The 134,375-nt window shown below is 46.4% G+C and overlaps 3 protein-coding genes across 17 annotated transcripts; 1 reads left to right on the top strand and 2 right to left on the bottom strand.

The window, feature by feature from the left end:
- Positions 1-20,927: 20,927 nt before the first annotated feature.
- Positions 20,928-46,889, bottom strand: DRAM2 (DNA damage regulated autophagy modulator 2). 5 transcript variants are annotated; one of them, XM_043533838.1, is made up of 9 exons: positions 46,831-46,889; positions 37,548-44,055; positions 37,095-37,357; positions 34,775-34,842; positions 33,649-33,788; positions 29,672-29,834; positions 26,181-26,263; positions 22,020-22,112; positions 20,928-21,308 (listed from the first exon to the last, which is right to left on the bottom strand). In XM_043533838.1, exons 3-9 carry the CDS (start codon positions 37,223-37,225, stop codon positions 21,201-21,203), a joined length of 786 nt encoding a protein of 261 aa, XP_043389773.1. In that variant the 5' UTR covers positions 37,226-37,357; positions 37,548-44,055; positions 46,831-46,889; the 3' UTR covers positions 20,928-21,200. The 5 variants fall into 5 exon arrangements, with proteins under 5 accessions (XP_043389773.1, XP_043389771.1, XP_037741031.1 ...); XM_043533836.1 differs by lacking the exon at positions 46,831-46,889 and adding an exon at positions 46,692-46,824; XM_037885103.1 differs by lacking the exon at positions 46,831-46,889 and adding an exon at positions 46,692-46,823 and having other exon boundaries at positions 37,548-37,665.
- Positions 46,823-91,104, top strand: CEPT1 (choline/ethanolamine phosphotransferase 1). 11 transcript variants are annotated; one of them, XM_037885097.2, is made up of 10 exons: positions 46,823-46,956; positions 48,733-49,138; positions 53,791-53,938; positions 56,343-56,484; positions 79,991-80,075; positions 86,179-86,310; positions 87,932-88,042; positions 88,160-88,318; positions 88,744-88,869; positions 90,207-91,104. In XM_037885097.2, the coding sequence occupies exons 2-10, from the start codon at positions 48,800-48,802 to the stop codon at positions 90,324-90,326; spliced, it is 1,362 nt and encodes a 453-aa protein (XP_037741025.1). In that variant the 5' UTR covers positions 46,823-46,956; positions 48,733-48,799; the 3' UTR covers positions 90,327-91,104. The 11 variants fall into 11 exon arrangements, with proteins under 11 accessions (XP_037741025.1, XP_037741028.1, XP_037741027.1 ...); XM_037885099.2 differs by having other exon boundaries at positions 46,923-46,956; positions 48,737-49,138; XM_043533831.1 differs by having other exon boundaries at positions 46,931-47,047; positions 48,737-49,138.
- Positions 91,105-95,090: 3,986 nt separating this feature from the next.
- DENND2D (DENN domain containing 2D) lies at positions 95,091-125,453 on the bottom strand. Its single transcript, XM_037885096.2, has 12 exons — positions 125,149-125,453; positions 115,042-115,220; positions 114,179-114,291; positions 113,233-113,302; positions 110,050-110,127; positions 109,564-109,704; positions 105,012-105,160; positions 101,160-101,337; positions 100,082-100,123; positions 99,297-99,387; positions 96,825-97,064; positions 95,091-95,666 (listed from the first exon to the last, which is right to left on the bottom strand). Exons 1-12 carry the CDS (start codon positions 125,210-125,212, stop codon positions 95,602-95,604), a joined length of 1,410 nt encoding a protein of 469 aa, XP_037741024.1. The 5' UTR covers positions 125,213-125,453; the 3' UTR covers positions 95,091-95,601.
- Between the last annotated feature and the right edge of the window lie 8,922 nt (positions 125,454-134,375).

Here is a 134,375-nt window from a genome sequence, read left to right as displayed (position 1 = left end):
TCGAATTTGAGGTACTGTGGATGCAATTAGACGGTATTGGCCCCCAGGAGCTATCCCAGAGTGCTCCATTGTGACTGCTCTGGACAGCACTCTCAACTCAGATGCACTGGCCAGGTAGACAGGAAAAGGCCCGCGAACTTTTGAATTTCAATTTCCTGTTTGGCCAGCATGGCAAGCTGCAGGTGAGTGCAGAGCTCATCAGCAGAGATGACCATGCAGAGCTCATCAGCAGAGGTGACCATGATGGAGTCCCAGAATCGTAAAAGAGCTCCAGCATGGACTGAACAGAAGGTACGGGATCGGATCACTGTATGGGGAGAGGAATCCATGCTATCAGAACTCTGTTCCAGTTTTCGAAATGCCAAAACATTTGTCAAAATCTCCCAGGGCGTGAAGGACAGAGGCCATAACAGGGACCCGAAGCAGTGCCGCATAAAACTTAAGGAGCTGAGGCAAGCCTACCAGAAAACCAGAGAGGCAAACGGCCGCTCTGGGTCAGAGCCCCAAACATGCCACTTCTATGATGAGCTGCATGCCGTTTTAGGGGGTTCAGCCACCACTACCCCAGCCGTGTTGTTTGACTCCTTCAATGGAGATGGAGGCAACACGGAAGCCGATTTTGGGGACGAAGAAGATGATAGCTCACAGCAAGCAAGCAGAGAAACTGGTTTTCCTGACAGCCAGGAACTGTTTCTCACCCTGGACCTGGAGCCAATACCCCCCGAACCCACCCAAGGCTGCTTCCCGGACCCGCCAGGCGGAGAAGGGACTTCTGGTGAGTGTACCTTTCAAAATACTGTACATGGTTTAAAAGCAAGCATGTTTAATGATTAATTTGCCCTGGCATTTGCGGCTCTCCTGGATGTACTCCCAAAGCCTTTGCAAAAGGTTTCTGGGGAGGGTAGCCTTATTCCGTCCACCATGGTAGGACACTTTACGACTCCAGGCCAGTGGCATGTACTTGGGAATCATTGTAGAACAAAGCATTGCAGTGAATGTTTGCTGGCATTCAAACAACATCCGTTCTTTATCTCACTGTGTTATCCTCAGGAGAGTGATATCGTTCATGGTCTCCTGGTTGAAATAGGGTGCTTTTCTTAAGGGGACATTCAGAGGTGCCCATTCCTATTGGGCTGTTTGCCTGTGGCTGAACAGAAATGTTCCCTGCTGTTAGCCACGGGAAGGGGGGAGGGGCTAGCCATGTGGTGGGGGGAGGCAAAATGCGACCTTGGAACGAAAGCACATGTGCTATGTATGTAATGTTAACAGCAAGGTTTACCGTGAAAGAGTGTACCCATTGTTCTATAAAATGTGTCCTTTTAAATACCACTGTGCCTTTTTTTCTCCTCCACCACCTGCATGTGTATCAAGGATCACAGGATCTTCTCCTTCCCAGAGGCTAGTGAAGATTAGAAGGTGAAAAAAATGCACTCGTGATGAAATGTTCTCTGAGCTCATGCTGTCCTCCCACACTGACAGAGCACAGACGAATGCATGGAGGCAGACAATGTCAGAGTGCAGGAAAGCACAAAATGACCGGGAGGAGAGGTGGCGGGCTGAAGAGAGGGCTGAAGCTGAAAGGTGGCGGTAGCGTGATGAGAGGAGGCAGGATTCAATACTGAGGCTGCTGGAGGATCAAACTAATATGCTCCAGCATATGGTTGAGCTGCAGGAAAGGCAGCTGGAGCACAGACTGCTGCTACAGCCCCTGTGTAACCACTGCCCTCCTCCCCAAATTCCATAGCCTCCTCACCCAGACACGCAAGAACGCAGTGGGGGGGGGGGCCTCCAGCCACCCAGCCACTCCACCCCAGAGGATTGCCCAAGCAACAGAAGGCTGGCATTTAATAAGTTTTAAAGTTTAAAACTTTTGAAGTGCTGTGTAGCCTTGTCCTTCCCTCCTCCACCACCCCTTCCGGGCTACCTTCCCCATTATCCCCCCATTTGTGTGACGAATTAATAAAGAATGCATGAATTTGAAACAACAATGACTTTATTGCCTCCGCAAGCAGTGATCAAAGGGGGGCGGGAAGGGCGGTTGGCTTACAGGGAAGTAGAGTGAACCAAGGAGGCGGGTTTTCATCAAGGAGAAACAAACAGAACTTTCACACTTTAGCCTGGCCAGTCATGAAACTGGTTTTCAAAGCTTCTCTGATGCGCACCGTGCCCTCCTGTGCTCTTCTAACCGCCCTGGTGTCTGGCTGCGCGTAATCAGCGGCCAGGCGATTTGCCTCAACCTCCCACCCCGCCATAAACGTCTTCCCCCTTATTCTCACAGATATTGTGGAGCGCACAACAAGCAGTAATAACAGTGGGAATATTGGTTTCGCTGAGGTCTAACTGAGTCAGTAAACTGCGCCAGCGCGCTTTTAAACGTCCAAATGCACATTCTACCACCATTCTGCACTTGCTCAATCTATAGTTGAACAGCTCTGACTACTGTCCAGGCTGCCTGTTTATGGCTTCATGAGCCATGGCATTAAGGGGTAGGCTGGGTCCCCACAGATAACTATAGGCATTTCACCATCTCCAACGGTTATTTTCTGGTCTGGGAATAAAGTCTCTTCCTGCAGCTTTTGAAACAGACTAGAGTTCCTGAAGATGCGAGCGTCACGTACCTTTCCCGGCCATCCCATGTTGATGTTGGTGAAACGTCCCTTGTGATCCACCAGTGCTTGCAGCACTATTGAAAAGTAACCCTTGCGGTTTATGTACTCGCCGGCTTGGTGCTCCAGTGCCAAGATAGGGATATGGGTTCTGTCTATGGCCCTGCCACAGTTAGGCAATCCCATTGCAGCAAAGCCATCCACTGTGACTTGCACATTTCCCAGGGTCACTATCCTTGATATCAGCAGATCTTTGATTGTGTTGGCTACATCACAGCAGCCCCCACAGTAGATTTGCCCACTCCAAATTGATTCCCGACTGACCTGTAGCTGTCTGGCGTTGCAAGCTTCCACAGGGCTATTGCCACTTGCTTCTCAACTGTGAGGGCTGCTCTCATCTTGGTATTCATGCGCTTCAGGGCAGGGGAAAGCAAGTCACAAAGTTCCATGAAAGTGCCCTTATGCATGGGAAAGTTTCGCAGCCACTGGGAATCGTCCCAGACCTGCAACACTATGCGGTCCCACCAGTCTGTGCTTGTTTCCTGGGCCCAGAATCGGTGTTCCACCACATGAACCTGCCCCATTAGCACCATGATGCCTGCATTTCCAGGGCCCTTGCTTTGAGAGAAGTCTGTGTCCATGTCCTCATCACTCTCATCACCGCGCTGACGTCGCCTACTCGCCCGATTTTGCTTTGCCAGGTTTTGGTGCTGCATATACTGCTGGATAATGCGTGTGGTGTTTAATGTGCTCCTAATTGGCAAAGTGATCTGAGCGGGCTGCATGCTTGCCGTGGTATGGCGTCTGCATGGATAAAAGGTGCGGAACGATTGTCTGCCGTTGCTCTGATGGAGGGAGGGACGACTGACGACATGGCTTACAGGATTGTCTTACAGGGAATTAAAATCAACAAAGGGGGTGGCTTTACATCAAGGAGAAACAAAAACAACTGTCACCCAGAACAGCCCCCTCAAGGATTGAACTCAAAACCCTGGGTTTAGCAGGCCAATGCTCAACCCACTAAGCTATTCCTTCCTCTGGTATTTCAGGCAGGACTGAATCTCCATTAAAGTTTTCAAGGTGCCCCTGACAGACCTCACCAAAAAGATTGTCAGCCATTGATTTCACGGAGGGAGGGAGGAGCAAATGAATGCAAAACAAATTTGGTCTATTTCTTGTTTTGATCCACTCCATCTATCTTTTACATCTTTGGCTGGCAGCACACGGTGCAGTAGGACTGCAAACCATCCGCATCTCCTGGCTGCTCGGCAGAAGATGGTGCAATAGGACTGCCTGCAGGACTAAAGAGAGTGACCTGGTTGAGTCACTCCTATTTCAGTCCCTGCGCCCATGTCTGCCCAGGCGCTCCTGACCGACCTTACCGAGTCGGCCAGGAACACCTCGGACATGATGAGGATGGTTTTCAGGCCTACTACACCATCTGCTGCCACAAGGCAATGAGTTGCTGCTGCTGTGTAGCAATGCAGTACCACGTCTGCCAGCACCCAGGAGACATACGGTGACAGTGAGCTGAGCGGGCTCCATGCTTGCCGTGGTATGGTGTCTGCACAGGTAACTCAGGAAAAAAGGCGCGAAACGTTTGTCTGCCGTTGCTTTCACAGAGGGAGGGAGGGAGGGCTTGATGACATGTACCCAGAACCACCTGCGACAATGTTTTTTGCCCCATCAGGCATTGGGATCTCAACCCAGAATTCCAATGGGCAGCGGAGACTGCAGGAACTGTGGGATGGCTACCCACAGTGCAACACTCCAGAAGTTGACGCTAGCCTCGGTATTGTGGAAGCACTCCGCCGAGTTAATGCACTTAGAGCATTTTGTGTGGGGACACACACAATTGACTATATAAAAACAATTTCTAAAAAACCGACTTCTATAAATTCAACCGAATTTCGTAGTGTAGACATACCCACAGTGTATCCTGAAGCTACTTCTGGGTTGGTGCAGTATCTTGTGATACTCTGCTCAGCGCCGTCTCTAAATTAAAAATACAATCCTAAATGCAACAAAGTCCCTCCCTAGTCTATATGCCTATAAGAAATCAATGGCAGAGGCCTGGGCCTGCTTCTTAGAAGATTGTACCTCCAGCTTCCTCCTTGAGACAGTGAGCTCAAGCTTTCAGCAAGAATCTTGTCCAGCGTACAAGTGAAGTGAGGGCTCATGGGCCAAAAGAAGACTGACTTCAGAATAGGAGCCTGCAAGGCCAGGCTTGAACTGGGGGAAAAAAGCAGTGGTACTTCCAAACTCAAACTGCAAGCCAAACTCTGCCCAGTTGAGACACCAAAGTGAGGTAGTTGACTGTACAGATGTTCATATTCATATGTGCTCTGGTGGGATTGGCTTTCCCTTCTTGGGGTCCAGATTCAATGCTGGGCTCTGAAATTGGCTCCCTCTTGGGAGGGGTTCTGTTCTTCTCTTTTTCACTCCTCCTCCCTTTTGGCTCCACAGATTAGACTGTGGGGAAAGTGTGGGTAACTTCACAAGCATCACCTGTTTGGGGCACCTAAATGAGAGGCTGCTCACCATAGACAGTCCATGTGTTTATCCTGCTGCATTTTTAGATACTTTGATCAGCCGTTACCTGTGTTGACAAATTAACATATTTGGACCTCCGAGTTAAACCCCAATCCCTTGCTGAGGGATGAATAGAATGGTACGCCCTACCCAGAGCAATTGTTTCGGTGTCTCTGCAAACTCAGCCAGACATCGCTATATCAGCTTCTTTCTAGTCAGGTTGTCAGTGATTTCTTTGCAACCATTACAGTGGAGACTGAAAAAAACCAAACAAGATGAGATTCCGGAAAGCAAGATTATGTCATAACATCAAAACAGGAAGGTCGTCAAGACTTAGAGAAAAGGCATCCACATTTCATTGATTTTCAGTGGGACTAAGGATATTATAAAAAATTTTACTTAAAATGTTAATAGACTGTAAGAGTTATAATCATAAAGCCAGAACAGGCCATTTGTGGTCATCTTGTTACCCAACTTCCAAATATTTAAGAAATTGCCATTGTTTGAAAGCTATGCATGATCCTACCACAGTGAAGCAGGTAGAGAAGGAAATAGCAACAAATAATATATTTAATGATGATTTCTCTCAAAGCAAAGATACTGGGTGATTGTATTGATTTTTAGATGTGCTCTCTCCTCAGCAAGCACTTTCTACTTACAAATAGCCGGTGTTGGCATTTGGCTTGCATGTCTGTGTTCTTTTAACGTACTGTCCAGCTCTGTGCAGACAGCTGGTTCAGCAGGCCTCGGTAGTATTACCCTGTGTGGTGAAGTACTGAGGGTGGAATGTCGTTGCCTTAGTAATGCCATTCAGGCAGTCCAGTGCTTCGGTTCTTGGAGCAGATAAGGCAGCCTGCACATTCAGCGGACCTCACTGTTTCTCAGAAAGAAGGACCACGGACACGGTTCAGTGACAAAGGCACTCAGCAAGGTTTATTGCCGTCAAGACTCAGTCCCACCACCCTGGCTCCGTGGTTACAGATGTGCTAACACATGAGTGTCCTGTGGCAAGGAACAGCTCAGTTCGCGGCGGGACTTTCTGCTGCCCCCGCGGCCGAACAAAGAATTAAGGTGAAGTACCCCAACATTTATAGGCTAAAGCAAACAACTAACATACACCACCTTATGTATTTCATGACATCCGTTTACCACCGATGTGTTGCTTGAAGCTTCTTTGAGAATTGTATATTGAGAATTGTCTCACAAGGGGAAAGAAGGTATGGCTGTCTCCTACAAGGTGTTCATGGAAAAGTGTGAGAACAATGTCTGAGGGGAATGTGCTTGGGTGAGCCCATGTGAGCAATAATGGGAGGGTGGACCTCTCCGACGGGAAACGTGTGTGGTTGGAGGATTCTCATGGCGACATGTGCATGGGATAGGCACGCAAGGAGGAAGGGGTCTCTTGTCTGGTGTGGCAACTGGCAATTCCTATGTGCTCATGGCAGACGTCACTCCTGGCTTCCCCCAATACTGACTGATTTCTGGATGGATACTCTCCTCTGACTCACCTCTTCTGTGAACATTCAGATGGGGATTCTGAAACCTAGAGGGTCCTCCTCTCGTGATAGGGATCTGGGTTGAAAGCCTTATAACCCGCTAAGAACAGGCCCTTTGTTGTTCCTCTTTCCAGAAAACCTTTCCCCCCAGCACAGGGGATTCATTACGGCTGAAATCTCTTCCTGTTACAGCAGAAGATGGGATGGTGAGTGAAAGCAAGGAAGAGAATCCTGGCCACAGGGGGCCTGCGGGAATCAGACCATGTTGGATTGAGCAGGAAGATCCAAAGGGAAGGTTTCCCTGGGGTCTAGCTGTGGAAAACAGGCACTGGAAAAGCCACCTGGAAAAGAGGGGGAAGATCTACTCACAGTGAAAGTTGTTCCAGGAAATGCAGAGGGATCAGTGTCTGCTGGAGGGGAAACCCCATCAATGCACTGAATGTGAGAAAAGCTCCCCTCTAGTCTCAGCGCCTCCCTCTGGAATAGAAGCCAGGGGTATGGGCTTGTGCAGCTCTCTCCTGATTGCTTGAGGCCTGGGAGCAGTGGTGGTGGCTGGGACAGTCTGTACGGCAGGAAATTACTGCAAGGATCCCGAGCTGGAGGGATTGTTCATTTAAGGATCGTCTGGTGGGAAGCCTGGGCAGGCTGGATCTGGCTGTCGGGAGGATGAGTGGTTTGGGGATCATTGGGCCAGTGAGTGGTGGGATAGGAGGGGAAATGTGTCTGTCTTTTAAAAACAGAACCATTGTTATAATCAAGACAGAGGGGCAAGTCTCAGTTTGTGTCTAAGTCGTAGCTGCAGTGCCTAAATCATTGGAAACTGCACCCTGGGGAGTTTCTCCTTTCCAGGGAGGTCATGTTGGGTTAGTTTCCAGCCAGCAGAGATACATTTCTCCATCTCCATTCCATTTGCCATCTGGCTTTAGCAGAGACGCCAGATACTCCTATTCATTTGCTCTCACAGGGGCAGGTTCTCTATGGTGCTCCATTCAGGTGACACAAGGGAACAGAGACTGGCCACATCCCCCTTGCTGGGGATTGTCCTCGGGTGGTGGAATCTCCAGCTGGCTTCTACAACACCTTGCAGCCTCCCCGCCCCCCCCTCCCCTGAAGGCAGTGGGGAGTGGAGGAGGAGGAGACAGAGCATGCTTTGCTATGGCCATGCCCAGGTTGCAGTCCAGTGAGTGGGCAGTGTGAAAATCAGGGAATTGTAACCAGCTCCTTGAACCAACCCACTCCCTGCTGCACACCGGGAAAGCAGAGAATCTGACTCAGGGATTTTTCTGTGTCTGGGCTTCAAGTTGCTGCTTCTCCATGCTTCTCCCAGACATTTTGTCAATACAGGGGATTTGCAGCATTACAAACAGAAAACAGAATGGTTTGCAAGTGTAGAATTTCTCCAGGATCTGTTGGAAAGGTAAAGTTCCTTTATGGCTGATGTCTTCCAGGTACATTGCCTGGCCCCATCGTACAAGACTGGCTTTTTCTAACCAGTGGTGGCCATAGGAAGGTGTAATGAGCAAGAGCTTATCGGCCTGGACTCACAAGTGTTGAAAGAAGGAATTTGGCTGCCCTATTTGGCTTGGAGACAGAAGGAGACTTCCCAAGGGTGATAATGGCAGTGAACATTCAAAGAGGTGACTTTGATGCTCTACTTATCCACAGAGCCGGAGCAGCTTCTGGGAAATGCTGCTGATCTTACTTTGCCAGCATGAGTCTTTGGAAGAGGTCCTCTTCCTTCTTCATCTCTGTCCCCTCTTTCCACTCAGGGCTCTTTGGATGAGAGGTGCCAACTTCCCTGCAGTGAGCAGTCTCATTAAAGGGACATGGTGGAGGCGGGTACAATCTGGCCTATGGCAGTGTGAACAGTTACGTTTTGGATCCCTGGCACATGAGTGCTTGAGAGCCAAATCCTGGTGAATTTCAGTGTCCTCACCATGAGAGGCACTGCGTGCTATCATGCAGGGAAACAGTACCCTGCACTACCCTGGAATCAGGAAGGCTCAATCACACCTGGAGTTGCAGCTAACGAGGGATGTTAAGAGTAACAAGAAGGGTTTCTTCAGGTATGTTGGCAATAAGAAGAAGGTCAGGAAAAGTGTGGGACCCTTACTGAATGGGGGAGGCAACCTAGTGACAGAGGATGTGGAAAAGCTAATGTACTCAATGCTTTTTTTGCCTCTGTCTTCATGAACAAGGTCAGCTCCCAGACTACTGCACTGGGCAACACAGCATGGGGAGGAGGCGACCAGCCCTCTGTGGAGAAAGAAGTGATTCGGGACTATTTAGAAAAACTGGACATACACAACTCCATGGGGCCGGATGCGTTGCATCCAAGAGTGCTAAAGGAATTGGCGGATGTGATTGCAGAGCCATTGGCCATTATCTCTGAAAACTCATGGCGATCGCAGGAGGTCCCGGATGACTGGAAAAAGGCTAATGTAGTGCCCATCTTTAAAAAAGGGAAGAAGGATGATCCTGGGAACTACAGGCCGGTAGCCTCACATCAGTCCCCGGAAAAATCATAGAGCAGGTCCTCAAGGAATCAATTCTGAAGCACTTAGATGAGAGGAAAGTGATCAGGAACAGTCAGCATGGATTCACCAAGGGAAAGTCATGCCTCACTAATCTAATTGCCTTCTATGATGAGATAACTGGTTCTGTGGATGAAGGGAAAGCAGTGGATGTGTTATTCCTCGACTTTAGCAAAGCTTTTGACACGGTCTCCCACAGTATTCTTGTCAGCAAGTTAAAGAAGTATGGGCTGGATGGATGCACTACAAGGTGGGTAGAAAGTTGGCTAGATTGTGGGGCTCAATGGGTAGTGATCAATGGCTCCATGTCTAGTTGGCAGCCGGTATCTAGCGGAGTGCCCCAAGGGTCAGTCCTGGGGCCGGTTTTGTTCAATATCTTCATTAATGATCTGGAGGATGATGTGGATTGCACCCTCAGCAAGTTTGCGGATGACACTAAACTGGGAGGAGTGGTAGATATGCTGGAGGGTAGGGATAGGATACAGAGGGACCTAGACAAATTGGAGGTTTGGGCCAAAAGAAATCTGATGAGGTTCAACAAGGACAAGTGCAGAGTCCTGCACTTAGGACAGAAGAATCCCATGCACCGCTACAGACTAGGGACCGAATGGCTAGGCAGCAGTTCTGCAGAAAAGGACCTAGGGGTTACAGTGGACGAGAAGCTGGATATGAGTCAACAGTTTGCCCTTGTTGCCAAGAAGGCCAATGGCATTTTGGGCTGTATAAGTAGGGGCATTGCCAGCAGATCGAGGGACGTGATCGTTCCCCTCTATTCGACTTTGGTGAGGCCTCATCTGGAGTACTGTGTCCAGTTTTGGGCCCCACACTACAAGAAGGATGTATAAAAATTGGAAAGCGTCCAGCGGAGGGCAACAAAAATGATTAGGGGACTGGAACACATGACTTATGAGGAGAGGCTGAGGGAACTGGGATTGTTTAGTCTGCAGAAGAGAAGAATGAGGGGGGATTTGATAGCTGCTTTCAACTACCTGAAAGGGGGTTCTAAAGAGGATGGATCTAGACTGTTCTCAGTGGTACCAGATGACAGAACAAGGAGTAATGGTCTCAAGTTGCAGTGGGGGATGGTTAGGTTGGGTATTAGGAAAAACTTTTTCACTAGGAGGGTGGTGAAACACTGGAATGCGTTACCTAGGGAGGTGGTGGAATCTCCTTCCTTAGAAGTTTTGAAGGTCAGGCTTGACAAAGCCCTGACTGGAATGATTTAGTTGGGGCTTGGTCCTGCTTTGAGCAGGGGGTTGGACTAGATGACCTCCTGAGGTCCCTTCCAACCCTGATATTCTGTGATTCTATGATACTTTCCAGACCAGAAAATAATGGTTGGGGATGCTGAAATGCCTATAGTTATCCTTGGGGACCCAGCCTACCCCTTAATGCCATGGCTCATGAAGCCATACACAGGCACCCTGGACAGTAGTCAGGAGCTGTTCAACTATAGATTGAGCAAGCGCAGAATGGTGGTAGAATGTGCATTTGGACGTTTAAAAGCGCGCTGGGGCAGTTTACTGACTCGGTTAGACCTCAGCGAAACCAATATTCACATTGCTATTGCTGCTTGCTGTGTGCCCCACAATATCTGTGAGAGTAAGGGGAAGATGTTTATGGCAGGGTGGGAGGTTGAGGCAAATCGCCTGGCCACTGATTATGTGCAGCCAGACACCAGGGCAGCTAGAAGAGCACAGCAGGGCACGCTGCGCATCAGAGAAGTTTTGAAAACCAGTTTCATGACTGGCCAGGCTGCCGGTGTGAACGCTCTGTTTGTTTCTCCTTGATGAAAACCTGCCTCCTTGGTTCACTCTACTTCCCTGTAAGCCAACCGCCCTTCCCGCCCCCCTTTGATCACTGCTTGCGGAGGCAATAAAGTCATTGTTGTTTCAAATTCATGCATTCTTTATTAATTTGTCACACAAATGGGGGGATAACGGGGAAGGTAGCCCGGGAGGGGTGAGGGAGGAGGGAAGCACTGGGTGGAGTGGTGGATGAGGGGAGGAGGGAAGGACAAGGCCACGCTACACTTCAAAACTTCATGAATGCCAGCTTTCTGCTGCTTGGGCAGTCCTCAGGGGTGGAGTGGTAGGGTACCCGGAGGCCCCCCACTGTGTTCTTGGGAGTCTGGGTGAAGAGGCTACGGAAATTGGGGAGCAGGGCGGTTGGTTACACAGGGGCTGCAGTGGCGATCTCTGCTCCTGCTGCCTTTCCTGCACCTCAACCATACACTGGAGCATATCGGTTTGATCCTCCAGTAGCCTCAGCATTGCATCCTGCCTCCTCTCATCACGCTGACGCCACCTCTCCTCTCGCTCGTCTCTCCTCGCCTCTCACTCATCCCTCCTGTCCTTGCGTTCATTTTGTGCTTTCTTGAACTCTGACACTGTCTCCCTCAATGCATTGTGCTGGGCTCTTTCAGTGTGGGAGGCCTGCATGAGCTCAGAGAACATTTCATTGTGAGTGCGATTTTTCCGTTTCTAATCTTTGATAGCCTCTGGGATGGAGATGATCCAGGGGGCATTGAAACATTTGCAGTTGCAGGAGGGAAAAAAGGGAGATTAGTCTTTAAAAAGAAACATTTTAGAGAACAATGGGTAGACTCTTTCACGGTGATCCAAGCTGTTAACATTACATAGCACTTGTGGTTTCTTTACAACGTCGCATTTTGCCTCTTATATCGAGGGCCTGCCGGTATGGTGTGGGAGATCACACACGCAGGTGGGCAACAGAATTTGGCTTGCAGGGAGCCATGGTAAGCCACAGTCTTTTGGCTTCTTTAACCTTCCTAACGTGGTGATGGTTTCAAACAGCAGCACCCTCATTTTACATACCAAGCAGCTGTTGGGTTGGCCCTTTAGAATGGGTTGGCCCTTTAAAAGGAGGGGCTGCTGTTTTCAGGTTGACGTGCAGCACTAACTCACCCCCCCCCCACCACCACACACCCACACAATTCTCTGGGATGATCGCTTCACCCCTCCCCCCACCGGGTGGGTAACAGCGGGGATGATTTCTGTTCAGCCACAAGCAAACAGCCCGGCAGTACCGGCCACCTCTGAATGTCCCCTTAATATAATTCCCTTATTTCAATCAGGTGACCATGAATGATATCACTCTCCTGAGGATAACACAGCGAGATAAAGAACGGATGTTGCTTGAATGCCAGCAAACACCAGGACCATACACTGCCATGCTTTGTTATTCAATGATTCCAGACTACGTGCTGCTGGCCTGCCATAATAAAGTGTCCTACCATGGAGGATGGAATAAAGCTGCCCTCCCCAGAAACCTTTTGCAAAGGCATTGGGAGTACCTCTAGGAGAGCTTCATGGAGATGTCCCTGGAGGATTTCCGTTCCATCCCCAGACACATTAACAGCCTTTTCTAGTAGCTGTACTGGCCATGAATGCATCCCACGTCTTCAGGGCAAATTAATCATTAAACACGCTTGCTTTTAAACCATGTATTATATTTACAAAGGTACACTCACCAGAGCTGCCTTCTCTGCCTTCAAGGTCCGGGAGCCTGGGTTGGGAGGGTTGGGTTGGGAGGGTATTGGATCCAAGGTGATAAACACTTCCGGGCTGTCAGGGAAAACAGTTTTTCTGTTTGCCTGGTGTGCGCTATCTTCAACCTCCCCCTCCTCCTCATCTTCGTCGTCCCCAAAATCCTCATCCCTGTTGCGTGAGACTCCCCCCTTGCAGAAGTCCATGTACAGGGGTGGGGCAGTGGTAGCGGCACCCCCTAGAATTGCATGCAGCTCATCATAGAAGCGGCATGTCTGGGGCTCTGACCCCAAGCGGGCATTTGCTTCTTGGGTATTTTGGTAGGCTTGCCTAAGCTCCTTAAGTTTCACTCGGCACTGCTGCAGGTCCCTGTGATAGCCTCTGTCCTTCTTGCCACTGGAGATTTTTTCAAATATTTTGGCATTTTGTCTTTTTGAATGGAGTTCTGATAGCATGGATTCATCTCCCCATACAGCGATCAGATCCAGTACCTCCCATTCAGTCCATGCTGGAGCTGTTTTGCCATTCTGGGACTCCATGGTCACCTCTGCTGATGAGCTCACCACACTGGCCAAACAGGAAATGAAATTCAAAAGTTCGCTTGGTTTTTCCTGTTTACCTGGCCAGTGCATCTGAGTTGAGAGTGCTGTCCAGAGCAGTCACAATGGAGCACTCTGGGATAGCTCCCAGAGGCCAATACCGTCGAATTGTGTCCACACTACCACAAATTCGACCCAGCGAGGTCGATTTCAGCGCTAATCCACTCGTCGGGGAGGAGTACAGAAACTGGTTTTAAGAGCCCTTAAAGTTGGAAAAAATGGCTTCATAGTGTGGACGGGTGCAGGGCTAAACCAATCTAATGCTGCTAAATTTGACCTAAACTTGTAGTGAATACCAGGGCTAAGAGGATTTGGCAATATCCACTTGTTAAATCTAGGATGCTTAGGAACTTTGCCCTTCCTAAAGTGTCTAACATGTCATCAGTTGTGGATGTAGGGTATGCATCAGGAACTGTGACAGTGTTAAGTGTTCTATAATCAACACAAATTTTTATGATCCCATCCTTTTTGGGGATCATAACTGGGGAAGCCCAAGGACTGTTTGTAATTGTGACGGGTTCCCCCCGGGGTGCCACCTGGAACTGGGGTACTGCTGAGCCCTCTGACCCACCAGCCTGGGCTCCCTCTCACACTGTGCTGCTGTGTCAAGCTGCAGACTCACTCCCAGTAAATCTTTGAATTACACTTCCACCAGCATACGCACCGGTAGGGACACACCCAGCTGCAGTTACATGCAGGCTCTCTGACCAGCCGCTGCATGTGAACTGACAATAGAGAGGCTACAGCCAAAATAACCCCCAGCTTTCCAGCATAGGACCCCAGAGCTGTACCATCTTGCCCTGGTCCAAACCCAACTACTATGAATTTATTATCCAGTTCGCCTCCCCCTCAATGTGGAGAGGAAATGCAGCAGCCTCTGTGAGCTAAGATTCCCACGCATTTCACTCCAGACTCACTGCTTTAGATTAAAACATAAATGTATTAACTACAAAAGATGGATTTTAAGTGATAGCAAACAGATCAAAGCAGATTACCTAGCAAATAAACAAAAACGTAACCTAAGCTTAATATACCAGATAGATTGGATATGCATAGTAGATTCTCACCCAAACTGATGGTACAGGCAGACTTGTAGATTCTTAAGGCACAAGCTGCATTAGCTTTACAGCTTGGGTTTCTCAGGTCTTCATACACTGGCTAGAAATATCTTTAGCCTGGGTCCGGCACTTCCCCCAGTTCAGCCTTTGTTCTTCCAGGTGTTTCCAGGAGTCTTCTTGTGTGGGGAGTGAAGAACAACAGAAGATGTCACTTCCTGCCTTATATAGCTTTAGCATATGGCGGGAACCCTTTGTTTCAAAACTTGGTTCCCAGACTGGTTTGTAGAAAAATACTGACATCCCACGATGGAGTCCAGAAACATGTGGTCTGGTCACATGTCCTTGCAGTGTTATAGCAGCCATTGCTTACAGGCTGGCCAAAACGCCCACAGGAAGGTTAAGCTATTCCACAGTCCATTGTCTTTGCTGATGGGTCATCAGCCCCGTCTGGCGTCTTCATTGTTGTACCTGAAAGGCTGGCTGTGGGTGTTTTCCAGAGTAAGCTCATTTGAAATACAGATCCCTAGTCAATAGTTATAACTTCAGATACAAAAATGATACAGGCATACAAATAGGATAACCATATTCGGCAAATCATAACTTTTTCAATGACACTTCACATGACTTATCTTGTACAAAATGCATCATAACTATGCATACTCCTATCATAATAATTGTGATGGTGCCCCCATAAGGCTTTATGGAAGTATGCTTATGAATGTATATATGACACAACTGAAATATGTTTCATGCTACATATGCCATGTAACATATCTCTGTAAAGGTTATGATCTACTGAATCTGCTCATCCCATTTGTATGCATGTGTCATTATTGTATTTGAAGTTATGAATATTGGATGTATGCTGGTTTGATTTTAAATAACTTCAGTAAGGCATTTGGTCAGCTTCTTTAGAAAGGAATTTGCAAGTTAAGTGCCCAATCAAGGAGCACGTAACGCACAATGGATCTTGGAAGGCTCCAATCCACGTAAGAAATATACATGAGGACCTTCAAGGTAGCATATTGACAATGGCTGCTGCCTGTAAAAACTGAGTCATGCATGGACATGTGACTTGCCCATGTGACTCCAAAACTCCATCTTGGAGCTGGACTTTGCATAGGAGAGAGGAGGGGGTATCCACCCACAAGAGAAAGTCTATTTAAACCCCTGGGAGACCCCTCCATTTTGTCTTCAGCTGGCTAAAGAGAGAGCCTCTCCACCCCCAAGGATATCTGAAAGAAACTGGAACAAAGGACAGTAACTACAGGTGGTGTGAGTGATTGCTGGACCCAGTCTAGAAGGAGACTTGTCTGTAAAAGGAAGCTTACTGGAATTCCTCTGAGGGTGAGGTTTTATCTGCATTCAGTTTTCTTACTGTATTAGACATAGATTTGCGTGTTCTAGTTTATTTTGCTTGGTAATTCACTTTGTTCTGTCTGTTACTACTTGGAACCACTTAAATCCTACTTTCCGTAATTACTTTTTACTTATTAATTAACCCAGAGTATGTATTAATACCTGGGGGGCGGGGGGGGACAGCTGTCCATATCTCTCTATCAGTGTTAGAGAGGGTGAACAATCTATGAGTTTACCCTGTATAAGCTTTATACAGGGTAACACGGATTTATTTGGGGTTTGGAACCCACTGGGAGTTGAGCATCTGAGTGTTAAAGACAGGAACAGTTCCCAAGCTGCTTTCAATTAAGCCTACAACTGTTAGGGGACGTGGTTCAGAGCTGGGTCTGGGTTTGCAGCAGGCTAGTGGATCTGGCTCAAACCAGGCAGGGCACTGAAGTCCCGAGCTGACAAGGCAGGAAAGCAGGGGCAGAAGTAGTCTTTGCACATCAGTTGTCAGCTCCCAGGGGGTTTCTGTGATCCAACCCGTCACAATAATATCACTGTGAAGAATATGGGGAGTGCAGTGTCACCGTAATTATTCCTGGAAAGGTGCCTACGGTGACTCAAGACTGTCTGTACCAACCTCAGGGCAGACTATTGGGAAGCAGGGCACAAACCCCACACTGGCTGTGTGTTCTATGCTTAGGTTTCACCAATCAATTATCAAGTGTAAACTCCTCAGGCACTATAACAGGCTGACCACAGAGTCACAGTCCCCTTGGACTATCTCACCTCCAGATGAGCCTACAAGTGTGATAGATGGTCCCTTACACCAAGAATCATGGCAATATTCAGGCTACTCCCACTCCCAAGAACCAGTCACTTACCCTAGGTCAATTACACCTTAGAGCAGTGGTTTTCAAACTTTTTTTCTGGGGACCCAGTTGAAGAAAATTGTTGATGCCCACGACCCAACAGAGCTGGGGATGAGGGGTTCAGGATGTGGGAGGGGGGCTGGGGCAGAGGGTTGGGGTGCAGGAGGGGTTCTGGGTTTGGGGGGGCTCAGGGATGGGGCAGGGGTTTGAGGTGCAGGAGGGGGTCAGGGCTCTGGGCTGGGGGTGCAGCCTCTGGGGTGGGGCCAGGGTTAAGGGGCTTGGGGTGCAGGAAGGGGTTCTGGGTTTGGGGGGGCTCAGGAGTGGGGCAGGGGATTGGGGAATGGAGTTGGGGTGCGGACTTAGCTCTGGTGGCTCCCGGTCAGCGATGCAGCGGGGGTGCAGAGGCAGGCTTCCCGCTTTTCCTGGCACCGCAGATGGTGCTATGCCCCGGAAGCAGCCAGCAGCAGGTCCGGCTCCTAGGTGGAGGCGCGCAAGCGGCTCCGCATGGCTCTCACTCGCAGGCACCTCCCCCCCAGCTCCCATTTGCTGGTTCCCGGCCAATGGGAGTGTGGTGCTGGTGTTCGAGGTGGGGGCAGCGCATGGAGCCCCTTGCCCCCCCCCCCCCGCCTAGGAGCTGGACCTGCTGCTGGATGCTTCTGGGGCGCAGCACGGTGTCGGAACAGGTAGGCACCAGCCTGCCTTAGCTGGGCAGCACCGTCAAGGGGACTTTTAACGTCCCGGTCGGCCGTGCTGACCAGAGCCTCTAGGGTCTCTGGGTGCTGAGCAAGGTGACCCAGCGCCTTACATGCTTATTAATTAACCCAGACTTTGAAACACATGCCTTAGATCTTACACCAAAGATACCACCTGTAGCAAATCCTACATTAAACTATCTAAAGATTTATTAAGTAGGAAAAGGAAAGGAATTAGTTACAAGGTTAAAGCAGGTAAACATGGATACACAAATGAGTTAGAATCTTAAGTTTCAAAAAGTAATAGAAGCTTCTTTTATAAGCAAGCTTTCTATGTCCTTCAGGGCTAACCCAGGTTAAACATATGGGGACCTCTCGCTTATGTCTATGTGACAGTGTGTACCTGACCCTTCGGGGCCCCCCTGCTGGGTACCCTGTGGTCCTACTACGCCGTGCCCCAGGAAGGAGCAGTGAAAGTGGGTCCTTGAGGCTGGCCTAGAGAGGCCCCATGGAAGCAGCCAATGAGAGCCCAACAGACTCAGATAAAAATTGCGGCAGGTCTTTAGCAGGTCACTTCCTGCCTGGGACCAGAAGGGTGAGGAAGGGGCACTCAACTGGCTGCCTTTACTGGACCTGGGAGTGAGCGGACCTGAGAGCTGTCACCCTAAAATAACAGGCAAAGATAAAGGGCCCAGGTGGGAAGAGGTCCAGGGAATGCAGCAGCAACTAGCTGATGGAAGCAGCTGTCTATAGGGTCCTTGAGCTGGAACCCAGAGTAGGGGTGGGTCCAAGTTCCCCCACTGGCAAAGTGACCTAAGTCCCTAGAAGGGGACGAGGCCCCTTTAGAAACCTGAGGAATGTGATTTAAAGGGCCCAGAGATGGGGCTAATGACCATGATGAGGGCAGACAGTTTGGTGAACTCTTTGCTACCCAGGAAGAGGTCTGTCCTGCCGGGGTGAGTTGGCCAGAGGGTTTAGCCACTGAAGACCCACCTAGAGAGGTCAGCAACAGACAGAGGGCACCAAGAGCAGGAAAATGATTGCAGTACCATACTCAGCTGCTAGGAGGCACTCAAGAGGTGAGGACTTCCATTACAGCCTAGTAAACCTTGCCCCCAGAGCCCAAGCAACAGAGATACAATCCCTTCTTGTTAGATGGTTTAGCCCCCTCCTTCCTTGTGATCTGCGCTGCAAACTCAGCTGACATGAGGAATCCACTTGCATGACTCCTCTTCATGGGGGGAAGGAAAAACAACTGCGGGTGGGGGGGTTGTGGCAGAGGCTTGAGGCAATCAGGACTGTGGTGAACTTGAAGGTGGTGGGCATTTCAGATGTTGGTGAAATAATTGCTGGCTTTGAGAGAATGGACTTTCCAAACTGGACCAGAGCCCTGGATAGGACTTGTGCCTACATTTTGCCTACCATGAGCTGTTCCTTCCGCCAGATGTTTACTGTGAATTTGTCTGAGGGGCTCGATCTGGTAGGCAGCCTCTCAGCCTACTTATCAGAATGGGCCCCACATGAGACTTGGGGGTGTGTGTGTCTTTCCTGGTTTGTGACTCACGCAGGGACGTAGGCAGGAGACCAGCGTCCAGGTGCTTAGAGTGAGGCAGCTGTGTGCATGCTCAGAGCAGAAGCGTAAGTGCCTAGGAAACTTTTACTGCAAACACTTAGGTGCTGAGTGAATTTAGGGGCCTACAGGGGTTTGCAGCTTGTGGTAGCGCTTAAGTACTGTTGTGGATCACACCCTACGTGCCGACACAATGCAAGTGTTTCATAAAACACATTAGGATCTACTTGTTTTTTTAACCTCTAAGTGTGTAAGACAACTCCCTCAGTAACAATGCAGGGGCGGCTGGTGTCCATTGGGCTTTCAGATGGAAGGTCAGGCTGATGAAGTGACAGTGTTTGTCTGTCATGGTCATGTGGACGAGGAACTAATGGAGCATAGGGATTTGGGTATTGTGTCAGCACTGAGCATCGTGTAAGGGCTTGTCTACGGGGGGAGTTATTCCAGATGAACTATTCTTGATTAACTCCGTGTGTGGATGCAGAACTGACCAGCCCCCCCAGGCAGTCTGGCTATTGACCAGTGTCACTTCCCCAAGCTGCCATGTTTGGCAAAGCCAAATCTTGGGAAATGGGGTGGGGAGGGCACAAAGTAGAAGCCAGATAGTAGGGTTGGGATGAGAGGGAAGGAGACTTCAGATATTGAGGTGTGGGGAGGGGGTGGGTGAGTGGTGGAAATAAAACAGTGGGATGGAGTAAAGGGAAAGGGGAGTGAGGAAGTGAAGCATGAAGAAAGAGGGATCCAAGATACAGGGGTGGGGGAAAGGAGAGAGCCCCCGCTGGCTCTTCCTTGAGACCCTACTCACAAGCAGGTCTGTCCTCCTTGCCTTTGTAGTGCTAGGAAAAGCTACTCTGATGTCAGCACAAGGCAGTGGGGACACTGACATGAGCAGTGCCCAGCTGGAGAGGTCACGTGCTCTGCGCATCTCTAGGGTGCAAGTGGAAGTGGGCCTGAGGGAAGAGAGGAGCCCAACTTGCATTTTTCAGCCCTGGAGTGTGGTGGGAGGGGTGGGGCTATCCTGGGGTGTCCGGTAGCTGGAGAGAAGTGGGGGTTGTTTCATTTCAGTTAGTTTTGCAGGGGCTGATGACCTTGCTTCTGTTCGTGGCTGAATGAAGCAAGGCCCTACTCTCAACCTGATGGCACTTCTGTCTGCTGTCTTTTCTGGGATCTGAATGACCCAATGCTGGCATTCAGCCAGCATGGAAGAGGAAAGGTGGAAGATTTCAATGCATGGGAACAGGAGCTGACTGGGGGAGAGAATAGCAGACTGGGACAAAACCCGGGTGAGCCGGGGTGAAAGAAGAGGAGAGAAACTGGGAGTTGGAGATGGGGACTGAGCTGGAGGGAGACTGGGACTTGTTGGGTGAGGAGACTGGGCCTGGGTAGGCAAAGCGAATGGCGATGAAGAGCCAGGTGTGGGGAACAGACATGTTGGAGGGGACAAGGCAGAGGGGTCAAGCTTGGAGGAACTGGCAAAAGGGTCTCTGCTCAGTAGAGCAGATACTCCCCTCCAGAGCCTGGAATGGAATCCAAGATTTCTCCATCCCATCATTCCTCCAGTCAGCAAATACCTGAGACTAGTGGCTAAATGTCTCATCCCCTTCTCGTGCAGTCCACAGAAGATAACCTGCTATTCTTCTACTTCACTTCATTAGCTCTGCAGAGGTCTGTGCAGTTGATCTAAAGGTTCCAAGCCTGCTAATGAGCCATATTAGTGTCAATATGTCACATGGTGGAATGTGGTTCCCTCCCCCCCACCCCGTTTGCTTTTTTAAAACCTGGGAAACTACCTACAAAACTACGTAAGAATATTAAGGTTGCAAAGTCAAGCTCTCAAAAGGTATGAACTGCCAGAATTAAGGCTGTACAACATTTAATTTGGCCCCTTGTGCATGTGCATTTGTCAAAATGATCAAGGCTAGGACCTGTTTAAGGTATAACTCCTCTCCACCTACGCCCATCTATGTAGCTTATCCTCATTCAATACATCTTCCCATTCACTGCAACTGACTTTCATGGGAGTTGTATCAGGCCCTGAGTGGAAACAGCTTGGAATCTTGTCCAAGGCCTTGCTGTGCGTGCAGAACGCATGGACCGAATCAGCAGAGACACTCACAACTTTCCAATGTCCATTTTATTCTTCATTCTATAAAATGTATAAGTGCAGAAATGTATTACAGGTTATTGATAATACTGATTATTAATCACCTTTGCATTGCTATGTGGGTTAACAGCAAAACCCTTTATGTGTCAAAGTGATTGAATTTAGCCTCCTCTTTAACTGGATGGAATTTTTGATACAAACGCTTATATAAATTGTTAGTATTATTGCTACTTTCTAAATTCCTGAGATATAAAAGCTGAGAAAGTGTTTTCTCTCCCACTTAGTTATAAACGTCCTCCAATCAACAGTGTGTGTTCATCAGCCACAAAGCTATTGGGTGTATTGCAAACGTTGTGTCCACTTAAACTGACATCCGCACGCAAGGAAATTTTCTGTAATAGAAAAAAATGAGAGAGAAAAAAAATAACATAAGTTAGCAGAGCTCCCCTATTTACTCTGCTCTTTCCCCAGAGTAGCTTCTACAGCCAAGTCCAAGCACCCTGAAATGGATATCACTCCAAAAACTACTTGCCTGCTAAGAAAGCAAAATATTAGTAACTCAAATAGCCCTGAGAGACCCATGAGGAAATAATATGGCATTGTCCAAACTTCTCTCACGACTGTTCAGGGTGTGAAAGTTTTCACAGCTCAGGAAGGAGATAATCGGCTGATCTATAGGTGACTGCAGGTGCAGACAGAGGTTGCTAGAGATAGGTCGCAAAAGAGTTTTCATTCTAATCCCCTGTTTTCAGTAACCAAGAATTTTCTGAAACATTCCTCTCTTGTGCTATTTTCCATGTTATTTCCTGAGCTATGATAGCTCTCCAGCACATATAGGATATGAAAGTAGTGAAAGCTAATTCTGGTCCCTCAGTAGATATACCTTAGGGACACAGCACAAAGAAAATCTATTGAGTAAGATGGGACCATGTTTACCTTGCTGCTCTTTCAGGGTAGGATCCCAAGACAATCAAAAGAAAGGTGTATTGTTGTAACTAGGCTGGTGGGGCTGAGTTTACCAGCTCTGATATTTGATGAAGGATGTTAAGTTTATTTCATGAGTCTCAGGCTATATAAAGCATTGGACACAAACTGCGCCTTACCTGAAAATCACGGATGTAGGTGAGGAAAAAGCTGAGGAAGGAGAAAGCCAGAGACCATTCTGAGATTGTGCTGATGATGTGAACTATGTAGCCCTGTATTGAAGAAAAAATACATCTATGTAGTGAGACTGCTTTTTCAGTCTCCAGTAGTAGAAGGCTTACATTTCTGCATTTCAAACTCTTTCATAATAGAATGAAATAAGCTGAATTTACCTGGTGTCTGGGAGGGAAAGGGTGAAGTATTCTTTCCCCAGAGGGGTGCAGAGATCATAGAATCATAGAATAACAGAGTTGGAAGGGACCTCTGGAGGCCATCTAGTCCACCCCTGCCCAGAGCAGGACCAATCCCAACTAAATCATCCCAGCCAGGGCTTTGTCAAGCCTGACCTTAAAAACTTCTAAGGAAGGGGATTCCACCACCTCCCTAGGTAACGCATTCCAGTGTTTCACCACCCTCCTAGTGAAAAAGTTTTTTCTAATATCCAACCTAAATCTCCCGCACTGCAACTTGAGACCTTTATTCCTTGTCCTGTCATCTGCTATCACTGAGAATAGTCTAGATACATCCTCTTTGGATCCACCTTTCAGGTAGTTAAAAGCAGCTATCAAATCCCCCCTCATTCTTCTCTTCTGTAGACTAAACAATCCCCGTTCCCTCAGCCTCTCCTCATAAGTCATGTGTTCCAGACCCCTAATCATTTTTGTTGCCCTTCGCTGGACCCTCTCCAATTTCTGCACATCCTTCTTGTAGTGTGGGGCCCAAAACTGGACACAGTACTCCAGATGAGGCCTCACCAGTGTCGAACAGAGGGGAACGATCACGTTCCTCGATCTGCTGGCAATGCCCCTACTTATACAGCCCAAAATGCCATTGGCCTTCTTGGCAACAAGGGCACACTGTTGACTCATATCCAGCTTCTCGTCCACTGTCACCCCTAGGTCCTTCTCTGCACAACTGCTGCCTAGCCATTCGGTCCCTAGTCTGTAGCGGTGCATTGGATTCTTCTATCCTAAGTGCAGGACTCTGCACTTGTCCTTGTTGAACCTCATCAGATTTCTTTTGGCCCGAACCTCCAATTTGTCTAGGTCCCTCTGTATCCTATCCCTACCCTCCAGCGTATCTACCACTCCTCCCAGTTTAGTGTCATCTGCAAACTTGCTGAGGGTGCAATCCACATTATCCTCCAGATCATTAATGAAGATACTGAATAAAACCGGCCCCAGGACCGACCCTTGGGGCACTCCGCTAGATACCGGTTGCCAACTAGACATGGAGCCATTGATCACTACCCGTTGAGCCCGACAATCTAGCCAACTTTCTACCCACCTTGTAGTGCATCCATCCAGCCCATACTTCTTTAACTTGCTGACAAGAATACTATGGGAGTCCGTGTCAAAAGCTTTGCTAAAGTCGAGGAATAACACGTCCACTGCTTTCCCTTCATCCACAGAACCAGTTATCTCATCATAGAAGGCAATTAGATTAGTCAGGCATGACTTTCCCTTGGTGAATCCATGCTGACTGTTCCTGATCACTTTCCTCTCGTCTAAGTGCTTCAGAATTGATTCCTTGAGAACATGCTCCATGATTTTTCAGGGCACTGAGGTGAGGCTGACTGGCCTGTAGTTCCCAGGATCCTCCTTCTTCCCTTTTTTAAAGATTGGCACTACATTAGCCTTTTTCCAGTCTTCCGGGACTTCCCCAGATCGCCATGAGTTTTCAAAGATAATGGCCAATGGCTCTGCAATCACATCCGCCAATTCCTTTAGCACTCTCGGATGCAACGCATCCGGCCCCATGGACTTGTGCACGTCCAGTTTTTCTAAATAGTCCCGAACCACTTCTTCCTTCACAGAGGGCAGGCCACCTCCTCCCCATGCTGTGCTGCCAGTGCAGTAGTCTGGGAGCTGACCTTGTTCGTGAAGACAGAGGCAAAAAAAGCATTGAGTACATTAGCTTTTTCCACATCCTCTGTCACTAGGTTGCCTCCCTCATTCAGTAAAGGGCCCACACTTTCCTTGGCTTTCTTCTTATTGCCAACATACCTGAAGAAACCCTTCTTGTTACTCTTAACATCCCTCGCTAGCTGCAACTCCAAGTGTGATTTAGCCTTCCTGATTTCATTCCTACATGCCCGAGCAATATTTATTTACTCATCCCTGGTCATTTGTCCAATCTTCCACTTCTTGTAAGGCTCTTTTTTGTGTTTAAGATCAGCAAGGATTTCACTGTTAAGCCAAGCTGGTCGCCTGCCATATTTACTATTCTTTCTACACATCGGGATGGTTTGTCCCTGTAACCTCAAAAAGGATTCTTTAAAATACAGCCAGCTCTCCTGGACTCCTTTTCCCCTCATGTTATTCTCCCAGGGGATCTTGCCCATCAGTTCCCTGAGGGAGTCAAAGTCTGCTTTTCTGAAGTCCAGGGTCTGTATTCTGCTGCTTTCCTTTCTTCCTTGTGTCAGGATCCTGAACTCGACCATCTCATGGTCACTGCCTCCCAGGTTCCCATCCACTTTTGCTTCCCCTACTAATTCTTCCCGGTTTGTGAGCAGCAGGTCAAGAAGAGCTCCGCCCCTAGTTGGTTCCTCCAGCACTTGCACCAAGAAATTGTCCCCTACGGTTTCCAAAAACTTCCTGGATTGTCTGTGCACCGCTGTATTGCTCTCCCAGCAGATATCAGGATGATTGAAGTCGCCCATGAGAACCAGGGCGTGCGATCTAGTAGCTTCTGCTAGTTGCCGGAAGAAAGCCTCGTCCACCTCATCCCCCTGGTCCAGTGGTCTATAGCAGACTCCCACCACGACATCACCCTTGTTGCTCACGCTTCTAAAGCATCATGTGCAGATGGATGACAACTCCTAACTCGCTATTTTTTGGAACTCATGTACCTTGTACACATTGCTTCTAATGTATATTGGGGGCTAGATTGTTGCTTTACTACATAATGGCCTCTAAAGGTCAACTAACAAAGTACAGCTACATCACATGTAGCTTTGACTTGCCCACTTTCCTCTCTTCTTCCCTCTTTTGTCCCCTGCTCTCCCCTCTTTCTCCATTCATAGAATCATAGAATATCAGGGTTGGAAGGGATCTCAGGAGGTCATCTAGTCCAACCCCCTGCTCAAAGCAGGACCAATCCCCAAAGTTTGCCCCAGATCCCTAAATGGCCCCCTCAAGGATTGAACTCATAACCTTGGGTTTAGCAGGCCAATGCTCAAACCACTGAGCTATCCCTGCCCCCACCCTGATTTTTCCTATTAATCTCTCATACCCACTTCAGTAACCCACCAAACAGCAATGAACACACAGGCTTCATCTTCAATGCAAAATGCTACCATGTTAAAATGTGACTGTAAAGAATCTTGTTGGCTGACAATTCTGATCATAACTTTGTGGTGAGCAAAGACAAAGCAGGTCATGTACAGCACAGCAGCTGCTAGTCATTAAACCTGTACTTTTACCAATGGTTACAGAGCCTGTACCTAATAACTTCTTTAAGTTCTTTTCACTGTAGTAATCCTCACAACGTCCTTCATTCATTACCACTTCTCAAGGTTTCTAGTTTAATTTAGGGCTTGATTCTGCAACCCTTACTTGCACTGAGTAGCAACTGGGCAAGCCATCTCATGTTTGCTCAAACAGTAAAAGTTCATTTGTTCCATCTACTGAAAATGTTTTATGGTAATTCTCAGTTGTTCATGCATTTGTCTATATTTGCAACTGAAGGTCATCGAAAGCATGGGAGAGATGTACACTTTGATTTAAAGGAAAACTGTAGATGCAACAGTGAGAAATTAAGCACAGAAAAGCAAATACAGGAAATTTGGAAACAGTTTGTTAAATGATCAATCTTTACTTTGTCCCCTTACACCTATGAATTAACATGGCTTCTGAATAAAACTTAATAGTGAGAAACACACAAGAAAATAGCAGCAGCTCTTGTGTTCTCCCCTTCGGCCCCTCTCATTCTCCAAGGATAAGCAAACTTCCATCCCCTCACCATTGTGATCCAGGCAATCCAGCAGCCTGGGCATTCCCATCAGTTAGAAAGTCTGCATTAGCCTTCATACATGGAACACTTTCTCCAATGCTAAATGGACACACCGTCCTTTATGGAATTTCCTACCTTTTCCTCCCCACTCTCAAAATCAGACTTACTTTCTCCTGTGGGTTCCAGTGCAGCTTCTGTACTAGGTCAGTTCCATACAGGCCACTGTACAAAAGGACCGAAGAAACAAACACTAGAGAAACAAGGTAAGGAAGATGCGAGATGCTAAATGGCAAATTTGGAAAAAATGTTCCAGTTAAGGTCTAGACTAAGTTTCACCCTGCGGCCAGGTATCTACATAAATGGATGGGACCTTGGGCTCTGAAATGCCAAGATAAGATGTGTTTACCATAATGAACAGTAACCTTGAGGTGAAACAGAAAGTTAGTCTTTGCAACAAAAGTGTAGTTTCTTACCCCATAACTAGGGCCCTACCAAATTCATGGTCCATTCTGGCCAATTTCACAGCCATAGGATTTGAAAATTAGTCAATTTCACTTTTTCAGATGTTTACATCTGAAATTCATGGTGGTGTAACTGTGGGGGTCCTGACCCAAAAGGGAGTCATGGGGCAGTTGCAAAGCTGGTGTGGGGAGTCACGGGATTGCCATCCTCACTTCTGTGCTGGGCTCTGAAGGCAGCAGCCATTGAGCTTACGGTAGCTGGATGAAGCTCCCGGAGGTGGCAGTGAGTGTGATCTCCCCTATCTGCTGGGAATGCCTCAGCCAGGGGCTCCTAGTTGTTAGTCCAGGCCAGTGGCAGATTAATGACTGGGCCCATGCCCAGGGGCCCCAGCCAATTTGCGGGCCCCTTGGAAAAATGGGCACCCTGAGCCCTGGCGGGAGCCGTGGAAACAAAAACCCAAAATCTGACTCCCTACTGGGCTGGGGAAGGACAGGACTTGCTCTTCCCCTGCACGGCTGCTCTTGGGCAGAGATCAGATGCATCTCCAGGTACCTCCTCTGGCTGCAGGAAGCTCCGGGTCTGCGCTGCCTCTGGAGATGGGTCTGATCTCCCCACCGATAACTGAGATTCTTAGTCAATGAATTCCTTCCGTCCTTAAAAAAATAATTAATGGGGTGGGAACAGTGAATCAGTGGAAGTTGTGGTGGTGGGGAATCACATGGCTGCTGTCTGGATGACAGCACGGCACAAGTGGGAAGGGGCAGATTTATGGATTCTAAGACCAGAAAGGACAATTGTGATCAAGTCTGACTTCATGTATAACACAGACTACAGGACATCTTGAACTAATTGCTGTTTGAACTAGCACAGATCTTTTAGAAAAACATCAAAACTTGATTTAAAAACTTCCAGTGATGAAGAATCCAGCACAATCCTTAGTAAGTTGTTCCAATGGCTAACTGCCCTTGTTGTTAACTTGTTCCTTACTTCTAGTCTGAATTTGTCCAGCTTCAATTTCCAGCCACTGGATCTTGTTATATTTTTGTCTCTTAGACTGCAGAGCCCTCTTATCAGTTTGTTCTTCCCCATGCAATTATTTAAACTATAATCAAGTCACCCTTTGTTAAGCTAAACAGTTTGAGCTCCTTGAGCCTAGCGCTGAAAACATTGTTTGCAATCCTTTCATCTTTTTCTTCGCTCTCTTCTGAACCCTCTCCAATTAATCAACATCCTTCTTGAACTGTGGACACCAACAGGGGACACAGTATTGCAGTAGTGGTTGCAAGACCATTTACAGAGGTAATAAAACCTCCCTACTCAATATTCTCATTTATACATCCAAAGATCTCATGAGCCTTTTTGGCTACAACACTGCACTAAGAACTCATGTTCAGCTGACTGTCCAGGTGTCTTTCAGTCACTGCTTCCCATGCTGTAGGGGCCCTGATGCTGTATGACCACCTTCTGTGGTCTAGATGTATGACTTTCTATGGAGTTCTGTTAACACAAGCTATCTGCTTGCAATCACTTTACAAAGCAGTCCAGATAGCTCTATATCCGCAACCTGTCCTCTTCATTATTTACCACTCTCCCCAATCTTCATCTGCAAACTTTATCAGTAATTTTGTGTTCTTCCAAGTCATTAACTAAAAATATTAAATAGTGTGGGGCTCCAAAGGAAACCCTGGAGGACGCCAGTTGATACACACCTGCTCAATGATGATTCCCCTTTATAATTACATTTTGAGACCTGTCAGCCAGTTTTTAATCTGTTTAATGTGAGCCATGTTGATTTTGGACTCTTGTAGTTTCTTATCAAAATGTAGTGCACTACCCTGTCAAGTCAAGGTACATTTCATCAACTTCAGCTCCTTTAAAACTCTTGGGTGCAAGTTAACCACACCAGATAATTTTTAAAATGTCTAGCTTTAGTAGCTGCTCCCTAACATCCTCCTTAATCACAATTGGAATGGAGAGTATTTCATCACCATATGATATATTTATATCACCTGACTTTTCCCCAAATACAGAACAGAAATATTTATTGAACACTTTTACCTTTTCAGTTTCTTTTTGACAGGTCAACCATGTCCAGCTAGTAATGGACCAATACCATTGTTAGGAACAAAAGGAATCCTATACTTAAGGATAATAAGGTGATTAACGCTGCTGGCCATAGATTACTCCTTTTGCTTCCCTTACCAATTTTCTACAATTCATTGTATTAATATAATTCAGAAGCTACCAACTTGCCCTTTCTTCCATTTTGTGGATGGATGAGAGTTATTTTAAATAGCTACTTTCACTTCCCATCTATACTAGATTGGCTAGTGGTTTTTGTTTTTTTTAAACCAGCGTGGCCTTTTCTTTAGTGTGGCTCTTTGGGTATCTAGTAAAATGTTCTTGAATAGTTCCCAATCATCCATTATTTTTTGGTTTAAATCCTTTGTCAACTGGTTTGGCTCATACTTATTTTCAGCTTTGTGAAACTGGCCCTTTTAAAAACACCAAATGTATATAGAGTCCAAACCAGTATTATATATTTGCACATAACAAGTGATCAAGTCATGATTACTTGTACCTAAGCTACTGCTAATTTTTAGTTCTGTGATCAGTTCCTATTTTTTGTCCTGTGATCTTGTGCATTCTGTACTAGTTTACACTTTGAAATGGATTTAAGATGTATCTTAACCTAGAGCACACTTCCATACTCTAAATGAAAGATGACAAAAGCATGGTTAATGCAGGGTTTGCTTGTTTTTATTTAACTACTGACGCTCTCCCACTAAAAACACTGGTCTCTTTCATGCACTTCCCCTTTTCAGGTCTTGGTGCTTTGATACCACATTTCTTTGCCATCTTCAGCTCTCTTGGAATGAAGAATCTACTTTGCAACCTCAGTAAATGGTGAACCATCCCTTCTGCCCGTCTTGAGCTAGTGTGACAGATTGGCAGGATTAACTCAGTGATTCTTTTCTTTCTGATGTTAGACAAAACCCATGAGACAATATGAAGAGAGAGCACAATGTAGATTGTATGTCTATAGACTAGTATGTATTCTATGGTTATATGTTATTTAGCACTGACAACTATTTAGAGATCCTACACGTTTCTTTGCACATTTTTCACAAACTTACTCTATTTTATGATCTAGCTTGTACTATTAGTGTTACTTGTATTTCACAACAAAGGATACTGCTTGCTATGCTTGATCCACACCAGAGTAACACGATCACTCGGATCCAAAAAATTTTTGGCTGCATCATGTAGGAAAGAATAGTCTGAACCAGTATGTAAATGGCTCCTATTCCAAACGTTAGACAGGCTCCAACTACGTGCATATAAAACAGCGTATATTTCTAGGTGGAAAGACAGATATAAATAAAATATAATCTGTACATAAAATATACAGAACACAATTTAGCTTATTGCAGTGCTGATAGCTCCACTCTATCAAAGCTCAGACAATTTATTTCTGTAAAAGCTTTGCCTGCAGCTGCCACCACCTCTAACTGTGATCTCCTCACATCTCTCAAGTTAAGCAGTGCTGGGACAGAGTCAGCACTTCGATGGGAGACCTTCAAAGGAAATCCACATGTGGGTTAGCAGTAATTCAGCAGCTGCCAACTCTCTGTCAGTACATGTTGTCATGGAGCAATTGGCTGCCGGAGGGCCAGTCTTTCAGATGAAACATAAAACTAAGGTCTTGGCCACTTGCGGTTCTTAAAGTTCCGGTGACACTTTACTCAAGAGCAGAGATTTTAATAAACTGGCCAGAACAGCAGGGCTTTTAGTTTGTTGCGATAACTTTTAGTTAGTTAGTGCAATAATTAGAGCTATGTTAACAGTGCATGGACTTGAGCATAACAGCATGAACTTCTTTTGTTTCTTAGAACAACCCTTCTTTTTAGTTACCTGGGGGTGGGGGGGCACATGGAAGAATAAAAGCTTTTACTGAGCTTTCATTGGCCACATACTTCTTATAATAGTGTTGTTGTTAAGCTTAACCCTCCTAAACAGCCCATTATTAGACTAGGCAACACTCAGTGTTCTCAATTAAACTAGTTCATCTGTCATCACTTCCCATCATTCGGACACAAAAAACTCAGTGTCAAGTCACAGATTCTCATTTAATAATGAAAAGATGACAAACTGACTCCTAGGATGGCTGTGTGAAATATAGCCTTAATGAGACTAGTCTGTAAATAACTGAACAGTACTAGCAAAAAGGAAGTGGAGGAATTATTCAGGAGGTTTGAAGCAAGTAAAATGAGAATAGGCCCATCAGACAATGGAATAATATCATGATGAGAATAGTACCAGTAACCTGCACATACACAGAGTCTTCCATCTGAGGATCAAACTATTTTTTTTTATGAAAAAACTGACCCTTACATGTCCTTTGTGGGTAAGTATTCACATTTCCATTTTACAGATGAGAAAGCCAAGGTACAGAGTTCAAAGCTGACCTTTTCAAAAAGGCCACTGATTTTTGGGTTCCCAACTTGGAGGCTTGGGGCCTGACTTTGAGTCGCACAGCACTTGCAGCTCCACTTCAAGCCACTAGGCACTGCAGGTGCTCAGCACTTTTGTAAATGATGCACAAAGTGTGTCAAGCTGGACACACAACTGTCAAGTCGCCTGTAGTCAGTAACCACTCTTGAAAATCTGGCTGTATGCTACTTGTCCAAGGAGGCCTGTAGTTTAATGACAAGAAATCATCTAGGTCCTATCACAAGATGTATTCAGAGAAAACGGGGATGCAACACTGAAGCTGGATAAAGGAAGCCCTGCAATTACGCAGATGAGGGCAGGGATCAGGGATTAGACGGCCTATTAACCCCTTCTATCCTAACAGCTAAGTTTATGAACACAACAGGATCACACAATACAGGCTAAAACCTAGTGGTTCTGATTCTACTCTGAAAAGTGACTCTGTAAAAATGGAATCATGGGGTTCTCTGTTTGTGTCTCAATTACTTTAGATAAAATTGGCTCAGTGTATTGGTCCTTCCTGACTGCCAGTTCTGCACACTCAAACCAGCTGGAGTCACTTGTGCGTCACCACCAGTAATAAAGCTTCTTCAGGTCAAAGCAGGTTCTCAGTGATACCTGTGCTACACCACTGAATGCAACAGCATTGCACAGGTCTAACTGACTGGAATTTAGTAAACAAATAAATTTCACCTTACTCCCTCTTAGGTATGTTCACTCTTCAATTCTAACAGGGGTTAAGAACAATAAAAGCTTGGCATTAAAACCAGCAGTGGCTCCTTTGAATAAGAAAGGGTCACTTCTACTTATTTTAGAAGTAGAACGGAATCACACCTTAAGTAGAATACATACTTCAAAATGTAACAGTAACAAACTGTAAAAGATGGAATTGACTCGACTATTATCAAAGAAACACAGGGTTTCCCATAGAAAATCAGATTGTGGAGGCACTCAGACAAGTGTTTTGTCTTTGGACAGTGACCAGTTCCTGGTGCTGAGAAGGAAGGCAGGGAAAAAAATGCACCTGACTGACTGTGCGTGATCGATTCCTCCTCGCTCCGCAGATCATCTTATGCCCTAAACCCTGAGACTGGGTTCCCCTTATTTCAGCGACATAACTGCAGATGAGATTAATGGTAATGAAATCATCCAGGCCCTTACGAAATCTGGCCACGTATTTAATCAAACGCCAATAAATTCCCAAGGCTGACTCTGCACCTGTACTGTAGAAATCAGAATTTAAATTGTGCGCTGCTATACTGCCATCCCGTGGTCAAATATGTTTTTCTGTATTGACAGTGTAGAGATCAACAGAGAAATTTTCTTTGGGCTCGTCTGCACAGGAAAATTGATCTGCGTAGCTATAGCACAATAAGTATTCAATTATTCTGCTCTCGCTATGCCTGTCAATTTTTCCTTGCAGACAAACCTTTGGCCTCTCACATGTACCCATTTGGCCAGAGTTCTACGAGGCAGCATCCACTGACACCCTCAACAGTTTCTGCATCGACCACTATCTGGAGTTCTCTGCTTGGTGTCCCCCTCTGGAACCCTTTTGCTCACCCTTCGATCTTACTCCTCTTTCTGCCCCTCTTGATTTATCTTCTGTAGTTAGTGGAATCTAATTCTTTTTTTGGCTCCTTCCTTTTTCTGTGGGATCCTCCTTGCCAGCACTGGTAGTCAAATACGCTAATAAGCATAGCTGCCAAGTTCTGGTTTGTACCATGTGCCATTTTATGTGTAGTATTAATTAACTAACTTGCATATAACCCTAAATTTAGGCTTAGTCAAACACATCATCCCTTGATCATTGGTGGGGTTAGGACATGGAGCTGAATAAAACCTGGCATCTCTAGCCATGGCAGGTGAGTGGGCACAGGGAAGAAGGAGTAGCTAGATGGGTGCTTGCTGGGACGTCAAGAAGTGCTGGGCCTGTGGAAGGATAGGAAGTGCTAGAGCCCCTGGGGGCGGCTGGGGACAGTGGGTGCTGGGGTTCCCAGTGGGCAGGGGCTATGTGCTATAGATCATGTGGTACAACTGGATTTGGGGGAAGAGAGGAGGCTGGAGTCTGAGGCCAGTATCAAGCTCCTCATCTTTTCTTTCTGCTCCCACCACATGCTCTCGCCACCTCCTGGCTTCTCATTCCTGGCCCTAATCCAGCAGGGGAAGGAGGCACTTGGATCCTTGCTCAGCAGGCACCGCAGCAGCCAAAAAGCTGCATAACTGCAGACAAATGCCAGCATCCTTTTGGCAGATCCACTGGATGCAAGAGACTCCAACTGAGATGTGGACATGCATGACATGGCTGCCAAATCCATGACTGTTGCCATCAGACGGTGAAAACCAGAAGCTCTGCATATGGCCTTTCTTGCTTGTGGTGTGAATATTTAAAAGGTTATCAGTTTGAGAGAGGGAAAACTCTGAAAAGGAAGATAATGTTGTAGAGAAAAATAGACAGTTGAGAGACAGGAGAAGGACAGAGGTTACTATGGCTTGTAATTCCTCCAAAAATGTCTTGTTTTGAAAGAAAACATACATAAAGGACCTGTTTTTCAGAGGTTGTGAGCACCCACAGCTATAACTTAAGTCAGTGGGGGCTCAGCACCTCTGAAATCTGGTCCAAAATACTGAATTGTCCTTCCACTATAACATCCAGGAAACTGCAGACAGAACACAAACCTGGAAGTTGGCAATAATGCAAAGTCCAAAGCAGCTTATCATTCCGAGCGTAAAGCCAGCCTTATTTAATCTGGCGATCTTGAGTTCTCCTGGACTCAGAGCATACACTTGTTTATAGCGAACATACACAGTGGCAATACCTGTGAACAAACAACCCAAATGCAGTGAGGCTTAAGTAAACAAGGAGACTATTCTTGTCTACTGTAAGGTGATATGAGAGACAGAGGTCATTGTTATATTAAAGGCAAAAACTACATTGAGGTGTGGTCTACACTAATGAAGGAAGTCAATCTAAATTACGCTAGTTAAGTTACGTAAATCATTTAACTTAAGTCGACGTAGCTTAGATCGACTTACAGCGGTGTCTACGCTGCACTATGTTGATGGGAGATGCTCTCCTGTTGATATAGCTTCCACCTCTCGAGGAGGTGGAGTACCGAAATCAACAGGAGAGCGCTCTGCCATCGACTTATCATGTCTTCACCAGACCCAGTAAATCGAAGCTGCTGCATCGATCACAGCAATGCTGATTTAGCGACTAGTGAAGACAAGCCCTAAGAGAGCAAAGTGAGGAATTCAAGCCAGGAAATGAAGTGAAGTGACAGAAATGCAAATACCTTCTGATAAAGGCATGTAGTGTTTGTGATCCCAGATTAGATTAAACTGATTTTTCAAGACATATGAGAGTCCACTTCCCCGATGATGTCACTACTGGGCACAGTTAAGGTTATGGACATGTCATAAATGTGCGTTTTCATACCTTAACATGTCTTGATTTCTTTTAAGCTTAACCTTAGCTATGACAGGTTTCAGAGTAGCAGCCGTGTTAGCCTGTATCCATAAAAAGAAAAGGAGTACTTGTGGCACCTGAGAGTTTCCTGCACTAATAAATGCTTGGTTTGGGGATAATTACAACAGTCCTGTAATGCATTTCACCCTAAATAACTGATCTGTACTCTCAGCCTCACTCTCTTAATGTAGCTTTTGTCTGGGAATTATGGGTAATTTAGTAATAATGAAACTATAAGTAAGGCATTACGTATAAATAAGTAACTTAGCACTCCTGTTTAATAATTTGTATTCCAGAAATGTTTACAATGTGCTAGAGGTCATTTTAACTACTTACCTAAGAAAGTGGAAATATTTAACATAATCCCAAATAAGCATCTTTCAGGAGGTATTGTCCCTGTGTCACTGTAAGAAAAACAGTATAAGAAATATGGTTCTCCGTCATGTACTGTAAATTCCCATCACAGAAATGCATCTTTATAAGAGGAGGAAAGGAAAGGAGAAACAGGGTCATGAACGATTCAAAGCAGTTTCACCTATTTTGTTGTACACTATTTAAGCAATTTACTGTGCTAATTTCTAGGGCTGCAGAACCCAACATGACTGCCTTTTTGTTATGGGCACAATGGTTTTAGAACAGGAACAATATGTACAAACCAACATAGCTATCCTCTTTGTTTATGTTAATTCTACATAAGAAGTTAAAAGATAGTTACGGCTGTAAAATGAAGCACTCTGAAGTCTGGAAAGGCCAAAGTTAAGGTTCCAACTGGACATATAGATTACAATACAGATTTTAATTATATAATCACTCATTTTTCAAAGGACACTTGCATCATTTAGTGTGCAGGCTGGACTGTATACAGTAAATGCGGGAGCTGTTCATTATTTTTTATCTTTAAGTGTTCAACATGTGGTCCCATATGTTATTCACTGCACACAACAAAACATCTGCCTGATTCACTATAAACAAGGCAGACTTGCAGAGTTAAATTTTTACCCTTATAAATGAGGGTCAAGATATTCAAAAATGACTAATAGGTTGGGAGCCTCCATTTTTGGTTGTCCAACTTGAAATACTTTAATGGGGCCTCACTTTCTAAAGTGGATGCTCAGCACTTTCTGAAAAAAGGGCTCCTTTAAAGTGTCTCAAATTCGGCTCTCAAAATCTCAGGAAAATCTTGCCTGATATTTCTGTATCTCCACTGCACCACGGTGGAACTCTGAGTAAATCTATCAGGAGATCAAAAAGGCAGCAGCATTAATCATAACAAAGGGAAAGATTGGGCATTAAGCCCGCAGGCAGGCTGGTGTCTCAAACCCTAAGGGTGAAGCTGCCATACCCACATAAGCAAGAAGAAATGTTAGAAAGGAGAGTTTTAAAGAGATTAAACAATGAGTGAAAAGTTCTCACTGCTAATTTAACCTGTAAAGCCCCAGTGCAAAGGCCAGCATAAGGCCTAGGAACTGTTTAAATCCCTTTAAACCCTATTCTGAGGACCCAAGAAGGAATTAAGTGGCACATAGCCCTGGGGCTGGCTTTCTGCATGGGGTGAATCTCATTTTATATGACTAACAACGTTATAAAACAGCAGCTAAAAATTGTGTTTTGTTTTTTTTAAAAAAAGCCTGAATCAGAAGGTAACACTGAAATCCTGGCCTAAGTGAGAGTAAACCACATGACACAGAAGGGCACTAAACTAAGAAATATGAGAAATTAGATCTAAATATACATTCCGGAACTTACAGAAAGCTAATTGTCCCTAGGTTTTGTGCTGGAAAGATAGAATTTTTTGTAATTTGCACAAAGCATGACACCTTTTCTGATATGGGCAGTTACAGCTCATCTCTAGCAGCTCAATAGCCAATGGACCAGTTTGTGAAGGCTGCCAGCCCTTCCACCAAATGGAGGAGAAATTAGAGAGGGAAGATGATGGTAGGTCCAGCCATCTGAAGGAGGACAGCAGCAGAGGCACATGCAGGCCCTTAGTACTTCCAGAGAGATGTTAAATTCTGTGACTGTGCTTGGTTAGCAGAACTAAGAATTACCCACGGTTGTCTATGACCCTGCACCAGCAACTGATTTAAGTTAAAAAACATGTTAAAACCAAAGAGGGAAAAGCCTACGTTTCAAATGAAAAAGCCATATTGTCAAGGAACACGGGTTCCCAATCTCAAGATTGCAAGGGAGGGGAGAAGGTTGTAACCACCCGGCCCTTCCCGTACGGCTAGAAAGGAGGGTGTGTCTGGGTGAGTCCAAACACAGAAGAGGCTGAGAACTGGCATCATAGAACAAGAACTCTGGATTCAGATATTTATTCTATGACTCTGTGCCTCCAATTACCCAACATCTCTAGCGATCACTAAAACACCCAGTGATATCGTGATGACATTAACATAGGCCATGAAAACTTTAAAATGTAAATGTTTGTGTTTGTTCAAAAAATTAAACTAAATTAAATTACCAAGACAAGTATTGATGTTTTTGTTTTAAATATCTTCTTAGTTTAATGTTAGAACGGCTAATCCCAAAACTATACATTTTAAACTACAATTTTTAAAAGGTTAGGGGAAACATTTGCATAAAAAAGAAAGGCCAGTTCTGGCATGAATACTGTGGTATAGTTAACAGTGCAACAGTTAAGAGTTTTACTGACCTGATGTAGGGCACCAAAGGGTCAATGTGACGTAGAAGGATTGCGGTAATGTATGAAAATATGAAAGAAGCGGCTGACCAAACAACCAAAGCCGAAGGCAAGAAACAGAGGCCTTGCTGAAACCACCACATTGCAGCACTGTTTCACAAATCCAAACGCTGTGAAGAATCAAACAGGCAAAAAATCTTTGGTTTTGTCTCAGTGGTTTTCTCTTCTTGAAGCCAAAGTGGCAACCGTGTTAACATGCAGTCTCCATGCGCATCCTGTTATAAACAGCCACAGTAAGAGAAGACAAATTGGATTTAGTATCAGTGCCACTGAAAGCCACAACACGAGGCTTACAGGAAGTCACTGCCCTTACAACCCAGAAGTAACTTTAAAGTGAAAAGCAGAAACTTCTTTTGGAAACTTTCATTCTGCAACTCACAGAAGAAAACTAGAGAAGAAACTCACTGATGTCATTTTGTCTGCTTCCACATGTGTCTGCTTCCACAGCTGTGTCAGGAGAGCCACTGTGTTGTGATTCTTTCTCTTCGACTCTTTTTGTGCACAAAAGCTCTTCAAGGTTAAGCTCCAGGGATCAGGGAGGATAGTGAGTGCAGTGAGTACAGAATATGCCTCAGTGACAGTTTTACCAACAAAGGAAACGAAAGGTTCTACAACTGCCAGTAACAACAAACTGGGCACATTTACAAAGTGACCTGACGATACAGAAATATTAGTAACTCTGGCAGTTATTGAGCACCTTCTATCTGAAGCTCTCCAGACACTTTACAACCTCACACTTAAGTCAGTAAATATGTGCATAGATTTCTTTTGGCAAGAGCTGGCTGCTGCCATCCTGGACCCTCAGAGACAACCACCACCTAATCCAGCTGCAGAGGAAGTTCCGCTTACACACCGAGTTAGTTAAGTACCTCACGCTGCGTTTATACACCTATCCGGTTTTGAACGTTGGAGCCTCAGAGCGAGGTCACCCTTCATACAGAGCAAGATGTACAGGCACAATGTGTAGCTGTGTCACCCCCACAAGAGCACAGGGAAGGAACCGTAACTCCTTCCTTGCCGCTGGGGGGGAAGTAGTTTGCTACTGGCTCCAAGCTGGAAACTAAGAATAGAGCCCAGTTCTACAAAATCACGGTCTTGCGCTTTAACCACAAGGCCAGTCTTACATTTGAGAAACAAAGGTCACAGAAACTGGTTAAGCTTAGTGGATGTAAGTGTCCAAAGAGATGAAAGATTGGAGACTGTGAACAGAGCAAGGGACAGGGCAAAGAAGACGAGGAGAAGTGAGCAATGTAGAGAGAGTGGTGATCAGAGAGAGGTCAAAGACAGAACCCTCAGAAAAGAGCAGGGCCAGATGATGAATAAGGCAGTGCAGAGTTAGTCCACAGCTGGACAGGAAATACAACATTGAAACTAACCAGAATGAGGGTGGTCAGTTGCAGAGACAGGAATAGAGAGAGCTAGTCATCAAAGTACAGGAACAGAGACTGAGGGAGCCAGAGTGATGGAGGATCCCATGGAGCGGGGGAGAGAGACTAGACAGAAAGGAAGAGGAGGTATGGGAAGAGAGAATCTGAAAGTGATGAGGAGGCTCCTCCTCTCCAGCCAGTGGATGGGGAAGTGAGAGAAGAAACTAGATTCCAAGAACAGAGCAGAAGGCGAGTCAGAGAGGGAGAGATGGGTCTCAGAGTGAGGAATTGGGAGATAAAGTGGGAGGTCTCATCCCTGTGTTACCTCTGAGCCTGCTTGAGTGTAATGAGTCATCAGTTACCTACAGCGTTCAGCCAACCCACAGGCGAGATCCCACCAGGTGATCTCAAGGAAGGTACATAGGCTCCTGGGAAGCAGCCTCTCTAGTCTGCTCAATGTCACTACTTGTCTGGGAACACTGCCCTTACTGCGGCTCCTGCTCTAGTGTGTACCTGTGGCTGTTTCCCAGCTAGCCCACCCCAATTCCAGCCTGCATCTGCTCCTGCCTCAGCTGTGAACTCTGACAGATAATAGACTGACAGGAAGTGGAGTAGTAGGAGGAAGGAGAACAGGGGGTGGCAGTCAAAGAGTCCAAAGGGCAAGCATAAAGGCAGGAGACAGAGCAGGAATAGAAGAAGGATATGAAGAGAAGAAAAAATATGGTCCAGAGCTGACAACCTCCTCCATGTTCCAGAGGGCTGGAGAATTTATTCTATCCAGATTACCCTTCTGATATGAATTGATCCAACCCCTATGAGACAGGCCAGACATACATCTTCATCTTGCCCACTCTTTGCATACTGCCCTGAAATCCCAGAGTATCCCATGTCCCTCAGTGATGTCTTTATTCTGTCCTTTCCCCATGGACGGGTGTAGGATTTGTGTGGAGGCCATGCTTGACAGCACATGGCTGCCAGGTATCCCTCCCTCAACTACTTCCCTGAAGTTGGTCACTAATTTAAGTACTCTTGCTCCTTTGCCCCCTCAGTCTGGGTCTTACATGCTACACCAGCACCAATCCTCTGTCCACCACTTGCTGATAAATTTGGGGACCTCTTCAAGTATGGGGTGTAGATTCTAAGCATAACCAGCTGCCATTAATCAGGCTCTGGAACTCTCTTGACATGAGACAGAAACCTACTTTGTACTTGCTAAAATCTGAAGAGTGGGTATGGGTTACATCATACAACAAAAAGGCAGATGTATTTTGCTATGATGCATGACAGTCTCTAGCATGGAAGTGGAAGGTGGATGGGGATACAGAGGCAGAATTAAGGTAGGGTGGGAATCTGAAGTGCCCATGTACTAACTTTCTGGCATTTAATATTTCATTTTCAAGCTATTAATAAAATAACACTAGCACTTTCGTGAACTTCCATTATAGGATTGCTGACCAAGTCTTAAAAGAGCAACACTCTGATGCAGAAACTACAGAACCCAAACCACCAAAAAAGAAAATCAACCTTCTGTTGGTGGCATCTGCCTCAGATGATGAAAATGAATGTGCGTCGGTCTGCACTGCTTTGGATCATTATTGAGCAGAACCTGTCATCAGCATGGAAACATGTCCTCTGGACAGTTAGGTTAGGCTAAAAAACCCCAAAACAGGTAAAAACAATTCTACATTTGTAAGTTCAACTTTCACGATTAAGAGATTGCACCACAGTACTTCTAAGAGGTGAACTGAAAAATACTATTTCTTTTGTTTATCTTTTTTACAGTGCGAATATTTGTACTAAAAAATAATAATATAAAGTGAGCTTTACTTTGTATTCTGATTTGTAACTGAAATCAATATATTTGAAAATGTAAAAAACATCCAAAAATATTTAAATAAATGGTATTCTATTATTAACAGTGCGATTAAAACTGTGATTAATTGTGATTATTTTTTAATCTCCCGATTAATTATTTTAATCCTTTGACAGACCTAACTGGAAGTGTTATCAGAACACATAAAGAAAAGTGTCAATATAACAGGACAGTAAGATGTCAAATAAGGGTTTTAGGCTTATAGATTTTAAGGCCAGAAGTGACCATTAATCATCCAGTCTGACCTCCTGCATCACACAAGCTATACAATTTCACCATTAATTCAATGCAGAAATAAGACTATACAACTCTGTCTGAGAAACAGCTTGTGAGATACAATACTGAACTCCTGTTCAGAAATGTAACTGTCTCCAAAGGAAAAGAATCCTGTTAAATGTAAGGTACTCTAATTTAGTTACCAACTTTAGCGAGCAGAGAATTTGTCATAAAAAAGTTAAAAAGAAAAGGAGTACTTGTGGCACCTTAGAGACTAACAAATTTATTAGAGCATAAGCTTTCGCGAGCTACAGCTCACTTCATCACTTCATGTCGTTTGCTACTGGCTCCAACAAGGAAGCTAAGACTAGAGCCCAGTTCTACAAAATCACGGTCTTGTGCTTTAACCACAAGGCCAGTCTTACATTTGAGAAACAAAGGTCACAGAAACTGGTTAAGCCTAGTAGATGTAAGGGTCCAAAGAGATGAAGTGATGAAGTGGCAGCTTCATCGGATGAAGTGAGCTGTAGCTCACAAAAGCTTATGCTCTAATAAATTTGTTAGTCTCTAAGGTGCCACAAGTCCTCCTTTTCTTTTTACGGATACAGACTAACACGGCTGCTACTCTGAAACCATAAAAAAGTTAGTTATTGTATACTGGACTATTACAGCAACTAAATCAGTAGACGTATACAAGAAGTGACAAACATACAAAATTCTGTAGATCTAGCTAAAGGCATAGAAAAGATGATATGACGTATTGTAGTATTTGAGAAACATGATGATGTAATCAACTATATCACAATGCAATACTCACAGCCTCAACTTTGGAATTTCCTGACTTTGCATGCTTAACTGTGCAACATCAGTTTGACTAATGTATTTATTTAATCTATGCATAAGGTCACTGTAATATTAAGATGTAGCACAAGGTCAGACTGTCTGAAGAATGGCAAGGATGTACATGAAAGCATACAGGTGACAGTCCATATAATTGTGCTTTAGTGAACATCCAAAGCCAGGATTCTGTGTACAAAATTAATTCACACTAGTAACTTCCTGTGCTTAGAAAAGCCTTGCATATTTTGTCCACCAAGCACCCCTTCTCAACTCTTTCAAATTTCTCTTTAAAACTCACTTCTAAAAATTCTTCTACTCTCCCATGGCCCCTCACCTAGACAGCTGCCCTGTGTCCTGCCTCTTTTTTTTAAATTGTCTAATTAAGGACCGTATTGTGCAATTGGAACTACGTGGGCAGATGCTTGTGTATAGGTAGGCCCTGCACAGTGTAAACAGAGAAGGAAGTGTCTTCACTTTATCTGTAAAGTGCGGTGTACATTTATGGTATTGTATAAATGATTATTAACAGTTTACTCTATGAAGATGTCCTATTACCTTCTATGTAAAGAATTATGTAAACAAATACTTTAACACCCTTGCTACGTCATATCATAGAATCATAGAATCATAGACTATCAGGGTTGGAAGGTACCTCAGGAGGTCACCTAGTCCAACCCCCTGCTCAAAGCAGGACCAAGCCCCAACTAAATCATCCCAGCCAGGGCTTTGTCAAGCCTGACCTTAAAAACTTCTAAGGAAGGAGATTCCACCACCTCCCTAGGTAACACATTCCAGTGTTTCACCACTCTCCTAGTGAAAAAGTTTTTCCTAATATCCAACCTAAACCTCTCCAACTGCAACTTGAGACCATTACTCCTTGTTCTGTCAACTGCTACCACTGAGAACAGTCGAGATCCATCCTCTTTGGAACCCTCTTTCAGGTAGTTGAAAGCAGCTATCAAATCCCCCCTCATTCTTCTCTTCCGCAGACTAAACATCCCCAGTTCCCTCAGCCTCTCCTCATAATTCATGTGTTCCAGTCCCCTAATCATTTTTGTTGCCCTCCGCTGGACATTTTCCAATTTTTCCACATCCTTCTTGTAGTGTGGGGGCCAAAACTGGACACAGTACTCCAGATGAGGCCTCACCAATGTCGAATAGAGGGGAACAATCACGTCCCTTGATCTGCTGGCAATGCCCCTACTTATACAGCCCAAAATGCCATTGGCCGTCTTGGCAACAAGGGCACACTGTTGACTCATATCCAGCTTCTCGTCCACTGTAACCCCTAGGTCCTTTTCTGCAGCTGCCTAGCCATTCGGTCCCTAGTCTGTAGCGGTGCATGGGATTCTTCAGTCCTAAGTGCAGGACTCTGCCCTTGTCCTTGCTGAACCTCATCAGATTTCTTTTGGCCCAATTCTCTAATTTGTCTAGGGCCCTCTGTATCCTATCCCTATCCTCCAGCGTATCTACCTCTCCTCCCAGTTTAGTGTCATCTGCAAACTTGCTGAGGGTGCAATCCACGCCATCCTCCAGATCATTTATGAAGATATTGAACAAAACCGGCCCCAGGACCGACCCTTGGGGCACTCCACTTGATCCCGGCTGCCAACTAGACATGGAGCCATTGATCACTACTCGTTGAGCCCGACAATCTAGCCAACTTTCTGTCCACCTTATAGTCCATTCATCCAGCCCATACTTCTTTAACTTGCTGGCAAGAATACTGTGGGAGACCGTGTCAAAAGCTTTGCTAAAGTCAAGGAACAACATGTCCACTGCTTTCCCCTCATCCACAGAGCCAGTTATCTCGTCATATAAGGCAATTAGATTAGTCAGGCATGACTTGCCCTTGGTGAATCCATGTTGACTGTTCCTGATCACTTTCCTCTCCTCAAAGTGCTTCAAAATTGATTCCTTGAGGACCTGATCCATGACTGAGGTGAGGCTGACTGGCCTGTAGTTTCCAGGATCCTCCTTCTTCCCTTTTTTAAAGATGGGCACTATATTGCCAACTGGTCTAGATAGTCACAAATGTAGGCGTCTTTATTCCTGATGTATTTAACTATTTAAAAATACTTATCTCAGTCTCTGGCTCTTTATTTCCATTTTCTTAAGGAGTTTTTTTAAGCCTTCTGTTGGATAGAATATATTAAAGCACTTAATTTCTCTCTCCCTCTTGCATTATTTATCAAGTGTAATTATAGGTAATTATCAGGACTAGGCAAGGGCTAGTAAAGATGCTTTTAAATGAAATCTGAAAAAAGACAGAACTGGAGAGGAGAGAACTCCCACAACTGCAGGGGTAAAACAGTGGGGTGAAGGGGGCAGAGATGAGGTGGGGGGAATCAATAGGCTGGAGAAAGTCAATGAAGAGCTTAAAAACCTGAAAACTCCTTTGAAGACAGGTGTGATGTGGTTTTGTTTCTTTGAATGTGTGTGGTGTGCAGGAACATTCTGCACATGATTAAGTAGAGAGATCTAGGACTTTATGAGGCTATGGAAAAGGGATTTTGTAATAATAAAGATGAGAGGCTGTCAAGGCATGGATGAGGTGGAGTTAAAATAGTTGCTTAGATGGTCTGTATTGCAGAGTAAGCAGAAATCCCAACAGCAGCTGTGAAAGAAGGAAAATTCTGAGGTAAGGATGACATCCAGAAACACAGGAGTTAAATGAAAGATACACCATGACCCTCTCAGGAAGGGATAGCAGATGAATGAAAATGCGCTGTATCTGAGATAAGTATTTCCATCCCTGAGACATTGTGTTGAAGCAAGCAGGCGCACATTACTTTGTTAAGACAAGCACAAAGAACGGAGAGGGTGGAGTCATTAAATGTGTCAAAAGGGTTCATTTGAGTATTGTATTGTCAGGGTAAAAGTTAAAGGTAAAGCTAAGGTGACTAAAAAGGAGGAGGCGGGGTGGAAAGCCCAGAGAAACACGGAGTAAGCCTGGAGATACACACCACAAAGTCTGACCTGAGCCAGGCTGAAGAGAAGATTTTAAAAGGGGCTGGACAGTGGTGAAGCTTTAGAAAGGCGATCCCAAAGGAAGAAGCACCAGTAAAGTAAGCAGGAAGGGTAAGGGGAGCTGGAAGGGGTGGGATAACACCAGGACGGAGAGAATCAGCGGGGAAGGGTAACAGGAGGCAGGAAGAGAGTCAGTGGGACAGGGCAGGAAGGGGCGTGGGGGGCTGGATCAGGACAATGGGAGGTGTAAAGGGAAGAGTTAGTGGGGCAGGTCCGTGGCGGGAGGGGGTGGGGGGGCTGGAGGCGGGCAGGGGAGGTGTGAGGGCAGTGGAGTGGAGGGAGGTGGGGGCGGGAAGTGGGGGGAAGGGATACGGGGGGATCAGGGCAGTGTCGGGGGGTGGGAGATGGGGCAGGGCAGTGCGGAGAGGGGGGATCAGGGCAGTGTAGGGGTGTGGGGGATGGGGGCGGGGCAGTGTCGGGGGGTGGGCGATGGGGCGGGGCAGTGCGGAGAGGGGGGATCAGGGCAGTGTCGGGGGGTGGGGGATGGGGGCGGGGCAGTGCGGAGATGGGGGGATCAGGGCAGTGTCGGGGGGTGGGGGATGGGGCGGGGCAGTGCGGAGAGGGGGGATCAGGGCAGTGTCGGGGGGTGGGAGATGGGGGTGGGGCAGTGCGGAGAGGGGGGGATCAGGGCAGTGTCGGGGGGTGGGGGATGGGGGCGGGGCAGTGCGGAGAGGGGGGATCAGGGCAGTGTCGGGGGGCGGGGGATGGGGCGGGGCAGTGCGGAGAGGGGGGGATCAGGGCAGTGTCGGGGGGTGGGGGATGGGGCGGGGCAGTGCGGAGAGGGGGGATCAGGGCAGTGTCGGGGGGTGGGGGATGGGGGCGGGGCAGTGTCGGAGGCGGGGGATGGGGCGGGGCAGTGCGGAGAGGGGGGATCAGGGCAGTGTCGGGGGGTGGGAGATGGGGGCGGGGCAGTGTCGGGGGGTGGGAGATGGGGGCGGGGCAGTGCGGAGAGGGGGGATCAGGGCAGTGTCGGGGGGTGGGGGGGTGGGGGCGGGGCAGTGTCGGGGGGCGGGGGATGGGGCGGGGCAGTGCGGAGAAGGGGGGATCAGGGCAGTGTCGGGGGGTGGGGGATGGGGGCGGGGCAGTGCGGAGAGGGGGGATCAGGGCAGTGTCGGGGGGTGGGGGATGGGGGCGGGGCAGTGTCGGGGGGCGGGGGATGGGGCGGGGCAGTGCGGAGAGGGGGGATCAGGGCAGTGTCGGGGGGTGGGGGGTGGGGGCGGGGCAGTGTCGGAGGCGGGGGATGGGGGCGGGGCAGTGCGGAGAGGGGGGATCAGGGCAGTGTCGGGGGGTGGGGGATGGGGGCGGGGCAGTGCGGAGAGGGGGGGATCAGGGCAGTGTCGGGGGGTGGGGGATGGGGGCGGGGCAGTGCGGAGAGGGGGGATCAGGGCAGTGTCGGGGGGTGGGGGATGGGGGCGGGGCAGTGCGGAGAGGGGGGGGATCAGGGCAGTGCCGGGGGGGTGGGGGCGGGGCAGTGTCGGGGGGGCGGGGGATGGGGGCGGGGCAGTGCGGAGAGGGGGGATCAGGGCAGTGTCGGGGGGGTGGGGGATGGGGGCGGGGCAGTGCGGAGAGGGGGGGATCAGGGCAGTGTCGGGGGGTGGGGGATGGGGGCGGGGCAGTGCGGAGAGGGGGGATCAGGGCAGTGTCGGGGGGTGGGGGATGGGGGCGGGGCAGTGCGGAGAGGGGGGGATCAGGGCAGTGTCGGGGGGTGGGGGATGGGGGCGGGGCAGTGCGGAGAGGGGGGATCAGGGCAGTGTCGGGGGGTGGGGGATGGGGGCGGGGCAGTGCGGAGAGGGGGGGATCAGGGCAGTGTCGGGGGGTGGGGGATGGGGGCGGGGCAGTGCGGAGAGGGGGGATCAGGGCAGTGTCGGGGGGTGGGGGATGGGGGCGGGGCAGTGCGGAGAGGGGGGGATCAGGGCAGTGTCGGGGGGTGGGGGCGGGGCAGTGTCGGGGGGCGGGGGATGGGGGCGGGGCAGTGCGGAGAGGGGGGATCAGGGCAGTGTCGGGGGGTGGGGGATGGGGGCGGGGCAGTGTCGGGGGGCGGGGGATGGGGCGGGGCAGTGCGGAGAGGGGGATCAGGGCAGTGTCGGGGGGTGGGGGATGGGGGCGGGGCAGTGTAGGGATGAGGGGGGCAGGGCGGACTCGGACCCGGCTCGGTGCCTGTCAGACCCCGAGGAGAGCGCGCGCTCTCCCCCCCCCCCCCCGCCCGCCCCGCGCGTGCCTCACCTCGGGCTCTCCTGCCTCGCCCCCATGGCCTCTCCGCACCCGGCAGCGCGCGCACGGCAGGGACACGGGGGAGTGAGCCCGGGCCGCGCGCGCCACACGCCCAGCCCCGCGCGCTCCCGAGCCGGTCTCCCACACCCACCTCTCAGCGCGCGCTCCCGAGTCACCCCTCCCCCGCCGCCGCCGCCCGCCCGCCACCGGGCTCATTTACGGCAGCCGCAAAAGGGACGTAAAAGCGCCGCCCGGGCTCGTGAAGAGAGACGCTGAGGTAAATGCCGGGTCCTCCGAGGGAGCCTGAAGGGCCGAGCCGGGGCCCCGTGTGAGCGGCTCCGCCGGGCAGTCCCTGTTTCCGGGGCTGGGTGTGTGACCGGGTCTCGCCCCCGGGGGGTCCCTGCCTTCCGGGCTGGGGCCTGAGCGGGGGGAGGCGGCGGCGGCGGCGGCGGTGGGGGGCCGGGAGCGGGGCCGGGGCGCTCCCCGCCGAGGGGGGTGATGTCCTGTCCCGCCCCGGGCCAGGGCTTCTCTGCAGCATGGCTGGGGCTAGCGGCCCCTGGCAGGGGTCCCTCTGGCTTCCCAGGCGACCTAATGTCGCCGAAAGTCCTGCGGGCTCTGAGCTACTCGGCGGTCTCGTGGCTTGTGGCAGCTTAAAAAGCCCAGTTGCATTTAGACGTCTCAGTAGGGAACCCTTCTGATTCCCGCCCCCCCCCCCCCCCCCCCAAATATCAACTTTCTTTCTTCCAGGCTCCCAGGGGTTTGCTGTTACCGTCCCCAACTTGCATTCCTGCAAATTCTCTCTCCAAATTTAATCCACTAATACGCTAGCTGGAGGTGCCTCCTAGAGTAAGCAACAATGAACTAATGCAGACTAACCCATTTATTTGAGCATCAGCTTTGCTCAGATAAAGGGGTTAGTCTCTGAGGTGCCACAAGTCCTCCTGGTCTTTTTGCGGATACAGACTGACACGGCTGCTCCTCTGAAAAATGAACTACTGGACAGTGTTGGGGCTTGTGTGATCTTTAGGCTGTAGCGTTAACCCAGGTAGGCGCAGTCCAAAAAGACCATTCTGCTTCAAATCGCATTCCAGTTTCTATTGCAACTGGAAAAGCTGGAACCACATTGGAGGCTTACATGAAATGTTGGAAGTGTTCAGTGATTTGTGGAAATCTTAATTCTGTTCCATTCTGTGTGGCTTCTTATACTGTCCTCCTCATCCCAGCATTCAACGAATTCAGATACTTGACACCTTGTCCTCCTCACAGGAGGAGAGCTGACTACACAACATAGTGTTTGGGTAGGGTTTTATTTTGTTTTTAAATGTACATGCTAACCTATATTAGAGAAGGCAATTTTAAAGAAGTGGGACTTGTACTTGGCTCAGAAGATGGTTAGGTTTGTGATGGTCTTTGGTTTCTGATGCATATCAGTGGTGTATATTTCCACTGGAGCTAGAAATGAGGCTAAGGGCAGCGGTATATTTGCCAAGAGAGGCAACAAGGGGTGAAAGCTAGTGCTACTTGTGGTTATAATTTTTTTTTTTATGTGCTCACATGTTCATTAGTAGCTGAACAGAAATGACACTTCCATTCCCCTCAAAAATTCCTCTCTGCAAATGCCTCTGAACATTGAATCATAGAATCATAGAATCATAGAATATCAGGGTTGGAAGGGACCCCAGAAGGTCATCTAGTCCAACCCCCTGCTCAAAGCAGGACCAAGTCCCAGTTAAATCATCCCAGCCAGGGCTTTGTCAAGCCTGACCTTAAAAACCTGTAAGGAAGGAGATTCTACCACCTCCCTAGGTAACGCATTCCAGTGTTTCACCACCCTCTTAGTGAAAAAGTTTTTCCTAATATCCAATCTAAACCTCCCCCATTGCAACTTGAGACCATTACTCCTCGTTCTGTCACGTAGGACACATTTGGTTTGCAACTGGCCTGGGCTGTCAAATGTGAGACTTACAATAGTGTTACACTTAGAGGTTGAACGCTACTGAGTTATGCACATTTTCTTAATCTTAAATATGTCTAAATTCCTTTCATGTTCCAGGTAGATCTGGATCTTAATACTTCACAACTGTAACCTGCCAAATAAAAATTCCAAGGCTAACCAATCCATGAGTGGGCATCGATCCTCAAGGAAGCGATGTGGAGAGTCACGCATAGAATCCCCTATGGATTGTGGTCATGTTCCTGCTACAGTGTGTGTGTTACGCAAATTGGTTCAGTTGCCTACACCACCGTTGTCAAAGCATCAGCTAAAGCGGTTAGAAGAACACAAATATCAGAGTGCTGGACAGTCCTTGCTTGAGCCACTAATGCAAGGTTACTGGGAATGGCTAGTTGGAAGAATTCCAGCCTGGATTGCCCCAAATCTGATCACCATTACTGGACTGTTAATAAACATATGTACAACAGTAATATTAGTGTATTACTGCCCAACAGCTGCAGAGCAGGTAAGAGATGGGCTTCTAACTATGACAGATTTCATATTTAATGTGAGTAGCATGAAGCCAACATTATTTTGGCTGTGTTCTTGTGTTTGGGGAAGAGGTTGTGTTGCACTGAGTGATCCACAATTCTTATTTTGAGCTGTTCTGTGAACACAAATGCTTTGTGGGCGGGGGTGAGGGTCTTAAAGAGGTCTTCCTACTTGCAAGCATTTGTGTGTAGGAAAACATAAGTGGATTTCCGCGTTGGCACTTCCTGGAGAAAACAGCTGGGTTCTGCTGCTCACTAGTTACGCTGGGGCAAGTGGAAGTGATGTCAAGGGCCAACATTCACTAACATTGTGTTGTCTGGCTCTGCCCAAATACATGTGAAACATTCAGTCAAGGAACATGTAATAGCACAATAGACTGGAAAGGGAGCTCAAGCTATTCTGGTAGCAATTGTATGGGGGCTGCTGCAGACAGAAAGGAGTTGGTTTGGATCCTCACAAGAAGCTGCTGAGTTCCTATGGAAGCTTTGAGAAAAGGAAGCTGGAGCTATCCTGTCTTGGCATTGCATGTATAGTTACCACTTATTTTTTACTACTTGTGATTGTACTGTGGTCACCTGAAGCTCTGTGTAGACTAAAGTTTCTTGTTGTTGTTGTTCAAACTGAATTGATAAGTAGGTCTGATGCTTCTTGGTGCACGCAGACCTGTGAGTCACCTCATTACTACCTGCCTAATGCTGGAGGCAGTCTTGTCTGTGCTAGTTGGGTGATAGCTCCCTAACACAACCAGCCTGTCAGCCACTCAGGCACTCTCCCATGGGCTACACCAGCCCTAGCTTTGCCTTGTAGGTTGACAATAGATGCACAGCAGCCCCTGACTCCCTTTGAAGTGTTGCCCTGTGGTATCCAGCCCTAATCACCCAGTGTACCACAGTTTTACCATAGACTACTGCTCCTGTATTATGCACAGTACTCAAGTTCAATTATAAAATAAAACTTTGTTTTTATTTGAATCTATTTTCTTTGTTCCCAGAACATCATTCTGGAGCCTAAACTTAACTAACAAGTTATCCTTGTATCTGAAGAAGCTTACCTCAAAGTTCTTTCCAGCATTTTCAACCAAACTTGCCTGAGAATCCCTTTTTCATTAAGCAAACTTTGCAGTCAGTTTACTTCCTCGGTGAGGGATGCCAGGGTGTCTTTCTGCATACCCATGTATACCAGAACAGGCCTTTTGATATCCAACTGGAAATAAGTTGGTTTGAAAAACACTAACAGTAGAGCAGCTCCACTGGTGTTAGCAATGTATGGAGGGCTGTTACATGCTTAGAAGGGGTCGGTCTAAGAAGACATGCTTAAAGTATTGGCATCTGCCTGCAGCCCTTCTTGCTATTATCACCAGAGGAGGCACACTCTTTGGAAAGAAGTCTAGGGTGTTAAGGTGGTAAATGCTGCTTTAACTTTGTTCCCCTTATGTATTTCCACAGTCTAGTTACACAATCACATACTCCTTCTCAAATAATACAACACATTATAAAACTTGTTCTACAATATAAACTGCAGTCTGTTGTAGTACAGTATAATACTTACTCCTGGGGGAATTCTGCACATGTGCAGAATTCATGTCCCCCACAGATTTCTGTGCTTCCCTACAGAAAAATGACTTTGACAGGGAAGTAAAGGGAAGCTGCAAGAGCAGTACCGCACCACTTCCTAGCAGTGCAGGTACATCGTTTCAGGTACCTGGAGCAGCTGGTGGAGAGGTAAATCACTGCGGGGCTGGGGACACTCCAGCAAGTGACTCCTACCTTGAACCAGCTGTTGGGCTGGGCTGGAGGCAGGAGAGGACGAGACTTCCTCCTCCTCTGCAAGGAGTAGCTAAGGCTGTGTCAGACCCACCTCCAGAGACCTCTGTCAGCTGCAGGGAGCTCAGCATCTTCCCCTGCTTCCTGCCCCCATCATTCCTCTGCTGTGGTAGGGGGAGGGGGCACTGTATGGTGAGCTGCCCCCCCACCCCCCATCCACCAACCCCTATACCCAGCCACCACTGCCAAGCCTCATCTGGTATGTCCAGAACCTCCCTAGCCCTCCATACCTGAACCTCAGCCCCTGCATCTGGAGCCCACCTGCTTCCAGAACCCCCACCCCAAACTGAGCTCCCTGCACTCAACCCCCCATCCCCAGCATCTCTCTGAGCCCACACATCCAGACCCCCCATGCCACTGACACCCCCCCCCCCCATGAGCTGCCCCCAGACCTCCACACCACCAAGCCCCGCTTCACCCAACTCCTCCGCTGATTCCCCAGCCACCTTCACCTGGAAGCCTCTGCAGAGTCCCATTGCCCTGGGGCCCCCTGTCCCACAAGCCTCTGTGCATTCATATCCTCCCCACACCTAGACATTGTCCTCCTTCCCCACCCCGAGCTGCTTGCACCCAGACTATTCCACACAGAATCCTCTCACCCCACACCTGGATTCCGCCCACACTGAGCCCCTCCATGCTTGGATCCTGCCTGGTTGAGCATACCTGCCCCACACCTGGTGCAGAGGGGCAGGGCTCCAGGGTGTTTCTGGGGCAGGCACAGCCCTTGTGCTGTGTCAGGGTAGGGTGCAGCCTCGCTGCTGAGTCTGTGTCCTGGGATGGGGGTGGGGCTGCAGGGTGATCATCCACCTTCGTGCAGCCAGCAGCCTCTGTGCCCCACTGCCATGCTGGAGCTTCTGCACTTATTTATTGACAAATAAAACCTGCACATTTTAAAATAGTGTGCAGATTTTTTTAGTTTTTTTTGGTAGAGAATGCCCTCAGGAGTATACAGTATACTGTGTACAACAAAGTTCATGAAAGAGACAAGGTGGGTGGGGTAATATTTTTTATTGGACCAACTTCTGTTGGTGAGAGAGAGAAGCTTTTGAGCTACACAGAGCTCTTCATCAGGTCTCGGAAAGGTATTTAGGGTGTCAGAGCTAAAAACAAGATCTAACAGTTTTTAGCATAAGTAGTTAGCATGTATTCTAAGGGACCATTCAAGGTGAAGTTAATGAAAGTCACTTGTATGAAAATACACAGTAAAACATGCTTGGACAACATATGTAATACTGAGTAGTGATAGTCAAAAGTACAAGCTGGCAGAAAGGGGTTTACGATTAAAATAACTTTCAATACCTCTTTCCATATTAGGTGTGCCTTGGTAATAAATTTTACTGTGAATACCTTAATGCTAATTATTTTAACTGGATATAGAAAAACGTGGGTCTCATTAGGAAAAATCTTAATTTTCCATTTAGAAATAGTGTTAGGTGTTTTAAAAAAACTTTCCTTCTTATGTGAAATTCAAATCACATACAATACTTGGATCAAGTAACCTTTGAATATGTTCTCACCACAGTATGAGTATCTACTGCAAGTCCATGTGACTTAAGTTCTCAAGTCATAGATGTTTTTGAAAATCTTACTGTCATCAAACAATATAAAGTTACTACAACTCTAAAGTATATTTAGTTTAGAAGCAAACAGCTAGTGATATTCTACAATAACAAATTAGTGTTCAAAGGGATAACTGTCTCCAATGGGGAAAACTGTTCTGTTATGTGTAGTGCATGGGTACAGACAAAAATTATGAAAATGCATCTCTTAAAGAGAGGAACTTATTTAAAAAAACAAATTATAAGTTGACCTTGAAAATGTATTCCACTGACTGCATCTGATGAAGTGAGCTGTAGCTCACGAAAGCTTATGCTCAAATAAATTTGTTAGTCTCTAAGGTGCCACAAGTCCTCCTTTTCTTTTTGTGAATACAGACTAACATGGCTGCTACTCTGAAACCATTGAAAACAGTGTAAATGTATAGGTTCGTATCCTAAGATTGTAGGAGAGAATTGCATGACAGCGAAGTAATATAAAGACATAAAACTATTGTAATATATGTGCACTAGGAATAGAATGAGGTTTCACCCAGTAAAGTGCAATGCCTCTCAAAGTATTGGATCCATGAGATTTGCTATAGTGTGTAAAACTGGGCTATACCTATATGCCTCCCTTTGTAAAGAATTCTGAGAACCACAGGAGAAGGGGAACTCTAGTACAAAATGTTGTTTATTATTAGCATAACTGGTATTGCAACTGACCTGGGTTTAGTTTTGAGCTTGACATGTAGGTCATGATCCTACCACTGTGAAGGTCATTGCAGGATTGGGGGTCTTATTTCATATGTACCAATATTCAAAGAAAAGGCTGTCCCGTGGATGCATGCACAGCTAACTTAAGGCTTGTTTACATGGCCCCAGAGTTTGGACTACAGGGGTGTGAACTACAGTTCATACTAGTGTGCTATGCTATAACTTTCCCGGGTAGACCCTGTGGACATGAACTAAAAGGTACCTAGTTCAGGTTAATTTAGCCCCGTTTGAAAGAAGACTTAATGTGAACTTGGTACCTTTTAGCTTGCAACAGCAGTGTCCACACGAGGGAGTTGGAGTGCAGCATACCAATGTGTTCTGCAGTTCATACCCCTGTAGTACAAACTCTCAAAAATGTATTCATGAGTATTTTCAGGTACTGCAAATCAGAATTATTTTGGTATGAGAATAAAGATCTGTTTAAGGTGTTTCAAATCTTTGTTAATCTTTTACTGACCACCTTATTTATTATTTATTTATTTTTCTCTTAGGCACCTCCATGGGCATATTTTGCTTGTGCATGTGGCCTTTTCATTTACCAGTCTTTGGACGCTATAGATGGAAAACAAGCAAGAAGAACCAATAGTAGTACTCCTCTGGGAGAACTTTTTGACCATGGTTGTGATTCACTGTCCACAGGTATTGTCACTTGTAACTGGAAGATAATGGTTAAATAAATTTATTTATATTTTGGAGATATTCCTAATAATAAACTAGAATATAGAAAGAAAAACCTTTGTCAGGCATGCTGTTGAAGAGATGAGCAATTTGATGCTATTGTTATATTGCCAAATAAATCTTCTTTTGGTTGTGTGGGTTTTTGGGTTTTTTTTTTTTCTTTTGTTCTTTTTAAGCAGAACATAAATCTGACTAGTTTGGTGTTACACTGACACTAGGGGAATTTAGGCCCTGATTCAGCAAGATACTTAAGAATCTGTAAAGCTCTAAGCATGAGTAGTTCTGTTGATGTCATGGGATCTACACATGTGGCTTGCTAAATTTGAGCCTAATTTAGTAACTTTACCTAGCTTACATTTAAAGTACAAAGAACGCTTCTATAGTTTATACTTAATTAAAACAATTTTAAAGTCAAATTTTGAACCTAAAGTATGTGACACTGGGAGTCCAAATTCAGCCCTGACTCTGTTGAAAGCAGAGGTAACTTTAACCCTGTTTGTTCAATGAATGATTCAGATTCTTTTTGTTTGGGTACTTAGAACACAGTTTATGAGACTCTAATATTAAATTTTTGATGGATCACTCATTTTGTAATTTTAGATTTATAGAATGCATAGTTTACTCCTGAGGGCATTCTGTGCCAAAAAAGTTAAATGCTGTGCACAATATTTTAAAATTATGCAAATTTTATTTGTCAAATAAATGTGGAGGCTCCAGCATGGCATTGGGGAGCGCAGGCCACTGGCTACACAGAGGTGGGAGATCGCTGTGCAGCTCCTTCCCAGGACACAGACTCGGCAGTGAGGCTGTACCCAACCCTGACACAGCACCAAGACTGGGCCTGCCCCAGAAACACCCAAGGGCCCTGTCCCTCCATGCCAGGTGCAGCAGGCGTGGACAGGCAGGCTCAGCAAGGCAGGATCCAAGTGTGGAGGGATCCAGGTGTTAGTTGAGAGGGTTCTGTGTGGGGCAGTCTGGGTGTGGGGGGGTCAGTGGGTGATCTGGGTGCAGGGGGGGATCTGGATGCACAGGGGCTTGTTTGGGGAGGGGGGGAAGGTTCTGGGTGCAATGATAATGGGACTCTGCAGGGGGGTCCAGGTCAAGATGGCTATGGCTCAGTGGGGGAGGCCAGTGTGGGGAAATGGGGATCCAGGTGCAGCTAGTTGGGGTTCAGGGGGCTGGGGATCCAGGTATGGGTTGCTTGTTGGGGTGCTCCAGGTGCATGGGGAGTGAGGCTCATTGGCGTGGTTCTGAGTGTGGGGGGAGTGAGGCTTGGTGGGAGGGTGTGGGTATGAGGGGGTCTGGATGCATGGGGGTTGGGCAGAAGGGGGAGCAGCTCCCTGTACAGGGATCCCTCCCCTTGCAGCTGAGGAGCGATGGGTGCAGGAAGTGTGTGTGGGAGTCTTCAGAGATTCCTGCAGCTGGGGGAGAAATCTGGGGTTGGGTCTGACCCGGCCCCAGATGCCATGCAGGGGAAGAGGAAGTCCTGTCCTCTCCAGCCTAGCCGGGACTAGCAGCTGAGCCTGGTGCAGGGTAAGAGCCACCAGCCGGGTCTTCCCCAGTGGGGCAGGGGCTTGAACAGTGATTTACCTCTCTGCGGGCTGCCCTGGGCACCCAAAACGTACTGCTTGGGAAGGTTGCATGACCACTCTCGTGGCTTCCCTTTGTTTCCCCATAAGTCATTTTTCTGCAGGGAAGCAAAGAAATCTGCGGGCGACATAAATTCTGCGCATGCACAGTGGCGTAGAATTCCCCCAGGAGTAATAGTTGCCTTTTTTTGTAATTTGCACATGAGAAAACTTGGGAATTTCTTTTAATGAAAGTCGCCGTGAAAGAAAATGGCAAACTTGAACAAAAGTAAACAAAAACAAGGAAATACCAAATTAAGAGCCTGATCCCATAAATTGCTGAGAATCTCTTTTTAGAAAGTGCTGTGCCCTCTCTCAGCTCCCATTGACTTCAGTAGGAAGGGTGCCTTTTGCAATGGGTACCCTCTGCAAACTCTCTCTTAGCTGCTGCTCTGCAAATCTGTTGTGATGAGATATTTCAAGATTAAGATTTTTGCAGAGGTATTGTAGTTCACAGTAATGTATAATCAACAGCATCTCAGCAGTCACCCTGTGACTTTGAGCACCCTCATTGAACAGCAGTAATAGTTCAAGAAATGCAAATATTTCATTGCTTTGTTTTTGTTTGTGATTTATAATCTTTGTTAAAAGTCTTTACTATATAATGTAGCGATTTACTGTAATCTCACTGTGCCTCTTTCTCTGGGTCCTTTGCTAGAATTCTGTCTCCTGTATAGTTTTGTAAAGACTTCTTTGTACATTTTTTTTTTTTTTTTTTTGTCTGATTTCTTCTGCAGTCTTTGTGGTTTTGGGAACTTGTATTGCTGTGCAGCTGGGGACGAATCCTGACTGGATGTTCTTTTGTTGTTTTGCTGGGACATTCATGTTTTATTGTGCACACTGGCAGACATACGTCTCTGGAACCTTGCGCTTTGGAATGTAAGTAACTCAGTTGAAAGTAAAACAGTAAACAGTGAAGTCAGTTTTCTGTTCAATGTATGTCCTGTACTAAAATTCTTAGATTAGTAAAAGGTGGATATGTGTGTACAGATACATATACATACATTCACACACTTTTATTACCTGTGATGACTACTATATATTGGAGCCACTGCTTACAAAAATAACACTAAATTTTTGAGCCTCTTGTTATCAGGAGAAGAAAAACTTTTGCCCTTTGAAATAATTGTTAATAGCTTCTGATGTGAATTAAACACAAAAATGTCTATTTAGCTAGATGGCAATGTGACTTCAGTTATGCAGTCATCACTATGTGTCTGGAAAAATCAACCACAGCATTTGCACAACAGTTGATTTTTGCAAGATGTGCATGTTTATTCCCTGAGCATTGATCTTAAATAAGATTTACTTAATTCTTAATAGAATGTGGTGAGGTTTTTTTGATGTGGAAAATTAATATAAATTGACATTTTCCCCCTACAATCTGAAGCCCTGACCCTGCATTGGGGTCTGTATTAACAGATCCCAAGTGCTTGTGAGAAGTCTGACTCTGGGAGTGAAATTTTGGCCTTATTAAAATCAATTACAAAACTTCCATTGATTTAAAGGGGGGGGCTGGTGTGGCAGGATTTCACCTAGAAGACTAGGATATTAAGTTCTGATGCAAGATCAAGTCCCTAATCAATGGCTGTTGTGTAATCCTATTGGCTCTAAAGTGTCCTCAAAATATAATATTTATATTACTGGTAATATCTACATATGTATGAAGTCCATCTGCTAAGTATATTTCAAATGAGGTTAAGCAGCATATTGAAAGATGCTCTCTGTGCTGAAGAAGAATCATATTTTTTGAACATTTCTAGACACTTGATATTCTATTAATTTGTGGTGTTTTCCAGCTTTAAGGTACGTGCAAGGTACAAACATTATTCATTAAATGGTCAGTCAACAGGTTTCTGGGTATTGTAAAATTTTATCAAACTAAAATCAAGTTCTGGAACTTTTGGCTGAAATAGCCCTTTATGGAGAAATTTAATATTCATTGAGCTTACCTGATAAGTCTCATTTGGTTAGCTCCATTGAGTAGATTTCTGAATAGCCAATATTCAGTGATCCCATAAAAATCAAGGGTCAGACTCTAATCTCAATCACATAAATCCGGAGCAACTTTAGCAACCTCATTGGCGTCTTTTGAGATTCATGTTGTAACCGATTGAAAATTTGGTCCCAGTTCCTGGACTTCTCCACATAAGACTTTTGCCCATAATGTTAGGTCCTTGTTCTTTCAGAACACAGTAAGAGCTCTACCCTGGGACGGGCCAAGCACCTTCAGCTCCCATTGAAGTCCAGTGAGCGTTGAGGACAATCAGCTCCCTGCAGAGACCGTCCCAAAGAGCCTGATTTTTATAGAGGCCTCAGCATGTGCTTAAATGTTAAAGGTGCAAATGATATTTACATCTCAAACTATTTGATTTCCAGGTGCAGTCAGAGAAGTAGCCATGTAAATATTCTCATTTCCACATATTAATTTTTAAGATCCCTTTCACTGGGATCAATGCACCAAAACTTGTCTCTAATTTTACAGATGCCATGTTTCAAATCTAATTCTACAGGAACCTCACTGTTAAAATGAAAAATTATCAGTATTTTCTGATAAATCAATATTTATAATACATCTGAAAGGTCATACTAAATGTCATACTTGTAATAGTGAGCACATAATATAGTTGTATCAGATCCGCATTTGTATAATGAACTCATTCTTTTAACCAGTCCCACGGTCATAAGGCTAATCGGCTTACGACAAACTCTCATTAATGTCTGCCACAAAAACCTGAGAATGAATATTAGGAAAGAAGACAATAAGCCGTGCTAAATATTAGTTTGTCTCTGAAGCTTTCTCTTTACCAATGTTTGCACTATAAGACTTATTCTGCCTATCGCCTGAGACTTGAAGATATAGGTACCTATACATTCCAAATAGATGTTGGTAGCTCTCATTGGCTGCTTCCCCTTGGATGACTTGGCACTTCTGTTCTACAGTAACAAAGGCTATTTTTGTTGCGGCTTTGGTAGTAAAGAATTATTTTGTTACCTGACATGTTAACAGCCAACAAAGTCAGTGGATATTTTGGATTTAATTGGAAATTAAAATTTGAATATGAGAAGTATAGCTGAAGCTTTAGAGTAAATTTGATGCTTTTATTTGTCAAATTACAAAATTAGTTCCCAAAGGGAAATGGCAATATAACTGGACCTGTGTAGTGCATTCACTAGAAATCTGACTTGATATTTTTATTCAAATACAGAGCTCCTATTCAAGGGTTACATAAATTGAAAATGGGCTATTCAGCTGTAAATGAAAGGTAATGGTAAATGAGTGAGTTGGGGAAGGTAGGCTACAAAATACCCCAGCGATCTGTTACATTATTAAGATGTTACAGTAGCTGTGAAAGAAGAAGTAAACACGATGATGAAATAAAATGTGGAGACTTATAAACTGATGAAGATATAAACAGAGCTACAGAGGTTAGAAAGATGGGCAGGAAATAAAAGGAGATTCTCTCAGACCTGTTAGATGCATTCTTCTAGATTGAAAGTAATCCCCCAGACAATACATAAGAAGGGCAGTGGAAAGCCGTGATGCTGTAAGAGACTTGAGTGCTAGTTGATAGCAGATAGCCTCTCAATACCATGGTAGACTGAATACAGAGAAGTATCAAAGAACAAGGAGTTGATGAGCACTTTGAATATGGTTGTGATAAGACTACATCCACAATATTGCAGTCAGTCGTGGACTCCACAATACCAGAAATTATTTTCTCTGGAGTCTCGACCTTGACTGAGAAATTTGGCCCTTGACAAAAAATAGACTATCCCTGGCATAGATCTGACCTGCTGGAATCTTCTGAAAGTGTTCATCGCTGTAAGCCATGAGGTGGATTTAGTAAACGTACGTATCTTTCAAAAGCATTTGACAGCTTTCCACATCAGAGCTTCTTGGCTATGGAAGAGTAACAGAAAAGAAGATAAGACATTGTACTGGATAAAAAATTGGCATTAAGATCAGGAAGTATGCCCTGTGCATAGAGGGAAATGCTACATGTTGAAAATGTGATCTGAGTGGAGGACCCCTGGGACCAGTTTTAGGATTCGAGTTCATTAAATGGCAGCAGCCCCTATATTTATGTTGTCTAACCCTTTACATTATAAAAACTATTCTAACCACTTCTTGAAGAACCCTAACGACTCCATGGTTTGCAGAAAGGAACTTGAAGTTTTGGCAGAGGATTGTCCTGAGGTCAGGAAGGTGCCTTTTGCTGTCACAAGGAATATGTCTTCTAGTTTTTCTGAGTTAGAAGTTGTCAACAACTGCTACTTCCCATCTGGCTTTTTCTCAGTAAAGCTTCCTGGAGGTCGGTCAGGATTCTATTAGTATTGTGCCTGCATCTTTCTGTAGCATGCCACACACAGTTGAACTTCCTGACTGGGCACAGACAGAAAGGATGATCGTTGTTGACCTGCTGCTGCTTTCCATCTCTGTGATGCCTTTGGCAAGGTGTTTTTATCTGGGTACTAAGAGACCATGAGCTAGTCGCCACAAAAAGTGAGACTGATATTAATTCTGTGCCTTTCACAACCTTTGTTATTGATGGAGGCCTCATGAGCTGAGTTGAACCTAAAATTCCAATGTGACACACAGTTCCGGCTACACTGCCTCTCGGAAATAAAGTTCTAAATCTAAAAGTACTTGGCTACATTGTCTGTAAAGTGTGTGTGTGTGCACACAAAAGTAGGAATACGTGGAAATTTGGGCAGAAATGCTTCATTTAAAAAGGAGTTGAAATATAGATTAAGTATCTGGGGAAGAAAGCAAAATCTTGGGATCTGATTCTCTGCAGCAACTAACAGCCGCTTAGAACAGACTTTGCCCCAACCTTGGTATACACTGACGTTTCTGAAGAACTGTCTCTGAGATCAGCAAATTCAGGTGCACAGTAGATTTGTTTGAATCCAGCCTGGATGTGAAGGCTGGTTTATGGAATCCCGAGAAAAACAGGGCACGCTCTCATTGTGAAGTTGCACCTGCTTTATGCTTTTTTCCCTTATGGTGCATCAGCCTCATACAATACCAAGGATATCTTCAGCTTGTACAAGACCTAGGATTGTGGAATATACTAAACTGAGCAACGGTGTCCTGGAAAGTAGTGTCTAATTGAAGTTTTTCTTCAGTTTATACCTGCTGGCAAGGAACTGAGGAAAGCAAAGTAAGCTCTACAAACCTTAGATTGGTACAGAGACCTGTAAGAACAAAGTTCCTTGAATGGAACTGTTTTGTGCCCATACCTTAATTCTTCTGTGCTCCTCGTGTATGGCTGCTGGCCAACCATAATAATTTTGTTAGCACAAGCTGCAATGAGAAGATACCCCAAAAAGCTTAATTTTCTCCCAAAGAAAATGATCAAACACAATTAAAGTTCAGTTACAATAGAAGTTGTATTAAAATATCGTCCATATTAGCTCACAATTGTGGGTTTTTATCTAACCTAGCCATTCTAATTAAAAACCTGCATTTAGACAGCATATCTGTGCACCAGCATAATCACTGGGACCAACAATGTTCTTAGCATTGCATGTTGTCTTTTGAGGACCCCATTAGAATATTGTCATTTATAAAATTGCTGAGCAGTGAAGAGAGAGATTACAAGTAAGTAAATATTAGCTTTTCTTAGTGTTTTTTCCACCTTCCTCTTAACTGTTAGAAGGGGGGAAAAAGAAATGTTAGGTTTAACCCATTAAAATAGGGGGGAGGGATAGCTAGGTGGTTTGAGCATTGGCCTGCTAAACCCAGGGTTGTGAGTTCAATCCTTGAGGGGGCCATTTGGGATCTGGGGCAAAAATTGGGAATTGGTCCTGCTTTGAGCAGGGGGTTGGACTAGATGACCTCCTGAGGTCCCTTCCAACCCTGATATTCTATGAAAATGCAGGTTACAGATATTTTATTACAATTGTTATATTGCCTTTTTATTTTTCAATAAGTCTCTCAAACTATATCCTAAACCATTTTTGTAAAATACATATTTTTCCCCATTTATTTTCATTTTTGAATGTTTCATAGACTACTACAGCACTTACTGGCAGGATGTGTATATAAGTAAAACAAAAGTTCCCTAAAGGATCTTTCTAGCTGGAGATACTTTATTTTGGGGGCGAACTTGTCTTTTACTGTTTGACGTTTAGACCTTAAAATAACGGGAAATTAAAGCTTGCTACAGTATGTATGAATTAAAACAAACAAAAAAAACCCAAAACAACCTTTACTGTGGTATAATGACAGAGTTACACAAAATAAAGATAAATAATGAGGTCCAAAACATTTGTTTTTTCAAGAACAGTCCTACTTAATGTTTTCAAAATGTATTTTTTTTTAAAACCAAAATGCATTTGCAACTTTCGGGGCCCTCTTTTCTTTCTATAATGTTTCGACAACTTTTCTACCCAATTATTCTACAAGAAGTTTTCACAAGATAACTCTAATTATAAAGGAAGATTTTTTATTTATATAATAAAGGAAGATTTCACAACCTTAGGTACACATATATAAAATTACAGTGCAAAATTTGTAAACAGCCCTAATTGACATGGATTTCCTTTTGCTGCTCATGTCTTCCAAAATACAGTACAAAAGAAGGGGAAATACTGGCTGTAAATTTTTAAATTAGAAAGATGCATTTCCTATAACTGAATTACAGTTAGCACTATTTTCAGTTAATTGTTAGGGCTCTTGATTAATCAGTTAAATCAAAAATTAAACGCACTGTTAAACAATAGAATACCAATTGAAATTAAATATCTTGCATGTTTTTCTACATTTTCATATATATTATATTCTGTGTTGTAATTGAAAATCAGTGTATATTTTTGATCATTTTTACGGTGCAAAGATTTAAACAAAAAATATTTTTCAGTTCACCTCATACATGTACTGTAGTGAAATCTTTGTTGTGAAAGTGCAACTTACAAATGTAGACTTTGTTCTGTTTTTGAGTGCAGTTATGTAACACAAAATGTAAAACTTCAGAGCCTACAAGTCCACTCAGTCCTCCTTGTTCAGCCAATTGCTAAGACAAACAAGTTTGTTTACGTTTACAGGAGATAATGTGCTGCCCTCTTCTTATTTACAGTGTCACCAGAAAGTGAGAACAGGCATTTGCATGGCATTTACGTGCCAGCTATGCTAAATATTCATATGCCTCTTCACGCTTCAGCTACCATTCCAGAGAACAAGCTTCCATATTGATGACACTCGTATGCTTTTTTTTTTTTTTTTTTTAAAGCGTTTATTAAATTTGTGTCTGAACTTCTTGGGGGAGAATTGTATGTCTCTGACAATGTTTTACCTGGATACTGACATATCTTTCATGTGATAGCAAGCTCGGATGATGACCCAGCACATGTTGTTCATTTTAAGAACACTTTCACTGCAGATTTCACAAAATGCAAAGAAATACCAATGAGATTTCTAAAGATAGCTACAGCACTCGGCCCAAGGTTCAAGAATCTGAAGTGCCTTTCAAAATCTGAGGGGGACAAGGTTTGGTGCATGCTTTCAGAAGTCTTAAAAGAGCAACACTCCCATGCGCAAACTACAGAACCCAAACTACCAAAAAAGAAAATAAATCTTCTGTTGGTGGCATCTGACTCAGATAATGAAAATGAACTTGTCAGTCCACACTGCTTTGGATAGTTATCGAGCAGAACCAGTCATTAGTATGGGCGCATGTCCCCTGGAATGGTGGTTGAAGCATGAATGGACATATGAATCATTAGCGCATCTGGCACATAAATATCTTGTGACGCCGACTACAACAGTGCCATGAGAACGCCTGTTCTCACTTTCAGGTGCCGTACACAAGAAGCGGGCAGCATTATCTCCTGCAAATGTAAACAAACTTGTTTGAGCGATTGGTTGAACAAGAAGTAGGACTGAGTGGACTTGCAGGCTCTAAAATTTCACATTGTTTTATTTTTAATGTAGGTTTGGTTTTGTTTTTTAACAAGTCTATATCTGAGTTCAATTTTCATGGTGGAGGTTGCACTACAGTACTTGTATTAGGTTAATTGAAAAATACTATTGGTTTTTTTTTACAATACAAATACTTGTAATCAAAAATAAATATAAAGTAAGCACTGTACACTTTATATTCTGTTTTGAAATCAATATATTTGAAAATGTAGAACACCATTTATTTAAATATTTTTGAATATTTCTATTAACAGCGCAATTAATCACAATTAATTTTTTTAATTGCTTGACAGCCCTGTTAATTATCTTTAGTTCTCTACAGTACTGCTGTATTCATTCCATTCACACATCTCCTTACATTCATTTATATGAAAATGTTAGATTAGAATGACCTGAAATGACACTTTAAATTCAACAGTCACAGTCCTTGCACATTAGACTTAATAGCCTTTTCTTTTTGCCTTTCAGTGATGATGGGTTCTTGCGCATTTTTCTTTTTAGTGCGGAGATTCAAGTAGCAAAGCAGTCTCTTGTCATTTATGCCCAAATCCACAGCTCAGTGCCCAAACTCAGTAATCTAGTGTGTGCGCTTGCAGATGTGTGAGAAAGGGATTTCAGAACAATTTCCACTGTAACTGTCTATTTTCTGGTGTTGATAGCTTCCAAAACATTCACGCTTGCTTGGTTCTCTTAGAAGGTGAATCTTTTAAAAGTTTGAGCTAAATTACCTCAGTTATGAAGTTTAAATAAAATTACTGTTTCTCTGCTGTTGAAATGGGGAAAATGAACCATACTTTTGACCACAACTACAGCAAAAAGGGCCAGATTTTGAAACTTGGTGGGGACATAATCTTCGTGGAGGAGCAGTGTCTTTTCTTGACTTGAAATAAAATTGGTTTTGTTTTAGCAAAAATAGGATCATTAAAAAAACTGCATATTAAACATATACAGTGAAAACTTTGTACAGGCATATACTGCACATGCATGTAGGGCTAGTCAGCTGTACTGGTATTGGTTCAAGATGCTTCCAGCCCTCGCTAGGAAAACCACCAGATCTTAGCTTCAAATGCCTATCTCTTTATTTTAAAAACTAAACACAAAGTATAAGAAATTAGGCCCTGGTACTGCAACTGCATAGGTACGTGCTTAACTTTAATTAGGCAAGTGGTCCAGTGGAATCCCTCTAAGTAAAGTTACAGTTAAACAGTATTTGAATAAAAATGTGACTCTATGCATCCTTACCATCACAAAGAGTCAGTTCCAAGAGTAACATGTAATTTTCTCTTCCTACTTCCCTTAACTGTGGCAATATATTTACTGTTTCTCATTATACGTACATCATAAAATAGCAGTTTTCACACTGAAACCTAGTGTACCACCTCTAAAATTGAAAAGCATCTAGTGCACCATATTTATAAGTTCAATCAATACAGTTACAGTAGATTCTTATTCTGATACTATACTTAATTTAAATTTTAAACTTGTATGCTATCTGATTGCAGCTTACATACCACCGTTACATGCATCTCAATTTGTGAACTGCTGATGTAAAATATTGTAGGTCTGTTACTACTGGACCTTTTAATTTTTGAAGTTTTTGGCTTTGTGATTCTATTTTTAATTGTTCAGCCTTACCTAAAAATATCTTTTAGTTTTATTACAGGTACTGTATTCTCTAAATGCGCCTCTGTGGGGAATATGTTCAGCTCCTCTTGCTATCTCTCTGCTTCACTAGGCCACAGTTTATTACTCTTCCCACTCTTTCTGACAGAAATAAAACTTATATTTAATAAAGATCACCACACTGGTAACAGTTTTGTTACCAGTGGACAGGTGTCCATCTCATATTTGGCACACTTGTTGGCAATCTCTGGCAAGAAGCAAAGGACTTGAATGAGTATGGAGGCAGACCTCCCTGCTCACTGGAGGCAGCTAGCTGATGATTTAGCCATGCTGGCCAAGCTGCTGTGAGGAAGCTTGCACTACCACTGCCCACATATTTGTTCAGTGGAAAACTTACAGTGCTATTGCATGTGTCTGTTTAATAAAAGTTCAGCATTGTCTGAATTAAGAGCATGGGATTGGATACAAGCGGTCCTGATTTCTAATTCTGATTGTGTCCCTAACTTTCTGTGTGGCTTTGAGCTAGCCACGTTACCTTTGTTTCTCAAGGCTTGTCTACACAAACTTTTAGTTTGCAGCAAGAGGGGTGTGAATCTACCCCACACTAGTCTGCCACGCACTAACTGTCCATGTGGATGCTGGTCATGCACATTAACACTTTATTAATGCGCTATGGTCTAGTCCTCTTTGAAATGGGACTAGATCAAAGTGCATTAATGGACTGTTAATGTGCCTCAGCAGTGTCCACGTGGACAGATTAGTGCGGGTAGATTCACAGCCCAGCGTGCTGAAAACTAAATGTTTGTATAGATATGTCTTGGGTGTTCCCTTCCATAAAGTGGAGATTACAGTATTTGCCCATCTGATTCAGAGGGGAGTCAAGGACTAATTAGGTAAAGTCCATACAGTGCTTTGAACATGTAAAGTACTATATAAGTGCTAAGTGGTGTTTAGTCTTTGCGGCTTCCAAGCCATCATCTTTCACAGTTATTAAAGCTAAACTCCCACCCCCAAACCTCCAAAAATCTTAGCTATAACTATTGTAATGTGTTTTAAAGGGGAAACCTTTCTAGATTAAAAGTACATATTTGATACTCTTTAGCAGTTATTGAAAATCTGTTCTAATGGGGCTACTTCGATGAAGCTCTTAGTATTTTGAAATGTTTCTTTCCCTCAAACATAGATATGATGTTACAGAGTCCCTGCTTTGTATTCTAGTACTCCAGCTTTTCACAGGAATGGTGGGGCCCTGGTTCTGGAACTATACGGTAACCGCTAGAATAAATGCTACCCAATGAACAAATGGCATAGATCCTATAGAGCTAACACCTTTGTCATGCACAGAGTACCTTGGAAAATGAGAAGTGTCTTTCTAATGATATTTCACAGACAGCTGCTTTATTAAAAGACAAAATATCTGTAGCGTATGAAGGGGCAGTAAAAAATCCACTCTGATTGGAAATGAGGAGGTTTTGAGAGTGTTTCACTGTTTACTTAAAACCGCAGATAACTTTCTTTTTAAACAAAGTCCCTCTCTTTCCCCCCCCCCCCCCGCATTGATTATTTTAAAACTTACAGTGCTGGCTTCACCTTTGCATATAAAGATAGCCATAATGGTGAAAGCACCTCTTTACACAAGGGGCTAGATTAATTTGGTTGGAACTGCCTTTTGAAAGTTCTTGTTGTTTAAATGCCTTCCCACCAGAAAATAGAATTGTTTGGGTGGTTAATAGAATCACATGCCAGATAAGGTTATAAAGGTTATATCTTGGCCATCTAGGACAAACCCTTGCTTCAAGCTCAGGAAAGGTCATGTATCACTTTTTTCCTTCAAGAAGTTTAGTGACTATACCATAACTTCATCATTAGCAGTTTCACTGTCTAATTGACCTTTTTTTCAAAATGCTTTTCTTAATACTTAATCTAAATGTATCCTTTTTCATCTTTAGCTTGTTATCCCTTAGGATCCAGACAAACACTTCCTTCCCCTCTTCTGTACTTGAGCCCTTCCAATCTGTATAGAGTTAATTTCCTCTTTAATTTTATGAAAACTAAACAAATTGAGTTCCCTCATCTCTCAAGATCTTGCATCAGTTTTTTCCCCCTTTCTTTGAACCCTCCCTCTTTGTTAGTTTTGCTCTTGAAGGACATTACATCAGAGCTTTGCACTATTTTGAGGGGTTTTCCAATCTAAAATGAACGGCTGATTAGGGATGTGACCAATCTAGTATTTCATTGACTAGGAAACTGTTTGCTTTTAGTATTTACAAAATCCAAGTATGAGTAGTAGTGAGAGGGAGGCTGTTTACCTGGCAGGAGGGAGTGATTAGGGCACTAACTAGAAGATGGGACAAGTGAGTAGAGGTAAGCAGTGTCTGAATCAGGGAGACAGCTCTGCCAGCAGACAAGATTCTTTGCATTGGGAAGAGGTGACAAGAGAGAGCCAGTGGTAATGGGAAAGCCAGTGGTTGGGAGGAGAGCAGGTGGTGGTCACTTCCCCAAGCAAGGATGCCTGTGAGATGGGGGAGTTGTGCCAGTGGGAGAGTCACAGACGTACCCTGGGAAATATGGGAAATCCTCCTCCTCTTTCTTCCTTTCAAGAATGCACTGCACTCTACAGCTAAAATGGCTACCAGCACAAAGCTATTGCCATGTCAGTCTTCACATTTTATGTGACTTTTCAGTTGTCATGTTTGCTGCAACTGAGATTCCAGATACGCTCTCAAGTAGCAGAGTGACAAGTATGGTGTGCAAATCTAGATGAATAGATAGATGCCTGTGGTTGAACATGAACTGACTACAAATATTTTCAGTGCTACATGAAACAATGACAGGTTTCAGAGTAGCAGCCGTGTTAGTCTGTATTCGCAAAAAGAAAAGGAGGACTTGTGGCACCTTAGAGACTAACCAATTTATTTGAGCATAAGCTTTCATGAGCTACAGTTCACTTCATCGGATGCATTCAGTGGAAAATACAGTGGGGAGATTTATATACATAGAGAACATGAAACAATGGGTGTGACTACACACACTGTAACCAGAGTGATCACTTAAGGTGAGCTATTACCGGGGGGGGGAGGACCTTTTGTAGTCATAATCAAGGTGGGCCATTTCCAGCAGTTGACAAGAATGTCTAAGGAACGGTGGGGGGTGGGGATAAACATGGGCAAATAGTTTTACTTTGTGTAATGACCCATCCACTCCCAGTCTCTATTCAAGCCTAAGTTAATTGTATCCAGTTTGCAAATTAATTCCAATTCAGCAGTCTCTTGTTGGAGTCTGAAGTTTTTTTTGTTGAAGTATTGCAACTTTTAGGTCTGTAATCGAGTGACCAGAGAGATTGAAGTGTTCTCCAACTGGTTTTTGAATGTTATAACTCTTGACATCTGATTTGTGTCCATTTATTCTTTTATGTAGAGACTGTCCAGTTTGACCAGTGTACATGGCAGAGGGGCATTGCTGGCACATGATGGCATATAACACATTGGTAGATGTGCAGATGAATGAGCCTCTGATATTATGGCAGATGTGATTAGGCCCTATGATGGTGTCCCCTGAATAGATATGTGATCGTTGAAAAGAAACTGCAAAGAGGGAGTTCCTGAGTGCGTCCCGAAAACAAAAAGAGAGAAAGTAGGAAGGCAGCGACCCCATTGGGTCTCTGGCCTATTTAGTGAGGGGAAATGGGAATCGCTAACTATTAAAGCAATGTTTAAAAAGGGACAAGAGCATAACATTTGTGCTATGGGTCTGTGCAAATGCTGGGAGAATGGGTAATAGGCTGGAAAAGCAAGAGTTTCACATCCATGAAAAGAATTTTGATTTACTTTGCATCACATAACAGGAGAGCGCACTCAAACAGCAATAGCCCATAAGTGCGTGTTAAAACAAATGTTAGAAAAACAGGGTGTGGTGGAGGAGGGAGTATTTTCCAGACTGGCTAACAAGGGAAGAGGAGCTACTTAATGAAGCAGGTATCAGCTATATCATTACTGACAGAAATTGTGATAATGGGAAGTTTTCAACTGCTGCATTATTTGTTAGATAAGACACTTTTATAAAGGCAGGGTCTTAGACTTTATGAGATAATTATTTAATTCTAAAAAGTGGAGGAAGTAGCAAGGAAATTTGCAATCCCAGAAATTTGGGAGCTGGAAACAAAAAAGCTGAAGCTAGACAAATTCAGACTAGACATAAGGCTCACATTTTTCACAGTGAAGGTAATTAACCATTAGAATAACTTACCTGGGGATGTGGTTCTCCATCACTTGAAGTCTTTAAACAAGAGTGGATATCTTTCTAAAAGATCTGCTGTAACTCAAACAGAAGTGATGGGCTTGGTGGAGCGATTACTGCGTGAGTTTCCTTAACTGGTGGTATACAGGATATCCAACCACGTGATGATCGTGGTCTTCTGGCCTTAAAATCTATGAATCTTTGATGAAAGGTATCATTTTTATGGAGCAAAATGGCAAATTTCAGTGAGCAACTTTAAATTTCTTATTAAAATACATATTAAAATGGCCAGTATTGACCAAACAATGTTTTATAGGTGCTGTAATCATTCATTTTAGTAGAAGCTTGAAGAGAGAGAGAGAGCATTTCCACTACCTTTTTGGCTTGTGAGAATGGCCGTACTGGGTCAGACCAACGGTCTATCTAGGCCGGTATCCTGTCTTCCGACAGTGGCCAGTGCCAGGTGCTTCAGGGGGAATGAACAGAGCAGGCAATCCTTGCGTGATCCATCCCCTGTTGTCCACTCCCAGGTTCTGGCAAACAGAGGCTAAGGACACTTCAGAGTGTGGTTTTTGCATCCCTGCTCATCCTGGCTAATAGCTATAGAGGACTTTGCCTTGAAACATTCCAGGAATACAAGGATAACTTTTGTCTCAACTTAAAAACACAACAGATTTCATTAAAACAACATAAACATTCTAGAACTTCTACCCTAAGAGGTTGTTTTTTGTTTTTCGGTCCAATTACATTTATTGTGCTGTAGCATGCTGCATAAATGGAAACTGGTATTATACTTCTGTGTTTATCATTTAGTTTTGTGGCACAACATCTTTCTACAATAAGGGACTTTTTTCAAAAATTCCCACTCTGGTTCAGCTCCAGTTATGTTAACGTTGGGAGCTATTATTGTAGCTGGGCTACTGGTTGCCTATGGCATTTTCAGCAACATGTCAGTTAGACTTGCTCTGAGCATGGTTAGATGTTATAACTTTTAAATACCTTCTTGTTGACAGTATATGAACAATTGAAAAAAATTACTCAGGAAATGGTAGTACAGCAAGCAAAGGAAGGAAAAGTTTAATCAAGATATTAGTGCATCCTGGTAATGGCATTATAGTTACACTTGAAGAGAAGGCATTTTCTGTAAAAGCCCCCGTTCTCGTTACTTAAAGCATGATTCAAGGCTGAAAATTCTCACACTTGTCTCTTGGAAGGTGAATTGTCTTCAGCTCAAAGGTGAACTGAGGAAATGATTTGTTTTGGAGGTTCTAAACCCTGAAAGGATTTGAAAGACGTCCTTAGCTTTATGCAAAGTTCTGTGGACTTCTAACCTCCATGTAAACTCTGGGGAAGTTTAGAAACTGCAATATGAACTTGGACTGGGTCAAAGACGCCTTTCCAGCCTTCCATCCCAAACATACACACAATGTCCCCAGCATCATTTCTGAAACACACAATCCCATCTCACACACATGAATGAATGGACTCATGTCATGGAGAGTTTCTAAGCTATACAGGGACTCCATATGCTATAAGCAAAACCAGCTGCGTTCAAGTAAGTTAAGGAGTGCACTGGCCTAGGAGTGTAGAGTTCATAGTCCAGCTTTGAATCAGCTGGGCTGAAAGGTATGAAATGTGCAAGTGTAGTTTTGAGGTAATTGGGGGCAAATCTAGCAATCAGGAATCTAAAGAAGGCTAATGAAGACAGGTATAATCTAATTTAATGGAATATATACTTCCATATGACAAGGGGGACTATTGTTTTATTCTTGATTGAATTTAAAAAAAAAAAAACACCCAAGCAACTTTCTAGAGAGAAAAACTTAGTTAAATGTTCAAGTAAAAATCAATAAGTAGGAGGGAAAATACTTCAAAGAGCATTGACATTTTTAACAAACAATGGAATGCTAGGCAATTAGTCAAGTTTAAAATAACTCTGCATTTCTGTAATTTTCAACTTTTTTTAAGAACGTTCAAACCACCTCATTTCCACAGGCTGCTCTTCTCCCTGTTCACTTGATCATTTTACCCCTTGTTAGTTTGGCCACAAGCCCCTGAGGCTGGAGATATCTTAACCCCCCTGTACTTCGGCAGTTTGCTTGTAGACTTGAAGTCTGCAGCTGCAATGTTTCCCTATTGTTTATGTGGCAGGCGTACATGGGGGAACCCAAATGCATACAGGGCTTTAGGTGGTTGAAGCTGTAGGGAATTTGACTTCTGTAGATAATAAAATGTTTAAATGGTCAGAGATGACATGCAACTTGATAGTGGGGGCACAATTTGAAGGTTCTGATGGTATGCAGCAGAGTTCAGGGCAGGGCATATCAATTCTGGCAGAAATCGAGGGGGGGGAAGCATGTGACCCTACGTCCCCGTCCCCCCACGTCTGCTCTGTAATTGGTAGTTAAATTTCAAGCAGCTGTCATGAGGGAAGATGGTATGAACATTTGGTGATATATGAAAAGTGAGACGAGAGAGATGGTTTTGTAAGAGAAGAGTGAATTGGTGTATTGTCTGTGCTTCTGCACATGGCTTTGGTAAATACAATACAGTACACTGTCATGCAGGTTTTGGCTCACTGCCAGTGTTGGGTTGCCTATTGTGTAGGCATATGGTAGTTTAGTGAGTTTAGGCAGAGGATGAGCAATGAAAAAAATTTTTATCGTAACAGAATTTCCTTGCTTTCTAGTGTTTGTTCATTTAACTGAAATACTCTTTTTAAAATATTTTCCTCACTAGCAATTTTCAGTTTAATAATGTATTTTTTTCTCTGGGAATTTAGTATTACTTCTAGTGTGTTTTATTTATTTCTGAGACTCAGTGTGTTAATATAGGGATACACAAATAAGTTAAAACACTTTTTTAAAAAATGCTATTAACCTTTGTCATAGATCTGACACTTTATAAACTCTTCCTACAGAATCACACTGGACCACTTAAGTAACACCACCTAGAGTAATACAAAATACAGTTAGCGAGCCTTCCATTTGGATTTCCTGACTTTGTGGGTGGAAGATCTCACCATAATATTGTATGAGCACAGTTTTTGTATTCAGTTGGGAAAAAGTTCTTATCTGTAAACAAATATTGATGAACAGATTAGATAATAGAAATGTTGCAGCAGGAAGAGTTCCTGTATTTTGCAAGTAGTGAAACTGGAAGACCCAAATGTTTGTGGTTTTGGAGCTACTAGAATTCTTAAATAGGTTTAAGAATAGCTATTGATGAACATTCTTTAGTTAGTTCTGCACCTTTATTTACTGGAAGCGTGAAGTAGGGGAGGTGACTTATATTTATTCAATAGTTCAGCTGTAATTAAGCTGCGATTGTAAATACTCATTGAATTTATGAGTTCAGAACTAAAATGAAGGTGGATGCTCTTTGTTTAGTTAGTCACAGCTAAGCTCCTTAAGTTAGTGCAGAATTACTTTTTTCTGTTGTCCTTTTTGCAATGTCCATTTGCTACAAGTCAATATATTTTTCTTTCAGTCTTATGGTTTAAATGACTTTTTCTCAAGCTTCAGGTTTAACAGTTTGCTTAGCCTTTTTTCCCCTTTCTAAATTACAACAATATTAAAAGAAGGCTTCCTAGGCCTGAAGTGTAGCTTCTTCGTTGGCAGGGAGGTGGAGTGGATGATTTAAAGGATCTCTTCCCTCTCTAACTAATTCTGTGATTCTGTTATGGTTTGTCTTTCTTAGATTGTAAGCTGTTCTAGGTAGGGTCTGTGTTTATACACTGCCTCGCATGATGCGGGCCTGACCTCCTTTGGGGCCTCTGGGCATTACTGCAGTATAAATATTATTAAAGAATGGCAAGCAGATAGTTGGCCTTTGTTTCCGGGGGGCCTAAAAATTTAAGTGTGATTCTCCTGTTTATTCTGGGTAATTAAAATTTGACTGCCTATGTGAAAAGAAGTACACTGTACTAGTTGAATAAGTTGTCTTTAATGGAACTAAGCTGATTTACATAAGATGAGGATCTGGCCCAGTTATAGAAAACCATTGTGGTTTTGGGTCTTGTCTTGGGGTAATCACACAAGGAAAAATAATTTATTTGTGTTTTCATTTCATATTTATCAGGGATCCGCTGTTTGTGCATTTTTCCTCTTCCTTATTCTGTGAAAAACTATATCTGCTGAGCTGATATGACTCCACTAAATCAGGAAGCACCAGGCAAAAGAACTGTCAGTCTTGTGGAAGAGTGGTCCAAAATGATTGGGGTCCTGAAAATATCCCAGTCAAGAAGCTTTCTGCTGAGCCCTCTTACTTTGGCTTTAGTATTTGTGCTGTTGGCTTTCTTTTTTTGTGTTTTGTTTTTATTGTTACATTTAACGAAATAAGAAAATAGCACAAGAAAGGCAAAAGAAAAACTAGAATCAGACCCTGAAATGTGTTGGGCCTCCTTTTTTCTGCTAGGCCTACCTCTCCTGCTCTGTGGTTCCCATCCCTAGGGTCAGACCCTCTGGACTAGAGTAGATCATCTGTCTGTCTGACCGATAGTCTGATTTTTATATAAGGTGGAGGTAGAAAAGGCCTTCTGGGTCCAAAGGTTCTCTTTTCACTTGTGACCTGAACTTCCAAATCCCACATCTTTTTTCTCTCTTCTCTCCTCATCTTTGTGGTGTTTGTGCATTTAAGCCAAAAAATCTCCATAGGTTGTAACGCAATAAATGTGATGTGTTTTTAATGTTTGTTCTTTTTATGACATTTATGTTTGGTGCATATAAACTTCTGTTTCTTTGAATTAAAAATATAAATTATACTTCTAAATATTCCTTAATAAAAATGTCATGAATTGCCTATTACCCAATGTAATTTATAGTTCATTAATCTAATTACTAAAAAACAGTTTACGTTTGGAAGACAGGCCAAAAATATATATATTTAAAATTAAAGCTTATATTGCATAGAAATATTGACAGGTTTCAGAGAAACAGCCGTGTTCGTCTGTATTCGCAAAAAGAAAAGGAGTACTTGTGGCACCTTAGAGACTAACCAATTTATTTGAGCATAATTGGTTAGTCTCTAAGGTGCCACAAGTACTCCTTTTCTTTTTATAGAAATATTGGTAACTCTCAGTGAAGTGTTTTGTAAAAACAGCTTAAGAATCATGAATATAGTCCATCTTCCCCAGAGGCCAGTGCAGTATTGTTCTTAACAGTACAGCTTTTTAGTGCTTTAATCAACCTAGATTTAAACTGGTCAATCAGGCTTCTGCCCCCTCCATGTTTTTCTTGCTCCAGTCTACTGGTTATATGCCCAGTTCTCCCAGATTTTCAAAAATAATTCTGTGGTTCAAGGAAATGTATTGCTCCTTAATAATAATTGGAACTTTTTATCTTGAAAGTGCTTTACAAACTTTGATTACTCTTTAAACCGATAGGATCAATATAACAGTATCTGGGCAGCTGACATATGTTCAAGTTTTCCAAGTAATCCTTTATCTACTTTTTATCAACACCTAAATTTACAAGGTCTTCATTATGGTATTTCCTAATTAACCAATCATTTTTTCTTTATTTTTCTTAAGGACAAACTTTAAAAAGCAGTTTAGCAATTCAGCTACTTCAGAATTATAATAAACACTGGTAATGACTCACTTAAGGTTGTATAAGAATTCAAGAGCCTTCACTTCTTCCCATTCATGCCTCTACTCCCGTGCTGTGTAAAATAGATTGACTCCTGCTCATCTCATTAGTGCTCAGGTACTTTTGGAAGGCGATCCCATATTCAAGCATTCTGAATTTGTCCTCTAGCTAGATGAATGAAGGAATACAGTGTTTCTTCTTCCCATCACCCACCTTCTGTTCCCATTTCCCAAGTGGTGTTCTCCTACGTTGTCCTAGCTTCATGAATGTTTGTTAGGTAGATCCCTATGTTCATATGTTTTTAAGGTCAGAAGGGACCATTATGGTCATATAGTCTCACTTTCTGCATAACAGGCCTTAGAATTTCATGCAATAATTCCTGTATTAACCCCATAGTTTCTGATTGAACTAGAGCATATCTTTTAGAACAGGGGTCGGCAACCTATGGCACGCGTGCCAAAGACAGCACATGAGCCGATTTTTAATGGCACCCTGCTGCCTGCCGGGTCCCAGCCACTGGCCTTGCTCAGCCTGCTGCCGAACCCAGGCCGGGCCCCTGGCAGGCAGCAGCGTGCCATTAAAAATCCTGCCTGCCCCGGCCCGCTCTTCTCCGCCCTGCCCCCCGCAGGGGCAGGGTGAAGAAGCTTGGTCCTGCCCACAATAGCTGCAGGGCAGACAAGCTCCCCCCGCCTCTAACCCCCAGTGTGCTGGGTTCCTGCCCGTCGTCCTCTCCCTCCCTGCTGCCCATCAGCTGATGGCCCTTTCGAGGGAGGGGGAGAAGCTGAGCCGCAGCTTGCTCACTGCTCCAGGGAGGAGGCACAGAAAAGGTGGGGACGGGGTCTTGGGAAAGGGGGGTGGAATCAGGGCATATCCCCTCCAGCACCCCCATGACCCTAGCCCACACCCCCAGCCCTCTGCCCTGACCCCTGCACCCCCCAGCCTGCTGCACCCTCCTCACACACCCCCATGCCCCCCATGCCCTGACTCTTGCACCCCCCACATTCCCACCCCCACCCTGAGCACCAAACAGGAGCTCCTGCACCCGCCCCCCGCACCCCCCACATTCCCACCTGCACTCCTCACACCAAATGGGAGCTGCCCAGGTAAGCACTCCACACCCAAACCTCCTGCCCCAACCCTGAGTCCCCTCCCTCATTCTAGCTCCTGGCCAGACCCTACACCCCAACCCCCAGCCTGGTCCTTCACCCCCAGCCCTGTGCTCTGCGCACTCCCACCCTCAGCTCAGTGCAGAGAGAGGAAGAGAATGGGCTAGAACCAGGGAGAAGGTAGGTACCCACTCTACGTGGGCAGTGCCGGGATCCCAGACCGGCAGCGAGCTGAGCAGGGCCAGCAGCCGGGACCCTGGTTGGCAGGAGCCGGCGGACGGAACCCCAAACCGGCAGTGGGCTGAGTGGCAGCGGACTGAGCCGCTCAGCCCACTGCTGGTCTGGGGTCCCGGCTGCCGGCCCCTTGCCAGCCGGGGTCCTGGCTGCCAGCCTAGGTTAACGGAACCCCAGGCTGGCAGCGGGCTGAGTGGGCCGGTGGCATAAGATCAGCATTTTAATTTAATTTAAATGAAGCTTCTTAAACATTTTGAAAACCTTGTTTACTTTACATATGACAAAAGTTTAGCTATATAATATATAGACTTATAGAGAGAGACCTTCTAAAAAATGCTAAAATATATTACTGGCACATGAAACCTTAAATTAAAGTGAATAAATGAAGACTCGGCACACCACTTCTGAAAGGTTGCCGACCCCTGTTTTAGAAAGACATCCCTTTAAATAAAAACTTCAGGTGACAGAGAATCCACTATATCCATAATAAGTTGTTCCAATCATTAGTTACCCCAACTATTAAGAATTTTGCAACTTTATTTCCAGGCTGAATTTGTCTAGTTCCATCTTCCAGCAACTTGGTCTTATTATAACTTTGTCTACTAGATTAATGAGCCACCTACTATCAGAAAAATCTCCTCCATGTAGGAACTTATGATACTGGTCAAGTCACTTCTTAACCTTCTTTTTGATAAAAATTACATAGATTGCACTTCTTAAGTCTCTTGCTATAAGGCAGGTTTTCCGGACCTTGAATCATTCTTGTAGCTCTTCTTTGAACACTTTCCAGATTTTCAACGTTCTTTTTGAAGGGTGGACACCAAAACTGGACATAGTATTTCAGTAGTGGTCTCACGAATGTCGCCTCCCTACTCCTATTCTATATTTGCCTGCTTATGTAGCTGAGGATTGAGTTAGCTCTCTTAGCCACTACATTGAATTGGGAGATTATATTTAGTTGGTTTCCACTATAACCCCAAAGTCCCTTTCAGAGTCACTGCATTCCAAAATTCCTCCATCTTGTGAGTGTGATCTACATTCTTTGTTTCTAGATGTATGACCTTGCATTTGGCGGTATTAAAATAGCTCAGATGATCCCAGTTTACCAGGCAGTCTATATCACTGTCTAGAACTGAACCTGTCCTTAGAATTATTTACCACTCCATTAATTTTTGTTTCATCTGCAACTGTATCAACTATGATTTTATACTTTCAGATCGTTGATAAAGATATTGCATAGTATTAGACCAACAACAGATCCCTGCAAAACCCCATAGAAACACGCCCAAGAGATGATGATTTCCAAATCCTTCCCATTCATCTAGTCAAATGAGCATCTTGATTGAGAGGAAGCCACTCCTAAGCATTTTCTTGTCTTGGGCAGTTAATAAAGAAATACGTTCAGGCATGCGGCAGCTCACTGTTCTTGCACAGCCCAAATGTTTGCAGCTGTGCAAGATTTTTCTAAAACATGTTAGATGCTTCATCTGTTTGGATAAGGGCTGAGGTTTCAGATCTTCAGCTGATTGTCAACCTCTTTTGCTAATCTCTTTCTGCAAACTGCCTCTGATTGCCCAATAGGAGTAATCATGTTGAAGTCAGCCTATAAGATGACCCACATGGTTACTACTCTCACACTGGCATAATAGATGTAATGGAAAGACATATTACAGAGTAAAGGGAATTATACTTGTTGGACTCTTCTCGTCTTCCTTTCTGCCAGCTTCACTTCACATCTTAGGAAGTTGTTCGGGAAGTCTCTTGACTGTTGGGAAAGAAGTGGACCTATACTGTAGAGACATTAGTGTTTTTGCATTCTGCTTCCTGGTAGCTGGAATCAACAGCTCAGAGTTAGGGGTTTTATATCATAAGATGAGAGATGACTACATTAAATACACAACTACTGGTAAGTAAATTCACCCTATCGCTTTCCCATATTATCAGGGAAGGTCTGAGTATGAGCCTAGTCTTATATGTTTTAGCAGTTCTGTGTATTTCTGAATTTTAAAATAGGACAACATGAGAGCCTATTGAGTGCCTCTTTGGCATTTGTGGTGAGGATTAGAGGAGATTGCTTGTTCACTGTATTAAATACACTGTTTACTTAACAACCTTGTATTGTGTAGGTGACGTTGCACTTAGTTCCCCTCCATTTTTATTTTGTAATTATATACTTCTGGCCCTTCCCCTTCCAAAAGGCTACTTCATATATCAAGCAAAAAAAGCTGTATGATGTGCACCCAACTCCATCCAAGACTGAGTGGATCAGCTTTGCCACCTGCTTAATCTCCTGAGTCTGCTTCTGAATCTAATTCCCCCTTATTGAAAACACCGCACACCAGGTCAGCTGTTCAGATTCTTTTCATCCTGATTCATTCCATTTGTCATTAAACATGTATGTATCAAAAATAACTGTCTAGTCACATCCTAACTAAAGAACCTCTTGTTCATATCATTTTGTTTCTAAGATAAAGAAATTTTGGTTGGGTTGGGAGGGAGTTGTTTCAAATAAGAGGATCTACTGCAGAACTAGGTCAGAGATTCTATAGGGAGTAGGGGGAGTGGTACACAGGAGTCTAATATTCAATATATTGAAGTCCACAGATACAGATTTTGTATTTTCAGTAGCTAGTTTAAAAATATGGAGTCCGTTCTTTTCTGGTACACATAAAACTGTCATTGATAATGTAAGTGGCACCTGTGCATTGGCTGATCTTGGAGTCCTTTTTGAGGCATTTTACAATTCAAACTAAGATACATTGTAAATATTTGGGCAGATCTCTGTAGTCTGATGGCACAGTCTTCCCTTATGAGACAGCATGTAGTAATTCATGTTGTATGCCATGAAAGTTACAGTATTCCCTTAGAAACCTCATAAACTTATTCATGTTATATACCATAGAAGACCCCATTTCCTTTCTAAATTTTTTGACCTAGTTCTTTTTCTGTAATTTCATTTTCTGGCATTGATTTCTGTGCCCCTGTTTTTTCTCTCTTGCTAGCAGTGAGACTTACGCAGGATCCTTAAAGCAAATTCTTAACTTCCTTCAGTGCAGCCTTTTCTATAAGGCTCTCCTTCCTGCATCTCCTCTGAGGACAGTTGCCACACTGAGAACGAGAAAGGGTTTCCTATTCTTGCTGCATATTGAGCTGTAGTCTTTAGCAATACAGTTTACAGTTTACATTTGCACAAGCTCCATGGGGTTTTATGTTGCTTGTATATTTTAGCTGCAAGTTTGATATTTTTCAAAACAATATAATTTTACAAGATGGTAGAGGAAGGAGTATAAAGGGGGATTCTGCCTCCCCCCTACCGTCCCCCGCAATTAACACACACATTTTTATTTTTATTTATTTATTTGGTGGGCAAGGTTAAACCTTTGTATTTATTTCTGCAACTAGTTATGGTCAATTTAAATAAGTAAATGAGTTCCAACTATTCCTTTTGACAAGATGGGTTTTTATTAAGCAGTGAAATTAATCAAATAGATTTTACTTAAAGCTCAAAAATATATTTGCGTAATAAATTATTGATGCCTTCTCAATTTCCCCCCAGTATTGTGAGTCCTTTCTATTGTGCATGATAGAGGAGAGCTGCTGAGTTTGCAAATAATTGACTTGAAATTGCTGCAAATAATTCTGCTTTTTTGGCTTTTTTTGTACCTAATCAGAATTGATGTGACTGAAGTGCAAATCTTCATAATAATCATGCATTTACTGGCGGTGATTGGAGGACCACCTTTTTGGCAATCAATGGTAATTTTGCTCATATTGTATATTAAGTTTAATGTATATTTCTGATTATTCTGCTTCTTGTCTTGTTTCTAATCTGGTATACATCTGGAAGAGCACTATATTTAGAACAGTATCAGTTTCTTTTGGGAGAGAAAGATCTCATTTTCCCATAAGGTTAAAAGATTTATGGTCTTGAAGAACTTGAATGAATTTCATATCTAAGAAATGGCAATGCATTCTGGTTTTACCAGCACCACATGAAAAACAGTCATTCTTTTGCATGCTGTACCATCATTCATGTAGAATGGTCCAAAATGACTTTACAGACTTACTTTTACCAGTAGAAAATTACTTTGTCCACCAATGAAAACCTGCACCTCTGGGTGAACTGTTTGACATAGATATCAATAATATCTAACAATTTTAGGTCGGAAAGAGAAGAATGCTTTATCAAATTGAAATTACAGGGGGAATTTTTGGAATGCAGCATGTAATTGCCCATAATTGCAATTGGTTAGAACACAGGTGCTAACACTCTCTCCCTTATGAAAATTGCCTTAAGATTTTTAATGACTGTGGCCCCAATCCTGTAAGCTGATCTGCATGGTTGGATCCATGCACCCATACAGATCACAGTTGATTTTACTTGAGGCTCAGTGTGGGTATAAGGTACTGCCTATTTGGAGCAGCTTGCTGGATTGAAGCCTAAGGGTGCTCAGCAACTCAGTTTTATATCAGCACCATCTAAAACCATCCTGGGGTGCTGGTGCAGAATTGACTCAGAGAGGAATGTGCTACATAATGAATTGCGAGCGTTACCTTCTGATGCATGATTTCCCTGAAGGTTTTCCATTTAGGTGCTGACCTGGCCTGACCTTGCGTAACTTCTAAGAGCTAATGAAATCACTTCCTAAAGTGGTCTGAAAAAATTATCATCAATTTTAGAAAAAAGCATCAAAGTGTTCAAAAAACAATTCACAGTGACTATTTTAGGGTGAAATATGTTGTGTTGTAGCACAATTAATCTGTTACAACCAAATAGATCCTGAAATCTGCACTGCCATATACAGGATGCCCTAAATAAGGGCCTGACTCAGTTAAAGATCTGCCCGGCTTCTGCCACAGAGTATATATTTTGTGTTTATTTCTGTTTGAAAACCTATTTTATTTAATGAAAATACCTCAGCTGTATACTCAAACATTCCACTTTTCCCTCTAGTAATTAGAAAGCAGGCAAATTCTGAGATAGTTAACTGTCTATGCTGTCATCCATTATTGCTTATTGGCCTTTTGTACCCAGTAAAATATGCAGTATACTCGCTTCCTTCTCTCTGTCTATGAAGTTTCTCTTTAAATCTGGCTAAAGCACTATTACATTCTGTAAGACTCCTGGAATCCAGTGTTTTCTGAGAGATGGTGAATATTATTGCAGGTGAGATTCCCATTTGGTAGGTTTCAGTGGAGTAGTGAGGTTAGTGCAGCTCTTAATAGATAATCCTTTGGATTTTGTTCCTGTTATACTGGAAGTGAAATAAAATGCAACAATTACTTTCATTACTTAGTAAAAAATATTCTTTTGTTGAATGTGCTGGGTATAGATTTCATGTAATGTAAGATAGGTCTGGTTTTGAGCTCAATAACTGTTGTTATTCCTGGAACAGGATTAATAGATAGAAAGTATTTGTATTTTTGAATTAAGGGTGGAATTTGATCCCTGTACTCCAGACCAGCACTGAGCACTACTCAAGCCCCACCTGAATCCTCAAAATAAAGACTTTACGGGTGCATGAGCCTTGGGCTGGTCAGTTTCACCCTGATAGTGTAGAGTGGTGGAGAGGTGTGAGCATGAGCCTGTGAACCCAGAATTTATATCGCAGCCTTGACACCCACTCACTCTGTGACACTGGGTAAATTACTTAAGCCTTCCTTATCTGTTTCCTTATCAGTAAAATAAGGATAATACCTCACATGGGCACTGTTTGGATTAATTAATTAGGGTAATATTTATGAAACGTTTTATAAGCGCTATGTGTCATTTTTAATTCATGTAGTAAGTGGAGTTTGCCATACATATGAGAAGAGCTGAAGACAATGTAGAAAGGCAGTAAAGAAATTTGTCTAATGCTTTACTAGGCAAAAAGATACTCTGAGGTAATTGGAAAGTTTACAGGGAGGAGAAGTTGATTTAAACCTTTCACTATGACTAGCCCGGTTTGTTCTGTCACACTACCTTCTATGAATCTGAACTATGAAGGAAAAGAATCAAATCACAAGAAATATTTATAGGGAGAAATACTACTCCATAAAAGAGAACACATTTAAATAGTGGTATCCCCTCAACATTGCTCTTCTGCCTTTCTGCATCTCAGTTGTGGTTTGTTCCACTACTTTATTGTACCTCACGCTCTATGAATCCTGTTCCATTGACAGTCACCGACATTGATGATAGAAGTATCTTCACATGTGGTACATAAGTCTCTAATCCCTGCCCCCATCCCTTCTCTTGTCTCATCATTAACTATTCCTTCTCCTCTGCCTCCTTTCTCTCCACGTTTCATGTGGCTGTCAATCAACTTTCTCTTGATCCTACTTGCTGCTTTAATGGTCTCCCTTCTTCCCTACATCTCCAACTTCCTGGAGCATGGGATCTTGATAACATCCAGTCAGAACTCCTCCCCCTTTTATTCTCACTTCTGCTTTGTTCTTGTTTCTAATTCTGATATCTTCTGTGTTCTGCCTTTCACCCTTCAACTTGTTCCCTTTCCTTGACCGCATCTCATCTTGATAACTGTCATTCTTGACTCTCTCTCAGATTCCTCATTCTCCCTCCTGACCAGAGGTTTTGTTGATTGTGGACATGTTGAGCTATGGGTCAGTTATATGTAGGCTTGGAAGAATTCCATTTTTATTTTTTTATAATTTTGATGGATTATATTGATGTTTATTTTTAAGTTTGTTTTTTTCCCCTCCAATTTTTATCAGTTTAAATATTCACCGTTGTGGAAATTATGGGAAGGTCAAATAATGGGGGGGGCGGGGCGGTGTCAGACAATAATTATCTAATGACAGGAGACATTGAGATTCAAAAAGTTAAAGCTTTACAACCATTAAAACGCAAATTGTCAACATCACATGTCAAAATATTCAGAGGATATACCCGTAAAACTCTAAGTTCTCAAGTAGCATTTCTCTTACTTTGCCTATATGTAAACTTTGATTATTGTCTGTGGTAATATTTTTTCATTGGCTGGTGTGTGCAGTGAAATTGACATTTACTGCTCAAAATCTAGTTCTTCCAAGCCTAGTTATAGCAGGTAAACGGATTAAAATGAGTCATGAATAAGTGTCCCAAACTCATTTTCCCTTGCGAAGGAATCTGGATCTGAACACTGTTTGCCCAAGAACAGATTAGAGCACTTATCCATTGTGACATTTATTTTTATTGACATGCTTACTTCTCTGTGGCAGAACTTGAAACACCATTACTTTTAAGCAGCCTGCACTCTATTTTTGAAGTTGGGTATCCTGCTGTTGCAGCGGCATAACCAGTCTTGATCAACTTCAAAGGATTTAATAGAGGAGCATCCTTTATCTGAAGATCTGACCTGGGACTCTTTTCAGCACTATACATTCAGTCCTACTAAGTGTTGCATGCCTTTAACTCCCACTGAAGTCAGTGGTCAACACCTGGCAAGATCAAGCTGTGTGTAAAGGGCAAAACTATAGTATGGGCTACAATTCTATGTAGAATACCAAAGAATAAGTAAACCTGTGGCTTTATCTCAGCCTCCTTTAGCTAAACACTCTAAAGACAGAAGTGTTAATAAAGTATGAGGATCATCCTCCAGCACAACTCTATCTCTTGTTTCCTTCTTTGTCTCACGCCATCCATTTGTCTCCGCCATTCTTAACCTTTGCATAATCTTTGACTCGGGACTCTTCCCACATTTACTTTAGCTGCAAATCGGTTTTGTCACGGCTTTGCAACATTAACTTCCTTCACTCCACCACTGTGGAAGTCTTTGTCCTTGCCTTCATTTCCTATCACGTAGGGTCTGTTTATGCTGGGCAAAAATAGGACCTTGTAACTAATCAGTTGGTGCAGCTCCATCAGTGATAGCAGTGGTGGGAGCTGTAATATAGATATGGCTCAGGTGGAATCAAACATTTTTATCATTATGTGGTCTCGCCCTACTCTGAGCCCTGTCCACGTTACAGCTTCCACTGTCCGTATTGTACATTGTTCCTGGAGCTGCCCTAGTGGTGAATTATAAATCCTGTTTTTTTGCCAGTGTACAAGATCTCTTGACTGTTGCAACTCCTTTCTCTGTGGCATCCTGAAACCTCCTCTGTACAGATTCCACCATGGGCAGAATGTTACTCTTGTTCTTCTCTCCTCACATATACAAAGAAGCACAACCCCATCACCCCATTCTCAAATACTTCCACTGACCACTGGAGAAAGCATCATTATCAAAACAGATGGCAGCACAGCCAGGCTGTTTAATAAGAGTGGTACAAGCTCTGGAACAGCTCTGAGAGTAATGGTGTGTTTGTTACTGAATTGTTCAGTTCAGCTAGCTCTCTTCACTCTGTTGCGGTTTCACTGTCTGAATCCTGTCTTTGAGCAAAAGTGCAGAGTAAGCAGGCTGGGTAGGAGGGGTACCTGAGATTGTTCAAAAGAGCATAATTAGAACTTCCTACTCAAGGGGAACTCCAGAGTGCAGAGCAACAATCAGGTGAGGTGCTGTTACTCCTCCTCCTCTGCTTGGTATTGGTTGTAGGCTCCATATGGGCAACACATGGATAGAACTACAGAGCCAAATTAGTTTCTAACTGCACCTTTTTCCACTACATGCATCCGATGAAGTGAGCTGTAGCTCACGAAAGCTTATGCTCAAATAAATTTGTTAGTCTCTAAGGTGCCACAGGTCCTCCTTTTCTTTTTGTGGATACAGACTAACACAGCTGCTACTCTGAAACCTGTAACTGCACCTTGTAATTCAACAAAAAATCTGATTGAACTCACTGAATTCTAATCCCAGTTCCAGCCACTCATTCAAAGTGAACTTGGCTGAGTCACTTGCTCTGTCTCTCTAAAATGGGGATAATAAAGTATCAACGATGGGGGTGTGTGTGGTCTGATTATTGTTTGCACAGTGCTTTGAAGTTGTAAAGCATGATGTAAGTGCTAAGAATTATCTATTAGAAAAGCCTCAAAACCAGACTGGGCATGCAATTCAAAATACTAAAATAAAAACAACTTGAACCCATTTAGGGTCCCATATGAAATAGACATATGGGGATGTTCACTACGGCGCATGTTTACTCATTTTGGAAAAGGTATGAGCGTAGATGCTTGTTACTGGAGGGTTCAAGTTGTTCTTTAGCAGTTGGATAGATAAGGTTGGACTCTTGTTGCTGGGTGGTTCCCTCTCTTCTTATAATTACTTCTCCGCCCAAGGCACTATGTCGAAAAGATGAGAGAGGATTATTAGTCTTCCTTCCCAGCCCATCTTGCCCTCATTTCTCACTCCCTTGCTACCAGCCCAGCCACCCACTCCCGTCTTACTTTGAAAAGTAACCTTAGCGGCTGGTTGCCTCTCTGCTGTTCCCTATCATGCCTCCTCTCATTATACCTTGTCTGTCCTCTGGGGTGTGGTCCAGTTTATGGGTCTTCACATGCTAATCCCCACTGATATCTGGCTTCACCCTGCACTCAGGGCTGGGATACTAAGTGTGGGGTCTATCCTTTCACCTGTGCTAGGCCTCTGTTCTCTCCGTGCTGAGGAACCCCGGCTCAGGTTTTAGAGGTTGGTTGATAAGTGTCCAGTATTGTGAAGGATAATATTAGGAGAAAGGGATTCTGCTCCATGACTGTTCTTCTCTGGTAATTAAATATAAAAGCAAATGGATCAGGGAATTTTGCTAATATGGCGGGTGAGAAAAATTCCTCCCAAATTTCATTCGTAGAAATTTAAACCAATATTGACTAATTTTGGGGGGAGAGAGGAAAACCCAAGTGGAGTTAGAAAAGTGGAGTGTTTGAGTTTACTCGAAATAGGTAAACATGATTTTAGATTAATTGTACATATTTTAATCTTTTTATTTCTCTATTGTCAAGATTCCAGTGCTGAATATTCAAATGAAAATATTCCCAGCTCTTTGTACTGTTGCAGGAACCATATTCTCCTGCACAAACTATTTTGGTGTGATCTTCACAGGTGGTGTTGGCAAAAATGGATCAACTATAGCTGTGAGTGCTTTGTTCTGCTTTTATGAATCTATTATGTTACCACCTTTTCTGAGTGCTCTGTAGTTTGCATGATGGTTTATAGAAAACTGATATGCTTTCAAGTGTGTTAATGTAATGTCTGCTTTTGGTGTAAAATCCACTTTCACCTAGTTTACTAGCTTGAAAAAAGGGATAAATCTTGTCTAAATGAAAATAGTAGCTTTTGGAATTGAGAAAAGGTTTTAAAAGGATGGATTTGAAATAGATGAATGATAAAATCACCTCCCATGCTTTGACATTAGTCCTATGTACATACAAAATGATGGGGTCTAAATTAGCTATTACCACTCAAGAAAGAGATCTTTGGGTCATTGTGGATAGTTCTCTGAAAATATCTGCTCTCTATGCAGTGGCAATCAAAAAAGCGAACCAAAAGTGAGGAACCATTAGGAAAGGGATAGATAATAAGACAGAAAATGTCATAATGCCTCAATATATAAATCCATGGTACGCCCACATCTTGAATACTGTGTGCAGATCTGGTCGCTCCTTCTGAAAAAAGATATATTAGAATTGGAAAAGGGGCAGAGAAGGACAACAAAAATTACTAGGGGTATGGAACAGCTTCTGTATGAGGAGAGATTTAAAAGACTGGGACTTTTCATCTTGGAAAAGAGACGACTCCGAGGGGATAGGATAGAGGTGTATAAAATCATGACTGGTGTGGAGAAAGTGAATAAGGAAATGTTGTTTACCCCTTCACATAACACAAGAACTAGGGGTCACCCAATGAAATTAATAGGCAGCAAGTTTAAAACAAACACAAGGAGTACTTCTTCACACAATGCACAGTCAACCTGTGGAACTCTGTGGTAGCAGATGTTGTGAAGGCCAAAATTATAACAGGGCTCAAAAAAGAGCTAGATAAGTTCATAGAGGATAGGTCCATCAATGGCTATTGGCCAGGATGGTCAGAGTTTGTCTGCTTGTGTTTGCCAGAAGCTGGGAGCGGATGACAGGGGATGGATAACCTGATGATTGCCTGATCTGTTCATTCCCTCTGGGGCACCTGGCATTGGCCACTGTTGGAAGACAGGATACTGGGCTAGATGGACCATAGGTCTGACCCACTGTGGCTATTCTTATGTTCTACAAGGTCTTACCTTCTAGAATCCATGAATTTTCCAAACCAGACTCCCTCTCTGATGCGCATGCTTTTTGTTTGGTGTTTTTGCTTCTGACAAGAATATGAAAGCTATTGACCTTCCAGAGGGGATAAAAGTCAAAGTTAATATTCTTGTCAGACTTCTTTCTTAAGGGACTTGTGATTTTTTGGGAGGGGTGGGGGGTGGGAGGAGTTGTGGAAGGTTTTGTGAACTTTTTAGGAGAGTCTGGTTTTTGTGTTTTGTGCCAGTTGAGTGAGTTGGACTAGTCTTTTAGTTATATTTTGCTTTTGAGCATTGACATCTTAACAAAAATGTATTATCACCATTATACAGACACACACATGTTTGGGCCCCTGTCATTTAAGAACAGAATCATCTCCTTCCTGTTGTACAGGAGTTAGAAGATAACCACAGCACCATTTTTTGCAATTTGAAGCCTCCCCCTCGCCCCAATACATACATTTTTTGTTTTGTAGCTGAAACTGCATGTTTTCTTCATGCAACACACAATTTATGAGACCTTCAAACCAAAGGCTCCAACCACATTATCAGCTGACACCCTCAGTCACATTTCACTATTGGCACAAGTGAGTTCAAACAGGCATATTTTAATTATTTTAATTTAAATAATATGCACACAACACATCGTTGTTCACTTGTGTGCACTTTTCATTAAGCTAACACTTTCTTCTCCCTCACTATAGGGAACAAGTGTCCTTTCACCCTTTCTTCATATTGGGTCAGTGATCATATTAGCTGCAATGATCTACAAGAAATCTGCTGTGCAGCTCTTTGAAAAGCATCCTTGCCTGTATATACTTACTTTTGGTTTTGTATCTGCTAAGATAACTAACAAATTGGTGGTAAGTGTCTCGGAGTCGTTGATTCTTTTCCTTTATCTTTGTTATTGTATAAGGTGGTCTTTATAGTTTCTGAAAGGTCTACCTTCTCCACAACGTCAGTTCCCCTGAATTGACGAGCCACACCCTTCCTTCGCTGTGTTACAGTGATTTAATGCAACTTCTGTATATCCCATGAATCTGTAGTGGTTCTAATTGGTAGCTACAACCCACATTTTTCTTGAGAATTTGTCATAGCCCACAAAGGAATGAACCAGCAGCATGTAATTTACATTCCAATAATTTTTGGTGACATTTCATTAAAATACTCCATAAGGATGTGTTGTTAATCAGCTGAAAATATTGGGTCAAAATATATTTTGTGACTTGTTTAGACTAGACTACTGTGTCTGTCTCTCTCTTTATTTTATTTTATTTTTTTTTAATAGGTTGCACATATGACCAAAAGTGAAATGCATCTGCATGATACAGCATTCATAGGTCCAGCACTTTTGTTCTTGGACCAGTACTTTAACAGCTTTATTGATGAATATATTGTACTTTGGATTGCCATGGTAAGTAGGTCATTGTATTTTCTGTTTTATCAATGATCTTTTGTGCATCTGCTTGTTCGCTCACACTCCCCACACGCATACAGAGTTTATGCCAGTTGTGCACAGATCACACCCAGTTTTCACCAAGAAGCATGGACTTGGGAACCTTCTTGCCTGAATCAGTTTTAAACAGGGTTCAGGCTAACTTGGCTGAAACATGGTTTGGTTGGGCTTATGGACCCCACTCTGTTTAAACACAGTTTTAAAGCTATGTTGAATGAGCAGTACTCAAAGTCCTAGGTTTAGAACCCATTGGGGAGAAATGTGCTGAGATGTATTTTTGCAGGAACATAATTTCCACACTTTGGGGTGCACCACAGCAAAAGCTCTATAACACACAAACACACGGGTGGAATTCCTGAAATTCATGTTGTGTCAGAGCAATGATAGCTGCCAGGACCAGTCTCACAGAGGAAGTCTTGGCTATATAGCCATGTCTGTCCTTGATTAGAGCGTTGAAAACCAAACCAAGTTCAGATCAGGCTGCCACTTTCTAGACAGGTTTCAGAGTAGCAGCCGTGTTAGTCTGTATTCGCAGAAAGAAAAGGAGTACTTGTGGCACCTTAGAGACTAACAAATTTATTTGAGCATAAGCCTTCGTGAGCTATTGAATGCATCCGATGAAGTGAGCTGCAGCTCACGAAAGCTTATGCTCAAATAAATTGGTTAGTCTCTAAGGTGCCACAAGTCCTCCTTTTCTTTTTACTTTCTAGACAGCCATTCTAAAGCATGCTGTGCAGGTGTAACATGATTACAGCTGCTTACTCCTGTGAGCAGCTGGGAACTTCTTTCTGTACTAGCTGCAAGTGGTGGAAAAGCCCAGCTATTAGGGAATTACAGTACATTCACTTCATGCTCACTGGGGCGTGTGTTTTAGTTGGGAGCTTGGTATGTAATAAAGGTTCAATCTGCATAAATTATGATGCTGAAACTTGATCATTCGCATTACAATGGAACACTTTTAAAATACACTCCGATACAGCGTTGTGTACGTTTTGTCCCAGAGTAAGATCAGAATTCCACACCTGAAATCATGGGACCTCTTACAAAAGCTTTCTACAGTCACTACAATTTTTCTTTTATTGAAATGTAGATTTAAATTCTAGGCTGAAAAATGAAGAAAGCCTGGTGCTTTCAGAGACTATAGGAATAAACCTTTAGTGGGGGGAGAGAGGGGCTCAAGAGAGCAGTCCTTTGATGCTTTTAGAGAGACTGTGATAACATGAAGGATAGATGAAACATGGTACATTCATGTCGAGTATAGATAGATCTAACACATGCCATTTTTCCCTTTGCAGATCTTTTCCCTCTTTGATTTGCTCCGCTACTGCATCAGTGTGTGCAATCAGATTGCTTCCCATCTGCGCATCCATGTATTCAGAATCAAGGTCTCTTCCACACATTCTAATCACCATTAGTGACTGGGTGGTTGCTGTGATGAGAAATACGAAACAAGTGTTTTCTATAGGGAAGAATATGAACATATTTAGGAGACTAAGGCAAAAGGAGCAGATAAGAACAAATCTAATTTATTATAATCAACGTTGTATAACTTTTATTCTTTGTTACTGGTAACACTCCTTAACTAGTCTTTGCCTATGAGAGAGTGAATTCCAAGTACTCTCCAGTCAAACATCATGTAGTCAACTCTACTGGTTCTGTGCCCAGGAAAGCATGCAGGGAGTAATGCTTTGTCTTTGTAATTACCTTGAAAACAGAATAAACTATCTATGGTGAATGGATCCCTAACAACTGAAATTTCTAATGTAGTATATTTACAAACTGCAAAAAATGTGCTTTATAATTTTAATATTTCATCATCTTAGTGAAATACTTTAGTGTCCACTTGAAATTTCTTTTACTAAAGAGCTGAGCTTGTAAAACAGAGAGATCCCACTAGCTTGTGTGGCTGAAATAGCTGAAGTGACTTTCAGTCCAGATTGAGGTGGTTCATTTGCTTACATATACTGTTCAACAGTATATTTTAGTGGGACCTGATCGGAGAAGGGGGTGACTATCAGCATGCAATATAGTGTGGTGTCTTTGTCAATTAATTTTTTTTAAATAAAAAAGAACTTATTTCATAATTTTCTTCAGTGGAAAAACTTTAAAAGCAAATTTTACTGTTACTTTTTTACGTATAGAATTTAAGCAAAAATTTCTTTCTGCTCTTTAATAAATAAGGAAATTCTAAGAGCTACAATTGTCTTTCCATGTGTGTCAACTGCTTTGTCACACTGGGTTAAGTACTTGGTCTGATGAAGCAAAATCTGACCTGCTGTTTAGAGAGACTTTTATGATGCTTCATGTGTCTACAGTGCCTGTCAACCAAGCATCTCAAAGCACTTTCTTTGCTAATTAGCAAAGCCTTACAGCCCAGCTCCCGAAGCCATAGGCATATTATGCCCATTTTATGTGTGGTAAATTGAGGCACAAGGAATCTAAATAACTTCCCAGTAGTTCATACTGCGTCTGGAGTAGGACTACTAAGAGTCTGGATTCTACTTCACTTCTCTAAGTGATAAGCCATACTGCCCCCTTTTAGGTATTAGGAGTTGCACAACCTCAATGTGTCAAATATTTCTCCAGGAATCTCTTCCCATATGATTGCTCTGTCAGAAGTCACATGCTGATCTAAGGGTGTATGTGCTGATGCAGAATTCCAGGACCAAAGCAAGATGTAACCTACTGAAATCAATCTAAACTGAATATTTACAACGGATGAGCAGGGGTGTATCCTGCCATTTAAATACTAAAATGAAAGGCAAAAGCCACTCAAAAGGTACATTTGCACTGTCTAGTCCATGAGTGGGCTCAGCTCAGAGCCACATCAGTGCATACAGTGAGCTGCCGGTTACTAGCAAGGGCACAGAAGACCCTGATCAAGATAGGAAATTTAAAGTGCTGCTTACCAACTGCAGTCCCAGAGCCTTAAAATTCCTCTTGTCTAGCTATCTCAGAGACCACTGCTCCCAGTCTGATCCACTGCACCATTTGTGTTGGTCTGGAACAATTAATTGTTAATTAATCTAATGTCTCAAGGATGAGGCTTGAGGGAGTCAACGTGAGGCCTTCACTTCTGGAAATACGTCTAAACTAAAGCCTGTCCAGGAAATGCTATAAGATGCACCTTTTCCCAGGCTTTTCACTAACTGGTAGCTCCAGTACCCCTAGTCTTCACTCTAGGAGGAAGATTTCCCATTTCTGCGTGTAAAGCTTCAGCATTACCAGGTGCTGTGGGGAGCTTGCTCCTTATACTTGAGAAATGTTACTGCTCATAAAGTGTGTGCATATAGGTATTGTACAAATTGCCTGTAATAAATGAACTTTGTCCTTATGCATTATGATACTGTCTCTATTTATGTGATTGCAGATTATTATAGACATTTGGGCCTAAGGTTGTGGAATTAATTGAGAAACTGAACGAGATTTCTAAGTAAAGTGTATCATATTTCATAAGGCCAAAGAGACAGAACGTTGCAAGTTCAACCTTAAACTTTACCCTTTCTGATGCAGAGTACAAGCAAGCACTGGGTGCAGGGCTTTTACAGAACTCTCTCTTGCATGTAGAACTTCCTGGAACGCATCAGAATGAGTACAAACCTCACTGTCTTGAAAACAAAATGTGACATATGGTGCTTTGAGCTACCCCTAAAAACCACACTACCAGGCAGAAAATTTCCCCTCTATCTAGGGGCCAATGAAACGAAAACATGGGTTGGTTTGTGGGTTTTTTTTTAATTTATAAGACATCTCAAACTTATGGCAAAGAGTGTGATACAGAAACAGTGTGTCTATATACAGTACGTATATAGTCCCCATTTCTGTTGTATCTGAGCACCTCAAAATCTTTAATGATTTTTTTCTCACAATGCCCCTGAGTGGTAGGGCAGTGCTATTATCTCCATTTTACAGGTGGGGGACTGAGGCACGGGGGAGGATAAGGCCCAGATACTCAAAGGCATTGTGGAGCCTGACTCCCATTGAAACCACTGGGAGCTAGGCAGCTAAATGCCTTTCAGGATCTGGAGAGACAAGATGGATGAGCTAATACTTTTTATTGGACCAACTTCTTTTGGTGAGAGACACAAGCTTTGGAGCTACACCAAGCTCTTCTTGAGGTCTGGGAAAGGTACTTGTCACAGCTAAATACAAGGTGGAACAGATTGTTTAGCATAAGTAATTGGTCTCACAATATGTGTTATTCAAGGTGAAGTGATCTGTTAACACCGCTTGAGCTAGAGGACCAAAAAAAAAAAGGGGGGGGGGGAGCGTTAACGAGTTACTGATTTTTGTAATAAACCATAAACCCAGTGTCTGTATAAAGACCATGATTTTTAGTGTCTAACAGAGTTATGAATTTAAGCTCATCTGGGTTCTCTGGACATTACACTGATTCCCCACTGCATACTGAATCAAATTCAACTCCAGCCTTAATCTTCAAAGTCTCTCCCTCTCTGATTAGGATTGGCCATAATAACTCTGCTTCTCAGGGACAATATCAACCTTATAGGTTAGATTTACAGGTGCTGAGGACAGAGCCTGACAGAATCATAGATGGCCCATGACTGGAATTCACTCCCACAAGAGAACAGAGTGACCAAAGTCTTACCACATTCAGAAGGAATTATTAGCTCCACCTCTTCACCACCACAGAGACAGGAAAGAGGAGGGGAAAACTACACTTACTTCAGAGAACTGCACAATGAGCTACCCTCAAAATGGCTGCCACCTCCCTTTTTCTCTCTACCACCTGACAGCACCTCAACATGAAATGGGAAGATGTGGAGAGAAAGGCAGCTGACAGGCAAGGATGGCAAACGTGGGTAGCTCAATGTGCAGCAAAGCATGGGATGGACTAAGGTCTAAGGTAACTGCCTGACAGCAGAGGGTCACTATCTTCCCTAAGGACAGGAGTAGTCAGTAGGCAGACCAGGGGCCAAATCTGGACTGCCAGATGCTTTTGAAGGGTTTGAAATCTTTTCATTTAATTCTCATTATTGGGGTTTTTTTCATTATTTTCTCTGGAGTCTGTACCTTGAGTAAGAAATTTGGACCTTGACAAAAAATATTTGACTACCCTATAGTTTTACTCTCACTGGGACACATGGGGGTGGGGGGTGGCCATTTTGAAAAAGGGCAATTCTTCCTGGGGTTTCTCTGAAGAAGATTTCACATGCCAGTCTTTGCTAACAGGTAAACTTATGAAAAATAACGAGGGCAAAAAGAAACAGTTAATCCTAAATAGTTATTTTCTGAAAAGTACCCATTGCATCCGCCCTACACAACAGGGAGAGTCTTTGGGGCAGAGAGAGAGGAGCACAATCGGGTCCTGGTCCAGGACTGGGGATCTTATGTACTATTGTAATACACCTAATAAATTGTGTACACACCTAGCACAGTGGGGTCATGTTCCATGAGAGACTCCTAAGTACTGCAAAGAACAAATGCTCATATCTTTGGTAACATATAACACACACATCTGAGCAATCTCTAGGGTCTAAAGGCGGCAGTCATTTGAGGCATCATTGTGTAAAGTGAAAAACCTGTGTGTATTTTGGGAAAGAGTGCAGCAAGCTCTCCCATCTGTGCAACCATCCCAGCACTTGCAGGAGTGAGGTGTCTGGCTTTATCCAGATAGTTCCTTCCCGCTGGGGCCAGTCAAAACTGCAGGCAGTACCAGTTTGGACTCTGGCACTATGCTCCCTGTAAGAATGCAATAGAGAAAGGGGAGAGATGGACAAGCATAATTAAGCTCAATGCAGTCTCTAAAAGATGAACTGGAAAAGAGCCTTAAAATTCAGCATCCACAACAGGACAGAAGAGTACAGCTTTTCAGGAACGCATGCACCACTGAATTTTAACAATGCTGTCTCCCTACACTGAGCTGCCGATTTCCCATGTGCCCCACTACGGCACACATCCCCCCAAAATGGAGCTAGTGCAAACAAGCAACTTCCCGCCAAACCCCAGTTTGCTCTCCTTCACATGGTCTATTTTAGGCTTCCTGTTCTCATCAACGCCTAAGCCAACAGGTGCCTTTCAGGAAGCCTCATCAAAATCTGCGGAGTCGTTTTTAGCTCATGTAAGTCTGGAACAATGAAGCCGTTCGCTATAAAAAGAACATGAAACCACCTTGTCAATGGGAGCCCTTCAGGAATACACATTGGCTAGAACGTCTCTCAGCTAGAAAATTTAGATTTTTTTTTTAATAAGAATTAAAAATATTTCTTACTAATACATTTTATCTCAACAATTATTCTACATTCTTTGCCATTATACAGCAAGCAGATAATCCTCCCTTGATTTCACTCTATTTCTATGTAAGGTCCGTGATTGTCTTCCAATAGGAACTCCTTGCTCCCCTTTGGCTAAGAACTGCAGTTTGGTCCACGGTGTCAGTTGGCCAGGAAAAAAAAAAAATCACACCCGTATTTGCTAGCGATATAGAAGAGAGGCTTCTTGTGCAGTCATGCCCTGAGAAAGAAGAGACTGGGAAGGAACTGGCGTTCTGGGTTGACCAGGCATCTCATCGTTCACTGGAGGATGGGCAAGATTCCAGAGATGCTCAGAGCCAGCAAAGCACAGGGCGCTCTGCCTTTGAGCGAGATGCTGACCCAGTCTGGACAGAATATTGCTGCAGGAAGATATCTGCCCAAGCCCAGCCGGGCTCCCCTCTTTCAGAACAGTACTTCAGGAATTTGTCCTTTGTTTCTTTTTTTGTTCTTGATATTCAGTTACTTTCTGCTGGAAATACCCTGTGGAAAACAAAAGCTGGGTCAGTTACACACTACACTGGAGTTTCATCAACAATTGAGGTCATTGGCTGGTTTCTGTTTAATAACAACATGCTGTGGTAGGGATGCAGAAGCAGAGATTAGCCCAGCAAACTCCATAAGAACCAGTGATCAAAGCAGAGAACCTGAAGATGGAGCTATGGTCATATTCTCCATATACATTATTATAGTACACTAATCGCCATGGGATTTAGGTGCTGAAGAAGGTAGAGAGGCAGGGAATAGAATCTAATGACTCCGGTCAATTTGCATTGGAGGGCACCAGAGCAGCAGCACTGGCTCCAAATCTACCTGCACCTTGAGCAACGATAGGCTGAAGCTGAACCAGCAGGGCAAGCATCACAAATATTGGGGATAAAATGGTACCGGATCCAAACTGAAGGGGATGGGGGAGCGCGCTCAGAGAGTGCGGGGGCTCAGAGGTGCAGCTAGCTCAGTAACTGAGAGACATTGTTGAAATTCTTCTTGAAAGTGGCAGTAATCATCATCATAATACCCAGGTCTTACACAGCCCATTTTACAGATAGGTAAACTGAGGCACGGAGTGGTGATGTGATTTGCCCAAGATCAGCCAGAAATCCAGTGGCAGGGCTAGGAATTAGAATGACGCTCTCCTGAGGCTCAGTCCAGTGCTCCATCTACTAGGCCATGCTGCATTACTTACAGCCCTGAAACAGGATGTGTGTGTGTCAGGGAATACACTGTAGAGAAGAGAATAAGCAAGGAGCGCTTTGCACTAGTCCTTTCCTCCTTGCCCTGTGACTGTTTTCAATACAAACGCAGGCCGAGTTCTGGAGTCTGCAATTACCTCCTCCATCCAGGGGCTGCAGTGACGAAGACACAGGGTGTCTCTGCTGGTGCATTGCAGGCAGAGGTTGTGGGAGAGACTCACTATCACTGCCTGTACCATCTTCTCTAACAGCATCTCTCTCCCTTCCCCGGTGGCTGTGTTTTCAGGAGCAGTCACACAAAAACATTTGCACCTCATTTGCACAAGCAAATATGCAAATGAGTCCTGCTCCCTCTAGCCCATAGAAACCAAAGAGTGGCCTCCAGGGATCCTGATGCTTCCTGAATGCCAGGGCAGTAACAGAAGGGGGAGGAGATGGGGCAATTTACCTTCTTGGATCATCCTGCTCCTTTCCGCTTCCTGGATAAAGAGGGAAAACATCTGAGTCCTCACAAATCTTTTCACAAACTTGCGGCAGGACTTGGAGGTGATGGCTTTGCAGAACGCCTTCTCCTGAAAGGAGCCCTGGCCGCTCTTATTCCACTTGAGGTGCGATGTATAATGGCCAACAGTTTTAACGAAGAATTGCATGAAGGTTTTGGAGACGTGGGCGTTCACTTGTTCAGACGCTGAAAAGGGAATAGAAAAAGTACCGTTTGGGCATGGGGGCTGGTATTCACATGACCCCTCATTAACTCAGGATGTGGACACCTCACAATTTGAATGTATTTACACTCACAACCCTTCTGTGAGGCAGGACAGGGCTATCATGGGGGAATGGAGGGACAGATCCTCAGAAGTATTTACACTTCAAATTTCCTTAAAGGATCTGGGCCGAAATGACCCACCCAAGGATCGCCCCGTCTGTGGTGGGGCAGGAACTTGAAGCTGGTCTCCTGAGTCCCAGGCTAGTGCTCTGACCACTGGGCCATCCCACCTCTCTTCTCCTGTCTGTGCCAGAGTCTGGGGCATTCCACAGTCCGGGACATTTTCCATTCAAAAGCAGCTGTAACACCTGAATGGTGCTAAATTGCGTGACTCCCAAACCCAGTCATGGCAAGGGAGAAAAGCCAGGAGGTTCCATTCACTAAGGAGCCGACAGGAGCATAAACTGAACTGTCCCAATGTGGTATTCAATTGCCCAGTCCCATGGATAATTACTGCTGACCTCCATACTTGGACTTCTTATAACACTTGGCTTCAAAGGAACTCCGAGCATTGTATACACATTCAAGGAATTGCGTCTACCACCTTAGAATGTGAAGTACACCAGCCTACCGAGATGCTAGATGGAGGGCCTCATTGCACCCTGACCTAATTCACATGCTGTGTTCATGTCAGAAGCAATGGCCATCTCCTTCACACATTAAAATCCAATTTCCTGGTGTTAAATCATTAAAGAGTTGTGACAGCCACTAGCACATGGTACTGCCCTTCACAGGCTGTTCTGGATGGAGGACTCCACCTGCTTGATTAGCACGTATACACTGTAGCGGCAGAAGGGAGTCTAGCTGTCCAGATCTCCCAGATCCAGATTTCACTGAGGGATATTCAGGGTCACTGGCTTTCTGTTCTGTCAAGATAAAGCTAGCAAGAGCCTTCTGGATTTTTTGCTCTCCTCCCTACTGATGGATTATTTCTCTTCCCTGACTGGTCTCCACAATCCTACATGGTTGTGGAATTTAGGGAGGAAGATGCTCAGCTCAGAATATGGCCACTACAAGAACTGGCAGGGGATGGTACTAGTCTGAAAATGACTCGGTAAAAATCCCTTGTTTATTGCGTTCCAATGACTCCAGACCACACGTGCTCGCACGACAGTTAGAAAGGCTGTGGGGTTTTTTAAATCTCTATATAACGCCCAGCCCTGCAAACTCAGCCTGGCGTCTGAGAGTCACGCTGGGCTCTGTCCATTTCGCCATCCCCACCAATAACGAAGACTGGAATTTAGAAACGTCTGCTAGAATCCAGCTCCTTCTCCCGGAACTGCGCTAGCTCTGCGGGGCTAACAATAAAAAGGGTCTATTTTTGTCAATGAAGTCAGCAGGTCCGACTCTGCTGCACACACAAAGAAATTGGTATAACCACAGGGCTTCTCTGACCACGGCTGCACTTTAGTATTCATGCAGAGCAGAAACAATGTACTATGCCTGCTAGCTGGGGATGGGGAATAAAGCAGAGCACTTCCTAACCCGCAGAACCAGAGCACCGCTGAAATGCAGGTGAAATGCAGCCACCTCTGGAGTGGGGAGCTGCAGCTAATCAGAGCATATCACATTGAACAACAGGTGGGGGAAGCGAAAGGTTGGGTAAGGACCACAAAGTAAACCCCAATCATAGCTAAGTGCCTTGGGATCCTTGACAGTTCACGTGCTACAACACGTGCTTTCAAGTGTTGTATTGAAGACACGCCGGGGCAGATCCTGAGCTGGTGGGAGATGTCACAGCTCCACTAAAGTCAATGTGGAGAGGAAGCCAATGGAGTGATAATTTTACACCAGCTGAGGACTTGCCCCACACTCCATAAGCTGCACAAACCTCAGTCTCTTTCTACCTCTGAAGCGGGAAGGGCTAAGGTGTCCCTGCAGAGGCTGAGCGTGTGGGACCCAGGGACCCTGGCTATTCCAGTCCAGCTGCTTAGACCACTGAGCTATTCTCTTCGCGTGCATGTGAGTCTAAAGCATACACAGCCCTAGAGATGGGTTGGCTGGAACCGAGAGGGCAGTGTAGGAAATTAGGTCCTGTGTTCTTAGCCCACTTGCCCCAGGATGGCTGGTTAGCCCGGGACACCGGCAGTCATTTTGTGGGGCATTCACAGGTACTCCACCGTGCGCACCCCAAAGACAGAACTCTCTGCCTACTCTGTATGTTGTTGTTGCTGTTGTGCGTCTTTAAAGAAGTCAGCATCTCGGTCTGCAGCTTGGCCGGTAAGATGTCTCCTTCGTCGCAAACCTGAAAGAGGACGTTCCGATGTTAGCACAGCCAGCTCTTGCAAACCAGGGAAGCCTGAGACGGTGGCTTTTACTGGGAAGAAGGTTTTGAAGCATGAGAGAGGATTCTAGCTCGCCGAACCACTTTCTGAGTGTACCTGCAGGCCCAAAGCATCCTGGAATGAACACATCTCCCCCCACCAGATCCCCTGTGACCCATTCTTTAATGCAGCCGCGCAGTCTGCATTACCATAGTCTCGGTGGGGCTCACTAGCTACCGCCAGAAGCTATTGCCTATCAATTTTTATCCCAAAGGATGTTGGAGAGACACCTTCTGCAGGGTTAATTGACACCCCTGTCTCTGACACAGCCTCTCCTCCGCCACTCGTAACGAGAAAGAGACAAGGCAACAGCCCGAGAAATTAATTTTGCACTAAACTCCCATTGGTCTCTCCCTGCAGGGCCGTGCCCGGGTGTTTTGAAACCAGGAACGCTAACGTTACAGTGTGCTCTGTAAGCTCGGGCAAGAGGCCCTGCCCCCCTGAGCCTGCAGAGTGCAAATAATAAGTGACAGGTGGGAAGGAGTGAGTGACAGCTACTGAAAAGCCAGGATTAAGGACCCTGCAGTGGCTCAGTAATACTGGTCAAGCAACGAACAAGCACCTGCGTCTAGCGACGGCATGAGGGACAGTCTAAATCGCACCAGGGACACCTACCGATCTTAAGAACTTCCCTTCGCACAAGTCAACCAGCAGCACCTAAAACCAACAGACAGGACGCAGCGTTAGCCAGGCTGCACTGCAAGGCCGCTTCTGAGCAGCAGCGAGTTAAGAGAATGTATTTCAAGAGCAGTCTTCTGTGCCCCAAGTCCGTTTGAAAAGCTCTGAGCTGCACCTGATGATGAACTGCTCTAGGTCACTGCAATGGAAAAGGCTTCTCCACCCCTCCAAACTTCCTGCCTGGTGAAAGAGGAGCACCAGTGCCTGGCCTGGGGGAACGAATGGACCCGGGACATGGAAAGGAGATTTGGAGCCTTTCACCTCTAGAATCAGTCACTGGGTCCAATCCAGCCCAGACTGAAAGTGGTTCCCATCTGGTGTCTCTTGGGAGGCCCACATGAGATGAGTTCAGGAGTCTCAGCCCACATCCCTATCGGGAGAGGGCCACAGCCCCACAACTGCCCCATTGTTAGTGCTCCCAGCAGAAGGTCAAGGAGCGCACCGTCCTGGAAACTCTGGCAGTGTCTACACTAGTTTTCTAAGATGTGTGCTCACCCCCCATGAGCTATGAGCAGTGAGATGCTTAGGGCAATGCTGGCTACAGGGTGAGCTGAGGGCAAGGAATGCCCCCTTTGTCCCAGGGGATCTGGGCTGAGGCCCTTGCCCAGCTAGTGGGTAGGAGATGATATCAGCATCCCATCTGGCCTAGGGAACAGCTTGGGTGTTACCCTAGGAGCAGGCTGGAGTCCGCTCTTGTTTCCTTCTGGGCCCTTCTCCTCCTGAGGCTGGGATGGAGACACAATCAGGGCCTGCTACCAGGGCTGGGTTTCCAATTAGGCACAGTAGGCACGTGCCTAGGGGCGCCTTGCTTCTCTCAAACAGCGTGCAACACAGAGGTCAGCTGTAGTCGGGGGGGGGGAGGGGGGCTGAAGATGCTGTGCCCAGGGGTGCGTAAGTTATAAATCCGGCCCTGCCTGCTACCACATGGAGATAACAATCAAGGGGCACGAACGGGCAAACATTCATCTTCAAGCCCATCTGCGGCATGGGAACAGAGACCCCCCTCAGACAGTACCTCCTCCATCGGCTGATCGAGAACCTGCTCTAGGCAGCGCTTCTGGACTCCAACCATGAAGGGCGTGGGGCAACAGACGGTGTCGATCAGGCATTCCGGAACCACGGGGATGTAGGTGTGCGCCCAGGAGAAGGGGTAGAGAAGAGCTGCCACGGCATGGATGCACTGGGACAGGACGCTGCCGAATAAATAAGGGTTCTGATTAGTAAATGAATTTGGCAAGTAGCTGGCCAGCAGGTTAGGCCTTGGGTGAGACTTTCAAGAGCACCTGAGTGACACAGGAGCCAAAGTCTAAGTGACTTCCAAGGAGAGACAGGCTCCTAAATAGGTGGGTGCTGTTTTTCATAGATTATAAAGGCAGAAGGGACCATTGTGATCATCTGGCCTGACCTCCTGCATAGCACGGGCCAGAGAACATCCCTGAACTTATTCCTGTTCCAACGAGAGCAGATCTTTTAGAAAAACATCCCATCTTGATTTAAAATTTGCCAGTGATGGAGAACCCACCATGGCCTTTGGTAAACTGTTCCCATGATTCATAATCCTTGCTGTTAAAAAATATGAACTTTATTCCTAATCTGAATTTGTCTTGCTTCAATTTCCAGCCATTGGCTCTTGTCTCTTAGATTGAAGAGCCCAGTATCAAAGTTTTGTTTCCCTTATAGATACTGCTCAAGACTGATCAAATCACCCCTTCATCTTCTCTTGGTTAAGCTAAATAGATTGAGCTCCCGCAGCTCAATTCTACCCGCCTATGTTGGCTGTTTTTGGGAAGTCTTCCTCCCCTTGGCACATGGCAGTGTTACCAACTCTCAGGATTTCATCACACATCAATATTTGATGTTCTTCTTAAATCCCCAGTTCCTGCAGTCAGGTGATTACATCAGAATCTCAGCTTTCTTTAATGAAGAAATCGAAAGAAAAGTAAGTTTCTAGCTCTGTGGTTGCGGAGAAAAGTTTGAATACATGTCCCTAAGGGCTCAAAAACCAGAAGAAAAAACTCCCACATAGATATTTTTTTTAAAAATCTCATGATTTTGGGGGCCAAAACCTCACAGGTTTTGAACCCTTGGAGTTGGCCCTGCTGCCTGCCCCACCAATGCTCTGAGTGGCAGGGCACCGTGATCTGGGGTGCCTCCAGATTTGCCTTTTCGGTACAAAAAGTTTCCCCAACTAGAAAACAATAAATTGAGTTTCAGACTAAACTCCCCTAGAGAGAAGAGGAAACCCCCTGCCCTCAGCAGGGGGCCCAACGAGCTGCACTGCCATCAGCCCACACAACTAGCCTTCCCCTACCCCTCAGCACAAGCTGCAGGTTGGCTTTGCCACCTGGGAGGGTCATTCTCTTTCACTCTAACACAAAACCCTAACAGTGACCTCAGCAGAGTTAAGGCAAAATAACCTCCCAAATGCAGGGAATGGGGGACGGTCATATACACTGATCCGTTGACACAAAAGCTGCTAAGTTTCCGACTTAATAATAATCATACCTAGCTCTTTTCATCAGTAGCTCTCAAAGGAGGACAGGCTCGTTATCCCCATTTTGCAGATGGGAAAATAGGCACCGACTCTGTGGGTGCTCCGGGGCTGGAGCACCCACGGGAAAAAATTAGTGGGGGCTCTGCACCCACCGGCAGCCAAGCTCCCCCCTCCTTGCCTCCTTCTCCCCTCGCCGGGCGCGCCATGTCCCCACTCCTCCACCTCCCTCCCAGTGTTTCCCGCCCCCCCGCCACCTAACAGCTCTTTGGCGGCGGTTAGGACTTTCCAGGAGGGAGTGGGAGGAGTGGGGATGCAGCATGCTCAGGGGAGGAGGTGGAGAAGAGGCAGGGCAGGGGCGGGGACTTGGGGAAAGGGGGTGGAATGGGGGCGGGAAGGGGGCGGGGCTGGGGTGGGAAAAGGCGGGGTGGGGTGGGGACTTTGGGGAAGGGGTGGAATGGGGGTGGGGCAAGGGCAGTGCAGGGGCAGGGCCAGAGGTGGGGCTGGGGCGCAGGCGGGGGTTGAGGCAGTGGGGAAGTCAGCGCCTATGGATGGGGAAACTGAGGCTTGGGGAGGGAGCATGACTTGCCCCAGGTCACCCAGCAGGCCGGCGGCAGAGCTGGGAACAGACCCTAAGTCTCCCAAGTCCTGGTCTGGTGCTCTCCCTGCACAGCGTGAGTCTGAGGAAGCTGGGGTATGAATTGCTTTTCGGTATATGTTGGAAGTGGAAGCCTTGGGGAGTGCTGGAGTGCGATATTGACAGCATTGTGGTTGAAAGGAGTGCACAAGTCTTCCCCCTTCACTCCTTATTTCAATGCTTTTAAGGCTTAACCCTCACTAGACAAAGTTATTGTTTGCTAATTTTATAGAGAGGATCCTTCCGTAGGGCTGTCAGTGTGTGTCGTTTTCTTCCAAGGGTCTGAAGAGTGAAAGTCTCTGGTGGCTGGGATCAAAACAGAGACTCCTTCCTGCTGATGAGTCGGAATGAGGAAATCCGAGAGGGAGAGGAGAGATTTGAATCGACGGGCTGTCTGACGAGGAGTGAGCATAACCTTTACGCTCTGCTGATGTTAGCATGAGAGGGTGACTTTCCTGGCTACCTGCCTCCCTGGGCTTGTCGGCTTAGTGAGGATTAACCCTTTGGGCTCAATTGGGAACAGACTCCAGCTGTCTTGTTAGTCTATCAAACATAATAATACCACCTCGCTCTTATCTAGCACTGTTCATCCACGGAGCACTCTGCAAAGGAGGGCCTTTTACAGATGGGGAAACTGAGGCGCAGAAGGGCATGTAACTCGGCCAAGGCCATGCAGCAGGCCAGTGGCAGAGCCAGGGATAGAACCCAGTCTCCTGAATCCCAGACCAGTGCTCTGCCCACAAGATCAGACTTCCATGCCTCATGAGCAGTCTGAGGTCAGTGACCCTTTACTTGCTCAGACTCCTCAGGGTCAGCTCCCAGAGTGGAAGGTTCTCAGCTTCTCTCTCCTCCCCTGCACCTGGAATTAATTTATTCTGACTTTATCTCCTGAACTGGATGGGGCACAAAAAATTAATCACCACTCACTGCACTGTGGGGATGGGGAGGGTGCCCTCAGCCAGCCCCAACTACGCCTACCCTGGGGCTGAGATACACGGAGTAGCAGACTTCAGGACACGTCATTCGACACCTGCATCTGCGTCTGCCCCCTTACGAAGGGGGAGTGGAACCGAGGGCACCTGCAGGCTGCATTCCAGGGCTGGGCGAGCTGCATGTGACTGGTACTTACGAGCTGAGAGAATCATAGGACTGGAAAGGACCTCGAGAGGTCATCTAGTCCAGTCCCCTGCTCCCATGGCAGGACTAAGTATTATCTAGCCCATCCCTGACAGGTGTTCGTCTAACCTGCTCTTACAAATCTCCAATATTGGAGATTCCACAACCTCCCTAGGGAATTTATTCCAGTGCTTCACCACTCTGACAGTTAGGAAGTTTTTCCTAATGTCCAACCTAAACGGCCCTTGCTGCAATCTAAGCCCATTGCTTCTTGTCCTAGCCTCAGCGGTTAAGAAGAACAATTTTTCTCCTTCCTTGTAACAACCTTGTATGTACTTGAAAACTGCTTTCATGTCCCCTCTCAGTCTTCTCTTTGCCAGACTAAACAAACCCAATTTTTTTCAATCTTCCCTCATAGGTCATGTTTTCTAGACCTTTAATCATTTTTGTTGCTCTTCGCTGGACTCTCTCCAATTTGTCCACATCCTTCCTGAAATGTGGCGCCCAGAACTGGACACAATACTCCGGCTGAGGCTTAATCAGCGCGTAATAGAGCAGAAGAATTACTTGTAGCTCTCTGAAGCTCCCAGAACTAGCTCTCTGGTTAAGTGCAGGGCGCTCACCTGAGCTCCTCTGCCACGAAGATAATCCGTCGCTCCAGAACCGCAGAGGCGAAGAGCCAAAGGATGTTCTCCGGACTGAGATGCTGCAGAAGGGCCTGAAACTCCACGTGTTCCAGCCAGGAGTCCAGGGGCCGCGTGAGTTCGATGAGCTGTTGGGAAGCAGAGGGGACACGAGTGAGCTCACAAGTCACTCATTAATTCTATTAAAAGCACCATGCAGAAGGTCTCAGACATGCTGGGCTGGGCCCTACCTGCTTCCGTATGGCGGAGAAAGGAGGCAGGAAGGGAATGTCATGCGTGCGGGGGGGTGTCATGCGAGATCTTTGCAATATTACAATTAGTTAGGATTACTTTTTGGTAGTGCCCAGCATGGGCCAGGCACTGTCCCGCCCAGAGTTCATCGATCTAACAGACCAAGAGTGGGGGAGACTGGTGCACCAAATAAGAGCGTGGCCGAGGCAATAAGTGGCCCTACTTGACCGTGTCCTCCCTGGGGATGTGCCTCGATGCAAACCCCTAGCGCAGATAGGCACGGCCTCTGTTTACTGGTGGAGATGACTCCGGCTTGACAGCGGGATAAGATCGTGACAGGCAAGCCATATCTTTCCTGGTGTGCACCATATAGCTATGCCCCAGACTAGAATCGGCACAAGTTCCCAGCGGGGACCAGTCCTCTGCTTCAAAGCTGCTTTACCAACACCATGAATTCATAGGTAATCCCCAATTACCAGTAATCCCCAGGAGTTCTCATCAGCCCCCAGCAGCCTCGCGGAGCTTCTCATGAAGGGCTCTCGGAGTGCAGGGTGGGAGAAAGTGCAGAGACATTGGTAGGAGGAGCCCAGATATCTGGGTGTCATGTCTGGCCTGCCCTGGTTTTGATGGAGGGTATTTTAGGCCTTGTCTACACACATACTTGCACTGGTTTAACTAGACCAGTTTACAAAGCACACCCTTAGTTAACCCGGAACAAACTAGTATGTACACCAGGCCTTAGGGGGGTTGCTTTGTGAGCCTCACTGAACCGGGTGGGTGGTGTTGAATCTTTAACAAAGATATCCTTTCTCCCAAGTGTTCATTAGGCATTGGAGTGTATAAATTCTAGGGCCAGAAGGAACTACTCTGATCATGTAGTCTGAGCTCCTACATGACACCAGCCAGAGAATTTCCCCCAGCGATTCCTGCACTGAGGCCAGTAACTTGTGACTGAGCTGGAGTGAGACACCTAATCTGGATGTTGAGACTCCATGGGATGATGTCACAATAACCTTCATGGTTGAAAATTTGCATCCCAGTTCCAGTGGTAATTTTTTTGACTTCCAGCAGTTGGACACTGATCTGCCTCTGTCCGCTAGCATCGATTCCTGTACTAGCTTTGTCCCATGCAGGTACCTATGCAGCACCATCTCGTTGCCTCTTACATATCTCTTCCAAATGGCCACATTAAGCAGCATCGAGACTGCCACAAAAGGAGAGGTAATGGAGTTGCTGCAATCCCTGTAGTTAGTGGCCATTTGGAATGCCTGTTTCCAGACACTCCTACCCTTCTCTACATCTTTTCCTGTTAGGCTGGCTAGACTTCATTCCAGCCCAGCTGAGCTCTTACAACTAATTGGTGTCATTATATTACATGCCTTTGCCAGTCAGGTGAAACCAGACCTCTCGCCAGCCTCAAAAGCTGAGCCCTGGATTACTGATCCAGGAGAAGCCCCAGGCATTCGGAACAACCTCCCACCACTCAAAGTGGAGGACCTTACTTAGACCTTAGTCCAGCCTGGGCTTTGCTGCACATTGGGCTACATTACCCTCTCTCTCCCACGCACTGCCAGCTCCCAGCCTCGCCTTCCCTAGCAGCAGCTCCCTTCTCCACTGGCAGTGCTGGATAAGCCGCCACGCTGACGCTTTTGAAGAAAATGCTCCCATCTCCGCAGTGCTGCCAGCAGCCAATGCATGAAGCAATAGGCCAAGTCTTTACACAATCTTACCCTTCTTGCTGCAGCATCACAAGAGATTTCATAACCCAGGAAGTTGGCAGAGCAGAACCTGTGCCAAGCCGGCTCCCGCTCTCAGTTACACCCAGCACCCAATGTGCAACGGGACGAGGTGGCTGCAATGCCCCATTCCAAAACAACCGCTGCATCAGCGCACTGCAGTCAAACCTCTCATGTCAAAAATAGGAATGCGCTGTCTGCACGAGGCAATGCACTCAGCTCAGCCCCCCTACAAAGCAGAGCAAGTCCCAGTTTGCACCTGTGTTACATCAGCAGCCCCCACCCCAGTGCAGAGGAGGCCTAAAGGCTTGTCTCCATTGCAGGGCTTGCACTGACAGGACTGAATTGTACAACTGCAAACTCCTAAAGCAAAGCCAACGGTACGGAATTAAGCTAACAACAGGCACCAGTAAGGCTGAAACTGATCCCCATGCATCTGTATTAGGGTTTGTTACGGTTTAACTAGATAGGTTTCAGAGTAGCAGCCGGGTTAGTCTGTATTCGCACAAAGAACAGGAGGACTTGTGGCACCTTAGAGACTAACAAATTTATTTGAGCATAAGCTTTCGATGAAGTGAAACTCACTTCAGCTCACTTCATCAAAAGCTTAAGCTCAAATAAGTTTGTTAGTCTCTAAGGTGCCACAAGTCTTCCTTTTCTTTTAACTAGATAGATATCTAAAATCATAGAATATCAGGGTTGGAAGGGACCTCAAGAGGTCATCTGGTCCAACCCTCTGCTCAAAGCAGGACCAAGCCCCAGTTTTTGCCCCAGATCCCTAAATGGCCCCCTCAAGGATTGAACATTTAGCAGGCCAATGCTCAAACCACTGAGCTATCCCCCCCCCCCCCCAATCTTTTTGTTAAATGGGCACAATTGTCTACTATAAACCCAGTGTCTTGTGTCTAGCACTGCCAGCTGAGAAGAGCAGATGCAAAGCAGTCTCTGCACTCAGCATGAAACAATAGCTCCAGGAGAGGTGTGAATGGCTGCCATTCAACAAAGGGAGGTGTGAATGAAAGTGATTAAAAAGGCCATGCTGTTAACTCTTTCACCGCTGTTTTTGTAGAAACCTTGAGCTAACTGCTTCCCTGTTGCTGAGCACAGTGAGTGTCGCTTCTTAGCAAGGGCGGCTGCTGGAGAAGGAGCACTTCATTTAAAGTCCTCGCCGCTCTGATCAAATGGGGGAGTGAAGGCGGCCAGGCTTCTGCTTCCTTGTCCCGAAAGCCCAAGCTTTTGCTGACTCAGCAACCAAACGACTCAAATTAGGAGTGGTCAGTATAGAATTGTGAGCACACTGAAAAATCCGGACACACAGTCACATCAGCTACGTGTAATACAACATTCAATAACACAAGGGATCCTGCACGGATTGTATGGGACTGCAGAGCTGGGGGAAACAGTGCAGGCTTCTAGGGGCAGTGTCATGTAGTTCCAGGGACCTGGGATACACTGGTGCAATTCCACTGAAACCACTTTTAATCCAGATTCACACTGGTGTCTCCAAAATCGGCCTCACGTCCTTCGACCTGACGCCAAACTCCCCAGCTCCTAACCTACCAGGGTTTTCCCTGTCACTGATGACAATTGCTTACAAATCATTTCTTCGCACAGCTGACTCGGCCACGCCACCCTTGTCTGCACGCAGCATGATTTTGCTCCCCTTTCCCACCATTCAGTCCAATTCGCCACGCCCCAACCGTGGGCCCCCTGCCACATCTGCTTTCTCCCCCCAGCTCTCATGCTGCTAGGCTTCACTTCTCTCCCCTGGTTGCCTGTTCGAGCCGAGCCCCCCAAAGCATGCTTGGGAGCAGAGTGAGCTGTTCTAGGTGGCACTGGACTTCGAGCTCTGGCTGACATGAAAGGATGCCCAGCACCTCTGGAAATCAGGCCCAAGGGGGTCCAAGCTGGGCTCCCAAAATCAGCAGCCTCTTTGAAATCATGGCTTGCAGGCTGCAGGGAGAGGTTGCAACAGCAGCTTCAAGAAGTGTGAACGCCACATCCGCTGGCATTAACGGCTGTTTGTGCTGATAGATCCTCGCAGCAGGACCGACACGGAGCATTTCACGGAGCGCTACACCAGTTGTGTACTGGGCAGCGCCCATCTCACTGCACCTTCCGGCCACCTGGGAGAACCCGGCCATAGCGGTCAGGCTGGACGGCTGGAATATGGAACACCCGACCGTCTCCAACTCTCCCCCAGAGGGTGGAGAACTGATGGAACTGCTGGCTCGATCGCCACTGGTACGAAGTGGCCAGCTCGTTCCAAGGGGTCGTTCCCTAACCTGTCGTTCCCAGACAGCAGAGCCTCGCTCTTCAGCTCAGCCAGCGCCCCTTGTCCACCCTGACCTGTGACCCTCGTCTATTACTGCCCCTAGGCAGCCGGAGACATGACGTGCATTAGCAGAGACTGCACTGAGGAAAGCCTACAAAGCTCCGGCTGGCCCGACGGCCGGACACACGCTCCAGCACGGCCTCCTCTTAGACCAGCTCCTAGGGGTGGAGAGACAGGCCCTGGTGGAGATCAGCAGCACCCGAGCACAGATTACTGAGCCGACACAAACCTCCGTTCCGGAATCAGGGATGAAGCTTTTAATGGTGACCGTTTTCCCCGGAGCCGGGAAGGGGGATTCGCGGAGGCCCTGCATGAAGGGGTAAATGACGGCCATGGAGATCTGCCGCCTCTTCTCCACTTCATCGAGGATCTATGGGAAGGAGAGACCCGTCAGCCACAGCAAGGCAAAGAAGTCCCCGGCTAGCCCCCGCCCGGCCCCCCACCCCCTCCCGGCGGCACAGCAGCGGCTCAGTTGCGTCCTCACTGAGGAAAAGCAGCCAGCACCAGCCTCAACACCACAGGCCTCGCCCTCCTCAGCCCCAGAGAGGTGGCCTTCAGTGCCGTGGCATCACCAGCTGCTCCCCCAGGCAAAAGTCCTTCCCTGCACCGAGCTGTAGATCTGGCAGCAGCAAGACGGGGACCAGCAGCTGCACGAGGCCCGGACCGGGCATGCAGGCTGGGTTAGTGTTTTGCCCGTGAGAGCCGGCGTTCCTACCTTGGAGAACAAGCCAAAGCAGCCAAGGCAGCTGATGATGCAGAAGACCTCTGGGAAACGAGGGCCCCGGCCAACGGGCTGAAAGAAGGATCAGCACACAAAGGGTTAACTGTACCCCACAATCTCTTACCCCCTCTATCAGGTGCACCGAGCCAGCCCCCCCATGCCAACCCCATCACTATGGGGACTGCCACTCGGGGCGGGGCCATGGCCTCTCCGAGGAATGCAAAGCCAGGTGTCAGCAAAGCTAGGAGCCGTCCATGGCTTGGCCTTGCCTGCCTCCCAGAGACCTGGTTAATGATACCACCCGCCTACAGCCCAGCTGGTCCTCCCAGGCTACGTAAACTACAAGTCAGGAAACTTGCAGAACAAGCTGAAAAAGCAAGGAGGCTGGTACCAGCCCTGTTCCTCTCCAAACTCAGCTGCAGGAGATGCCCCACCCCAGAAGTAGACGCATATACACAGTCTCTGAGGCAAAGGGAAGGCGCTTAGGACTCCCGCTGGCCCACAGACCTCCAGAAAAAGGCCCTGCAGGCCGACTAGAGGAATCATTGCGGATGCTGCCCAGCATGCCTCTGGAAGCCCCAGGCACGGAGTGGGGATGTAGCAGGTCTGGGGAGGGGCACAGGGTAACAGTAGAGACCATGGAACAGAATATGTGTCAGGAAGGCAAGTGAGGCATTAAGCTGGCGGCTAGCTAAGCACGGCAGGTTTGGGAGAGACAGGTCCACAGGCTCATGGTGGGGATAAAGCTGCAGGCAGGAGACACTGAGGCAGGGTCTGTGGTTGAGGCAGCATACTGTAGCCCTGACCCTCCATGCACACCGCCTCTGGAGGGCGTCACTTACCCGCCCCGCCACAACGTCTGCCTCCCCGGCCCCGAGGGCAGGCAGCCAGCGGGGCGGCTCAGGAGGGGATTCCGACTCCCCTCCTAAGGTGGAATTCGGGGCCGGGGCGGAGTCTGGTTCAGGAATTGCCGGGCAGAGACGAATGACGCGTCGCTTGGCAAAGACCTCGATTTGGTTGGGGGGAAGCGCCCCAGCTGGGTGCGCTAGCGCGGACTTGTCTGCACTCAATGCGCACAGAGGCTTTGGCATGCCAAGGCGGTGATCCATGGCGAGGCCTCTCAGGCAGCTGAGCTGGCTTGTCTCCCCGGCCGGGATGCTATGTATTCCCTGCTGGGGGCATCTTTAGGGTTATTTCAAGAGAACCGAAGCAGGCAACGATTTCAGAGCCCGTTAACAGTGCAGCGCAATTCCCAGCCTGCACCGATCTCTGTCTGCTTTCGCATCACGTCAGGCCTTGAACAGAACGAACAGCAAACAGGGCCTTGGTGCTGGGCAGAGGCAGGACCACGTGGGTTCCACAGTTCCTGGCCTGCAGGCTTGTGCTTCAGCATCTAAGCACCAGACTAAAAAAGCTTGGGAGTTCCTAGCCTTTCAGGGCTTGAAGAAAAGCTTGAAAACACGGACTAGGAGTCACCGAAGCCCCTACAGCTTTCCTGAGCCTGCAGACAAGGGAAGGCGCCGCTAGCCTCCTGCTCTCTGCCTGCCGCGTCGACAGTTGAGTCTCCTGAGGGCTGTAATAAACTGGGCTACGTCTGGTTGCGGGGCTTGGTGTGCGGCTGGCCGGGTGGCGGCTTGTGAAATACGGGAAGTCAGACGAGATGACGTGGGGGGTCCCTTCTGGCCTAGAAGGCTATGGGCACGCCTGCACTTAAAATGCGGCTCGGGCGCAGCTGTAACGCATCTGGTGAAGATGCTCTAATCCCACAGGAGAGAGCTCTCCCGTCGACCTCATTCCTCCACCTCCGGGCGAGGCTCTCCAGCTGACATAGCGCTGTCTACACTGGGGCTTCGGTCGGCGTAACTTACGTCGCTCCGGGGTGGGGATTACTCACAATGAATACTGCGTGCAGATGTGGTCGCCCCGTCTCAGAAAAGATATACTGGAATTGGAAAAGGGTCAGAAAACAGCTTCCGAATGAGGAGAGATTAATAAGACTGGGACTTTTCAGCTTGGAAAAGAGGCGATTAAGGGGGATAGGAAAGAGGTCTATAAAATCATGACGGGTGTGAAGAAAGTAAATCAGGAAGTGTTATTGACTCCTTCTCATAACACAAGACCTGGGGGTCACCCAATGACATTAATAGGCAGCAGGTTTAAAACAAACAAAAGGAAGTGTTTCTTCACACGACCTGTGGAACTCCTTGCCAGAGGATGTTGTGAAGGCTGAGACTATGACAGCGTTCAAAAAAGAGCTAGATAAGTTCATGGCTATTAGCCAGGATGGACAGGGATGGTGTCACTAGCCTCTGTTTGCCAGAAGCTGGGAATGGCGGACGGGATGGATCACTGGATGATCACCTGTTCTGTTCATTCCCCCTGCGGCACCTGCCATTGGCCACTGTTGGAAGACAGGACACAGGGCTAGATGGACCTTTGGTCTGACCCAGTGCGGCCGTTCTTATGTTCTAAACCTTCCAGATAAATCAAGTTGATCTGAAACTGCCACCAAATTTCAACCAGAGGCTGAAGAATCTAGTGATCTCCACACAGAATTTAGGTGCATCTTGCCTGGGACAACACAGGGCCTTGAATGTAGGTGACCAACACCACAATACACAGTTCAGCGGCCCTGGTAGCAGTCTTCCACCGCAGCCGAACTGGGCTGGATTCAAACCAGCACCCGAGAGGTAACCATCCGTATCTCATCGTCCTGCCTCTGAGCCAGTCAGGCCTTCAAAGGCAGCTAACCAGTCCTGTGCCCATCTCTCTCAGTTTCTCTAAGGGAGCCATGAAGGAGTACAGCAGTTTCATCATACTAGATGCGATACCAAGGTGCCCTCCACCAGCCCTCCTCTTCCTCCTGCCTCTCTGCACATTTCCCCACCCCCATCCTGCACCTGTCGCCAGTTACCCTTCCACGCACACCCTTCCCCGACCACCTCTTTGTCTGGCATCAGGCCATGCCTGCAGCTGCAGCAGGGCTGGGCACAAGCACTCCCCCCGAAAGCCGACTGCAGAGTGACAGTCTCCTGTACGCGGTTCCCTGGGGCTAGCTTGGCTCGGTTTGCTCTCCCTGCACTGCCCGGGGGATGGGGACGCACTGCAGCCAAGCTGGCTGCTCAGGGCGCGAATGGCCGGCATGAGACCAGATTATTTAAAGCGAGGGATACTCACCAGCAGCCGCCGGCAGTAGCCAATCTTTCTGCTGCCGTCAACGTTGGTCAGGACAAACGAAAAGGTTTCACTGAAAGACAAGGAGAAACGTGTTTCCACTGCGCTGCTAAGGGTCGAGGCACGAGAGCCGCAGGAACGTAGCTTGGAGCCACTGAGTGACGGGGCAAAAGGAGGTGGGGAGAGAGTCCCCAGCACTGCCCAAGATGGCAGCCTAGCCCCCTACCCTGCCAGTGACTGACGCTCCCAACAGCTGGATCCTCCACTTGATTACCAGTCAGGTCCATTGGCTTAGACTGTCAGCCCCCTGGGGCAGGTCCTGTCCAGTCCTAGCACAACGGGAGCCTGGCCCGTGACTGGGGTTTCGAGGTGCTACGGGCTGGCAGTGTGGTTAGTGGACAGAGCCCCGGATCGGGACTCAGGAGAGCTGGGTTCTATTCCTAGCTCTGCCACCGGCCTGCTGGGTGACCTTGGGCAAGTCATGACCCCGCTCTGGGTCTCTGTTTCCCCATCTATAAAAATGGAGATAAGGACACCGACCTGCTTTGTAAAGCGCTTGGAAATCTCCTGATAAGAGCTAGCCGTTTTTGTGATCACAATGAATAATAACTATCAAGAGGAACAAATAAACCGACCACGAAACATCTAGAGGAGAGATGCTCAGCCCGAGCACTAAACAGCGTGGGATGATGAAGCACTAACCCCTGGCCAGATAAACTGCAACGGTTAAGAGCCAATAATGTGAAACCTCAGCCAGGAGTGGTTTGATTTTGCAGAAGCCAGGCAGGGAAATTCTCCCTACCCAGGCAGCTCACTGGGTTCCTGTGACATCCAGGCAGTAGGAGGGAGCACAAGGACTTGCTTTTCCTTCCCCGCTCCCTGCCCACGGGCCCCTGCTGCAGCGCTGGCTCCGGGCTGGTCCCTTAGCCCGTATCAATCTGGGAGTCACCTGGTGTATTCCGTGAGTGGGGCCCAGTGATTGCCGTCGGGGAAGCAGAAGAGGGGGATGGCTTGCAGCAGCCTCTCTTCCTCCTCCTTCTGGCCCCGCAGTAAGTTCTCACGCTGAAATGAAAATGATACTAGAAGTAAAATCACAATAAAAGAGGATCCAGCCCAGGCCACTGCACAAGGGAAACATCTGGACTCTCTAGCTGGGCTCTGTAGGTCACGACCGGTGCGTCGGCAGAGCAGTGCAGGGCCCCGGGACTGGAAGAGCGGGTCACTACCTAGTCCGTTGTCTCTCTAGACTGCCTCCAGGGTGGACACGAGGATTCCCCAGTCTAGTTGGGGAGCATAGGCTTTAAGCGAGAAGGGCAGCATAGCTGTTGGTAGCTGCAAGGCCAGACCCAAGACTCAGCTGTACTTGACGCAGCCCACAATGAAGCTTTCCAAGCTGAAAAGGAGGCACCGTGACCATGAACAGAGGTGCATTCTGGAGCCGGGCTGACCCTCCCAAGGGAAGGCAAGAGCCAACCTCCCATCAGAAACACCATTTTCAACCCTTCTCCTCCTTTCCCCGAAAAGGGATCAAGCTCCTGAAACATACCGCATCTCTCCCCCAGGCAGGATTCTGCTAGGAGGTGTGGGGTGGGTGGGACAGAAGAAAAGAGTTTGGGGCTCTGATTGAGAGAGCCTGTGCTCAGTCTCCTTTGCACTTCCCATATTTTGGGCCCGTTGGGGTCAGTTTGTCCCCCCAGATTAAGTTAAAATGGCCTCAGGCTGCTGTAATCTAGGCTGACCAGAGCCCTGATGGTTTTGAGGTGACTTCTAACAAATACGTGCACATTCTGTAACCAGGACAGGGCTCCTCACCTTTGGGAACTGGTAGATTATCTTGGGTTCATAATCACCCCCTGATTTCTTCTTTAGTGAGACCACGACAAGGTATTCAAAGAAGAACTGTCCTGGTGAGTAGCAGAAGGGGCTTCGATCTCCCGGCCTCCTTGCAGATTCGGATTTGCTTTCGTCCTGGGATGCGTCCTGATTTACATCTGTAACCCAAAAATTATGGTGTATGGTGACATGGCAGCCAATGGGGGTGCCTTTTTTAGTGATCCAGAATGCAGTTCGGCTCAGAGAGCGGGGCGTAATGCACCGGGACCTGCACTGGAAATGGAGAAGGGAGGCAACCAAACAAGGAAACACAGACTGTGGGCTTGTCTATACTGGGATGTTAATTTGGATTAAGGCAATGTGCAAATGTAAAGCATAATAAGCTATTCATAGAATATAAGGGTTGGAAGGGACCTCAGGAGGTCATCTAGTCCAACCCCCTGATCAAAGCAGGACCAATCCCCAGTTTTTGTCCTGATCCCTAAATAGCCCCCTCAAGGATTGAGCTCACAACCCTGGGTTTAGCAGGCCAATGCTCAAACCACTGAGCTATCCCTCCCCCCAATTCCTGATTAACTCCCTGCATGCATGATTTTATTCTAGAATAGAAGACTCTCATTCAAAATTAGCTTAATCCACTTCCAAAATGGATTAAGATAATTCAGAAGAAGAACGTCCACAGGCCCCTTCGCACCTGTAAAACACTGTGTTCACACAAAAAGAACAGGAGGACTTGGGGCACCTTAGAGACTAACCAATTTATTAGAGCATAAGCTTTCGTGGGCTACTGTCCACTTCATCGGCTGCATAGAATGGAGCGTATAGTAAGAAGATATATATATACATCCAGAGATGGTGGAAATTGCCATGCAAACTGTAAGAGGCTAATTAATTAACATGAGCTATTATCAGCAGGAGATTATCACACAGGAAGCAGCTGTCATTCTAATGCAACCTACACCAACTCCTATAATGTATTCATCCCGGGATGCATTTGGCCCCCTCCGCTGTCAGTTGGATGGTGCCATTAACTTTCACGTTTAATTGCCGGCTGCGCAGGTGACAGGAGAAAAGAGAAACCCCCTGTTCAAACCTGAAAGGAACAGACAAGGGCTGCTGCTATGGAAAAAAGAGCTAATACCACCAGGGGAGAACAGGAAGGGCTTTTACAAATTTGCCAAGGGAAAAAGGAAATCCTAGCGGGTGTGAAAATCGCCTTGCAGCTTCCGGAGAGCAGAAAGTTAAATGCAGTCGCAGTATTGAGCCACATGGGCTATTTCTTAAGATTACATGAGTCACTCTCACAATGTAACCTAGAAACCTGGGCTCTCCAGGTCACTCCCTCGCTGCTTGTTTAACTTCTACACCGCGCCCTGAAGCAGTACAGAGCAGGCTGACTGGGCCGGGGCAGGGAGGCCAAGCACCTCCTAGCACCAACACAGCAGAGCCCGTGGGTGTGAAGTCCGTCAGAGACCCCGCCCATCAGCAAGGGCAGTATTTTAAAGCCACAAATGTGCAGGGTGCTCCCCCGCTGCAAGGAATCCAGAGTGCGGGATCTCTCAGCCTTCGTTCTGCATTAACGCTGTTTTCTCCGTTCTGTGTCCCGAAGAGAAGCCATTGCTATTGCGAAACAGAAAGCCTGGAATAGACAGTGGTCTCCCATCCCGGAACTAACCAAGCCCAGACCTGCTTTGCGCTTTATACCAAGCACAGCCAGACCCCTTCTGACCCGCAAGACACTGTGCGCACACACAAAGCAGCTGTCCTTCCAATGCGATGTACACCAACTCCAATAACCTCTTCATCCCAGGATATATCTGGCCGTTATCATTTGGATTGTGCCATTAACATTCAAGTTTTATTGCCCCCGGAGCAGGTGACAAGTGGCTACAATACAGGGTTATTAGAGCGGGGCAGGGTTGCTCACCCCAAGTCCAAGGCTCAACAGAACGGAAATAACCACAAGTTGCATCACACAGGGGTGGAGGTGTGCAGAGGATCAGCAAAGCACGTGGAGCAAATGCACTTTAGGGCACCAAGAAATCATGAAATGATGGGGCCATATTTATTGCAGTCTGTCTGTTCTACCCTGCGCAGTCTGGGAGAAACTGTCATTCCTGTGCACAAAGTGCTCCTAAAGCTGGTATGGCCAGAGCTGGGAGGGGGAAACGTCAGGGAGCATACAGCAGGTGCAACAGGTCCTCCACCCCCCCCCCGCCCTGTGGTTGGCATAGGGAGAGGGGGCATAGCCAGGGCTCCCCTGCATTCCGGATACTGGCAGTTAATGTAAGTTCTGCCAGGTGAGTGGCCTGGTGCACAGCTGAGCCAAGATCTCAAGGATAAAACTTCCCACAGCCCCCATTGGCCTGGAACGGCGAACCGTGGCCAGTGGGAGCTGCGATCGGCCAAACCTGCAGACGCTGCAGGTAAACAAACCGTCCCGGCCTGCCAGTGGCTTTCCCTGGCGGGCCGCGGGCCAAAGTTTGCCGATCCCTGCAATAACCTATAACAACAAACCTTAAGGGAAAGTAACATTTTATGAACTTTCATATACTTTTTACAACTGAGATTGCAACTAGGGTAAATTGGTAGGCCCAATTATCACAACAGGCATTAACGAGGGCGACATTTCTATATCTGCTCTCCCATTCCTCCATCTTCTTGGAACCCTCAGTTTTGTCTTCAATGACTTGAGAAAGTTCTCGGGGGGATGAGGGGGATGTCACAGAGTCCCCGGGCGATGCTCTGGAACTGCTCCCTAAGAAGCCAGTGAGGACTCTGGGGGAGCCTCCTCTCTGGGAGCAGACTGTCTTCAGGGCAAAAAGCTAACACAGCTTCCACCTTCCTGGGTCTGACCTCGGAGCATTCAGCATCCTCTGCCCCTCCGTGCGCTTCCCACAGCGAGTCTGCCCAGGCGGGGTACTGGGGAAGCCAGAGGGTCCTGCCCCCCGACTCCGCAGTCAGACGTGACTCTCAGCCAGCCAGTAAAACAGAGGTTTATTAGATGACAGGAACATGGTCTAACTCAGAGCTTGTAGGTGCAGAGAACAGGACCCCTCAGCCGGGTTCATTTTGCGGGGCAGTGAGCCAGACAACCACGTCTGTACTTCACTCCTCCTCCCCAGCCAGCCCCAAACTGAAACTCTCTCCAGCCCCTCCTCCTCTGGGCTTTGTCCCTTTCCTGGGCCAGGAGGTCACCAGATTCCTTTGTTCTCCAACCCCTTTAGCTCTCACCTTGCAGGGGGGAAGGGCCCAGGCCATCAGTTGCCAGGAGACAGAGTGTCGGCCATTTATGTACACTGGCCCTTTGCTCTGCAACAATTACACCCCCTTATCCCACCCCCTAGAGACTTAAGAACTGCATAGGGGAAACTGAGGCACCCCTACAGTATTCAGAGGAAACATTAAGAACCGTCCCACTTCGTCACAGGGGACGACTGCTAGAGATGAATCATAGCATGCAGCTGGGAGGGGTACTCCCTCCATGGGGCCACATCTCAGCGGAGCTAGAACCTCCATGGCCAGTGTCTACACCCATCATGAAGCCTATGAACAGCTCTGCCAATACTCCAGGGTCCCATGTGGTTTCATACGCTGCTAGTGTAGGACTGCCTGCTCTGAGCCAAACCGACGGCAGTGGAATTGGGCAGATGAGAGCCTTGGATGCAGACAGCATAGTGGCACCCGGGTCTGTCCCTTTCACAGCACTCCGACAGCAAAGGGATGAATACAAGGCAGGTCTGCAGAAGAGCCTCTCTGCCCTGCGTTCTCGCTGGTGGCATCCATCTTATTTTAAGCAAGCATCACATCCCAGTTTGTACAAAGCAGCTTCAGGGCAACCTTGGACTCCAAATTTGAGGCCATCGTTCCAAAAATGCCTTGTTCCCCCAGCTCTGGCCCAGGACCAGATGAAGTAGAGGTGAAGCCTTTTGCTCTAATGGAGGCTCTGTCCCTCTCTGACCAGCTGTAGGAGTAAGCGGGAGGAGGGCTACAAGGACTGCGTGCATGGTGAGTCACCCTGAAGCCCTTTCTCCTCTGCCCAGAGCACAAGGGTCTTGGCTGCCACCCTCTCCTTCTGCCCAAGCTTTGGGGATGGGCTCTCAGAAGGGTGGGGGGTGTCTATCGGGCCAGTTACAACCACCTTCCTCTTCTCCAGTGAGAGGGGGCCCAAAGGTGCAGTGCCATCCTTGTAGCCTGGCACCAGTCTTCTCCTACTGCCCACACGCTGGGCATGCACTCCAAAGAGGGGGGCGTGCAGTCCTTAGAGGGTGCTTTGACCTGACATTGTCAGTGACACACTGGGGCCTGTTCCAAACCCCACATTAGCCCAGTCCCCTGATTGCCCCAGGCACAGCCAGGGCCTCCGCACAGGGATGTCCAGCATCAGGAGGAAGTCAGCTTTGAAACAAGTTTCTAAAGGCTAATGTAGTGCCCATCTTTAAAAAAGGGAAGAAGGAGGATCCTAGGAACTACAGGCCAGTCAGCCTCACGTCAGTCCCTGGAAAAATCATGGAGCAGGGCCTCAAGGAATCAATTCTGAAGCACTTAGAGGAGAGGAAAGTGATCAGGAACAGTCAGCATGGATTCAACAAGGGAAAGTCATGCCTGACTAATCTAATTGCCTTCTATGATGAGATAACTGGCTCCGTGGATGAGGGGAAAGTGGTGGACGTGTTGTTCCTTGACTTTACACGGTCTCCCACAGTATTCTTGCCAGCAAGTTAAAGAAGTATGGGCTGGATGAATGGACTATAAGGTGGATAGAAAGTTGGCTAGATTGTCGGGCTCAACGGGTAGTGATCAATGGCTCCATGTCTAGCTTGCAGCTGGTATCAAGTGGAGTGCCCCAAGGGTCGGTCCTCAGGCCAGTTTTGTTCAATATCTTCATAAATGATCTGGAGGATGGCGTGGATTGCACTCTCAGCAAGTTTGCAGATGACACTAAACTGGGAGGAGAGGTAGATACGCTGGAGGGTAGGGATAAGATACAGAGGGCCCTAGACAAATTAGAGGATTGGGCCAAAAGAAATCTGATGAGGTTCAACAAGGACAAGTGCAGAGTCCTGCAATTAAGATGGAAGAATCCCATGCACTGCTACAGACTAGGGACCGAATGGCTCGGCAGCAGTTCAGCAGAAAAGGACCTAGGGGGTTACAGTGGATGAGAAGCTGGATATGAGTCAACAGTGTGCCCTTGTTGTCAAGAAGGCCAATGGCATTTTGGGATGTATAAGTAGGGGCATTGCCATCAGATTGAGGGACGTGATTGTTCCCCTCTATTCAACACTGGTGAGGCCTCATCTGGAGTACTGCAGTTCATAGACTATCAGGGTTGGAAGGGACCTCAGGAGGTCATCTAGTCCAACCCCCTGCTCAAAGCAGGACCAAGCCCCAACTAAATCATCCCAGCCAGGGCTTTGTCAAGCCTGACCTTAAAAATACCTGAGGAAGGAGATTCCACCACCTCCCTAGGTAATGCATTCCAGTGTTTCACCACCCTCCTAGTGAAAAAGTTTTTCCTAATATCCAACCTAAACCTCCCCCACTGCAACTTGAGACCATTACTCCTCGTTCTGTCATCTGCTACCACTGAGAATAGTCTAGATCCATCCTCTTTGGAATCCCCTTTCAGGTAGTTGAAAGCAGCTATCAGATCCTCCCTCATTCTTCTCTTCCGCAGACTAAACATCCCCAGTTCCCTCAGCCTCTCCTCATAAGTCATGTGTACCAGTCCCCTAATCATTTTTGTCATCCTCCACTGGACTCTTTCCAATTTTTCCACATCTTTCTTGTAGTGTGGGGCCCAAAACTGGACACAGTGCTCCAGATGAGGCCTCAGCAGTGTTAGGTGCTGCTGGTCCGTCCTCGGAAAGGAGCCCCAGGGCCACGCCTGCTAGGCACCTAGTACCATGCGTGTCCTTTACTGGAAGAGATTAGATCTGCTGGGTGCAGGGAGGAGCCAGGCTCCTCCTGGATGGTACAGAGGTTCTTCTCAGAGTACCTATGGAAGCTGGGACAGCAGCCTTGTCCGACATAACTGAGAGCACTGGAAGTGGAGGAAGATTTTCCTGCCAGTGTACAGCAGCTGCGGGAGGTAGCTGCTACGGTCAAAAGGCTGCACTTCCTACTGGAGCGCACCCTCCTGTCAAAAGGTCACCCTCAGCAAAGCAGCAGGCTGCAGCTAAAAGCAGGATCTGGTGTCTACCGTACTGACCGAATTCAGATGTTATCCTCTGATTTCCAATAATATAGGGGAAGAGAGATCCTGATTGGGCCCCACCCAGCCCATGCCTGGGGAGCCAGTGCAGGAGTGCTCATGGCTCTATGTCCTTGCTCATGCTTTGCCTGGTCTAACCTTAAAATACACTCCAGCCACTGCGCTTCCAATATTGGCAGGATCAAGACGCCACCTGTCTGAATCTCTCCACCAGGTATCAAGTGACCACGCACCAATAATTTGTTCCCTTCTGAAATCCCGACACCCCTAACTGGAAATAGCACGGAGTGCCAACAGCACTTTCGGAGCCCCTCTGCCTTGCAAATGCAGCTGAGATTTTGGGGGGAGAGTCATCTTAATGGGTTACAAGTAGCTCTGTGTCCACTCCGTAGCTTGGCAGTCATAAAAGCCACCTGAGCTTATCCATACCTTCCACGCCAGCTGGGTTTGTGTCAGTGCATGCTGGGAAAATCTGGGCCTCTATCCCACAGTGCCTCAGCAGAAGATAAGAGTGCCCAGCGGACTTACGCTCTAGGATATCCTACCATACAGGGAGACGGGAGGAAGGAAACTGGGTCAAATTGGTTGCACAGGTCAACCAGTGGGCCCCGTGCACACGGAATAAGAAGCGTGCCCTGAACTCCAGCAAGGGACACGTGGTCATTGCCATGGATGTAATCCGGTGGGGTGGTGGGAAAGAACTGGAGACGGGCAATGAGCACCATGACAAGAGCTAGAGAGAGCCAGCCCACCCTGTGGCGGGGACCTTGATCTCCAAAGCACTTTCAGAAACACAAACCAATCCACTCAGAAGTAGGGTGACCACAGGTCCCGCTTTGGCTGGGACAGTCCCCTTTTTAAGCCCTGTCCCGACTGTCCCGACTTGTTTGGCAAAAAAGAGCATTTGTCTCATTTGCACTGGCCAACTGTTCATCAGTTTTGCCCCAAAAGTGGGGTGTGACCCCAAGCGGGGTGCAGAGGAATGTGCGGGGGGCAATGCCAGCCCTGCGCGAGGGGAGAGAGGGCTCGGGTGAGTAGCGCAGGCCAGGCCAGCCCTGCACGGGCAGGAGTGGGGGCAGTGGCATGGGCTGGTGGCTTGGGCTGGTCCCCCCTGGGCCTGGGCGGTGAGCAGCATGGGCCAGCCCCACATGGGGGGGCGGGGGCCACTTACTCAGAAGCCAGGGAACAGCATTCTGACTCAGGACGGAAAGATCTCGGCTGCTGCAACAAAAGTTTACTGCTACGTCTCCCCGTTCGCCCAACATCCTGCCCACACCCCAGCAACTCCCGCAGGCCGCCCTGCTGGTTTGGGGTCTGAGATGGCTGGGGAGGTGAGGCGTTCACCCTGATGGTGGATCAGCCAGAATTGGTCCCTATCAGTTTGTGAACGGGGGGCGGGGCGGGCAGGTCTTTCCTTGCTGAGGTGGGAGTGGTTCTGGTCTGATGGAGCTCTCCCTCAGTGATGACAGGAAAGCGGGGGAGGGAACAGGCCTGGCTGGTGAAGGCTGGGTATAAGGAGGGGGGGACGACAACAGGGAGTAGCACGACCACCTCCGGAGGAGGGGACTGGCCTCCAGACTCCTTCCCACTAAGGGAAGTCTGTCTGTTTGGCTGGGTGAGCGGGTACCGGGAGCGAACAGCTGCAGCTGGAACCCAAAGCGGGTGCAGCTCATTTCCACCTCTTCCTCCTGGTACAGCCTGGCATGACCCTCAGGGGAGGGGGTGTGGGAGGAAGGTGCCCCTGAGGCCCAGTCGACACTGAAATTGCCCGGATTTCACTAAACTGGTTTCTGAATTGAGCGAGTTAAGATCAGTGTAATTTCTTGGCATAGATAAGCCCTGCACAGACACCCCTCAGGCTCCTGGCAGCACTGCATGGGGGGTACAGAAGGGACACTTTCTGCCTTGTCTACATGAGATCAGAACTGGAATGATTACTAGGCTCACTCCGGCTCAGCAGGGCGGTTCCTGCTGTGATAACATCAGACCTTTAAGCACAGAATTTCTTTAATATTTTATTATTTGCATAAAATGTTCCATTTCTCTGGCCACTTTTGCGGTGCAGAAGAATTTTGTTTCATGCTCTGTTGCAGCATGCAGACACCCACCTGCCCTAGCGGAGAGGAAATGGGTTTTCTACAGCTTCACAAACACTTGACAAGTATCAAAAAAACAAAACCAGCCTTCCCCAGAAGAGCCGAAGGGCTTGCCGCTCCAGCGCCCACAGAGCACTAGAATGATGGGCATGCGGATTCCTGGCAGGGCGGCCCCTGGCCTCCACTCCTCCCTGGGCGCCACATGGCAAATGCCACATGACAAAATGAAGGCCCAGCCAGTGCTGCCCCTCTAAAGTGGCGATCCTCAGCCTTGCCTCCACTTCTATCAAGCCTGGCATTTGAATTCAGGCAGCACCGAGCCCGAGGTATCTGGGACACTCAAAGCACCCTGTAAATGGTCTCTCTTGTTGCCCGGTCCAGAGACCAGTGAATATTTCAAGGTACATTATCTTGCAAGCCGTCTCCCCGTTTTCCAGTGATGGTTAGAATGTTTTCCCAGCACTGCTGCAATTCTGAGCTGACTTTAGGGCCCACTATCTTGAGGACTGATAAGAGCCAGACCGAGACAGGGCCAAGAGTTAGGGCTGGGACTTGGGAGACTCAGGTTCTAGCCGATTCGTCCTGGGGGGGCGGTATCTCTCCGTGCCTCAGTTTCCCGCCCTGTAAAAGGGGGAGAGTGGCACTGCCCTACCTCGCCAAACAAATACAAGTCAGATTGTGCCCTGCTCGGATTCTCCAGTAACAGAGGGCATATAGGTACCATACCTCTGAATCTATACCCTGTTTAATAGCTTATCCCAGCAGCATTTCAAGGGTGTAAAACTAGAATGTGCATGGCCCCCGCATGCTGGGCAGAGCGGTGTGAATCGGGAAGGCGGGGCTCTGCAGAGGTGTGAATGACCGCGGCAGGTCGGGGCACCGGAGACGTGGCCAGCCGGTGGGAGTTGGTGTGAGCTCTCCACCCAGAGCCTGCCGGGCTAGGGGAGGGGAGGCAGCAGGTGCCCCGGACAGGCAGGATTCAGAGCCAGCGGATTTCAAAGCGGGTTGGGCAGAGGGAGCCCCGTAAAGCCCCCTCGCAGCGGCACGGGTCACCGCGGGAGCGGGCCCGATCCTGCCTTCCGAGCTCTGCGTGGGTCGCCGGGGCCGGCGCTGCCTTCCCGCTCCGGGCCGCGGGAATCCCAGGCTGCCGCCCCCGCAGGAAAGTCCCGGATCCTCCTTCCAGAACAGCTCCCAGTCCCGAGCCAAGCGCCGGGGGGGCGGGGAGACGCGGCGGGGGGCGCGCAGCAATGGGGCAGAGGGACCCGGGGGGGGGGAGGGGGCAGCAATGCGGCAGGGTGACCTGGCGGGCGGGCGGGCGGGGGGGGGGGGGGGGGGGCGCAGCAATGGGCCAGGGAGACTCGGGGGGGGGGGAGGGGCAGCAATGGGGCAGGGAGACTCGGCGGGGGGGGGAGGAGGGGCAGCAATGGGGCAGGGAGACCTGTCGGGGCTGGGGGGGGGGGGCAGCAATGGGGCAGGGAGACTGGGGGGGAGGGAGGAGGGCGCAGCAATGGGGCAGGGAGTCCTTGGGGGGGGGGGGGGGGAGGGCGCAGCAATGGGGCAGGGAGACCTGGCGGGGGGGGGTGCGCAGCAATGGGGCAGGGAAACCTGGCGGGGGGGGGGCAGCAATGGGGCAGGGAGACCTAGCGGGGGGGGGGGGAGGAGGGCGCAGCAATGGGGCAGGGAGACCGGTCGGGGGGCGCACAGCAAGGGGTCCGGAGCGAGGCCAGACGCAGGACGCGGGTGGGGCTGGGGGGTCCCCCCCGCCCCCCTCACCTCTCCGGGCCAGCCGGCGCCGCACGCTGTTTCGGAAGAAGCTGGCGATCCCCGCCCCGGCCATGCCGGCTCCGCTCGCTCCCCGGCAGCCGCGGCGACCCTGAGCGCGGCGCCCGGCCGGCGCGTCCCTCTGCAGCCCGGAGCGGGCACCGCGCTTCCGCCTTCGCTCCCGGCCGCTTTCGCTTTCGGGGGGCGGAGGGAGCGTTGCACACCTGGGGAGGAGAGGGGGGAGCTCTGCACACCTGGGGGGGAGAGGGGGGAGCTCTGCACACCTGGAGGAGCCCTGATAGGGGGTGAGGAGCTGCACATATGGGGGGAGAGGGGGCAGAGCTGGCTGCAAACCTGGCGAGGAGGGCAGGGCCCTGAACCAGGTCCTTGGGGAGCTGGCTGCACACCTAGATGGACGGCAGAGCCCTGACCCCCCTGGGGGTGAAGCTTGTGACCCAGATGCCCCACGCTGGCAACCGAAAGACACAGTTCTGAGTCTCTACCCAGGGCCCTGCCTATGCCCCGCTGGGCACGTTTCCCCTCTGATCACCCTCTTCACAGTATTTCACCCATGGGGCGGGGTGCAGTCTCTGCCCAACGCAAGGGACGCGCTGGCTGGCCTGGAGGTGTGTATGGGAAATATTTCGGGGTTCTGTCACCTGTAGAATATCGGGGTCCAAAGCTGCTAGAGGTGAAGCGGGGTGGGCGGATCTCGGAGCTGACTCCGTCAAGCGTGAGAACAATTGACAGCTTTTGGCCCAGCCCGGCCACGTCTTGACAGTCCAGACAAGGCGTGAGCTTGAGCCTTGGCAAAGCCCAAAAGAGCGCCTGAAAAATACCCTCAGTGGGGGGGACCTTCAGGGTAAAACGCCCCGGCTATGAAAAGAGACACACAGTTTGGAACTGTACAAAGGGAGAAAGAACGGCACGAGATGGTGTCCATTATGCAGGCAACTCTGCCAGTGTCTCGTGAAAGGTGTCTCGGAGAGAGCTGAAGGAGGGGACGCTATTGAGCTGGGTGGCAGAAGCAGAGAAGCTGGGTGCATCCCAGAAGTCGAGGGGCTGGGCACTCGAGGGTACTGTCAGGAAGGGGGGAACTTGTGCCCCAGGGTCAGTGTGAGCTCTGGGGGTTAACTAACTCCAGAGATTTAGCCCCAGGTTGTCTCTGCTTTCTTAGGGAGCCTAAGGGCTGGGGTGTGCCAATCGGGAAAGAATTGGGGCTCACAGAGCCCGGAGTGGGGTGCTTGTGTCATCAGCAGCTGGTTGTTTGGGGCGAGTTTCCCCAGGTAGGCACAGATAAGGCTCCCTTGTGCTACAAGCAGACAGTAGCGATTTACCCTGTACCCCCCAGGTAACCTTGAAAGTGTCACAGACCTGCAGACCTGGGGGGGGAGGGCCCCGATGGGGGGGGGGGGAGAGCCCTGCCCCTGGTGGGGGAGCTGCACATGTGGGGGAGTTTTGAGCCTGCCCCTGTAGTGGGAGAGGTGGGTTAATCTGCACACCAGGGAAGGAGAAGGTGAGACTGGGACAGGGCAGCCTTGCTCCTTGTGGGGGGAGGGAGGCAGGTGTACCTAGAGGGGAGGAGAGAGGACAGCTCTGCTTCATACCTGGGGGCAGCTGCTGTCAGGCCCTGCTGTCCTGCCCTGATCACGTTTCTGCTCCAGCTCCTGCTGCAGGGGCCTTTCCACAGAGGGGCCATGCTCCTCATCTGTCACTCAGCAGCCAGCTCGGCTGCCAAAATGCAGCCCAGTGGAAGGATTCCTGCCTCAGCCAGGGCCCAGAGGCAAAATGCATCGCCTGGCACCCCGGGAAACCTCCGGGCACAAAGCCAGCTTCAGGTCCTTTAGCACAGCACAGAGAGCCTGGGGTAAGACCACAACATTTCTAGAGTGGAAGGCCAGAATGACCTTCTGCATAACACAGGCCAGAGAGCCTCAGTTACCCAGTGGTTTCAACATCTTTTTGTTTATGCATCCAAGGATCATATTAGCTGTCTTAGCCCCCGCATTGCACTGGGAGATAATGTTCAGTTGGTTTCCACCAGGACTTCTACGTCCTTTTCAGAGTCACTGCTTTCCAGGATACAGTTCCTGCTGTAAGTGTGAGGCACAGTCTTTGATCCTAGTCCGATGTCTGACCTTATTTGGCTGTATTAAAAATGCACGTTGTTCAAATAAGCCCAGTTTTCCACGTGCTCCAAGGTACTCTGTGTCACTGACCTGTTTAGCACTTCACCAATCTTTGTGTTGTCGGCCAGTTTTACCATCAATTAATGTATATTTTTTCTCCTAGATCCTTGGTAGATATACTGAATAGCATCGGGCCGAGAACAGAGCTCTGCAGAACTCCACTAGATGAGGTGTTCCCATTTTTAAATGACTTTTAGCTATCAGTTAACCAGTTTTTTAAAATTAATTTTATATGTGCTGCTTTGAGTTTTGTACAGTGCTAAACTGTTAATCAGAATGCTGTATGTGACAGGCATGCCAATTTCCTTCACTGTCTTTGGGAGATCTCAGTGTATGAAGTTTACATATCATTGTGGGACAGTGGTGGTCTCTAATTCCATGGGGAAGGATGACCCCAGCCCTCCACCTGCACATCTACCAATGTGATATATGCCATCATGTGCCAGCAATGCCCCTCTGCCATGTACATTGGCCAAACTGGACAATCCCTACGTAAAAGAATATATGGACACAAATCGGACATCAGGAATGGTAACATACAAAAGCCAGTAGGAGGACACTTCAGTCTTCCTGTACGTTCTATAACAGATATGAAAGTAGCTATACTTGAACAAAAAACCTTCAGAAACAGATTTCAAAGAGAAACAGCAGAACTAAAATTCATTTGCAAATTTAAACACCATTAATTTGGGCTTGAATAGGGACTGGGAGTGGCTGGCTTATTACAAAAGCAGCTTTGCCTCTCCTGGAATTGACACCTCCCCATCTATTATTGGGAGTGGACTACATCCACCCTGATCGAATGGGCCCTGTCAACACTGGTTCTTCACTTGTGAGGTAACTCCCGTCTCTTCATGTGTCAGTATATTTATGTCTGTATCTGTAATTTTCACTCTGTGCATCTGAAGAAGTGGGATTTTTACTCGTGAAAGCTTATGCTCAAATAAATCTGTTAGTCTTTAAGGTGCCAAGGAGTACTTGTGGCACCTGAGAGACTAACAAATTGATTTAGTTTCTGTCGTAACCCATCCACTCCCAGTCTCTATTCAGGCCTAATTTGATGGTGTCCAGTTTGCAAATTAATTCCAGTTCTGCAGTTTCTCGTTGAAGTCTGTTTTTGAAGTTTTTTTGTTGAAGAATTGCCACTTTTAAATCTGTTATTGAGTGACCAGGGAGATTGAAGTGCTCTCCAACTGGTTTTTGAATGTTATGCTTCCTGATGTCAGATTTGTGTCAATTTATTCTTCTGCATAGAGACTGTCCAGTTTGGCCAATGTACATGGCAGAGGGGCATTGCTGGCACATGATGGTATGTATCACATTGGTAGATGTGCAGGTGAATGAGTCCCTGATGGTGTGGCTGATGTGGTTAGGTCCTATGTTGGTGTCCCTTGAATAGATATGCTCGCTAGATAGGTTTGTTGCAGGGTTTGGTTCCTGGGTTAGTGTTTTTGTTGTGTGGTGTGTGGTTGCTGGTGAGTATTTGCTTCAGGTTGGGGGGCTGTCTGTAAGCGAGGACTGGCCTGTCTCCCAGGGTCTGTGAGAGTGATGGGTCGTCCTTCAGGATAGGTTGTAGATCCTTGATGATGCGTTGGAGAGGTTTTAGTTGAGGGCTGAAGGTGATGGCTAGTGGCGTTCTGTTACTTTCTTTGTTGGGCCTGTCCTGTAGTAGGTGACTTCTGGGTACCCTTCTGGCTCTGTCAATCTGTTTCTTCACTTCACCAGGTCAGTATTATAGTTTTAAGAATGCTTGATAGAGATCCTGTAGGTGTTTGTCTCTGTCGAAGTCCATTATCTTAACACTTACCTTTATCAACCAAATTCGTGATCTCATCAAAAAAATGATCCTGTTTGTTTCATAGGATGTATTTTCCATACAACCCATCACTGACTGCCGTTAATTACCCTTTATCCTTCAATATTTTTTCTTTTTTTTTTTTTCTTTTTTTTTTTAACATATTCCACCGATATCAGCCATTCCATGATTCTGCCAGAGATCAACGCCAGGTTATCTGACCTTAGTTCTGGATCCTCCTGTTTGCCCTTTGGAAACATTGGCACAAAATTAGCTTTTTTCCAGCCCTCTGGAAGTTCCCCATTAAGCCGAGATTGATTAAAAATCAACAGTGGGGCTGAGATTGAGCGCCGAAGTGAATTCTTTTAATCTGGTTGGGTGCAAGTGATCTGATCCTGCCGATTAAAAATGCTGCATTTCATTCGAGGCTGGTTACTGCTGGAATAGGGAGGACTCCACTATCACTGTAAACTGTGACTACATTGTCCAGCTTCTTTCCAAACACAGAGCAGAAATATTTATTGAACATGTCTGCCTTTTCGGTATCATTATGGACGATGTACTCATACCCGGTTGGTAACAGCCCTATCCCATTGCCAGAATTGCTTTTGTTCCGGATGTGTTTAAAGAATTGCTTCTTATTGTCCTGGCTGTCCCAGCTGTAGATTTTTCTCATTGTTGCCGTTATCTTCTTTATCAGTTGTCCGCATCTCATAATTTTTCTTCTATAATCGTTACTGCAAACTTCCCCTTTTCCCCACATGTTTATAGATACGTATCATCTATTGCTGCTTTCCCTTCCCTTAACCAGATTTTTTTGTCTGGTTCCATTGAAGTAGCGGATGTAATGAAAAGCTGCTCCCCTTGGCAACCCCCTGTAACCCTTCAACCTTTCACATCTCCCAAACTAAGCTGAGTCAGGAGGGGATGGGGAGAGGCCTCAAATGAAAACCCAAGTGCTTCAGGACTCAGTGGGGCATGACCTTTAGAATCCTAGAATATCAGGGTTGGAAGGGACCTCAGGAGGTCATCTAGTCCAACCTCCTGTTCAAAGCAGGACCGACCCCAACTAAATCATCCCAGCCAGGGCTTTGTCAAGCCAGGCCTCAAAAACCTCTAAGGATGGAGACTCCACCACCTCCCTTAGGGAACCCATTCCAGTGCTTCACCACCCTCCTAGTGAAATAGTGTTTCCTAATATCCAACCTATGTTATACCAATAAAATAAAAACCAGCAGGATCTTATTAAGGGGGGACAGGCAAAACGCCACATTTATTGTGAATACAGAAAGAATCATAGTAAGCAGTTAGTTATAGCTATAACATTACATTCAATTTCATATTTATTCATACATTCATTCATTCACACACACACACAGGTTCTGCAAGGTTGTTATCATAGTTAACATCCTTAGAGTTGCTCATGCCAAGCCACTGGCCAGGTGGCCTGGACATGAGGCGGGAGCAGGGCCTTGTCAGATGCTCATCTGATGCTCCTGGAAGTTGGTTTGCAGAATCAGACCCCAAAGTTCTCACCTTCTAGAGTCCATTTTTATAGCAATTTCTTCCTAGGCCAGTCTTTGGGAATTGCTTCATCATGTTGTTGCTGAATCAATCAGCAGATGGCACATTCCCGACGGCTCCATGCTGCCAGATGTTATCTTGTTCTTTGGTTCTCTCATTCTTGAGGCTGTTGGGTGGATTCCATTCTGCCCTCCGGGGGTCCTCTGGTTATTTCCACTTGATGCCTTCTTCAGCCGATGGACACTGGATTCTTAGGCTGGCACCTCCCTGATCATTCAGTTATTATTCATACCAAGCATCCATCCACATACATCCTTTATCTCTATTTTAATCACAATTGTTAAAAAAGCGAGATGAATACAACAAAAGGGCGGGGAGTCTCTGGGTGCTGTTTCTATTGTATTGGGTGCTGTTTCTATTGTTACAGAGTATTGCTTTGAGTCTCTCTCTGTGTGAGTAGTTGTTGTTACAAAGTGCTAAAGGAATTGGCGGATGTGATTGCAGAGCCATTGGCCATTATCTTTGAAAACTCATGGCGATCGGGGGAAGTCCCGGAAGACTGGAAAAAGGCTAATGTAGTGCCCATCTTTAAAAAAAGGGAAGAAGGATGATCCTGGGAACTACAGGCCAGTCAGCCTCACCTCAATCCCCGGAAAAATCATGGAGCACGTCCTCAAGGAATCTATTCTGAAGCACTTAGACGAGAGGAAAGTGATCAGGAACAGTCAGCATGGATTCACCAAGGGCAAGTCATGCCTGACTAATCTAATTGCCTTCTATGATGAGATAACTGGTTCTGTGGATGAAGGGAAAGCAGTGGACATGTTATTCCTCGACTTTAGCAAAGCTTTTGACATGGTCTCCCACAGTATTCTTGTCAGCAAGTTAAAGAAGTATGGGCTGGATGGATGCACTACAAGGTGGGTAGAAAGTTGGCTAGATTGTCGGGCTCAACAGGTAGTGATCAATGGCTCCATGTCTAGTTGGCAGCCGGTATCTAGCGGAGTGCCCCAAGAGTCGGTCCTGGGCCCGGTTTTGTTCAATATCTTCATTAATGATCTGGAGGATGGTGTGGATTGCACCCTCAGCAAGTTTGCGGATGACACTAAACTGGGAGGAGTGGTAGATACGCTGGAGGGTAGGGATAGGATACAGAGGGACCTAGACAAATTGGAGGATTGGGCCAAAAGAAATCTGATGAGATTCAACAAGGACAAGTGCAGAGTCCTGCACTTAGGATGGAAGAATCCCATGCACTGCTACAGACTAGGGACCGAATGGCTAGGCAGCAGTTCTGCAGAGAAGGACCTAGGGGTTACAGTGGATGAGAAGCTGGATATGAGTCAACAGTGTGCCCTTGTTGCCAAGAAGGCCAATGGCATTTTGGGGTGTATAAGTAGGGGCATTGCCAGCAGATCGAGGGACGTGATCGTTCCCCTCTATTTGACATTGGTGAGGCCTCATCTGGAGTACTGTGTCCAGTTTTGGGCCCCACACTACAAGAAGGATGTGGAGAAATTGGAGAGAGTCCAGTGAAGGGCAACAAAAATGATTAGGGGACTGGAACACATGAGTTATGAGGAGAGGCTGAGGGAACTGGGATTGTTTAGTCTACGGAAGAGAAGAATGAGGGGGGATTTGATAGCTGCTTTTAACTACCTGAAAGGTGGATCCAAAGAGGATGGATCTAGACTATTCTCAGTGATAGCAGATGACAGGACAAGGAGTAATGGTCTCAAGTTGCAGTGGGGGAGGTTTAGGTTGGATATTAGGAAAAAACTTTTTCACTAGGAGGGTGGTGAAGCACTGGAATGCATTACCTAGGGAGGTGGTGGAATCTCCTTCCTTAGAAGTTTTTAAGGTCAGGCTTGACAAAGCCCTGGCTGGGATGATTTATTTGGGATTGGTCCTGCTCTGGGCAGGGGGTTGGACTAGATGGCCTCCAGAGGTCCCTTCCAACTCTGTTATTCTATGATTCTATGAATTGCTTTGAGAACAGACTCTGTCTTAGAATGTACTAACACAATTAGCAGCTTGCAAGTTTCACACATAGAGGGAGAGAAACAGTAGGAAAACCAAGAGACCTCTTAATTAGTAATACCCTGGAATTTAAACTATGGGGAATCAAACTCATTTGTGATTTTAGAACTTCTTTAATATGATCCAACCCCTAGACCTCCCTCACTGCAAATTGAGACCATTGCTCCTTGTTCTATCATCTGCCTCCACTGAGAACAGCCAATCTCCATCCTCTTTGGAACCCCCTGCTATCAAATCCCCCCTCACTCTTCTCTTCTGCAGACTAAACAAGCCCAGTTCCCTTAGCCTCTCCTCGTAAGTCATGTGCTCCATCCCCCTGATCATTTTCGCTGCCCTCCGCTGGACTCTCCAATTTGTCCACATCCTTTCTGTAGTGGGAGGCCCAAAACTGGATTCAGTACTCCAGATGTGGCCTCACAAGTGCTGAATAGAGGGGAATAATCACTTCCCTCGATCTGCTGGCAATGGTCCTACTAATGCAGCCCAATATGCCGTTAGCCTTCTGGGCAACAAGGGCACACTGCTGTATCATATCCAGCTTCTCATCCACTGTAATCCCCCGGTCCTTTTCAGAAGAACTGCTGCTTAGCCAGTCGGTCTCCAGCATGTAGCGGTGCATGGGATTCTTCTGTCCTAAGTGCAGGACTCTGCACTTGTCCTTGTTGAACCTCATCAGATTTCTTTTGGCCCAGTCTTCCAATTTCTCTAGGTCACTCTGGACCCTCTCACGGCCCTCCAGCATATCTACCTCTCTCCCCCCAGCTTAGTGTCATCTGCGAACTTGCTGAGGGTGCAGCCCACCCCATCCTCCAGATCAGAGTTGGCGTTGGCTCCAGCGCTGCGCTAGGAAGTGGTGCTGCACTGCAGAGACCGGTGGGGGGCACTCTCCGGGCTGCTAAATTCAGCGGGAACATTTCTGGAGCTCAGGTTTGTCAGGGACAGCGGGGTCTCCAACACAGAACTGCTGTTGTGGAACTCATCACTTCTGGGGGCTGCAGGCCAGCCTGAAACTCACCCATTTGCAACATTGGTGGATGCTTTTCAAACACACCCCATAGTGTAATAATACTGAGATACCCCCTCCCTGCAATACCCCCGTCACGCTCCGCGGGGAGCTGTGCTGTAGGAGGAGCAGCTGGGGAATCAATAGATCGTGCATATTCCTCCGTCAGATCAAGGCCCCAGCACAGCTCTCTGTTGCAGAGCTCGGCGCTGGAGATTCAGTTATGGAACCTATCGCGCAAAGCAGAGTTAGCGACTCCACAAGGGGTGCTTTTCCCATGGCGGCAGTGAGGAGCCAATGCCAGGGGATGAGCGAGGGTTTGAGCATTGGCCTGCTAAACCCAGGGTTGTGAGTTCAATCCCTGAGGGGGCCATTTAGGGATCTGGGGCAAAAATTGGGGATTGGTCCTGCTTCGAGCAGGGGGTTGGACTAGATGACCTCCTGAGGTCCCTTCCAACCCTGACCTTCTGTGATTCTGATGCAAAGTGCTGCAGGATTGGCAGTCCTGTCGTGGGAATTGTAGGGGGTCTTTGTACTAAGAGCCTGTGGCATAGGCAGTCACCACTAGTGGTCATTCAATTGAGTATAATGGAGTGTAATTTAGCCTCTACCATTCTGCCCTACCAACTCAGGGCAGCATGGTAGAAGCTAAATTACACGCATGGGGCAGCAACAGCAAATTTACATA

Source organism: Chelonia mydas, chromosome 21 (assembly GCF_015237465.2).
Source record: "Chelonia mydas isolate rCheMyd1 chromosome 21, rCheMyd1.pri.v2, whole genome shotgun sequence".
Taxonomy (NCBI): Eukaryota; Metazoa; Chordata; order Testudines; family Cheloniidae; genus Chelonia; species Chelonia mydas.
This window is presented reverse-complemented; position numbering and strand designations above follow the sequence as displayed.

Bases quoted from the DNA above. Each gene is read 5' to 3' on its own strand.
- CEPT1 (XM_037885097.2), top strand. From the start codon at position 48,800: ATGAGTGGGCATCGATCCTCAAGGAAGCGATGTGGAGAGTCACGCATA. The intron at 49,139-53,790 runs GTAAGAGATGGG...TTTTTCTCTTAG, and splicing joins GCCCAACAGCTGCAGAGCAG to GCACCTCCATGGGCATATTT. The intron at 88,319-88,743 runs GTAAGTGTCTCG...TTTTTTTAATAG, and splicing joins AGATAACTAACAAATTGGTG to GTTGCACATATGACCAAAAG.
- DENND2D (XM_037885096.2), bottom strand. From the start codon at position 125,212: ATGGCCGGGGCGGGGATCGCCAGCTTCTTCCGAAACAGCGTGCGGCGC. The intron at 114,292-115,041 runs GTGAGGAGCCCT...TTTTCATTTCAG, and splicing joins TAATCTACCAGTTCCCAAAG to CGTGAGAACTTACTGCGGGG. The intron at 101,338-105,011 runs GTGAGCGCCCTG...TTTATTCGGCAG, and splicing joins TTCGTGGCAGAGGAGCTCAG to CGTCCTGTCCCAGTGCATCC.
- DRAM2 (XM_043533838.1), bottom strand. From the start codon at position 37,225: ATGTGGTGGTTTCAGCAAGGCCTCTGTTTCTTGCCTTCGGCTTTGGTT. The intron at 22,113-26,180 runs GTAAGTCTGATT...TCTTCAATACAG, and splicing joins ACTGGAACCCACAGGAGAAA to GGCTACATAGTTCACATCAT. The intron at 21,309-22,019 runs GTAAGGCGCAGT...TTTCTATTACAG, and splicing joins CCTACATCCGTGATTTTCAG to AAAATTTCCTTGCGTGCGGA.